Below are 119,164 nucleotides of genomic sequence, written 5' to 3' on the forward strand. Positions count from 1 at the left end.
CCCCAGGGTCTGGGGGATGCGGAAGAGCACCAGGGTGCCAGGCCTGTCTGCCATCCTCTCCCCCTTCCTAGCCCAAGAGGGGTGATTATTTTCCAGGGAGGCACAGAGCCCCAGCACCCCCCACCTGCTCATGTCTCTTGGGAGTTCCCAGGACCCCTCCCTCCATCCTCGTCTGAGGATGCAGAGTGACTGGAGGTGGGGAGAGCGCAGCCAGGACACCACTTATCCCCCTTTTCTGTCCTGGCGAGATTTGCTCCTCCACTCCTCCCAGCTGTCCTCGCTGTTGCTTAAGTTTTCCTGAAGAGCGAGTGGAACTCTCACTTTGGGGGTTGTCGGTACAAGAAAAACTTTAAAAACAGTACCCTCTGATCTTTTTACTGTGTTTTAAAGAAACACAGCAAACATCATTGTCGACAAAGCCTTTCTATTTTCTGACCAATTGTGCCGTGCTGGAGCTCCCCTCCCCGCCCCGGTTCCGAGTGTGCAGTTGTGCTGGGGTCTGAGCGGAGACGGGAGCAGGAGGCCTGGGTTCCAGCATGCCCGTCTGGGCCCAGTGTCCCCAGCTGTAATGGGAGGAGGGGGGACAAGATGAACTCCCCGGGGATTCACCCAGCCGGAGCTCTGTGCATTCTTTGGAGACTCTCTGGGGAGTATGAGGAGCCCGAAGGGTGGGGTCCTGAGCCCCCATCTCCCCAGCCGCTTGTCCTTTCTCTATTGTTATTTATTGAGTTTTCTTGTAAGATTTTATTTGAAGAAAAGGTCTTGGTGATTAAACAAATAAACAATGAGAAGCTACTACTCCTTGAGTTGTACTGGGAGAAGGACTGTGTCTGCTGCGAAAGCCCTCAACAGATGTTTGCTGGACGGATGACAGGTGCATTTGTTCTTCTCTTGCTGTTCCTCGATTCTCGGTCTGAACCCCCTCCAGTGAGTGCACACGCTTTCCTCTCACTGTGCGTTTGTGCGCATGTGCATGTTGTGGGAGGCGGGGGCAGAGACCCTGCCTTGCAAGGCCACTGGGGAATTGCCCGCACCCAGGTTCCAGTCACTGAGTTGAGAGGGATGGGGGTCACGTGGGTTTTTATCCAGCCTTGGCTCAGAGTGGTGGTCCCCTCCTGAGAGGCCACTTAGCCTCTCTAGAGGTGACCCGCTGGCCGTGGACATGGCACCGGATCCTGGCCTTCCCTGCTGACCATCTAGGGTCTCAGCCAGCTCTGGCAAGGCTCAGCGGTCCCAGCGCCCCCCCTTTATGGGGTCCTGGGCCTGAGCAGCCAGCAGATGTCCCGCGCCCGGGGGTGAGGCATCCAACAGCCACATTGTTCTCTAAGTCTTGCCATCACTCTCTGATGCTGCTGCCCATGCCTCAGTTTCCCCATCTGGATAGGAGAGAGGGGAAAGGGAACAAAGGGGGCGAATATGTGCCACGCGTCTATTTTATGCTGAGCACTGCTGGGGCTGACTTCCCTTTTTCCATCCACCAACATCAGTGTTGGGCTGGGTGCACAGCAGGGGCTTGCAAATGCTTATTTTTAACCCTAGAATGTCTGTGGGGCTGGTCCAGTCCTGTGGTTCTCAGTTCTGCAGAGTCCCAGGGTTCCGTGAAGGAGCTTTCAGGTGAGGTTTGAGGGGGAAGGCCCCCACCGTTGCCTTAAGCGGGTTTTATCTACTTCAGATTTGGAAGAACTGGCTGATTTTGCAGCTGAAAAAAAGGATGTGATTTTCTGCAAGTTTCCTATTTTATGATGTAGAGCCAGAGGCCTGGAGGAGAGAATCGGCTTATTCAAGGCCACAAAGAGAGTCAATAACCAATTAACTACACTTATTGAGGACTTACTGTGTGCCAGGAATATGATGTATGATCTCCTTCCCCAGAACAAACCACTAGTAGGAATAATTATTATCCCCATTTGACATATGAGGGAACTGGCACAATGAGGTGAAATGATCATGGAGTTAGGCAATGACCGAGCAGGGCTTTAACTTGGCTGCCCCAGTGAAGGCTGCCCTCTTTGCCCTGGGCTACTGCACCAGACTGTGTACTGCCAGGTTTCCTTGCTGAGTGGTGGGGAGGCAGGGCAGCCCCCACTCCTGCCTGACTTGGTCCATCCCTCCATCTGGACCTGGCATCTTTAACACAGCCCTGGGCATCTGGCTCAGAGCCAGCTTCGGCTTTGTGGAGGAAGGCAGGAATGGGGTCCCAGAGTATGTGTCTCCCAGGTCTGGAGCTCCGGGTTACAGGAATGCCCCACTGAAGGCTGGACAAAATGGAGGATTGAGTGAGGCCTTTGTGACGGAGACAGCTTGGAGGTGGAGGAAGGCCATTCTGACTCACACTTCCCCTTTCAGAACTTCTCTGTGACCTTGGAGACATCACTCAACCTTCAGGTACCTGATGTGCAAAATGGGCCTGACTGTCCCAGTCCTGCGCTTCCGAAGGCTAATGGAAGGCTCTGAGGGGATGGCCATGGAGATGCTTTTCTGACTGTGACGTGCCTGGGAGGGGCGTGTGGTTCCGTAAGGGGGTGGCTACTGAGTTCGGAATGTGGGACGCTGCCACCTTTAACCTTCTTTGGAACAAGGGGAGGTAAACGTAGAAAAAGATGGGGTGGAAACAGACAGGTTGCTCTCACTGTGTGTGTGCCGTGTGTGCAGGAATTCGTCAGCCCTCTCTGTGCCTCTCTGCTTACCTTCTGTACAGTGGGACTGTGGCAGGTGCTCAACGTGTAAATTGCTTCATAACTCAGGAGCAAGGAAGGAGCCAGGTGATTACGAGATGAGGAGGGTGCTCCCAGCCCTGCATGCTGTCACCACTGTGGGTGTCCCCCACAGGGACCTGAAATCAGCTGGGAAGAGTGGCTTCTCTTGGCGCCATTACCAGCCTGTGACCTTGGCAAGTCACTCAGCCTCTTTCCTCTAACATCAGTTAAACAGGGGTAGGACGTCTCCTCTTTCTACCTCCAAAGGTATTTATTTTGAGAAGCAAAGCCCATAACGGATGTGAAAATGCTTTGGGGGAGAAAACAGAAAGCATGATACAAATGTAAGCTTCTTGTTGTAACTTCATCATGCTGCTTGTTATGCTTTTGTTTTCTCTTCCAGCACTTGGCCTGGTGGTAACCTCAAAGCAGACACTCGGTAAAGCCTTAATGAACGGAGATGGGTGGCATGCGGACTGGAGCAGAGGGCAGCCGGAGACCTGTTGCTTCTGCCACGGACAAGCTGCGGGATCTCTGGGCTTTAGTTTCCCCATTTGTAAAGGAGGAAGCTGGACGGGGTCATCTCTAAGGATCCTCCCAGCTCTGCCGGCTCTGAAATGGGAATGGATGAAGTGCTTCTGTTCTTTCTTACTCATTAAGTCATTTCTCAAATGTTTAGTGCACATCCACTCTCAGCCAGGCACCAGGAGCCTGATTCCATTTTGTTTTCATAACAGTCCTGTGAGGCGCATAGGCAGCTAGCTAGCCACATGCCCCGTTTTACAGCTGAGATTATGGGCATTCAGAGAGGGGACACGACTTGCGCCAAGTCACACAGCTAGCAGATAGGGCTGGGAGTCAAACCCAGGCCTGAATCCAAAGGTCATGCCCATTGCTTTCTGCCCCATTGCCTCCGTCTCCCGATCCCCAGCCCCTCTCCAAGAGGTGTCTGGCTTCTGAAGGCCAGAGGACCCTTTTACACAGCTTGGGGAGGGGGCTGGGCTGGCTTCTCCCAGGGAGCCCCTCTACCAGATGTTACGTCACTAAAAAACCTCACCCGTTTCCCTCCAGCCCGCCAACACCCAGAGTTCTAGGTTTAAGGGGAGAGGGAACCTGAGGCCATTTTCACTATGGATGGGACCCCTTGCAGGGCAGCAGGTCGAGCCGGTTGAGCTCTCAGCAGGGGACCTAGATGTTTCCCAGCCCTGCCATCAGCAAGCAGGTTGCATGACCTTAGGATGTTTGCCCCTTTCTGCGGTCAGGCTGGCTCCGCTGACTGAAGGCGGTCTCCAGGGGGAGAGCAGGTGCTGTTGGCTCTGGGTGAGGATAACGAGCCCTCCTCACGCGCCTTGCCCCCTCAGAGTTACCATCTGCTTGGCAGATGCGCCTCCCAGGCCTCTGGGGCTGCCCCAGTCTCGCTGCCGGAGCCGGGAGCGCGCTCCTCGGCTCAGAAGCTACAGTCTCTCCCCAGGGCTCACGGCTGTTACTGGAAGGGAGGTCCCCGAGGGCAGAGGGCTGCAGGCCCGGGACGTCCCCGGCGGACGCAGCGGACGCCAAGAGCCAGGCATCCCGGGCGAGCCCGGCGTAATGAGGCGCTCCCCTCTCCTCCGGGAGGCGGGGCTGCCCTTTCCTCCCCCCTCCGCCTCCGCTCCGAGGCCCCGTGGGAGCCCGAGTCCACAGCCGCGGTGGGGAGCGGGGCCTTCCAGGGCGAACGAACGGAGTAGGGGAGGGAGAGTGTGGGGCCCAGGGGGCCGGGCCCCGAGAGTCTGAAGTGAGGCGCAAGGGTGGGGGGGAAGGGGCTCCCCGGCTTGTGGCTGGCGGGGGAGGCCATGTCTGCAGGTCGCCCTGGTACCCTCCGACCTTTTGTCCCAGCATCTGGCCCCCAGCGAGACCGGCATCCGTCTCTCCTTCTCGGCGGGTCCGCTGCCCCTCCGCTCCCGGAACCCCCACTCCCCCAGCTCCCCGCGGGGGCCAGAGCAGGCGGCGGGGCGGGCGCGGAGCCGCAGCGCACCGGCTCGGGGCCGGGTAAACACCCCGCGGGAGGGGGCGCGGGGGGCGGAGGCGCCCGGAGGCCGCGGGGCCGGGGCGGGGCTCGCGGGGGCCCCTCCGCGCGGGCGGGACGGCGGGGGCAGGGGGCGGGGGCAGGAAGCGAGCCCGGCCCGGGCCGGCCGGCGCGGCCCCGTGACGTCGCTCGGCTTCCAGGGATCTCTCCCCGAGGCCCCGGGTCCCCTCCTCCCCGCCCTCCTCCCGCCCTCCTCCCCGTGCCTCGCCTCCGCGCCGCGGCCGGCATTTCTCGCTCGCAGCTCGCTCGCGGGCTGGCTCCTCTGTCCCAGCCTCCTTCTCCTCCCTCTCTCGCTCTCATCCTTCCCTCTCCGACCCCCTTTCTCTCCCTCCCGTTCCTTTCCCTTCTCCTCTGGTCTCGCCCCTCTGCCTCTCCGATCCCGATCTAGTCGTTCCCTCCCCCCTTTCTTCTCTTCCTCTCTCCCTCTCTCTTCTGTCTCTTTCAGTCGATTCCCCCGTCTCCTTCTCTCTTTCGCTCTGTTTCTCTCCTCGTCTCCCTCTCGATTTCTCTCCCCCTCCTCCCTCCGGGTATCCTCTCCCCCCACCCCCGTGCCCTCCCTCCTCCGCTCCCCTCCCCCTCCGCCCCTCGCAGCCCGGCCGCTCGCAGCTCCCAGTCTGCCTCCCCGAGCCAGCGCCGCCGCCGCCCGCACTCGCCGCAGGACCGGCCCGCCCGGCTTCCCGGGGTGCGCCCTCCTCGGCCCCGCGCCCTCCGGGCTCGCTGGGACAGCCTCCTGCTCCCGGCTCGCGGCCCCGCCCGGCCCGGCCCCCGCCCAGCGCCCGTGCGCGCCGAGGATGTGAGTCCTGCTCGCCTCTGCCAGAGCAGCAGCCACTCGCGCGCCGAGCCGGAGCGCAGCGCAGCGCAGCCGCGGGCGCTCGCCGGGTCGCTCGGGCGGGCTGCGCGCTCCTGCCCTAGCGGCGCCCCCCGGCCCCTCGCCGGCGCCACCGCCGCAGCAGCCCGCGGGCCGTCTCCGGCCGGCCGCCCCCGGCCCCAGCGCCGCTGACCCTGTCCGCCGCGGGCGGGGACGCGGGCGGAGGAGGCGCCGCCGCGGAGCCCCCGGACGCGACCATGTCGGAGGTGCTGCCCTACGGCGACGAGAAGCTGAGCCCCTACGGCGACGGCGGCGACGTGGGCCAGATCTTCTCCTGCCGCCTGCAGGACACCAACAACTTCTTCGGCGCTGGACAGAACAAGCGGCCGCCCAAGCTGGGCCAGATCGGCCGGAGCAAGCGGGGTGAGTTTGCGGCCCCCTCCCCAGATACCCCTTTTCTCCGGCACTGAGGCTTGGCCGAGGTTTGTTGGGGTCTCCCGCACCCGGGAGCCGGTTTCGACCCAATAGAATCCCATCATGCAGAATTGGGGGGATCCCGCACTGCGGTCCGCATTGAGCTGGCGGCGGGAACCCCTCCCGCTCAGCCTGATCCGCGGTGGGGTCACCGAGGGGGCGTGGCGGCTTCTAGCTGCAGCAGGGGCTGAAAGGTTATCCAGGGGCCCCCCTCGCCAAAGTTTGCTTTTTGATGTCTGCTCTCTCCCTCTTTTGCGCAGTGTAGTCGCAGCTGCACCGGCTCTACAACCCCGAGGCCGGGGGGTGGGGGGGTCCCAGGGCTTCCCAAGGGATGGCATGGGGAACTGTGTGTCGGGTAGGGCCCCGTTCCTGCAGGGAAGGCGAGGGGCTTTCGGGTCGCACGGCTTTTCATTGTTACTCTGCAGGGGAGGGGGTTTGCCGAGCCTCGGCGCTCTGCCCAGGAGCAGACGCAGAGAGGCTCCGAGAGGAGCTCCGGAGGCGCGGGGACAATGAGGGAGACCGACAGCTGCCGGGAGAGACTGAGACGCAGAGACAGGGAGGGAGGCAGGGGGCGGGGAGGAGACCGAGATGGGCAGAGACCGAGACAAAGCTCGGGAGAGGGAGCCAGAGCGGGAGAGCCAGCGAGCGGGGGACGCAAGTCTGGGGAGGACAGAGAAGCAGCTGAAACAATGAAGGCGACCGACACCCCAGACACAGAGAGAGACCCAGAGACCTCGACAGGTGACCGTCGCGCCGAGAGACTGATGAAGGGACTGAGGGAGGCGAGGCTAGGTAGAGATGGTGACAGAGGTGGAGGGCACTGCGGGAGGCAGACGCGGAGAGGCTGGCGAGCCCCAGGCCGGCGGCGGAGGGGGGCTCTGACCTCTGCAGCGGCGCGGAGAGCTGGGAGGCCGATTCCGCTGGCGGGTGGCGCGGAGAGGGCGCGCAAGAGGGGGAGCCTGCCCGGGTGAGGCTAGAACCCTCGACGGGCCGCGCGCCGTGGGAACCAGCCCCTGGCGTCCTCCCCTCGGCTCCCCGCACCTCCGCGCTCAGCCTTGGCTACCCGCGCCGCACTCGGGGCATCCCCGAGGGTCCCAGACCCGGAGATCTTGGCTCCTCCTCCCCTCCCTCTTCTGCCCCGGAGCCTTCTAAATAAATGTGCCCCGGGAGGGTGGGTGGGGTGAGGAAGCGGCCAGTGCGCGCCCGGGCTGCAGCCAGGGCTGTGGGATTTGCGCCGTCTCTGCTTCTTTTTCTTAGAACCCAGCTGGGATGCAGCCAGAGGGGTGTGGGGTGGGAGGTGGGGGGGAGTGGTTCAGAGGAAGGCAGCTAAGGGACCCTTGGCGAGGCAGAAGAGGCTGTGTCAGCGCGCAGGGAGCCCTCCTCCCTCGTCCCGCCCCCCCCCCCCCCCCCCCCCCCCCCGCCTCTCCCGGGCGTAACCGGGAACGTCGGAGACCCCTGGCGAGGCCCAAGTGCGCTCACCTCTCCTTTTCTCTCCTTTTTTTTTTGCAGTTGTTATTGAAGATGATAGGATTGATGACGTGCTGAAAAATATGACAGACAAGGCACCTCCTGGTGTCTAACTCCCCCAAAGACAATGAGTTAAGGGAGAGAAGGAGAATAAGAGCGGCGATAACAGTTATTGGCAAAAAGAGCATGAAAAGAGAAAGCACTTTGAAATTTATTGCTAGCTTGCTACCCACGATGAAATCAACAACCTGTATCTCGTGTCAGGCCGGGAGACAGAGGAGGCGTGAGGAGGAGGAGGTGGGGGAGGAGCAGCAAAAGGCTCTGGGCTCCTCTACAAAAATAAAAATTTTGAAAAATTAAAAAAAAAATCACTATATACACACATATAAAGAAATAAAAAAGAAGTCTCAGTTGCAGCTATTTGTCAAAATACCCATTTCTTTTTATATACGGTGAATATTGCGCAATTATAGATCTGGATTTTAAACTACTTAAATAGTGAAGTGGCCACACCAGGTGTTTTGATGTGGTGGCCTTCTTCACTGATTTGGCTCTTCCCAATGTTTACATTATTTAATCTTGCAAAAATGATTCTGTGCACTTGGATGTGAAATGCTGTCCAGTTTTATTTTTTTATGTTGTTATCCTCGGATGTACAAAAAAATCCAGAAAATGATCTCTATAGATATTGTTTTATTTTGGTCATCCTTCGAAGTTATCAGGAATGTGTTGAAAACAAGAAGAGACCTTTTCTAAGGAATGATACCTGGAAAGAATCTTTGTTTTATTTTAAAATGAATTGTAAAGCTTGTGTTTCTTTGTCGCTGCAAGCTATTTGCCCAAGTTATTGCAAATGGACACATTTTATATGTCAGGAAAAAACCCCACAAAAAACAAAGAAAAAAAATGCTTGAGCTTTTTCTAACCTCTCCCTGCAGTCTGGTGTAAGCAGCCTGTTTTTTTTCCTCTAATATTGTGTCAGTTTATTCTCTTTAATGGACTGTAAAAAAAAATGTAATCACAAGAGTGCCAAATATCTTGAAATGCCAAAAGGCATTTTGGTTTCCTTTCTTTTCCCTGTGCTCTGAGTCCCCGTAAAGGAATGCTTGGAGTGTCTTTTCTGTTATTTATAGGGGTTCTCTTAAGGCACACCAGCTGCCCGTTTTGCATGGTATTTGCAAAAATGCCTCTCGCGTGAGGAAATCTTTTACCATTTTTTGTTTGCAACTTTGGACCTCAAGAGGTTTCTTCTCGTCCCTTCCCTGTCCCCTCTTTTCTTAACTCGATATTCTGTATGTTGCACCTTTAACCAGCACACAGGGCTATTTCTCCAATGTACAATAAAAGAACTCTTCCTGTGTCTCCCTCCTCTCTTCTCGGCTTTGCTTCAGGGGCTTGCTTTTTGTCTGCTGGTGGCGGATGGAAGGAGGGAACCGGGGCTTCCATGCGTGAGGCACAAAGGCAGTGTGGAGGCCACTGTGGGTTGGTCTCAGATGTCAGGAGAGACAAGCTGGATCCGGCAAGGCCATCCTTGAAGGGCAAGTCCATTTAATTTGGGTTTGCATTGGGTCCCTTCCTGCTCCCCTGAGGTCTCTGCCAGCCGGGGTTCCGGCTTCCTGGATGAGGGCCGGTGTGTTGGGAGGTAACCAGTCTTAAGAGCAATGTTTGGAAGCTGGCAGCTTGGATTCAAATCCCAGCTCCTTCTCTTCCTAGCTCTATGGACTTAAGCAAGTCATAAGTCCCTTCACTTATTTTTTTTTTATTTTTTAATTTTATTTGAGGAAGATTAGCCCTGAGCTAACATCCATGCCCATCTTCCTCTACTTCATATGTGGGATGCCTACCACAGCATATCCACACCCGGGATATGGTGCCATATCCACACCCGGGATCCGAACCGGCGAACCCCAGGCCACCGAAGCGGAACGTGCACACTTAACCACTGCGCCACCGGCTGGCCCCCTCCTTCACTTCTTTAAGCATCAGTTCCCGAGTCCGGGAAGTGGAGATGACAGAGCTCTTGCCTTGCAGGGTTGTTGGGAGGATTAACACAACACCCAGCATGTAGCAGCACTCAGCGTCATGCGCCCATATCATTCTTCACTGTAGCCACCTGTCCTCAGATGCAGGGCTGAGGAGGACCTCTGCTCTGTCCCCGGTGTCTTTGCCTCCCTGAGTTCACAGGTCCCGGCCTGAGGGATGAGCCTGGCTCCCCTGGGGCCCACAGCCCTAGACGGCTCAGGCTTCCCCACCCAGCAAGCTGTCTTCCTCCAATCACTGCTCCTTATGAAAAAAGTTCTCAGCTCCATGTTGGGCTCAGGCAGTTAATGGCGGTGGAGCAGGCCCCTGGGGGGAGAGGAGTTGGGAGGGGAATTTTGGCTGAAGAAAGGCCAGGAGAGGGTTTTCTCCAGGGCTGTTCCACATCCAGGAGCCCCAGAGCCGGGAGCTTTTAATGTGTTTGTTGTAAAACTGTCAGCCGGGGAGTCACAACACGGCTCACAGTGACAGGAGCCTGAGTGTGACTCAGACATCAGGTAAGACAGGCCCGGGGAGGGGGGGTTGGGGGGGAAGAAAAGGGGCTCTAGAGGGCCTGTGGGGGAGAGGAGTGATGTGTCATCCCCCTTCTCAGGCAGTGGAGGCCCAGAGCTTCAGGAGGACCCAGCAGAAAGCCCATGGTCCTATCTAGTCATTATTAGGAATGGTGGGCAGGCTGGAGCTGGAGGTGCCAGCAGGATAATAGGGGAGGCCAGCTCGGTTTTCCCAGGCGTGTGACCCTGATCCCGAACCTGGCTCTCCTCTCTGCTGACCACAGAGAATCCCAGAGTTTGGGAGCTGAGGGGCCTTTGGGCCCCACGGATCCAGCTCTCTGCCCTGTGCTTTTCCCTTGGGAAGGTTGAGGATTGGCTGGAAGAGAGCTAGGGGCTGGGCGCACCTTCTATGTGGCATCAATCTGCCAAGAGAGGTAAGAGCCACAGGAACAGATCCTTTCAGAAGGCCCCGTCTGTGTCTGCAGGAGTAATTACTACTTACCTGATCAAAGCACTGCGCCATTATACGGAGCTTTCCCTTCCATTCTCTCACGCAAACAGTCCCGCAGCCCTGGAAACCCACAGCCATTAACTCTCTTCAGTAGGTGAGGAAATTGACACCCCATAGTGGCTAAAGGGGCGACACAACATCCACATTAATTGAGCTTTTACTGTATGCCAGGCTCACCACAGTCCTATGAAGTAGGCATTATTATTATCCTAATTGTACGGAGAAACCAGGGCTCAGAGACATTAAGTAACTTGTATAAGGTCACTCAGCTAGTGGGTCACGGAAGCAGGACTTGAACCCAGAGCTCATACTCCAGGATGGGGATGCAGACTCATCTGACCCCAGACCCAGGCTCAGTGCCAGTGGCAGCCATTGTCTTTCAGCCTCAAAGATCCTTTTGTTGGTTCGTTGTTTTGAGGCTGGGCTCTCCTGCTTTTCTGCGCGACAGACACCTGCATGAAGGCTCAGCAGGGAGGCCGGTTTGGATATGGCCAGCTAAGCCCTGGAGAAGCGGGGAGCGGCGGAGTTCTCGGCCCAGGCTCCGGGTCCATTTTAATAAGTGATGTATTAAAATGTTCCCGCTGGAGGCCGCCCCAGGCAGCCAAGGCGGGATCCTCTGCCTGGGAAGTCAGAGTCTGCCTTTCCGTTTCCTGGGAACTCTATTCAGCAAAGGAAATGGAAATTTTTTACATGTACTATAACATTGGGGTAAACGTGTTGAGAAGGCACTTTGGGCACTGGGCAGAGATCAAATTATACCAAGTGTGGGATATGCTTGTAGTATCTGGTCAGGTAGCAATAAATAAGAAGAAGGCCAGTCAGAGTCCAAGGTGGGGGAGGGTGTCTCAAAGCCTCTGAGCATGGATCGATTGATCGAGCATCCAGAGCCACATTATTCAAACTTCACTAATTGAATGCTTGTGCTAAGGCCCCTCTCCCCGGCTTCTGCTTCTGCGGCCTGTCCAGGCTGACAGCCCAAAGGAATATCAAAAAGCACCTCTAAGGAGAAAATTGGCAAATTAAGTTTTAAAAGAAAGAGACTTGATAATTACCGCTGTCTGGAGGCCACAGATGAAGGAGCGAGCGCGGGGTGCCTCTGCAGACAGCAGGCAGTCGATCCGCAGGGCCTCAGGGCCCGGCAGAATGGGCAGAGATGTGGGCGGCTGGCGCGAAATTAGAGGGCATGGATTTGGGACTTGATGACGTGAATTTGAAACCTCTCTCCTATACTTTCTAGATGGGACTTGGGGCCGGTTTCTCAAGCTCTTTGGGCCTCTGTTGCCTCTTCTATGAAATGGGGATGATGACAATGCCTGCAGCACAAAGCTTAAATGGGAACTCCTTCCATCTCCCACGCACAGGGTCTGGTGCGTAATAAATGGCAGCCAACATATGAACATATACCAAGTGCCTACTATGTACCAGGCGATGGACTTTCAAGACCTAGCAAACAGTTCTTGTTGCATCGAGCTGCTTTGCAAATGGTTTTTGGCAGCCCAGAGCTGACACCCCATGGGTCCTCAGGGGTAGTGGAGGCGCCACCACAGGGCGAGGGGATGGAGGAATCAGCTTGTCTCTCACTATCTTCATCAGCTCCCAAATCCCTGAGTAAATACCATCCTAAGGAAATCCATGAGCTAGCAAGCTCCAAAGGCAGTGTCAAGAGAAGCCTCCCACCCCACTTCTAACCAGAGCTCCCGAAGTCTTCCTTCTCTGGCTGGAGACTAGCAGGCACAGACTTCTTGTCCTGGGACAGAAAGAGCTTGGCTTTCTGCTTGGGTCCCCTCCTTCCTCCTTTGACAGATCTTCCTTGAATTTTATTCATTTGACAAACACCTACTTAGCACCTACTATGGGCCAGGTCTCCGGCTTGGCTAATTGGGTATACAATCATGGGAAATGGGAGTTTTCCCTGGGCTTGAAAATGAGGATATTTCCCATGGAAATGAGGTTGGGATCTAGGGGCTTGGATACCCCCAAAGTCAGCAGCTCAGATCCTTAATGCTGGCAAAAAGAGGGAACCAAAGAGAACCGGGTCTTGGGGATTGCCTGAAATCTAAACACGTGACCCATTTTTTTTTTTCTGAAGAAGATTTGCCCTGAGCAAATCTGTGCCAATCTTCCTCTTCTTTTGCTTGAGGAAGATTGGCCCTGAGCTAACATCTGTGCCAGTCTTCCTCTATTTTGTATGTGGGACACTGCCACAGCATGGCTGACAAGTGGTGTAGATCTGCACATGGGATCCGAACCTGCAAACCCAGGCTGCCGAAGTAGAGTGTGCTGAACTTAACCACTACCCCACAGGGCCTGCCCTGTGACCCACTTTTTAAAAAATAAACTATACTTTAGAATAGTTTTAGATTTACAGAAAAGTTGTGATGATAATGCAGAGTTGCCATGAAGCCCTGACCCACTTTCCTGTATTGTTAACACCTGACGTTACTGTGGGACATTTTCACTACTAAGGAACCGACACTGGTACATTATTGACTAACCTCCACAGTTCATTTGGATTTCATTAGTTTTTACCTTATGTCCTTTTCCTGTTCCACGATACACTTTAATTTAGTCATTGTGTCTCCTTAAGCTCCCCTTGGGTGTGATAATTTCTCAGACTTTCCTTGTTTTTTTATTTTTTATTTTTTTAAAGATTTTATTTTTTTCCTTTTTCTCCCCAAAGCCCCCCGGTACATAGTTCAAAGCCCCCTGGTACATAGTTGTATATTCTTCGTTGTGGGTCCTTCTAGTTGTGGCATGTGGGACGCTGCCTCAGCGTGGTTTGATGAGCAGCGCCATGTCCGCGCCCAGGATTCGAACCAACAAAACACTGGGCTGCCTGCCGCGGAGCGCACGAACTTAACCACTCCGCCATGGGGCCAGCCCCAAGACTTTCCTTGTTTTTGATGGAGTCCTGGTCTGGCATTTTGTAGACTGTCTGTCATTTGGGGTCTGTCTGATGTTTTTCTCGTGGTTCAGCTGGGGTTATGGGTTTTGGGAGGAAGACCATGGAGGCAAAGTGATATCCTCATCACATCATATCAAGGGTAGCAGCTGTCAACATGACTGCTCACAGTTGATGTTGACCTTGATCACCGGGCTGACACAGCACTTCTCTGGTTTAACCACTGCAAAGTCACTCTTTCTTCCCCCCTTTCCATACTGGCCTCTTTGGAAGGAAATCATTATGTGGAGCCCACTTAAGGGGTGGAGTTATGTTCCCCCCCTCCTTGGGGGGGGGGAGTGTCTCCATAAATTGCTTGGGATTCTTTGCCCAGGCGTGTGAGTGACCCACTTTTCAGCTGTTCAACTTTGCCCCTGTGTTGGGCAAGCCCACTGTGGTTTAGATGTAATCATGAGTTCCAGGCAAACTGGGGAAAACAAAAATGCCCGCAGGGCCCAAGGTGCAGCCTGATGACCGATAGATGGAGCCTTACAAAAAAAGAGATTAAAAAACCCTTAATAAATAAAAGCAACTTCCTGTGGACGGGAACTGTCACTCTTGTTAGAAACTGTGCAGAATTTTCTCTTGGAAACCTTCAGGCAGCTGCTCTGGTTTATAAAATCTGCCTATTGGAAAGAAGGAGAAGGGAAAAAAAGGTTGTCGTTATTCCAGCAACAGAGATTCTCCCAAACCATATGCAAAAATAAATCCTCGGCGACCGGGCTGTATCCGGGGAAACCTGGCAGCTGGGCTGGAGTTTGTGGGGTGGCCCCAGGGGACAGAGAGCCTGTGTCCGCAGGCCCCAGCCGCTTCTCCAGCAGGATCAAGAGTCCCAGAAAGACAGCCCCACCTCGATGGCGCAGGGCCCCCATCCACCTCCCCTCCCCTCCAGTTCTAGGGTGAGGGTTCGGTTTATCTTGTTACAGCTCACATTGGAGGGTTCGTCCTTAACCCGGGGGGGCAGTGCACATCCACAGGCCTGGGGGAAGGTCCTTGACCCAGAAACAGCTGTTTTGAGGACAAAGGGTCAGTAAAGGGAAAGGGATGTCAGGGAGGACAGGCCAAAGGGGGAGGAGGACCTGGGAAATGCGCCATGGGAAATCCTGAGTGGCCTTGGGGGTGTGGCGGGTGGGGGGTAGGCAGTGATGACAGGAAGTTGTCAGGGAAAGGGTATCCTGTAAGGCAGAGAGCCGGGTGGCTAAGGGCTTAAACAGCTTGGTTTGGGAGGGTGTTTGGGCAGAGGAAACTAACTAACCAATTAATTAAATCTGTATTCATTCAACGACTCATCTACTGGGTGTAGGGGTGAGGTGGGGCGGGTATGGCCCTGGCACTGAGGAGACCGGGCTGGCTAAAGCAAGGCCTTTCTGGCCTCCAGGGATCTCACTGCCTGGTCAACGACCATTTGATGACAGTGAAGCTTCAAGAGGTCAGGAAGGAGGGGGTGGGCCCACAGGAAGTTTAGGAAACCCGTGGGGAACCCCAATAACATGCCACCAGCGTCCACGGTGGGTGTCTTAGAAAGGATTGGCGATTGCATTACAATCCCAGATGTGCCAGTAACACACTGTGTGACTGTCACCACGCAGAGGTATTTCGCCTCTCCAAGGCTCTATTCTCAATATGGAAAATAATATTTATGAGGTGCTCGCTATAGGCCCGTAACTGTTCTATACTCTTTGCCTTTCATTCATTTAATTTTCACAACCACCCTACGAGGTAGTTACTATTATTATCCCCATTTTACAGATAAGGGAAACTGAGGCACAGAGAAGTGACATCACCTGCCTAAAGTGGCACAGCTGCAAAGTCGTGGAGCTGGGATCAAAACCCAGGGAGGCTGACTCCAAGAGTCCCTGGTTTCAACTGCTCCAATATAAGGAGGGCGTCGGATGAGACGACTTTCTACCGCTTCTGGCAGCTCAGAGAGCTCAGGGTTCTGAGCCTAAAATGCTCATCCTCCTGTGGGGGAGGGGAGGCTGAGGATCCGGTTGGCGGTGAACCCTGGACCAGGCCGCCGGTTGCCATGGGGACGGCTGGGCGGGGTCGAGGCGGCGGGCCGCGGCGGGTTGCCCCGCCGGGCAGTTCCGGGGAGCTCCCGCCCATGGCAGGGAGCGGCCGAGCCGGCACCTGGGGCCGAATTTTCCTGGCAGACGGAGCGGCAGTAATTCTCCGCTCTCAGACCCGGGGAGCCCACAGGTCCCCTGCAGCCGTCTGAGCCTCCTGCCACCTGAACTCAATCCCCCACGAAGCCGCACTTATCTCCGGTTCATCTGTGTGAATTATTTACTGTGTCTGGCGGCCTCCCCGGCGGCCTCCGCCCTCTCCGCCCCCGCGGCCTTTTCACATCCTGGTTTGCAGCAGCCCCTTTTCCTGTCCAAGAAGTTCGCGGGTTAGGCCCAGGGGGAACTCGGGGCAGGGGCTTCCCGCCTCCTCCGCCTTCACCTGGGAATCCGTGTCCTGTAACCAGAGGGAGCTGCTGGGTTAGGAGTCTGGAGCGCTTAGATTCTCACAGCAATCCCACGGGGCAGGGATGCTGTATATTACCCCCATTTCCCATCTGAAGACACTGAGGCCAGAGGGTTTGAGTAATCTGTCTGCCATCAGGAAGGAGCCAGAGTGGAAATAGCGTGAGCCTGGCTCACATTAACTCTTAACCACTCCTAAACCTGATGCCATGTTGCTCCTTAGCTCGAGGGCCGTTTACTGGCACCCAAGAAGCTTGGGCGCCAGTCACACCTGTGACATGCCATATGCACAGAGCAATGAGTCAGCCCACTGTGCCTGACCCTGTGCTGGGTGCTGGGGACACATGGATGAGTCAGGTGCAGCCCCTGCCCTCAAGCTGCTTCTATTTGGAGCCTGGGGGGGTCAGGGACAGGGAGGGGGTGAAGACAGACACCTTCACAACTAGTTGTGGTACAAGATGGAGGGCTGGGCACAGAGCAGTGAGTTCTGGGGCCGGGGGACCATTCAGTGAGCAGGGGGCCCTTCAACGGGGCCTTGGAGATGGAGGTGGGCGTGAGAAGGGCAGTCTGGGCTCAGGGAGGACCATGTGCAGAGGAACAGACACTGCGAGGTTTGGGGTTTGCTTGAGAAAGGGCAGGTCCTCCGGGAAATGGTTGCAACAAGGCGTTTATGGTGATGCCAGGGTTGGAGGACGGGGGCTTTGGGTCAGATCCTGGGGGTTCTTGAAATAGGAGCTCAAGGGTCCGTTTAGAGCAATGCTTCTTAATGGGGGGCAATTTTGCCCTCCAGGGGACATTTGGCAATGTCTGGAGACATTTCTGGTTGTCACAATGTGGGGAGGGGTTAGCACTACTAGCATCTAGTGGGTAGAGGCCGGGGATGCTGTTAAGCATCTATGGTGCACAGGACGGTCCCCACCACACGGAATCATCAACCCCAAATGTGCTGAAGTTGAGAAATCCTTGTTTAGATGTGTGTAAGAGCCTTTATCACTAACCTAAGTGAGATTTTGGGCAGGTCACTTCTCATGCCTCAGTTCCCTCCTCTCTATAATGGGCTGATTATATGAGCTAACATTTGAGGAAATAGCTGGCGTCTTCTTCATGTTTACCATGTGCTGGTCACACCGTAAATGCTTTACACATATTATCTCAGCTCATCCTTATGACCCAATGAAGAGTAAACTGCTACTACTACCCACAAATGTTTTCGGGGCCGCTTCTTAAGTGCCAAGCCCTGTACTAAGCTCTTTACATATAGCATTCATTTATCTAATCCTCACAACCCCACGAGATAGGCACTATTATAATCTCTAGTGAACAGATAGGGAAACAGAGGCACCAGGAGATGGAAGCTTCCCGAGGGCGATGTCTGTCTTATTTTCTACTCTCTCTCCCTAGCATCCAGAACAGTGTCTAAAAAATATTTGTCTAGGAGGAAGTAAACAAACCCTCCATGGACTTCAGTTGGCCCATGAACCTCCTGAACCAGCAGTTGTGAAGAAGCTGGAGCACAGAAAGGCTGCAAGCAGGACCTTCAACCCCTTGTTTTCCGGTTGAGGCCTTGGGAAAGCCCCTGGGCGGTTTCTCTGGGCCCCTGGAGCCTGGCTCTGCTCCCACCACTGACAGACAGGAACCTCATGTGGGGCATTCCGGAGATGTCCAGAGGGCAGCAGGGCGGCAGGTCTCCCTGGAGTTCCAGCTGGGCTGGAGAGGACTGGCATCTTGGACTCTGACCAACGCCGGAACTCAGTCAGCACAAGGAAGTGTCTAGAGCTGGGACTGGACTTGTCCACTGCCCTGGTGAATGGGGAGAGATTTCATGTTTAACCCAACCCTAGTCCTGACGTCAGGGCCATGAGTACCTGAGGGCATGTGGGAGAGTCAGACACAGTGGTAGATAATCATCGAGCGCTGTGCAGCCTCGGTGCTACACGCGTTAGGCGCACATCTCAGCCAGGCCTCACAGCAGCCCGCGGAGGGAGCAGCGCTGTCCCTGCCCCATGGACAGGTGTGAAGCAGGTTTGAAGAAGTGCCTTCTTGTCCAAGGGCAATAGAGAGGCTTCAAGCTCAGCCTCTCTGATGCCTACATTAGCCTGAACCCTAAGCACACGTTCCACGAGTGACCTGAGTGACCTGCGGCTGCTCTCTTCACTTCTCTGACCCTCATGTGTGAAATAGGACCGCACATCCAGGCCTCAGAAGATTGCTGGAGCGATTTAAAGGTGATAATGATAGAATACCGGCGCCTTCCCTGAGCTTCCTGGGGATCCATCAAGTTTGGGCTTTGGGGTAGCCCTGGGGAGGGGTATAACAGAGCCAGTATTTGAGGAAGGGGGGCCAAGGGCAGGCAAGGTTTGTGGGGAGGCCTCTAAAGCCTGCGCTGTTCTGCTCTATGAAGCATGGCCACATCCAACCCTCTGTGTGGTCCCTTCCCATGATGCCGTGCTGCCTTTGGGCTGCAAAGTGGGCCATGCTGCTCCGTCATCCACAGCTGTGCCTGGTGAGGGCAACTTCCTGGGAGCGCGTTGTGCAGCACTCTCCCCACTCCCTAAACAGTGAATGGATCAGTGGCAGTAAAAAGAGCAGATGGGGTGTGGTCTACACTGCAAGCCTCCTCTCCTTCCACTCCTCTATAAGGCTGCTACACCCTGGCCACTCTGTTCTTTCCAGAATGTCATACTTTATATGCCTCTGCATTTTTGCATATGCCATCCTCTCAGCCTCCCACCCCTTTCCATTTAGCCAAATTCTACTCATCTTCCAGGTTTCAGCTGAGATGTCACCTCTTCCAGGAAGCCTTCCCTAAGACCCCGCCACCTGAATTAGGTCCCTCGCTTAGGCTCCTGCAGCCCTGAGGCTTCCTCTGCCCAACACTCATCCCACTGGGTGTCATTGCTGGTCTGCCCTCCTCCATCAGCCTGTGTTTTCCTCTCGGGAGCACTGGGGCTCTCTTAGTGGTCTCCATGTCCCCCGGGCTCCACACAAATGCCTGGCACGTAACAGCTCCTCAGGGAACGATGTCGAATTAATGTTATAATAATAACAATCTCTCGCATATGTAGAGCTCTTTTCCAGTTTCAAAAACCTTTTTACGGCAATTATGTCATCCGATCCTCACAGAGAACCGACCATTTGAGGTACAGGGTGAGCATGGGTGTTTTTGTTTTACAAGGAAGAAAACAAGGCTGGAAGAGATTAGGTGTGTTGCCCAGGTGGCCGGTGGGACAGGTGCACTGCCCACATTGTCTTGCCTGAGGCTAGCGTGGATATATTTGGTCCAGAGTGGGAGCCTCCTCAGTATTCTAATTCTAGGCTCTTCGTCTTGGGGGTGGTGGTGGAGAGCTGGGGGCTAGGAGTTGCTGCTTTCAGGTCCGAGTGAGGAGCTGGGGTTAGCTGTGTGGTGGTGGGGGGTGGGTGTGTGTGAGCCTATTCTGGAAGGAAAATGGTGGGAGGCAGTGGCTTTCTTCTGCGAAGGTTTTTTCACCACTGTGCTGGTGATGGTATAGAACACTGGAAATTCAGGAAAAAGAGATCCCAAATAGGGAAATGACTAAGTAAACTGTAGTCCATCCACTTGGAATATTTAGCAACCATTATAAATAATGTTTCTGTGGTTTGTGTGTTGACAAGGGAAAGTGCGTATACCATAATGCTCGAGGCAAAAAGGAGAGTGTGACTTGGACCTCTGCTAGGAGAACAGTGTTGTGGAATGGTTTGAATCCCAGCTCTGCCCCTTGGTGGCTGTGAACTTAGGCAAGCTAACCTCTCTGTGCCTCAGTTTCTTCATCCGTAAAATAGGCATGATAATAGTCCTACTTCATAGAGCCGTTGGGAGAATTAAATGAGTTAATACATATAAAACACAGAGCAATGCCTGGAATATATTAAGCGTTAAGACTAGCTATTATTATTAATTATCACCTCAGCTATTGCAAATATATATAAGGAAAAATAAAAAGATGGAAGAAAAGGTCAACGGTGTTTTCTTTGGGATGAGAGTTAACGGATGATTTTTACTTTCTTTTTTTCCACTTCCCTGAATTCTCTGAATATTTTACAATGGGGATATATACCGTTTTTTTTTTTAGGAAGATTAGCCCTGAGCTAACATCCGTGCCCATCTTCGTCTATTTTTTGTGGGATGCCTACCACGGCAGGGCTTCACAAGAGGTGCATAGGTCCGCACCCGGGATCCCAACTGGTGAACCCCGGGCCACTGAAGCAGGGCGCACAAACTTAACTGCTGCACCCCCGGGCTGGCCCCTGGATGTATACTTTCATTATCACAAGAGGATAAACCATTTCCCCCCAAACCACAATCGTGGGAACACAGACTCAGGAGCACTTTCCTTCTGGATTCAAGAGGGGTGACGGCAGGGAGTCTCCTCCGTAATTAACACCCGGACGCCCCGGAACAGACCCATGTCAAGATTTTTCTTTTGCCTGGGTCAGCGGCTCCCAGGTAATCATTCCCCAAACAGATCAGGCTGCCCCTTTCGTCTCTCATCTGCTTGTTTAATAGTTTTATATGATGCCTATTGAAACAAATAGCTGAGCAGTTTAAACATCCACAACCATAAACTGTCACCACCTGATGACAATGAGAATTCCCCAGGCAGGGCGCATCAGAGATGAAACTAAATCATTCTGACCACCCCTGTCATCATCACACTCTCCCTCTATCCAGTGAGACAAGGGCATTTACAGGGAAGGAAATGCCAACTGCTGTGTAAGCCGATACGGGCTGTCAGTCAGCTGGCCAGACCCGCAGCCTGCCAGAGGAAGCCAGCCAGCTAGCCAGCTGGCCAGTCGGTCAGTGAATGACTGTGCTGAGCACACAGTAGGTGTTCAGTAATTGCTCCTTGTCAAATTCAATTGGAATTTTTTAGATCTGGCCGATGTACATGACACTGTGCTAGGCCCTGTCTTGTGTCTGCATGAGGAGAGGGTGGGTGCTAAAGGGTGGTCTTCACCTTTAAGGAGTAAAGGCCCATCGATCCTTTCAGGCCCTTCTACTTAGAATTGCATGAGTTCTGGGCTTTTGGGATGGTGGTCCCTGACCTAAGGGTCTATGCTATACCTTGATTTAATTTTTCTCCTAATCTTTTTTAGGGTATGGGTTTAAGTGACCACAATAACCATCATTGCAACCTCTTACCACCTTTCACCTCCCCTATTTTTTCATCCATCCATCCATCTGTCCAATCATCCATTCATCCTACCATCCTTCTATCCATCCAACCATCCAACCATTCGACCATCCATCCATCTTTCCAGCCAGCCTGCCATGCATTGTGAAGCAATATAATGATGGATAAGTAATTAGACCCTGGGGTCAGAGTGCCTGGTTTTAAATCTCTTCGTGGTCTGGAAGGCAGAGAGAAGACCAGACACTGAGGTGACAGGGCAAGCACAGGGTTTTGTGGGTACAGAGAGGAGGGAGCTGACAGCCAACTGGAGCCTCAGGGGAGACTGCGCGTCTGGCACCATCATGGCGATCATCACCACTGGGATTCCTTTGACCAGTGGTGGGGCCTCAGTCAAATGGAGTCATTGGCAAAGCTGGCCTGGTCCCTGGCATGCCTCCTCACCCCAGCACCCTGACTTTCCCACCCCTGGCCCCTATTGCCCACTCTGTTGCCTTTCCTGGCCCTTTTCTCCACTTTCCCCAGGCTCCTGCATCCCTGCCCCCTACGTGTCAAATGTACCTGTCCCTAGAGCCCCTATTCTTGCTAGATGACAACTAATTAGGTTGATAATCTAGCTGGTGTAAATGGGCCAATAGGTATTAACATGTTCCCGTGACACCCCTCCATGGTAACATTTGTTGTCACCATCTAGTAAGTGCATGGAGTAAATGCATTTACTGTGCACCAGGAAATCACTTACGGTGAGCATTGTGCACTATTCAGCACCAATTGTGTGCAATTACCATGTATTTTGAGCACCAAACGTGCGCCTTGACTCTGTTATTGAACATCTCATGTATGCCCTTACTGTGAATTTCAACTGGGTCTAGATTTCAGGTTTCTTCAAAAGACAGCATGCTGGAGCAGGGCGAATGAGGTCCCAGTCAGACGGCCCTGGGTTCACGTCTCACTAAAACTCTTGCTAGCTCTTGGGCAAGTCATGCAACATCTCTGAGCCTCAGTTTCCTTATCTGTTAAATGGAGATAGTAATATCTACCTGGACGATGTGCAAAACGTTGTTGCAAACTGTCAAACCCTGTGTTCGTGTGAGAGTCATTCTAAGAGCTTGAAGTGCTCTGCAGATGCTCCCCCTGCAGAGGCAGGGGCCCAGGTGGCTGGAGATGCCGGGAGCATTCAGAGTGGCTGGGATCCCTGAGGCTGCTGCCCAGGGATGGGTGTGACATGGTGTCCAGGGGGTTGGCATATCACCACAGAGTGGCTTAAGACTGGTTGCTTTTTGATTGTCCTCCCCTGGGTCCAATTACACAGGGCCTTGCAGGAAGTCTTACAAGCTGAGGGTGAAGATTTCACCCACACCAGCATCCACTAGGGTCTCAGTCGCCATCACTGGATGCCCTGTCTTACTTCCTCCCTTGGAGATTCACGTCATCTACCCCGCATCTCTGTGTTCCTTGCCTGAAGGAGGGCTTTGGCCAACCCTCTTCCTTGAGTTTGTTTTTTGTGTGTGTGAGGAAGATTGTTGCTGAGCTAACACCTGTGGCAAAATTCCTCTATTTTTTATGTGGGATGCTGCCACAACATGGCTTGACAAGTGGTGCTAGGTCAGTGCCCAGGATCCGAACCTGTGAACCCCGGGCCGCCAAAGCTGAGCGTGTGAACTTAACCTCTAAGACACTGGGCCAGACCCCCCTCCCTTGAGTTTTGAATCAGCAAAAACAGATGGTCCTCCTATAGTGAGACCAGGGGAGCGGCCTTACCCCTGTGCACTAATCCATTCACACGTTCATTCAGTGCATGTTTATCAAGTCCTACTGTGCGCTGAGCCCACACGTGAAACAGGGTGTGGTGGATGACGGTGCTGAGCTGGGACGTGTCTGATGAGCAGTTTAAGGTGCTCCACTCTCCTTTCCAAGACTCAATGAGCTTAGGGTCAGCGACATGGGCTGGGGATGGTACTTGGTCATCAAAAGCATTAGATACACCCACTTCGATGCTTCTGGGTTCAAATACTGTGTCAAAATGTCACAACTCTCCCAGACCGTTGGAAACGAGAGAATCAGGAGAGTTGCTGCAACTGGGAGATACAGAGTTGAGATTATGATCTTGGAGGCAATAGGTCAAACGATGGGGGTGGGTGTTAGTGCCTGGGCTGGGGTTATGGAGAGAGAAGTGAGGGGAAGAAGAGAGGAGAGGGGACTGAGGAGGGAACGCTGGGAGCAGTCCAGTGGATGACTGGGAAGCCTGACAAGGTCGGCTCTAAGAAATGGGTGCAGGGTCCGTTGGGATGAGAGCTTGAAGAAAAGGCAGTGGTTAATAGTGTCAGAGGAGAGCCAGGACCTGGTGCTCATCTAGGCATTGATGACCTTGGGTACGGTCACCTCTGTGACTATGAAGCAGGAACCAGAACGAAGGGAGTTGGGAGTTAGAAGAGGTGGGGAGCCTTGGCCATTCTTTGGAGGAGGAGGACAGTGAGAGGGAGGGGCTGTTCTTGGGGTGGCGGACAGCTTTGGGTAGGATGCAGCCTGAGGCAGAGGGAAAAGGTCTCCTTGGTGCTGTGCGTACGCTAGGTGGGCACACAGTGTTTCTTGGCCGGTCATCCTTTTATGTCTACAGCGCCTTCTTATTCACCAAGTCCTGCCAGCTAACGGAAGCCAACCCACCCCTCAATAACTACTGAGCACCAGCTATGTGCCGGGTTCTGTTTTATGTGCTGGGGATACAGCAGTGAAAAGATGGACAGGATCCTCACCTTCAAGGATCTTCCCATCTGGCGTGGTGAGAAAGACAATGAGCATATTATAACTAAACTAACTTTCGGCGCTGACGGGGGCTCAGATGGAGGTAGTATCCATCGGGCTTTAATCGGAGAAGCAGCAACGTTAGGAATGGTACAAAATAATGCTTTATTATAGGGGTTAGACCTTATTCAAGGTTGGAACTCTTGGGGCAGTCTCTGTAGGCTGCTGCCTCTGCATCTGGGGTTAGGCCTGAGTCGGTATAGGTTGGCCAGGCTGGCAGTCAGGAAGGAAAGCTGGATGTGGGCGAGAGCAAGGACCAACTGGAAGCTGCGTCCGCCTCTCCGCAACTCCGCCTCTCCGCAACTCCAACCTCGATGCCTAGACAAGCGGGCGCCCTTCACCAGGGAGCTGCGCACACACTTGGCTCAGGACTCGGAGAAGTCAAAGGGGAAGACCTGGCGGAGCTGGAGGAGCCGCCTCCCCTCGCCAACAAAGTGGGCCAGCAGATCAGAGATGAGGGCCCACCCTGCCCCCACCTTCAGAGCGTAAGAAAGATACCCGGCTGCTGCTGCTTCGTTCTCCCCACCCACATCTCACCTGGATGCCTCTTGTTCCTCATGCCACACCAGCGCCATCCAGGGGAGGGAATTTTGGGAGAAGTCATTCCAATTTAGTTGCATGTGTTAGTTGCCCTGACATAGGGCAAAGCTAGCCCAGAGACAAAGTAGGATAGTGGGATAGAGGGTGACAGGGGTGGGGTGTTGCTTTAGCTCAGGTGAGTGGGGAAGCCCCTCTGAGGAAGTGGCATTGGCGACAAGACCTGGGGAAGAGAGCTTGGCATGTGCCAGGGACGGGGAGAAGGGCAGGGTGGCTGGGGCCTGGAGATGAGGGGAGAGGGCAAGATGAGTCTCAGAGGGCACCGGAGCCATAGCAGGTCGGGGCTCACAGGCCATGGTTGTATTTGGTTCTGGTCTCCACGGGAAGGGGTTTAAGCAGGACAGTGATGTGGCATGATTTAAGCTTTTGAAAGCTCACTCGTGATGCTGGTTGGATGAGAGACTATGGGGAGTGGGGTGGGAAAGACTGGAAGTGGGGAGAGGGGTGGGGGGGGGCTTAGGTTGGGGCTCGTTCCGTGGTCTAAAGAAGAGATGATGACAGCCAGAACGAGGGTGCTAGCTGTGGGATGAGAGAGAGGTGTTTGGATTCTGGGTCCACTTTGTGGTTAGAGATAGGATTGAGATGGGTTTGTGATGAAGGGTAGAGAGGTATTAAGGTCCTCAAGAATAACAGAATTATCATCCTGAGCTCCTTTGGTCCTTGGTTCTGGGAAAGACTGTCCTTTCTCTAGTGGTTTCCTTGCTAGCGGCCCCTGCCCTCAATAGCAGTGAGAACCCATGGTCTGTACCCTCATCTGTGTCCTCCCCCTCCACATACAAGACTGGCCCTCACCCCTACCTGCTGCATCCCCACCTTGGCAGTCCTGTGCCTTTGAGCTGCGGTCAGCTGTCAGCACCCGCCATGTCCATGTCCTATGCCTTTAAGAAGGGAGAGAAGGGCCAAGTGAAATCTCTCTCCTCAAAATCCTGCCCTAATGAGAGGCAGAGGGAGAAGATAATAAAAGCAAGAACAGCCTGGGGGGGGGAAAGAAAAGATTTTCATCCTCCCCACCCTGCAAGTTCCCCTCTGGCTCTGAGAAGCCTCAGAAGATTTCTCTCGAACCTATGAGTAATACTCAGTGAAAACGCTGTCCTCGAGCAGAGGGAGAAGATGGAATGATTCTGTGTTTGATTAGAATTTATTTCCAACCTGCAGCCTCCCTGGTGCCAGCCTCCCACGCGCCGCCCCTGCAGAGCTTGGCGGCCAGAGAGGCGAGGCAAGGCAAGAGGAAAGAGGGGAGAAGAGAGAGGAGGGGAGAGGGGAGGCAGAGGCATCTGCAGGCTCCGGAGAACATCCGAGTGTCCTCTTGACAGCGGGGACAGGGAAGAGAGCATGCCCTCCACTTGCTGCCCTCAGAGAGGGAGGCCAGCGGGGCTGCTGGTCTGGCGCAACTGTGAGGAAAGCTGATTGGATTTGCTGGGGTCGGGGGAGGGGTGGTTGATGGGAGCCGCCAGCCAGGTCTGGCTCCTAGCTCGTTGGGTCACTCACATACCCTCTCTGGGTCTCAGTTTCCTCATCTGGCTTCGACAAGCTTTTAAGGACCTCAGTGGCTATGATTTTAGGACAACTGCAACATGCCTATCTGGGAGCCAGTCTGGTTCTCACTGGGTTGTGTTGGGGGAGTCAAATTGGCGAGTGATGTGGGGCAGAAGGGAGGGGTCGGGGCAAGCCTGGAGTATCGAGACTTTGGGGCAAGGGCTCTCTGCCTTTTTGGGTCATCTCTAGGGAGCTGGGCTATGTCACACTGGGTGGCTCTCCTTCATCCCTTCACTCATTCATTCACGATTTGTTCTTCACAGGCTACGTGCCCGAAGCTGTGCTGGGTACAGTGGGCAAGACAGTCCCGACCTCAAAAGGCTCCCGTGTGGTGGGGGAGGGCAAGAACAGGGTGCTGGGGAAGCTGAAGAAAGATGCCTGACCCCGGCTTTGGAGGTCCGAGAAGGCTTCCTGGGGAAGCTGACATCTAAGCTGGGACCCAAAGGGCGAATGGGGGAAGCCAGGAGACGAGATGGGGAAGGGAAGCACCAGGAAGAGGGGAAGTCTATGCAGAGGTGTGGGATGAGAACAAGCAGGGATGTGGGGAGACTGAAACAGGCTAGTGTGATGGAAAGAAGTCCCAGGGTGGGAGGGGCGGTGGGGGAGGGATGGGTTCAGATTTGGTCCTGGGGTCGTGGGAGCCATGGAAGGCTCTGAGCAGCATCTCTCCAGGAAGGCGTCTGGCCAAGAGCATTTCAGGACTGTGGGTGTCTGTGTGAGACCCCAGTCTTTTAAGGCCCCTGGGGTCCCCTTTGCTCACCCCGGAAGTGAAGCACCTGGAGGGGGAACTAGACCTCTCTAGCATGGGTCTAAGGCTTCAGTGGGTAAAAGCTTTGGACAGACAGACTTTAGTTCCATCATGGAGTCTCAGAGCTGGATCTGGCCAGCCTACTGGGCGTGAACTCCCATCCCTGGAGTAGCTGGGTGGCCATCTGTCCAGCTCTGGAAGGAAGAGTGATCGGGATGGACAGACTTTCACCTTGGAGTGAAGAGGCATGAGCACTGGAATCAGCACAGACACATATGGTTTCCCAATATTGGCTCTGTCATGCACAAGCTGTGCATCCTTGGGTAAGTCAGGTAACCCCTCTGAGCCCCAGTTTCCTCATTTGTAAAACGACATTAATAGCATCTACTTCCCAGTGTGGTTTTGATAGCTAAACGAGATGATGATGATGGTAGTGGTGATGATGATGTTGATGGGGATGACGGTGCTCTTAACAGCTAATATTGATTGAGTCCTTAATCCTTTTAGAGGATGGTGAAGTGCACCGTTGAGGTCCCTGCTTCGGGACCAAGGCATCCACCCGCCAGTTTCCGGGAGTGTTGCCTCCTGAAAGTTCAGTGCTGAGTGCGCCTCAGAACTGCCCTCAGCTGAGTTAAGATCACACCGCTTCCCTGGGCGCAGACTCCTGGCCTCAGCGTGGGAGAGCTCGAAGGGTGGCCCCTGCCCCGGAGCTCCCGACAGTGGCAACTGCTGAGCTGGTCAACTTGTCCTTCTGCCCAGCCCTGCTTCCTGCACCCCTGCACAGATGCTTTCCCAAGTGCCCTTCTTGACAAACCTGCGTCCCAAGCTTCTGACTCCTGAGGCTGTTTCTCAGGAGTCCGCTGGAGGACAGCCCTTTGTCCCCATCAGGTCATGCAGTCCTCCCAACAGCCTGTGAAGGGAGATGCCATGATTAAACCATTATTACACGCAAGGAAACTGCGGAGTAAAGAGGTTAAGTCTTTGTGTGCAGCCGCACCGGGTGGTAAATGGCAGAGCTTGGGTTTGAACACAGGGTGCCTGACTCTACAACCCAGCTTGTAACCAGCCTCTGGAGCCTGGCCTGTCACAGGCAGCCAGCAAAGGGCAGGATGTAGTTAATACCCTTTCCTGCCCCGAGAGTTCAGCTGCGGATGACTCTGGACCCTTGCCATGTGCTTGGAGGGAGACCCCACGTCCCCTCCCCCCTCCCCATCTTGCTGGCGGCTGCGATAGTAGCAGCATCAGCAGTCTTCAGGAGCCTCCCCTGTGCGCCAGCATCGCGCTGTGGAACACAGCACCTCCCTCGGCCACCCACTCCCCAGCTGCCGATGGAACACCCTTGTTACGCCGCCAGGGTGGGAGCCTTCGCCTGTGCGCCGCCTCACATGTAGTTGGTGCCACTGGGGATGCTGCTGGGAGAACAGATCTGGAATCTGATCCTGGCTTACCCTGGAGGACCGAGGTTTGAGCCAGGCCTGGACCTGTGATGAGCAGTGTTCTGGTCGTGGGGAGACCTGGCTCTATTCCCAGGACCCCCATTGACCCAGAAGGGGTTCCTGTGCTTCTGGGCCTCGGTTCCCCGCCCAAAGATGGGCAGTGACGCTCAGGGGTCCTTCAGAGCTAGAGTGACATAGCTCACCTCCCATGGATGTCCCGGACGACTATTGCTTCTTCATCCCTCACGCCCTCTGAATGGCCAGAAAGCCATCTCCTGAGTCACGGGCTTTGCAGTTTGTCAACTCCTTCACAGACATGGTCACGTTGGAACCCCACAGCCCCATTGTGAGGCTGGGCGATCGCCTTCCTGTGTCAGATGGTAAAGAGAGGCTCAGAGAGGGGAAGCGGCTTGCCTCAGGCCATTCAATCTTTTGAAAACTCTTGAAATCCCCTCATTTTTAAGCTACAAATAAAAATATCAGAATTGAGAGCTTCGAAACCATCCCGTCGGATCCTTTGGTTGGACAGACGGGGCCTGACGGCTCTCTCTCTCCGCGGTTGCACCATGACCAGCGGCAGAGCTGGGGCCAGAGCCGAGTCTGGGGCTCATCCAATTCCTCTTGGTTGGGTATTTTTCAAATTTCACGCCATGAATTACTTCCCATTTAAGACTAAAATCTAAACCACTAATGGGAAGGTAAGTGCCGCACAAGCTTGTGGACATTTGGTCCTTGTTTCTGATTGCCTGTTGCGGGGAGGGATGCAGAGCTCCACGGCGACGATTGGGCCCGGTTCACCTTCTAACACGGCTGCGGGTGTGCATGGCGGAGATGGCTTCGTGCGTTTATTTTCCTATCACGGCAGCACAGGAGGCCCAGGGAAAGGTGAGGCTGAGCAGCAGAGACAAAGAAATGTGTGTGTTCTGGCAAATTTGGGGAATTAACTCTGAGGTTGTTCCAAGGAGAAAATGATGTTTTGAATCAGGAGTTATTATACATCTGAGCTCACTGCCTTTTAAAGAACACCTTGTTTACTTAACTGTTCTGTCTACAGATTTATTTATACCTGGCTCAGTTTCAAAAAGCATCTGAAGTGGCTAGTTATTTAATCAGATTGTGAGTTCCTTCAGGGGAGGAACTCCCTAACTTCGTTATCTCTCTTCTTCTGATAGGCTAACTCCTGCTTGCCCCAACCCCCTGCCCTCTCAGCTGGATTCTATGCTTCTCTCTCGTAATAGTCCATTTCTGTGTTTTTGTTTTCAACTGAACTGTGAGCTCAGTGAAGCAAGGGACTATGTATTGCACATCTCAGTATCTCGTGCAACCACCTATCCATCCACCCAACAGCCAAGCATCCATCCAACCATCCATGGTCCATCTATGATCCATCCATCTTTACAATCATCCATTCATGTGACCATCCATCTGTCTATCATCCATCCATCTGTCCATCCATCTCTATAATCATCCATTCATGTGACCATCCATCTATCTATCATCCATCCATCCATCCGTCCGTCCATCTCTATAATCATCCATTCATGCGACCATCCATCTATCTATCATCCATCCATCTGTCCATCCATCTCTATAGTCATCCATTCATGTGACCATCCATCTATCATCCATCCATCCATCCATCCATCTCTATAATCATCCATTCATGTGACCATCCATCTATCTATCATCCATCCATCCGTCCATCCATCTCTATAATCATCCATTCATGCAACCATCCATCTATTTATCTATCATCCATCCATCCGTCCATCCATCTCCATAGTCATCCATTCATGCAACCATCCATCTATCTATCGTCCATCGATCTCTATAATCATCCATTCATGCAACCATCCATCCATTCTTTCAAAACCCAAGAAAGTTGCACAAATGAAGTCAGACAAGATGAACTAGAAGTAATTATCCTTTGCCCAGTGCTCATTTTGTTCCAAGCACCTTGCTGAGTGTAGCATATACATTAGCTGATTGAGTAAGTGAAACTAAAATCTCCCAAAGAGTCCATGAGGTAGGATTATTACCACCATATTTCAGATGAGGAAAGTAAGGTGGAGAGAGTTTTAGTAACTTGCCCAAGGTCACATGGTTGGTAAACGGCAGAGTCTGTCTCCAGATCCCGTGATCTCCTGCTTCACCATGGTGGGAAATATTTCTAGGGGATGAAATCCTCCCCTCAATGACCTAACCTTTCTCACCCCCAATCCTCATCTCCTCAAGCTCTGACCATCTCCCCCACCCTACCCCCCATTCCTTCCTAAGAAGGACCATGGTTCCCGATCTTAACCCCTGGAGACAGAGGGAGACTGAGAAAGGCCTAGGCAAGGAAGAAGACTGCTCTGGCAGGCAGCCCAAAGCTCTCTTCTCCCACCCCTTCCTCTGGGGAAGGCGGGGCAGCCTCAGGCGTGCAGCTTTGCTGCGAGTGGGCAGTGATGGGTCAGGGTGAGGGGGGCCAATTGGTGTTAAAAGCATTAGGCCCCAGAAGCCCTGGGGGCTTTGGGGAAAGGAAGTTTGGCTGTTTCAAGTCCACAGGAAGCGAATGGAGTTCACAGAGAGCCTGTGGGTCTTCTCCACCTGAGGCCCTCCAGGCACCTCCTTCCCTGTCCAGAACGAAACCCATTTCCTTTCTGCCCCACCTCCTCCACCTGCTTTTTCCCCTGCCCTTCTCTCTTGCTCTGGAAGTGACACTGCCATCCATCCTTTTCCCTGTTGTTCCAATTCTCTTTCCCCATTCCTTCAGGTAAAAGCACCCCTTTTCTTGGGATAATTGGTCCTCACTCATTCTAGTTCTAATAGGACCAGCCCATCAGAATTCTGCTTCCTGGCTGTGGGAGTAGGAAACATCCCAGTTAGGCCAATCATAGTTCCCCCGGGGCTCAGGCCACAGCCGCAGGGGCAGAGATAGACAAGTGACCAAGCCTGACGAGTCCGAGCTCTTCCTTGGGATTTTCTAACTGGAGCTGATAGGGAAAATGTCTCATCCTGGATGGTTACAAAGCTGTAAAGATCTGAGTGCTGAGCTCTTTGTGGTTGGATAGAGAATGACTCTGAGATACAGAGAGGAAGAGGGAATCCTGAAGATCCCTGAGGCTCAGGTTCTGATTGCTCCTGAGGTCAGCTCTGCCTCTGACTTCCCCTCGGTTAGTTTTCAGGGCAGGGGTGAGTGGGTGGGCAATACGTTTGTCCTTTTCCCTCATGGTTTGATGTTGTTTCTGTCACCTGCAATCAAAGAATCCTGATGATCACATGGCTCAAACCAGCAACTCAAGTATCTTCCTTGGTTCAGCCCTCCCCTTTGCCTCCTCATCCAATCAAAACCAAATTTCTCAAACTCTGCCTTCTGATGAGTTCTCAACTCTGCTCACTTCTCCCGTCCCCACAGCCTGGTGGGTCATCTCTCTGGGTCTGGGCTCACTGTCTCCGATCTCTCACTTTATTCAGAATAGTCTTTGTAGCACACAAATCTGACCTGGTTATTCCATGGCTGCATACCTTTCAGTGGCTCCCCCATTACTCCCAAGATAAAATCCTAGCCTTTTGGGTTTTTGCTTTTTTTTTTTTTGGGTGAGGAAGATTTGCCCTGAGCTAACATCCATTGTCAATTTTCCTCTTTTTTTTTACTTGAGGAAGATTGTCCTTGGGCTAACATCTGTGCCAATCTTCCTCTATTATGCATGTGGGTCACCACGACAGCATGGCTGATGAATAGAGGAAGTCCACACCCAGGATCCTAACCCATGAACCCTGGGATGCTAAGGTGGAGTACATCAAACTTTAACTACTTGGCCACGGGGCCAGCTCCAATCCTAGCCTTTTAAAAAACCCTTTATTTTGAAATAATTTTCGATTTATAGAACAGTTGTTAAAAATACTATAGCTTCTCCTAATGTTAACATCTCACATAACTATGATATGTTTATTGAAACCAAGAAATTAACATTGGAGGCACGCTATTAACTTAATCACAGATTTCATTCAGATTTTGCCAGTTTTTTCTATATTGTTCTTTTTTCTGTTCCAGGCTCTGATCCAGGATCCCAAGTTGCACTTAGAAGTCCTAGCTTTTCAACAGGACACTGAAAACCTGCGATGTGGCCTCTGTTTACCTAACAGCCCATCTCTAGTCACTTACACCACCCCTTTCTGCTCTGACCACCCTGAATTACCTGCCGTTCCTTAAAGGGGCCAAGACTTTCCTTACCCCTGGGCCTTTGCACATGCTGTTCCATCTGTCCGAGGAGCCCCTACTCCCTTTCTTGGCCTAATGCTTATTCATCTTTTAAGACTCCATTCAGTTAGCTCTCCTAGGAAGGTTTCTCAACCAAACCCAGCCGACCCCTGGGCTTCTCCATCCACGCCCCCTTGTCCTGTGCTCGCTCCATCCTTCTCTTTTTATCCTGGATTCTGATGATCTGTTTCCTTGTCCTCCTCATTGGGTTGGAAAACCTTGGGGCCAGTGCCCTGATGTATTTATCTCTGTGAGAAGTCAATGAAAGCTTGCAAAATGGATGAAGTTAGGAAAAAGTCAATACCCACACAATTGGTGGCAATAGCTCAGAGGGAGAAATTGGCTGACCACAGGAGGCTTCTTGACTTGAGTCTTGCAGGACGGAGTGATAAACTAACATTTATTGAGCACAGGCTATGTGCCATGCATTATTCCAATCACTTTACACATACTAATTGAATTCCCCCCAAAACTCTATGAGATAGGTACTATTATTCTCCCCATCTTATAGATAAAAGAAAAGAGGTGAAAGACCCTAGCAAGGTGCACAATTAGAAGCAGAGCTGAGATAGACCCAGAAGTGCTCCCACTTTGCTAGACTTTGGTATGTGTATATGTATGGCCTGCGTAAGGGGCAAGGAGGTAAGTTTCCAGGCTGGGGCAACTGGTAAACCAAAACCATTTTCAAAGGTAAGCATGGATGACGCAGGTTCTCGAAGAGTCTCTGCTGGGAGGTTGTGTTGTTGGTTCCTCTTAGTGGGGACGGATGAGGGGACAGCTTTTTGGAGATGCGGACCTAGAGAAGGGGAGTGACTGCATCCTAGTGGTCAAGGCCACTGATGTTCTCTGAGCGTAAGTTGGCCAGAAGCTAATTAATCAGAGAGCTCTGAGAATTGGGAGCAACCCAAGAGGAGAATGTCCGAAGGAAGGAAGAACGCAGAGGCCCAGAGAAAGTAGAGCCCCCTGAGCCAGGGGGCACGGAGTCAGGAAGAGCCTGCCAGAGTGAGATCCTCTACGAACTTCCCGCAAGATGGACGCTGCGGCTCGGCGGGTCCCCTGTAAACCACCACCGCGTTTGTCATTTACAGCCTGAGCTTTCCTCCGGCTGCAGCTATACAGCTTTGGCCCCTAAATGGAAATGTAGCTCCTTGCATTAGAGATGACTACTATTTGTGCAGTGTCTTATGAGAAAGGCCTTTCATACTCTGTTGTTTTCAATTCATCCCTCCAATGCCCACACAAGGTAGGCAGGCATTATTTCCATGTGCTGTTTGCAGAGTAGGAAATGGCGACTTGGTGAGGAAAATGACTTGCCTGAGGTCACACAGCTAGAAAGGGACACAATAAATGGTGAATGAATGAATAAATAAGAACTTAAACCAGATCTATTTGAGTCTAGTTTCTATTCCTTTTCTGTAACCTCTGAGAAAGGGAATTTAGTGCCTAGATCTGGAGCACCTGGCACATAATGGGAGTGCAATAAATAGTTGTTGAATGAATGAAAGAATGAAAGTGGTATCAGAAAGAAGTAGGAGAGAAAGGCCCTAATAACACAAAAACCTGCCATTTATTGAACACTTAGTTCGTATCTGGAACGATGCACACAACGCATCATCCAAGCGATGCTTAACACAACTTAGCTGACAAGAGTATCACTCTCCCCATTTCACAGGGGAGACTGTGGGAGCGGGGACTCAAGTTGGTCATGGACCCCACAGCCAGTGAGCCGTATAGACAGGATGAGAGCCCAGGTCTGACATGGAGCATTTGCGCTTACCGTAAGCCATTTGATGGTCACCTACATGGACAGACACACACGGACACATACTCACACACAAACACGCCACAGACACATGGAGATATATACTCACACAGACACACACAAAGACACCCAGAGATACACACATGGACACACACTTGATATTCACACAGACTCATGAGTTACGATCTTTGGAGATTCCCTGATGCCTTGGCTCATGTCTCACATGAGTAAATCCCAGCGAATCTTCTTTTTAAGAGTTCCCTGGCTGGTTCTGATCTGCCCAAAGAATACAAAGAACCAAGCTTTCTGGAGAGGAAAACGCTCCCTTCCCCCACTCCTTCTAGCTTTTCTGAGAAGATGATGGAAAACCCAACTGGGAAGGGACCAGAGGAAGGCGAGAGTGATGAAACTGCGGGGAGCTGGGAGGCTGTTCCCACTGGTCTCAATTGCTTTGCATAGTTTTTAATTCTTCCTAAAAACGGCAGGTGGTGGATCCTCTAGCTGGCTGGGCTGTGGGGCACCCTGGTCCTCAGGGGCAATCACCTTCTTTTCCTATGGAACATTACTGCCTTCCAACCTCCACCCGCACCGTAGGAAGAGTCACAGCCCATTCTCTGTGGAAGCACAAAGAACCCTGGTTTAGGAGTCAGACTCAGTTTCAAATTAAGCTCAACCTCCTTCTGACTGTGTAAACTTGGGCAACTCACTTTGCCTCTTCGAGCCTCACTTTCCTCATCTGTAAAATGGGGGGAGTAGTACCTCCCTCATAGGTGACGGGGAGGATTAACCGAGGTGATTTCTATAAAATGCCCAGCACTGAGCCTGGCACAGAGCAGGCGCACAGTCAGTGGTGTTCCTTGCTCTTCTCCCACCCAGCACTCTTTCCTCACTGCTTCCGTGTGGCTGGTCCCCTGACAGTCACATTGGGGCCATGGACATACCACAGCTCCTGGCCTAGGCCCTGGCATATAGTACATAACCAATAAATGTGTGTTAAATGAATCTTTCCAGAATCCAGATCTGCTCTTGACTCTCCTGTATCCCCAAATTTGTCGATGAACCTTTGTTTCCTTCAGAAGAGCAGCCTAAGCTACTAGCTAGGTATTTGAAGCCTCCCGTGATCTGACCCCAGATTCACTGCCTCCCAGAACTGCCCTTGGCCCTCAGACCTGGCAATGGGGCCCCTGCCCTGGGCCTGTGCTTTAGAAGGTCCTGATCTGGCCTTCCTCTGGCCAGGCCCATCCCCATGGGGCAAGCAGTTTGCAAGGCCAAGGAGACCGTCCACCCAGAAATCACACTGCTTCTTCTGGACTAGCTCTGGGACCCAGGCCCCCAGTTCCCTCTTCCAATGGCCCTGAGTTTGCTTCTGGGGCCTGCAAGGGCCTCTTCCCTGGGTTGTCATCCTCCTGCAGTTGGACCGCATTTCTGGTGTGTGTGTTCCTAAGCCCAAGGAATGGCCAAGGGGTGGCCTCTTGTCAGACCTGTGAATGGTGGTTGGCCATGTGCACATGTGACCCCACCTATGCAGGGGAGGCTCCTGCAGAGTGGGATGGAATCTGTGTTGGGGAGAGAAGGGGTGGAGGGATGCTCCTGACACAGGCCCCCTGGGACCCCGCACCCCTCCTACCTCCCTTGCCCAGGTGTGGAGGCAGGAGGTGGTGCCTGTGGGTTTGGAGACCTTTGTGTTGGAGACGCCTGTTCTCTGGGCCTGGAGCTGGCCTATCTGTGGGCACCACTCTGGGCAGGGATGGGCTATTCTGTTCAGGGAGAGGGAGTGTTCCGACCTGGGGGACAAAGTGGCCATAAGTGACATCAGGAGGTCCCGAGGAAGCTCCCTGGCCCTAAGGTGGGACTACAATGCGGCCTGTTGCTCTGGTCCAATTTTTGGTTCTTTCCAGGAGCTGGTGAGGTGCGGCCACTGAAGAAAGGGGACAGGGAGAGCAGGGATAGTAGGGAGCCCCAGACCCCATGCAGGGCCAGGGCCTGCTGCGTGGTGGCGGGGGTGGGGCACCAGGAGCAGCCCTGAGGAGGGGCCTGGCCAGGTCCTCAGTGTTTCCAGCTGGGCTCTACTCACTAGGTTAGTGAGAGCCTGGCATCAAGGAGACCCAGACTCAGTCCCCACGTAGGCTCCACACAGTTGGCCCAGAGAAGGGGGTGGCTTGCCTAAGGAAAAGAGTGGCAGAGCTGGCTCTTAAACCCAGGATCCCCCTGTCCCTTGTTTGGTCACTTTATCGAGGTATAATTTACATACAAGAAAATGTGCCAATTTCAAGTGTACAATCTGATGAATTTGACAAACGTGTACAGTTGTGTTGCCATGACCACAGTCACGATATAGAACATTTTCATCAGCCTCATGCCCCTTTGCCACCGTCCCCTCCCCAACCTCCCAGCCCAGGCAACCACTGATCTGTTTCCTGTCCCTGTAGAATTTCACATGGATGGAATCACGTGGTGTGTGTCTTGTGAGTCTGCCTTCTTTCATTCAGCACAGTTATTCTGAGACTCATCCATGTTGTTGCTTGTGTCCATACTTCCTTTTCATTGCTGAGTAGTATTCTATTGTAAAGAGGTATCACATTTTGTCCATTCACCAGTTGATGGGCATTTGAGTTGTTTCCAGATTTTGGCTATTACCAAGAAGGCTGCTGTGAACAATCGCATACAGGTGTTTGCACGGACGGGCGTATGTCTTCCTTTCTCTTGAGTGAGACTTCTGGGTCATATGGTAATGAGACTGCTGGTTCATATGGTAATGAGACTGCTGGTTCATATGGTAAGTGGGTGCCAAGTGTTCTGCAAAGCGGCACTCTTATTTGGCATTTTCATCGGCAGCATATGAGAGGTCCAGTTCCTCCAGATCCTTGCCAACACTTAAACCCAAGACTCCTGTCCCCGAAGCCCAGATGGTGGTGAGGCCGTGAATTGAAGAGGGCAGGTGGGGGGTGGAGGCAGGCCTTGGAGGGGCTGCTTATTTCTGTGAGGATCTTCGGCTGTCAGAAGAACAAGAAACTCCAGGGATGTTGAGCTCTGCACGGTCATTTTACAGATGGGAAAACAGAGGCCCAGAAGGGGAAGGGGCCTCTACTAGTCCTACACAGACCTGGCGCTGGTAGAGCTGGGAGGAGGCAGTGAAGTGGAGTGAGGTTCAGAGCAGAGATTTAGAAGTTGGGTTAGCTCCAGATTCTAGCCTTGGCTTAGCCGATTACTGACCTTTCCGAGCCTCCACTCTTTCTTCTGTAGAATGGGGGCACAAACAACCTTGCAGGGAAGGTTGGAAGGATTAAGTGCCTGGAGCTTGAGAAATTCAAGAAACATTTATTGAGCACCTACTATGTACCAGGCACTGTTCTTCGTGCAGGGGATACAGCAGCGAATGAGATAAACACAGTCCCTGTGTTCATGGAGCCTACAGACAGTGGAGACAGATTACAAGTAAGGAAACGAACAAATAAAATCAATAGTTATAAATGGTGGCAAATACTGTTCGAAGGAGCTAAGTTGTCATCTGTGTCAAATGGGGTGATCAGAGAGTCCCTCCAAAGAGATGATATTTAAGGTGGACCTGAATGCCTGGGAGGGGCTGATGGGGTGGGGAGCTGGAGGGGATGGTGTTCCAGGCTGTGGGAACATCATACGCAAAGGTGCAGAGTTTAGGAAAGCTCACGGTATTTTGGGCACAGAAAGGGTGGTGAGACCCTGGTTGAGGTCCAGGAGAGAGTAGCGTGGAGACACCAGAGAGAGATGTGCTGGGGCCTGGTTGTGCCGGGCCTTCCAGGAGTTTGGATTTTATTCGAAGAGCAGATTTATTTTAGACGCAGTAAGTGTTAGCCGTTATTATTCTTCCTCTTATTTTCCATCACTCAGGGGTCTTAATTCCCAGTTGGAACCTCATTCCAAAACCCCGATGTGGGCAGGTGCAAGGCTGGGGTCTGCAGCCAGCTGAGCCGGGCCCCAACTCCGACCTCTCCGGCAGGCCTGGCAAGCCAAGTGGCACCAGCTGGTGGGGTGGGGGGTAGGGGGAGACCATCTGCTGTTCCCTATTGTCCATCAGCCCATTGTCTGATCCATGCCCTCCGCTCTGAGGACAACGGGTGACAATGAGGGAATGCGATCTCCGGGCTCCTGTTTCCTGGCCTGTCCCCTCGCCCCCACGATGACACCAGGAGAATGCCCCCTGGGACGGAGGCGGGGCCTCTGCCAAGCGGGAGGCAGCACCACATGCATCCCTCATCATCTCCCTGGCAACCGCAGCTGCCAAATTGTTGGTTGGAGGGTTTTTTTTAGCGTCCCGAGTGGGGGTTTGCTTCTTGCATCCCCCTAAAGAGTGGGATGCTCTGGGGAAATGATCTGCCTATGGCCTCCTCAGGGCCTAGCTCCTGGCCTGGGGTCTACGGCCTCCTCAGGTCATCTGGGAGTCCAGCACAGGGACACGCCAAGTCAGACCAAGCACATGCTTAAGATGCCGGTAAGATGGAGGCAGCAAAATAAACTCAAATGCTATCTGAGACAAAGCATCAATGTTGTCATCATCCAAAATATCAGAACGTTGTTAAACTTCTTTGTGCTCAGTTTACGCGTTCGGATTATTTTTATTTGGACTTACGTGGTGGGGGACTCTCTTGCTTAGAGTCTGCAAGTGTGGACCCGCCCCTCAGGGAGCATGAAGGGAAGAGAGCAGACCCCTGGACAGCTGCCCTCTCGTGCCGCCATCAGAGAGACTCAAGTCTTGCAGGGCAGCTTTGAGCTGACTTGTTAGCAGCAGGTGACATCTGCTCTCTGGTGTTCCAGAAGCCAAGAGGGCCAGGTAGTGATCGTAACAGCCAATGTTTACTGAACATTTACCACGTGCTAGTATTTGCTTATATATAGCAACATGTCTAATCCTCACAGCAAATCCAGGAGGCGAGTACTGTTATCATCACCCCCATTTTGTAGATGGGAATGCTGAGGTGCAGAGAGGTTAAATATATCATCCAAAGTCACACAGCAATTGGGTAACAGAACCAGGATTTGAAGCTGGCGGCCGAGCTCTTGTGTTCCTTATGCTCTCTCTTTTTCTCTGTCTCTCCGCACCCTGATTTCCGGTGGGCTTGTGCACAGCTCCTCTTTCAGGAGATGAGCCCCAGCCCCAGCCCCACTCCAGGTCAGACCTCTGGGGAGATAAAGATAAAGAGTCCAGGTAGCTCTCCAGGTTACCCCGCTGACCTGGCATAGCTGGAGGTTAGGAGCTAGACCGCTGGGTTTGCGGCCCCACTCTGATATTTACTGGCTACGTGGCCTTGGGTAAGCCACTTCTCCTCTCTGAGCCTCACTCTGCCCTTCTGTAATTTGGGATGACGACTGTGTTTTTCTCACTGGGTTGGTTTGAGCATTAATTGAGTTAAGGTACGTAAGCACCTAGAACAACGCATGCTCCATAAATGCTAAGGGTGATTGTTATTATTGCTTTCGCCTCCTTTTAGGGTGATCATAGGGCTTGAATAATGGGTGAAGGCACTTGGTATGTGGAAGACAATTGCACAAATGTCAGGGTTTGGTGTGACTCACATAAATACGGAGTGTTCAGTCTGGAGAGCGGGAGAGGGTGGGGGCTGAGATGAACCATCACCCCCGGGTGCTAAGTGCCAAGCCAGCTCAGTGGGATGGTAGTGGGGCACCAGCAGCTAAGAGGCAGGCAAGGCTGCCAGTCTGCACTGCTCCCTGAGCCAAAGGAAAAAGCCTCGGGCTGGGACCCCTGGCATGTTCCTTTCCCTCTCTGGACCTCGGGCTGCCCATCTGTAGGATGGGTGGTTGGGACTAGCTGACTCCTGAGCCCCTCTGTTCCAGCTCTGATTTTCTGTGACTCTGATAGAATAAGAGGATGCGTAAAAATGAAAGTGGAAAATAGACACATGGTGTGGTAGACAGATTGCACAAGGATGCCCAGTTCTTCCCTTTCTCTGTAATCTCGCCATTTACAAAATGACTTTGCAGCTTCTCCCTTCGAGAGGTGGAGCCTGTTTCCCCAGCCCCCGAGCTGGCTGTCCTGGTGCTTCGCGACGGCTCATGGAAGTGGAGGGGTGGCGACTTGGTGATAGCTCCAAGTTTAGGCCTCAAGAGGACTTGCAGCTTCCTCTCTCTCTCTCCTCCCTCTCTCTCTCTCCCCTTCTCTCTCCTCCTCCCTCCTTCCTTCTGTCTCTCCTTCTCTCTCACATTTTCTACTTCTCTCTGACCCTTGTGACTGCCACTTTGGCAATTCTGGGTGAGCCTGCTGGAGGACGAGAGACATATGGCCCAGCCACTGCCATCCTCCCAGCTCACAGCCAGCACATTGTCAGACAGGTGAGCTCGGGACCACCCTAGACCAGCCAGCCCCCAGCCTCCCGCGAGCTGTCAGCAGACACATGAGCAAGACGAGCTGAGATCAGCCGAGCCTGGTCCAGAGCAGCAGGACCACCCAGCTGACCTGCAGGCTAGGGAGACAAAATAAATGTTTACCGTGTGTGCCACTGAGGTTTTGTGGTTGTTACACAGCATTACTGAGTCAGTGGATAACTGATACATGTGGTCAGTGGCAAAAGGTGTGGCTTTGATCCTCTGTATGACCTCTGCTGGGAATTGTCTGTTGCTCTCCTCGGGGGGACCAGGGAGGGCCATTAAAGTAATGGTTGAGAACTTAAGGTCTGGATGCGGACTCCTGCCTTGCGTTGGATTCCAGCTTTTCCACTTTCTAGCTGTGCGGCTTTGGGCAAGTTATTTATCAGAGAGGCCTCTCTTTTCTCTAAAATCTAAATAATCATAGACCCCACCTTTGGGGTTTTATGTGGATTAAGTGAGTTAATTCACATAAAGCACTTAGAAAACGTTGCAGTTTTTGTGGCTTTAAGGTCTGAGTCAGATAAATGTGAGACTGAATCCTGGTCCTGCCATTTACTGGGGGGGTGGACTTGAGTTCTTTCTCAGGTGCCACATCCTGATCTGTAACCTTGAGATGCTACCTCCTAGATGGGGTTGTGTATATAAAGGGCTCGACCCAGTACCTGACCCAGAGGATGCTCAGGAAGTCTCAGTTTTGGAGAGCCACCTGCCACTTCCAGGGACACGGAATGTCAGAACCGATGTCCCTTGGACACCAGTTCTAGTTCAACTTCCTCAGATTAAAGATGGGGAAAGTGAGGCCCAGAGTGGGACTTGTTCAAGGTCACACAGGGTCACTGGGTGGACATTCTGACCTCTAACCTGATGCCCCTTCCGTGGAGCTAGGATGGTGGTGCCCCTAAGAGGTATGAGTGTTCAAAAGAGCAGAGCTAGACTCTGCAGCCTGTCCTGCCCGGGCCAGATGGGAGGACCAGGCTCTCCCTGGGTGGCGGAGCCTCTTACTTATCTTTGCCCTGAGCCCATCCAGGGCTGGGGCAGGAGATGCCCCAGGGAGGTGGGGCCAGGACTCTGACCCTGGAGCACACTACATATTGAGGTCAGAAGTTTAGGTGGTGAGTAACCCATGTGACACAGGCCTCACTGTGAACAGAGGGCAGCAAGGCCAAGGTTATCCATAGAGTATCCATGGGGTATTCCCCCGGTTGCCATGGGGAAACTGAGGCTCAGGATGGGCAGGACCCTGCCCAGGATGCCCATTTGGGCAGAGGCAGATTCAGCCTGGAACCCAGGCCTCCTGACCCCGACCTGGGGCTTTCGGCTCAGCTCTGCACTACTGCCCCCACCCCCTGTCCCTGCCCCTGCCCTGTGGGTGTGAGTGACAGGGAAGACAGGAGAGGGCAGGACGTAGCCTGCCCCACTCCAGGCCCCAGCCTGGCTCGGGAGCCTCCCTGGGGTTGCCCTCTAGCCCCACCTCTGTCCCCAGTGATTACAGGGCTGCCAGGCCTGGCTGTGGCCCAGCCACTCCCTCCCGGGCCCTCTCTGGGGAATAGGGCCCTGACTGCATTGTCTGTAGGGGCCAGCATCAATGCTGAGTCAGCAGTCCCCCAGCACCGACCTGCCTCTGTGGATGACCCTTCAGGTCTCAGCTTGTCTCCAGAGAGGAGGCATGGGGTTCCCTGCTTCTTTCTAGCTCCTTCCTTGGGCCGGCCCTGCAGGCTGAGGGTGCCATGTGTGTGTGTGTGTGTGTGTGCGCGTGCATTCACATGCACGCCGTGTTCGTTCTGTAGGCTTACTGTGTACACAGCAGGTAGGTATATGGGTGTGTTCCCATAAGTTCTTACCAGACCCTTGAGTATGAGCTGTGTGCACAAGTTGTGCACAGTGTGTGTGCATGCACTGGAGAATAAGGGAGCCCATGGGGCAGGTGCACCATATGCTCGCACCCTGAGCACTTCCTGTATACGCTGTGTGCACTGCGTGTGAACTCTGAGCGTGTGCATGCGTGTTGTGTGCGTACACGTCATAATCACACCATTTACCATGCACGTTGTGAAGGCACATGGTGGCTGGTCCTCTGAGAACCAGGCCTGGCTCTGGGGGGTGGGCTGGGAAGCTTCAAGGTCCAGCGTTGTGCGCATGTCCGGCCTGACCCTGCCAGCTTGGCCCGGGGCCTGCTTCTGCGGTACCTGCTCCCACAGCTCAGACAGCCCAGGGACTCGCCTGTAGGGAGCTGGAGCTGGGTGGATCACCTCCAGCGGGGTCCTGCACTGGATGCTGGTGACACTCAGAGACCTCGGCACCTGCGTCTCCTCCTGGCAGAGACGGGGAGGCAGGTTCTGGGGGACTCTTTTGGTCAATCTGCCCTTGATCTCTGGCCCCAAAGGTCTTTGTCTCCAGGATGCCTGCTGTCTCTGAGGGTCCTACATATAACAAGTCGTTGAACCTTTGTGCAGGGGGGCTGCGGGCTCCTGGAAGCTCCTTGGTTGTATTTGACCTCACAGCTGGCCTTGCTCCAGCCAGGGAGTGAGGAGCTAGGCTGTCCAGAACCCAGTCTGTTGGCATCCAGGTCCTGGGCCCCCGGCCACTGCCCCACCCTGCCAGGGCACCTCCAGAGACTCCTGTAGCCACCCGATGGCTGGAGGGAGGGAAGGACAACACTGGAAACTCACATTCACCCGCTCCCACTCCGTGCCCTCATGTAATCTAGGCATGAGACACAGCACCATCTCCTCACCCCCATTCCAGGGCTGCCATGGCAACGCAGAAGTTAGCTCACCATCTGCTGCCTGTGGGGACCTCAGTCAGGCCTTTGCCATGCTAGGAATCAGTGTGGGGAGGCACCTGACCTGCTCCAGGGCAGCCATTGGCCACGGCTGGTACCTCTTAGCCCTGGAGTGGTCAGAGACAGTGCAGCCTGGAGTCCCTCTGGCTGCTGGAGAAGAGTGGACATCGAGAGAGCCCATGGTTCTCCGTGGGGCTAACCTCTCCTACTAACATCCTCTCTCAGGGCAGGGTCAGAGACATTCACACTAGAGTGTAAATGACTAACCCCTTCTGAGAGGGCAGTGGGTTGAGGGGGTGTAGAAACTTGGACTTTAATAGAAATCAGAAGCTTAAATTAACAGATTATCAACAGGGAAGATTTTAGGCATGAGAGGGAAGTGTAGGGATATCAAACAATTTAAAACTTAGTTGCTACAGCGGTCCTAGGTACGCATTGAGGCTACTGCAAATCTCAGTTGTCCTTGGGTGTCCATGGGAGCTGGGAAGGGACACATGCCTCATCTGGCCTGCACCTCTGAGGCCTTTGCCACTGTTGGGAGCTGCATTTTTCCTACTAGGCTCAGAGATCCCCCCATCCCCACTTCTGGCTCCTCTCCATTTGTTTTCTTTGGAGAAAAGTTCTTTCTTGGATGCTCTGTGCTTAGTGTGAAAAGAGCAGTGGAGAGGAGGAGGGAGTCAGGACTTCAGTAGAGGAGTGACATGGGGTAGGGAGTGGTGGGGGGGGCGTGGGAGAAGAGGAGAGGGGCAGAAAGAGAAGGGAGGTTGGAAGGAAACTGAGACCAGTCGCAGGGTCTGTTTGAATCTTGGACCTGCCACTAGAGGGCGCATGAGAGAGGGTGAGTGACGTCTCCCTGTGACTCAGTTTCCCTATCTGTGAAACGGGTTCAATAACTTCCCGGGGCGTCTGTGAGGATTGGGAAGACGTATGTGGAGGCCTGGCACGGTGAGAGCACACAGCGACTGCTTAGGAAATGGCAGTTGCCACCCCTCTTCCCCTCTGCCATGGATTCTGTGTCAGGGAGGGAAGTTTCTAGACCCTGCCCCAGGCCCTCGCTCTTAGAAGGAGGATGCTGTGGCATCTGAGCCCGTGTCCTGCTGACCTGGGTCCCACAGTCTGCCTGAGCGAGGAACCACCTCCCGCAGGCCCTGGGCAGGTCCCATAGGCCTTCTCCTCGCCAGGCAACAGGTCCACAGGCTGGGAGTAACCCACATAAATCGAGGTCAGTGTACTGCGCGGAGCCGGGATGCCGGAGTCCTCCACCTCAGGGGCTCCTGGCCCAATCCCAGGCCCGGGAACTGGGACAAACCCGGAGATAAACAGGGGAGCCGTTCTCAGAGGCCGAGCCCACTTCCTTGCCACGCCCAACCGTCGGGGCCCCAACAGCACCCAGCTTGGCTTGGTAGGGAAGTGAAGGGTATAGAGGGGGGTGGGGGAGCAGGGCAGAATACCCAACCCTCTCCACCAACGAGCTCCTTTCTGTGAAATTCTAGCATCTGCAAATTTATTTCTGCCAGCAATTTACCTTTTCTGCAAGCAAGAGAAATCTGTTCTTGTTTATGACTCACTGCTTTTTCGGAAAGATGAGAAAAAGAAGCATCTGCAGTTGGGAATGAGACAAGGAGGTGAAGTTGGGTGGCAGGGCCAGGAAAGACGAGCCCTGGCCTTCAGTCTGATGTGGTCTCACTACTGCTTAACCAGAGGCGATTGTTTGCTGCCTGGAGGCACATGGCTTTATTAATAGCCACACAGCATCCTTTTTGATAAAGCAAACATTTTCTGAGTAAATAAACTTTGAAGCTTAAAATCGAAAGCTCTACCTGGCTTGATGTAATAAACTGGAAAATATGCTGTCTGTAGAAACCTGTTAGAAAATGTTGAGCCAAGTTAGAATAGTCTGGGTGGGGGTTTAGCATTAGAGCCACAGCTGGGGGCTGGAGAAGGGGGCCCGGACCCTGTCCCTGGGGAGTAGGGCCGGGCACCTTCTCATTTTCTGTGTGGGACACTACCACTAGAAGATGCCCCGAGGGTCCTTCCAGGAGCTTCCCTCCTCCCCCGTGGATGCCTCGGTCAGTCACCTCAGGCGACACCACCTGGTGGTGTAGGGTCTGCCAGTTGTCCCCAGTATTCAGGTGTCTCCAGCTCAAGACTACATTTCCCAGCCGCCTTTGCACCTAATCTGACCATGTGACTGGGATCTAGACAGTGGGATGTGAGTGAAAGTGACATAGGCGATTTCTGGGTTGTGCCCTTAAAAGGACAGGATGTGCTTTCCCCTCCCCTTCCCCTCCTTCTGCTGCTGGAGCTGACCTCTTGGACCCCAGGATGGAAGCCACATGTGGAGGCTGGCAGAGCAGCCCTGGAAATGCACCCCTGGACCGTCATATGCGGGAAAAGTAAACCTTCATCTTGTTTAAGCCAATGTATTTGGGGGTCTATGTGTAACAACAGCTTATTTCGTAACTTACTTCTTCTGGTGGCAAACGCAGCCTGAAACTAGCCCAAATCCTGCCGTGAGTTCCTGGCGCATCGCGGTTCAGCCACAACCAGTGTGGCATTGTGGTACAGAGCCCGTCAGACCCGCCGTCAAATCCCCGTTCCCTCACCTAGAAGCTGTGTGCCTTTGGGCAGAGCCCTTAATCTCACTGCATGGGCTGATTTCAGTCAGAAATGCCTTCCACCTGGTGACCCTGTGTCCACATGCATGTGTCACTGAAATAAAAGTTTCATGGAACAAAACTCAGCCTTACCGTCCGCAGTGCACTCTGAGAGTCACTGTCTCAGGGGTTCTCAAACTGTGCTCCTTGGATCAGCAGCATCAGCATCACCTGAGAACTTGTTAGAACTACAGTGTCTTGGGCTCCATCCTAAACCTGCTGAATCAGAGACTGGGGTGGCGCCCAGCAATCTATGTTTTAACAAGCCTTCTGGGTGATTCTGATGCAGCTGAAGTTTAACAACCACTGTTTCACTCCATTTAAAAAAATGCTGGTTATCACCTACTAAATTGATCTCATAACCCGCTAATAGGAGTCAGACTTATGTAGACTGAACAGATGTCTGTTGGTTTTCCTGCCAGCATTCATTCCTTCTTCAACTTCCCAAGTTTTCATCAGAAGAACTGCCCCTAGCCCATGGCTCCAGGGACAGGTCAAGACCCAGGCCTGGTCCGCTGAAGCAGGGGCTGGTGCAGGAGGAGCATATGATCCTTGTTATTCAAAGAGACGCAATCCTGAGACTTTGCTGGAGCTGTTGGGAAAGAGGCACTCTTTCCCAGGGGTTGCTGAGCTGCAGGAAGAGAGCACAGGGCTGCCCCTGCTGCTGGAAGAGCCCCAGAGAGGCTGTCCGAGGCTGGAGGCGTCTCCGAGGGGAGCTGAGCGATGGATGGGACAGCGTGCAGATGCTTTCAGCATCCTGCATCACCTTACGCTTGATCTCAGGCGCAGCTGCCGGGGTCCACCTCAAGTGTCTCTGGAGCTCAGGAGCCTGCTTGGCCAGAGCACAGGTGCGGCTCTAACGTTCAGGGAAGTTAATACCCTTGGGGCCACCCCTACCCAGTGCAGCGAGGAGCTGGTGGGTGAAGGTCCCCAGCTCCCATTCTTCAGAAGGATAATGCTGGGAGGTCACGTGCTTCCCAGAGCTTCCAGAGGAAGCCAGCCCCTGTTGCTTATCACAGTGAATTTGAAAACACATCCTGTCTCACCCTTTCCTTCTTTTCTTCAGCCTCCTCTCTCTCTCATTCCTGCTGCCTGCCACCCTCTCCCAAATAAGCTACCTGCATCCAGATCCTCGTCTGAGGCTCTGTTCTCACAGAAACCCAAGCTGAGACAGACAGATTCCTGTTGACATTTGAGCATTTGGGTCCAGCCGTACTTGACAGAAACTCTGCTTCTGGGCTTCTCAGTTAAGTGAGCCAAAAAATTCCCCGCTTTTTCTATGTGTGTTAGTTCTCTGTTGCTGTGTAACAAATCACCTCCAAACGTAGCGGCTCTAAACAGCAGCATCTGCTATGTCAGCGTTTCTGTGGGTGAGATTCCAGGGGTGGTCCTCTGGCTCAGGGTCCCTCATGAGACTGCAATGAAGGTATCACCTAGGCTGTGTCATCACAGGGCTTGACAGACAAAGGATTTGCTTCCAAGCTCACTTCCATTGGCAGATTTCAGTTGCTGGTGGATCGTGAAGAGGTCCTCAGTTCTGTGCTTTCTGTCGGCCAAAGGCCACCCTCAGTTCCTCGCTATGTGGGCCTCTCAGAGGGCAGCTCACAACATGGCAGCCGACTTCCATCAGAGCCACTGAGAGAGAGAGACAAAGAGAGTGAGTGAGCAAAACGGAAGCCAGAGCTTGTTGTCGCCTAATTTTTTCAGTGACATCCCAACACTGTGTGGTATTCTATTTGTTAGAAGCAAGTCACTAGGTCCAGTGCACACTCAAGGGGAGGGGATGACACAAGGACATGAACACCAGGAGGTGGGCATCATCAGGAGCCGTCTTAGAACCTGCCTACCACCCACTCCAAGGAGCGTAAGCCCGCAGTTCCAAGGCACAGAGCTGGAAAGGCCTTGAGTGTCAGAATGGAAGCCTGGACACCAAAATCTGCCTCTGATCCATTCCAGGGTAGGGAGAACTGACAGGCGTCCAGGGGACACTTGGGGCATCTTGGTGGGGAGTCTGTAAAGTCCTGGTGGGAAGGAAGTGGAAAAAGGACATGGACTATAGGGGTCCCCCTTATGACTCAGGGAAAACCTGCAGAAGGTCATTGCTCTTCTCTTCGTTAAGGGCTAGTCTTTCTGTTTGATTTTCACCAGGCTATTACGATAGTAGCTAACCTTTATTTAACGTTTATTCTGTGTCCAACCCTGGGCTAAGAACTTCACTTGAATGATCTCAATTAATCCTGACCTGGGAGATCAGACCTGAAAGTATCCCATTTTCCAAGATGAGGAAAGATGGAGCTGCAGAGAGGCTAAGTAACTCGCCTGAGGACACATGGCCATTGAAGTGGGGTCACTGGAAATTCATCAGAGTCTAAGTCTTTACCTGCCTGGTGATCACAGCCATGTCAGCTCGATGAAGCATCCACGAGGCTTGAACACAGTCATTCACTCAGAGCCTTAATCCCCTCCCCTTTGTCTTAAGCTTCTACCCTAACCTTTTCCTGGTACTGAGTTTTCATTACCGCCACCATTTATAGATCTCCTTTGGGTCATGGAGGCATTGGACAAGGTATTGGAAGCCATGGACCTGCTTCCCCTTCAAAAAGGCACTCATGCGCTCCAACGCGTGTATGCCAAAGGGGCAACTGACTTCCTGAAGGGCCCCAGGGCCCCAGGATGGACTCTGATTGGCTCAACTTGGGTCACGTGCCCACCCTGGAACCTGTCACTGCAGCCTAGGTGGTTGGTGCTCTGGTTGGCCAGATCCTGAGGGACCGTGGCATCTCATCTTCCCATTTTACAGATGAAAAATCAGAGCCTAGAGGGGAAGAGTGACCTGCTCAAGGTCACACCACACGGGTGGGTGCAGGTCAGACTCACGCAGTGAGGCAGGTCTGTCCCTCAGCCTGCAGCTTCCTCCCAAGCTGGGGTGTGACTGAGTCCTTGATGTATTCCCAGCCACCTGTTCCGGTCCTGGCACACAGTAGGCATTTAACGAGCATTAGAGAAATCGATCTGAAAAGCCCCTGAAGGGCACAGAGAGTGAATGGATGGAAGTGGAGGAGAAGTCACCTGGGGCACGAATGACACCTCGGAGTTGGCCCTGGAACACCGTCCTGTGGGATGCTAATGGGTATCCCAGGGAAAAAGAAAGGGCTGCATGTGGAAATAACTTTGTGAAACGCAAAGGGAATTGGGTTCTTTACATTAGAACTTCTCAGAACTCTTCTCAACAGGCTCGGGACAGCAAATCCCCCATGCAGGATCCCATTGTTGCATCCCATCCTCTCATTAACAGATGGAGAAACTGGAGCCCAGAGAGGAAGACTGACTTGCTCAAGGTTGCACAGCAGTGAGTGGCAGAGTGAGGACAGGAACTTTCAGTTCAGGGTTCTTCCTGCCGTAGCTGGTGCCTGGGGCCACTCAGATCAGTGTGGACTGAGCAGAACGCCTGCTGGCATCTTTGTACTGAGTCTCTGTCTGGAGGAGCCCTGCCTGGAGATGAGGCTGGAAAGGACGAGAGTTCCAAGGCCTTGAAGGACCAGACAGGCTGCGAGAAGAGCCCTATGACTGCATTGGCTCTGAGCACGTGGCGGCTGGCTGTGGTTGGGGAAGGCAAAAGATGCAGATCAGAAGCAGGTGGAGAGAATGGCTCCCCTGGCTTCTAGTGGGGACGATGGGGCAGGGGTGGATGTGAGGGGAGATCTGTCAGAATGGGGGTCTGCTGAGGTCTGGGGTGTCTAGCCAACTCTCCCATCTCTCTGAGTTTCTACATCCAAACTGTCGTTGGCCTCTTGATGTCTGAATATCTCTAACAATCCACTTCTCTCTGTTCTACCAACGCCATCCTAGTCTGAGCTACCATCCTCTCTCACCTGGCTGCTGGCAACAGTCTTTTAAAGGTCTCCTCTCTTCCATTCTTGCCTTCACCTCGCCCCCCCGACCCCGCCCCAATCCTATTCTTTTCATAGCAATCTGGGTGTTTTTTAAGAACTCAAATCAAGTGTCGTCACTAAAATTTCCAATGGCTCTCCATTATTTTCAAGATAAAATCCAAACTGTGGCCCCTCAGCATCTCTCCTGCCTCTTCCTGGGGAATTCTCCACACTGCACTCCAGACACATGGGCTTCTCATTGAAGGAGCCACATTCCCTTACCTCTGAGCCTTTGCACATGCTGTTCCACCTGCTGGAACTTCCCACTGCCCTCTTCCCTTCGCTAAATCTTGATCCTCCCTCAGATTTCAGCTCAATGTCCCTTCCTTTCCTTTAAGGTATCTTTCCCAGTGCCTTCCTTAAGACTGGACTGGCTGTACCTGCTAAGGCCTCCACAGTGCCTGCTCCCTGGGAGGTGAGGAAACTCAGGATCAGAGAGAGAAAGAACTCATCTGAGGTCACATGACTGGTAGAGCCAGATTAAATTCAGTTCAGTGAAGATGTATTGAGCCCTCACTATGGGCCAGCAAATCAGATCAGGTCCCCTGCTCTAGAGGAGCTCTCAGACCAGCAGGGGAGACGGACCTGTAACCATGGGTGAGGACAGGGTCTGTGGGAGCTGAGAGGAGAGGCTCTGGACCTAACTTCAGGGAGGCAGGGAGAGCTGCCGGATGGGGTGACGTCCGAGCTGAGATGTGGTGGAGAGATGCCAAGTACATGTGCAATAATTCCTTTACTCACTGAATGAATGAACGAATACACACATTTGCATCTCTGGGGATGCAGATGTCGGGGGTACATACATGTGTGTGCGTGGATGTTTGAATGAATTGATATCCACTTACGCGCATGTGTCAATATGCATGCAAAAACAGGCTGTGTATCTAGACATGCATATAAACGGGTGCATTAGCAAGAGTCTGTGCGTGTGAGTACAAATACGGATTTACATTGTGTGTACATGCACACAGAGGCAGTATCATGTAGTGGAACCAGGCCACCTGTTCAGATCTGACTCTGGCACTTGTCTGTCCTGGGCAAGTTAACCTCTTGGTCATCAATAAAATAGGGAGAATAATAGTACCTCCCTGTCTAGGTTGGGTTCTTTAGAAGCAGAGCATGAGACAGGCATTCTCACTCAAGTGATTTATTTCGAGAGGGACCTGTAAGGGTGTGGGGGAAACAGGCTAGAGGTGGAGGAGAAGCTAGGCTGAGATGTGGGTTCAGCTGAAGTCTGGTCTCAGCCTGATCCCACGGGGAGTTCTGGAGCATGAATGACACCTTGGAGTTGGCCCACCTTGGGCAAAGGAGGCCAGCCCTTGCCAGCCAGTCACTGGCTGTGTCCCCCGACCCTCCCCCTGGAGGAGGAAGTAATCTCCCAGGCGTTTCCTAGTGATGCATCTTGGGTTGGCTGAAGGCAGGACTCCAGAGAGGGAGCAGATACGGGCAGGTGGCAGCCCGTGTCACAGCAGCCAGGGGACGGGTGCTCCAACAGCCTTAACTGTGCCTTGCTTCTCAAAACGAGGTCCTGGGGACCCACAGCCTCGCCTCACCTGGGAGCTTGTTAGGAATGCAGAGTCCCAGGCCCTGCTGACTCAGAACCTGCCTTTTAACACCATGCCCAGTGCTGAGCAGGTTAAAGTTTGGGAAGCACTACAGGAAACGACCTCACCCGGTTGTTGTGAGGGTTAAACGAGGTGAAGGTATAGACAGCCCTTCAACAGCATCTGTGCACGGTAGGTGCTATTACTATTGTTCACGTGGAGGTGTGCTCTGCGTTTGCTCATCCAGACACAACATGTGTGAATAAACGAGCATGGGGAGGATGGGCTGCGTAATCTGCAGGAACCAGCGCAAAATGAAGCGGGGGCCCCTTGTTCAAAAATCAGACAGCAGACAGATCCTTGAACCTAGCGGGGGGTGGGGGGGGGCCCTTCCAACCTTGGGGCCCTGTGTGATGGCGCAGGCACATGGACGTGGGTGCCTGTCTTTGAGGCCCCGATGATGGGGGGGTGGGGAGCGGGGTTCATTTCTATGGTGATTTGGCCCATCTTGGTTTTACAGAGGGAAGCCCGGGTGAGGCATGCTGGAGCTGGCAATTGGACCCCTGTCTCCCATTTCCGGGGGGGGTTCTTCCCTCTCCCCTCGCACAGCCGGGGTGTGTGTGTGTGTGTGTGTCTCAGAGCCCGCCTCGGTGCCACTGACTTTGGGGAATCTGGGGAATTGTGGAGGACTCGCAGCCGAGAAATGTTCTCCCACGTTTGCACATTGCAAAGAGACATTGGAGTATGTCTTCCGTGAATGTGGGTATCCATTCCCAGGGAGCTCTCGCTGCTCCGGAGAAGGGGTGTGAAATTTAATTTGCACTAATTATCCCGAAGTGAGAGGAGCGGGAAATGAGCTGGCTCTGCACATTCGGCCTCTTCCAGCAGCTCCAGTTCCCCAGGTTGCAGTTTATTTAAGAGCACGGGGTGGGGGTGGGGTGGGAGGGGTGCTGTGACCATGGCAACCGCAGCTGCTGGGATTTTGGGGGTGGCTGGGCGGGGAGGCTGGATAGGGGGAGGGGAGGGGAGGGGAGGGCGAGGGCGAGGGCTGGAGTAGACCCGGGGCGTGTGTGTCCCTGTGTTTGGGGACCCGGGGGCCGGGGCACGGGCAGAGCCCCGCTGCCTCTGAGGGGGGAAGGAGCGGAGAGGGAGGAGAGGGAAGGAGCCCCCTCCTGACCCAGGTTTGGCTCGGGGAGGCCTGTGGCGGGAGAAGGTCAGCAGCTCTATCCCAGGAGACAGATGGACTGTCCCGTCGGAGGGAGAGAAGGTTTTCCTTGTTACAGTGATTCCCTGGGGCAACCGTGTCCCACTGAGGCCCCCAGGGCCTAGGCTGAGCTGCAGGGCAGAAACCCAGCGAGGCAGCTGGCAGAGGGAGCACTCCCGGAGAAGGAGGGACTCTGGAGCCAAGGACAAAGGCCCTGCCGCTCTCCTCTTGCTCCTTTCCAACCCGTTCCTCAGCTCCAACTTTCTCCCCTCCCTTCTCTCCTCCTCCGCTCCGCCATCTCTTCTCTCCCTTCCCCCTTCCTCTCTCCCCACGGATGCTCTTTCCTGCCACCACTAGAGGGCGCCGAGGCGCCACGGTCGCCTGTGACTTACCTGCCCAGGACGGGCTGCGGGCGCCTTGAAGGGCTGGGTGGGGCAGGGCAGGACGCCCCACAGCAGCTGCGTCCTCAGGAGAGCTGGGCTGATTCTAGCCTGTTTGGAGCCTGGGGCCGGTCTGGGCTGCTCCCAAGGGCCCGGGATGTCACAATGACCTCCTCCCATCAACCTAAAGGGGAGGGGGATTTTGGAGGGAGAGAGGGGGCTCCTTTGGGTCCCGGAAGGAAGGAGCCTGCGTTTCCATCCCATCCCTCTCACCTCCTCCGGCAAGTGGCATCCTCCAGCAAGTGGCATCACTCTTCACGCTGCAGTTTCCTTTTCTGTAAAATGGGGGCAACCACCCCCTTCAGTTGTGAGGGCTGGATAGAATACCGTACAGGAACTGATGCATAGCAGGCACTCAGGTAGAAGTTTCCTTTGCCTTAGTAGGTCAGTTGGTCAGGCAGTCAGGCAACAAATGTTTATTGGGCACCTACTATGTGCTAGGGGCTCTGCTGGGCACTGGGGACAACCAGGAACAAGGCAGACGCAGGGCTTGTCATCATGAAGCTTTCACTCTAGCAAGGGTAAAATTATTGTACATATTGAAAAGTCATTTTTACATTATTGTAAATTCTTAAGTCATTATAGATGTATGTAATATGTTCCAAAAGGAAAGTTCTGGATGCCATGGGAATGCAGATCGGGGAAGCTGATGGTCAAGCTGAGCTATGGAGGATGAATAGGTCAGGCACGAGGGAGGCAAGCAGGAAGGGCCTTTCAGGCAGAAGGAACAGCAGATGCAGAGGCCTGGGGGGGGGGAGCAGCAGGATGTATTGCAGGCACTAAAGGGGGTCCACTGTGGCAGGGGTTGATGGGAAGGAACGGGTGTGGGACGAGCTGGAGAGTGGCCACGTGCCAGGCTGCCTGGAGGATACGGGCGCAGGTTCAGTCCTGGGGCATCAGGAGGGCAGAGTAGAGGCCTGGCAGCCTTTTTGTGACAGAGAAGAGATGGGCATTTTCAAAGTGATGACAACGTTTCTGAACAGGAAAGGAGCTTTTCTTCCCCCAACGGTCTTAGAGCATCTAAAATTAAAACAGGTGTCGAGAGAAAATCCTGGTGATGACAGCATGACACTGGGGCTCACATGTGGACAGAAGGGGGACCCAAGGGGACTGGGAGCCTCAGCCGGCCTCTCAGCACCCAGGGGGAGGACCTAGAGTCAGGACCCTGGTCTCCAGGCTGCGGCCTGAGGAGTCTTTTCACTGTTGGTTGCCTCAGTATACCCATCTGTGAAACGGGGAGAGCTGGTCCCGGGGCCCCTGTGAAAAGCTGCTCTGAAGGACTTGCCAGGGAGGAGGTTTGCTGGTCCACAGTCCAGGTCTGTGCGCTTCGTATTAAGCTGCTCTCTTTGCATCGATCTTCAGGAGACAAAGATTTTATTGAGCCCCTGCTATGATGTAAGTGCTGTGTTGGGTATGGGAGGGGGTGAGGTGGGCTTCAGAAGTGGGAATTGTGGTTCCAGCATCAGGGGGCTCTCAGCCTAGACGGAGAGACGAGACTCGTGCATGAGATAATGTCGTAGAATGTGATAGAAAAAACCTGTCTGTGCGTGTTCCCTGCTTTCCTCCCTCCCCCCTTATCTCTCACTGTCCACATCTACGTTTTCAAGTGCTCGCTCTGCTCTGGGCACCGTGTAAGGGACTCTACAAGCATTCATCTCCCTTAATCCTTGCCACCTCCCTGAGAGGCGGGTATTATTGTCCCACTTTACAGATGAAGAAACTGAGGCTCAGAAGAGTTGAGTGACTTTCCCAAGATCACATAGATGCTAACTGTCAGATCCGGAGTTAGACCCCAAATTTGTCTGAGTCCAGACCTGTCCTCCTAGTTGCTAATGATGTACGTGGACCTAGTACCACCTTTCCCGGTTGTCATCGAGGTGATTATTGGGGGGCAGCTTGTGTGTCATGGAGAGAGGGAGAGGGAGAAAGATTCTAAGATTCTTTTAAAATACAAAGATGGGAGAAGTAGGCATCCATCACCGTCAGTCACCTACTCTTTAGTGCGAATTAGTAGCTTCTTTCCTGGCACTGAGATTGGGGGTAAGAGGAGAGGGTAATAAGGGAGCATGTATGACTTAGACAGGGTGTCTAGGCTGGGGGTGTTGCTGTGGGTAGGGGAGGGCACTGGCACTAACTCACCTGTTGGGGAGGGAGCAGGCAGGGGAGGTGTCATGGCTAATGCTTTGGTTAGAGAGCTGGTTCTGCTGGTAGCTTGCTATTGACCCTGAGCAAGTCCCTTTCTCTTGGAGGGCGTTGCCTCCCATCTGTACAGTAAGAAGAGGGGATGAAATGAGACTAAGCTCTCCTCCAGATTAGAAAGTCAGTGCTGACTCTGTCTCCCGGGGTTTGATGTGGGGCGGCCATAACTGGCATCAGAGGCCCAGACGTTCTGTTTCACAGCTGGGGGGCCCCAAACAGAGGCGAGCAGTGATAGGCTGAGCCGTCTAGTGCCTGGCTTGCTGGGGCCCTGGGGGCTGAGCCACCGCCCGCAGCTGCAGTGCCCAAGCTTGTTGAGCCATCGCTCTGACTTAGAGCTTCATCAGCTCATGATTAATTTGCGCTTCTCATTGTGACCCACCTGGAAGCAAAAACTGAGAATTCGGGGGGCCGGCCTGGTGTCACAGAGGTTAAGTTCGCACATTCTGCTTCGGCGGCCCAGGGTTCGCCGGTTCAGATCCTGGGTGCGGACATGGCACCTCTTGGCATGCCATGCTGTGGTAGGCATCCCACATATAAAGTAGAGGAAGATGGGCACGGATGTTAGCTCAGGACCAGTCTTCCTCAGCAAAAAGAGGAGGATTGGCGGCGGATGTTAGCTCAGGGTTAATCTGCCTCAAAAAACTCAAAACCAGAAAACAAAAAACCCTGACAATCCGGTATCCTGGAGTAAGCTAGGCTCAAACGTGGTCTCTGTTGCCTATTGAGGAAGGGGCTCCTTTTTCTCCAACTCCTTCCTGCCTCCTCCTCTGTGCTGCAAAGCTCTGCAGGTCGAGGAGCTCTAGGCTTGAAGACAGCCAGATCTGTGATCCACGCTTGGCTCTTTTTAGCTCTGTGGTCTCGGATAAGCTGCTAAACCTCTCTGAGCCTCATCCGGAAGACGAGGTAAACCTACCCATCTCCCAGGGCCCTTGACAGGACTACAGGAGGACGTTTGTGGAGGTGCCTGGTATACAGTAGGTATTCAATAAATGCCAGTGGATTCTGGGTCAGCGCCAGCCCTGACAGACAGTGACGGTTTCTCCAGCAATGAGTCTGTTTCCTTTAGACCATTGCGTAGCTTCTGGAGGATTTTCCCTTGGGACAGAGGCATTGGGCAGGGCCAGGCAAGATCCTCAGCCTTGCAGCAATGCCGTGTCCCCACTTGTTTCCTCTCTTTGGGGCCAGACCCCAGCCCTTGGCTGAATGCACAGGCCTTCGATTCTCTAAGAGGCAATCTAAGGCACCTGGTCAGCTTCCTGCCCACTGCTCCCTCCCCCGCCCTCCAGCCTCCTTTCTCCTCCCAGCTCTGCAATGGGACGGTTGGGGTCCCAAGAACAGAGGTTTTATTTTTAAGTCCAAAAAGTTTTAATTTTCATCAAAGTTATCTATACACGCGGTTTAAAAAGTTAATGAGTTCTCTAAGATTTATTATGAAAACCAGCTGTCCCCGACCTCTGGCCATTTCCCATCCTCCGGAGAGGCAGCCACTTTGGTTCCTTGTAGCTGATTATTTTGGTATTTATATTCATGTTTCTAAGTAACGTGTTTGTATTGCTACTTTTTGAATTTTCATTTTCTGGTTAGTTATTTGGCTTTTTTTGGTAACAATTTTATTGAGATACAATTCATATACCATACAATTCACCCATTTAAATTGTACAATTCAGTGGTGGTTAGTATATTTCCACAGTTGTGCGACTATCATTACAATCAATTTTACAGCATCTTCATCACCTCAAAAGGAAACCCTGTATGCCTTAGCTACCACCAATTGCCCCTTTGCCTCCAGCCCTGAACAACCACTAATGTCCTTTCTGCCCTGGATATTTGCCTATTCTGGACATTTTATATGAGTGGATCATATAGGATGTGGTCTTTTGTGACTGACCTCCTTCACTTAGCATCATGTTTTCAAGGTTCATCCATATTGTGGCGTGTATCAGTACCTCAGTCCTTTTTACAGCCAAATAATATTCCATTGGCTAGACACACCACATTTTGTTTATCATTCATCCATTGATGGACATTTGGGTTGTTTCCACACTTTGGCTATTATGAATGATGCTGCTGTGAACATTCATGTAAAAGTTTTTGTGTGGACATGTTTTCATTTCTTTTGGGTTTGTTATAACCTAGAAGTGGAATGGCTGGGTTGTAGAGGAACTTGACATTTAAACTTTTGAGGAACTCTGAGACCATTTTCCACAGTGACCGCACCATTTTACGTTCCTACTAGCAATGTATGAGGTTTCTAAGGTGGGGGATCAGAATTGTGTCTCCCACCTCAAAATGTGTCTCTTTGTCTTGGTTATTTTTAAGGGCAAAAGATTCTGAAGGAAACTTTGACCTTCCCCCTAACTGCTTCAAAGGGTTTAAGATAGAAGGCCTCTCTCCAGGACAGGCCATCCCCATAGATAACTCTGGGTATTGGTAGACTGAGAGGGTCCCTGCTAAGCCCATTTTTATCAAACTTCTCTCGCTTGAGTCACATTGTCTATAGATGGCCCAGCAAACACTTGTTTATCAAACATTTACTTTTCCATCTCCATGTAAATTGCCTTTATCCCCTTTGAAGTCTTAAACCACCCCCTCCCCCAACATCCTCCTTTATCTTTAGCTGAAGATGGTATTTAAAGTGGTGGCTTTGGCCATTTTGGTGAGTTACTCAGTTTTCCTGGGTTTCTTCCATGTCTACATGTTATTAAACTTTGTTTGATTTTCTCCTGTTATTCTTTCTCATGTCAATTTAATTCTTAGACTAACCAGAAGGACCTAGAGGGTGGAGGAATTGTCTTCCCCCCTTATACCAATTTTTCCACGTCCTTGTCAACACTTGCTATTATTTGACTCTGATTGTAGCCATCCTACTTGGAGTGAAATGGTATAACATTGTGGTTTCGATTTGCATTTCCGTGATGGCTAATGATGTTCATTATATTTTCATTTGTTTTTGGATATTTGTTTATCTTGTTTGGAAAAATGTCTATTCAGATCCTTTGCCTATCTTTAGTTTGGATTATATTCATGTGCCACGTATGACATTTGGGTCAACGATGGATGGCACATACAACAGTGGTCCCATAAGATTAGTACTATATAGCCTAGGTGTGTAGTAGGCTATACTGTCTAGGTCTGTGATATTTACCATCTTAACAACATTATATTTTATGATCCATGAACATAGGACATCTTGTGATTTATTTATATCTTTTCTAATTTTTTTCAACAATTTTGTAGTTCTCAGAGTATAAGTTTTACACTACTTTTGTTAAATTTATTCCTAGGTATTTTATTCTTTTTGATGCTAACGTAAATAGAACTGTTTTCTTAATTTCATATTTGGATCATTCACAGTGCACAGAAATACAACTGATTTTTGTATATTGATTTTGTATCCTGCAACCTTGCTGAACTTGTTTGTTAATTCTAGTAGTTTTTAGTGGATTCCTTTTGATTTTCTATATCCATGATCATGTCATCTGTGAGTAGAGATATTTTACTTCTTTCTTTCTTTTTCTTGCCTACTTGCCCTGCCTAGAACCTCCAGTGCGATGTTGAATAGAAAGTGGTGAGAGTGGATATCCTTGTCTTGTTCTTTTTCTTAGGGGAAAAGCAATCAGTATTTCACCATAAAGTGTGATGCTAGTTGTGGGCTTTTCTTAACTGCCCTTCCTCAGGTTGAAGAACTTCCCGTATATTCCTAGTTTGTTGAGTGTTTTCATAATGAACGGGTGTTGGGTTTTGTCAGATGCTTTTTCTGTGTTTATTGAGATGACAGTGTGATTTTTCTATTGACATGGTGTATTACATTAATTGATTTTCAGATGTTAAACCAACCTTGCATTCCTGGAATGAATCCCACTTGGTCATGATGTAGAATTCTTTTTATATATTGTTGGATTTGGTTTGCAAGCATTCCATTGAGGATTTTGCATCTATATTCTTAAAAAATATTGGTCTATAATTTTCTTTTCTTGTGATGTCTCTGTCTGGTTTTGGTATTAGTAATACTGGGAATGTCTTTATTATGATCTCCTTCCTTTTTGAAAGATAGTCTTTTTGGATGTAGGATTCTTGCTTGGCAGTATTTTTCTTTAAGCACTTTGACAACATTATCCCACTGCCTTCTGGTCTGCATTGTGTCTGACGAGAAGTCAACTGTTAATCTCATTGAGTTCACTTCTAAGTGATGATTCATTTTCCTCTTGCTGTTTTGGAGATTTTCTCCTTATCATTCTCTTTCAGCACTTTTGCTACTTTGCATTTATCCTATTGGAGTCTTTTTGAGCTTCTTAAGTCTATAGATTAAATTCATCAAATTTGGGAAGTTTTCAGTCATCATTTCTTTGAATTTTTTGTGCTGATTTCTTTGTCTCCTCTCCTTCTGATGCTCCTGCGTTGCAAGTGCTGGTGTGCTTGGTGGTGATCCTCACTTCCCTGAAGCTCTTCATTGTCTTTCATTGTTTTTTCTGTCTGTTCTTTGGTTTGCATAATCTGTCTTGGACTTTGCTAATTATTTCTTCTGCCAGTTCAAATTTGCTGTTGAGCCCATCTAGTGAGCTTTTAATTTCATTTATTGTACTTTTCAGCTCCAGAATTTCCATTAAAAAAAACTTCTCTCTCTTTATTTATGTTCTCTACTTGATGAGACATCATCATATCTTCCTTTACTTCTTTAAGCATGGTTTCCTTTAGTTCTTTGATAATATTTATGACAGCTACTTTGAATTCTTGTTAAATCTGACATCTAGCCACTCTCACAGGCAGTTTCTGTTGCTTGCTTTTTTTTCCTTGTGTGTGGGTCAAACTTTTTGGTTTCCTATAATTTTCTTGTTGGAAATTAGACTTTTAAAATACCGTGTTGTAGCGATTCTGGCTTTCAAGGGTTTAGTTTTTGAGGTCATTGTTTGAGATTTGTTCTGACCCAGGAGAGCTCTTCTTATCTGTCTCCTTCCCTGGTTCTCCCTGATAAACTAGTCAGTTTATGGTTTAGATTATGTCCTAAACGAATCTACCAGTGTCCTCTTAATTGGTTTGCACCACAACCTCTCCTGTTTTTGAGAGCACCTTTAGGCTTTAACCTCCCCAAACTGTGTTGCAAATGAATTACTCCTTTTGAGACAACTTCCAGAACTCTCTTTTATGGCCTGTGTCTCCCCTTGGGCAAGATCTGAGCCAGGGCTCTGGAGCTGGGGAAGGGGAAAATGGTACTCTCCTCTCTGAGTGGCATATCTGCTTTAGGAGCTGGGCACTTGGTGGAGTGGAGGATGGCTGTAACCTCTGGTCTTCTCAGCTTGTCTCCCCTGGCATGGAAACTCTGCTTTATGAATGAGGTAGGATGAGGGTGACCGGGGCCCCAGTATTTCTCAGCATGCCACTTCCAAGGTTAGAGCCTCCATCCCACTGGTAGGGGCTGAGAAGAGGAAGGGAGCCTCATCTCTCAGCTGCACTCACCTAGAACTTAGCCCGTGCAACAGTAAGCTGGGGCAGGGTGAGAAATACTGATATCCTGCCCTTCCTGGGAAGATATTGCAGGCCTCCAACTGGGAGCTAGGGTGAGAGAGAGCCCTGTGCTATTGGCTGCACTCATCTGCAGTGGAGTTTCCATAATGAGATGGGAGTGGAGAGGGAGAAAGTGGATCATAGTTCAAATGCCACAGTCTCTTGCTGTTCCTATGGAGTTTTATTAGGTTTTCTTGAATAAATGTTTCTCCATTTGCTCTATGCCCTTAGGACCATTTACAGAGACTCCAAATGGTGCTAGAGACTTTAAACAATTTTCAGCAGTTTCACTGGGGAACAAGTCTGCAGAACTCCTCACATTGCCAAGCCAGAAGTAGAGCTCTAGCTATTTGATTTTAGACTAAGGAAGATGAGGATTCAGCTTTCTCTTCCATCCTTACCTTTCTCTTCCCATTCTCCCATCCTCCCAATAATGCGATGGGTTTTTTTTTTCCCTTTTCTGTGCAAGTTTTTGTTTTTCCCGGAGTTACTAATTGCTTTTTAAAAAAGTATCTCTGTTTGCTTTTACTTATAACTGAGTAAACGCTAAACTCTTGGCTGATAGTGTGAATCTCCTCTGAAGATGTTTAGATGCATCAGGTTTTCTATCAATTTCATCTTCCTGAGGAATCTTCAGAGCTTTCTGACCAGCTTCAGGTTGGACTAGGTGCTTTCTATACCTGGTGCATGGATGTCCTCTTGGGATCCTTCACTATCAACCCGGAGGATTCTTCTCTTGTGTTGGATTTTCAGTTTCTTATATCCCATGTCTTCCTCCTTCTTTGTTTATTCCCTTTGTTTTGGTGGAGCACATCCTTCAGCACTTCAAGAGAAAAGATACATGGGATGTTAATCTTTGGAGAATTTGCACATCTGAAAATGTCTTTATTCTATCCCCATCCTTGACTGGCTGTTAGGCTAGGTGTAGAATTCCAGGTTGGAAATTATTTTCCTCCAGAAAATGTGAAGACTTTGCTCTATTGCCCTCTGGCTTCCAGTATTGCTTTGAGGAAAAGGACACTGTTCTCATTCCTTATCTTTTCAATCTGGAAGCTTAGAGAATCTTGTTAGTTCCCAGGATAGTGACACTTCACGACAATGTGCTTTGGCAAGGGTCTATTTTCATTTGTTGTGCTGGACCCTCTGTCAGTCCTTGAAATCTAGAAAGCTGTTCTTCAGGTCTGTCAAATTTTCTTGAATTATTTTATTGATGATTCACCATCCACCTTTATTCTGTTCTTTCTGGAACTCTTATTATCTGAAGATGGAACTCTTAGACAAGTCTTCTAACTTTCTCTCCTATTTTCTTTACCTGTCACTCTAAAAAAGCTAAACTCTATCTTCCAATTTTTTCCTTTTTAAATTTCTGCCGTTATATTTTTAATTTTTAAAAGCTCTACTGTTTTGTGCTCTGTGTCTCTTTTTTATGAGAATCCTGTTTTAATCTCACCTGTGCCTGTGTTATGTGATCTCTCTGATGATATTAAGACAGATTTTTTTTTCCCTTGCTATTCTCTGTTATCTTCAAGTTGATGTTTTCTGTTTGTTTTATTTTTATCTTTCCGGTTGCAGGCATTCTTCAGACGTCTGGTGAGCCTCAGTTATCTCTTCATATTTAAAAATAGAAAAGTAGGAGCTGATTGGGAGGTCTGAGACATGGGTAGGTCTTGTGGGCTGTGGGCTTCTTCTTGGGGTGATCTGGCAGGGCTGCTTGGTTGGGAAACCTTCAATGTTGGTATCTCCGGGGTTTCTCGAAGTCTTTTCTCCTTGGTCCACCATGTTCCCCGGAGCAAGCTCCTCCAGTTGTCCGCATGCAGGGTGTCAGTCTGGCTGGCAGGGTCCCGAGAGCAGAGCGGCGGAAGATGATTGGGGTCTTGACGTGAGCTCAGATTCACCGAGTCCGCCCGTCATCAGCAGGGTGCCACCCGGTACACTGCTCCTGGTGTCCCCGAGTCCGCCCGTCATCAGCAGGGTGCCACCCGGTACACTGCTCCTGGTGTCCTCGGTCTAGGGGTGTCTGGTCTGGGGTGATAACAGCTTCTTAAACAGCCTTTCAAAGAATCCTCTTTATTGGAACTGTCCTTTACTCCACCTTCCAGGGGTACCTGATGTGGCCAATCTTTGAGTCTTTTGGGGATTTTCTTTTTACCAATTCGTTTTCCTCAATTGTCCATTTATTTTCCGGCTCCTGAAATTTTGCAATTTTCTCTCCCATTCTCCCCATCCTTCTGCGCTCATACCTTCAAACATTTGAAGAAATCCATTTACTATTACTTTAGCATCCAGGAGGTGGGGGGAACCAAAGTGGTCGTGTGTGTTCAATCTGCCATCTTTACCTGGACGTCCTCTCTTCTCACTGCCTCCGCCATCTCCGTAGAGGAAGGCTCCGTGCTTCCAGTTGCTGAGGTCAAAACTCTGGAGCCATCCCTGACTCCTCTCTTTCTCCTGTACCCCAGCTCCAATCTCATGGCAAAACTTGGGAGCTCTACTTTCAAAATATATCCAGCATTCACCACCTCCACTGCTACCATTCAAAGCTATGCCACATCGTCCCTCACCTGGACACTGCGGGAACCCCTCGCTCCCTCCCTCTTTCTCTCTTTGCATCTCTCCGTACAGCAGCCTCTGTCGCATCCCCTCACTCCTCTACCCACAGCTCTCCTGTGGCTTCCATCGCACTCTGAATAAGAGCCTGAATCCCAACAGAGGTCAACAAGGCCCTGAGTGCTCAAGCCCCATGTCCCTTCCCAGCCATCTCACATCTCACAGCCGGCTCCCTCCCGGATCTTCCCTTTCCTGGGGGCTCACTCTCACCTCCTTTGGGTCACCTGTGACCCTTCCCTGACCTTTTTATTTAAAAGTGCATCCCTCTTCCTCCTTGGACCCTCTCCATCTTTTTTATCCCACTTTATCTGTCTCTATAGCAACTCTTGAGATTGGACGTATTTATATTTCCTTGTTTAGTTATTTATAGCTTGCCTCCCCTCTCCAAAATGGATGGTCTCAAGGGCAGGGATTTTGGCTTATTTTGTTCACTGCTAGAGCCCCAGCAGCTAGAACGGTGCCTGGCATATAGTAGGCGCTCAATAAATGTGTTGCATGCATGCATGAATGAATGAATGGCTGCTTGCTTGGCCCTAGCCTTGGCTCTGGGACTGACCTTGATCCAGGCAGAGGATTTAAGGAGCTCTGAGTCTATACCCCTCCCCTTCACTCATTCATTCATTAATCCGTTTATCCATCCATGCATTGTCACAGTTGTTGTGAGTACTAATATTCCAAAGCTAGAAAGTGGCAGAGGGGGATTTGGCCCCAGGCTGTCTGACTCCTAGCCCTGGCTCCAAAGTCGCTGCTAAGACAGGCCCTCCACAAGGTTGAAAGAATAAGACTAAGACCTGATTCCTTGTCCTGGGGGTAGAAGTTAGAACAGAGCCCGTCCCCAGGCTGCCCATGCTCATGCGCTTCTCCCTGCTGGATGGGCAGTCCCTTGAGAGAGTGTGCAAGGTGAAGCTCCAACGATGCCACCTCAGGGAAGCCCCCCAGGACTGCCAAGGGCAGAGACAGCTCTTCCTTGCCTGCTCTGTCAGAACTGTGTGCATCCTTCTATCAGGGTGAGCATCCGATTTCTTATAATTGGCTGCCACTCTTGTCCATCCTCAACTGCGAGATTTTCCAGGACAAGACCTGAGTCTTGTTCAGCTCAGTGTCCTAAGGGGTACTGAAGGAGCAATGGAATGAATGATGCAGACTAGGAGCCTGAACTGGAATTCAAGCTCTGCCACTCACTAGCTGTGTGACCTGGGGAAGTTCCTGAACTCTCTGGGCCTCAGTTCCCTTGCCTACAGAATGGGGAGGAAAGGAGTCCCCATTCCATGAGAATCCAGTGAATTAATGAATGAAATTTCCTTGTGCAGTACCTGGCACAGAGTAGTGAACAGAGTAGGCTGTTCTTATGAGCCAGGCCTCCAGGCCCAGCCCACTGGCTCATCACCCCCCAGCAGCAGGTGCCTCTCCTGCCTTCCCCCGGTGCCCAGTGCAGCTGGCTGAGCTCCTGGTCCATCAGCTTGGCCCTCTGCCGTTTAGGGATTGGCCTGTCTGCACTTGGCGTTGGCCTCCAAAGAACCTGGCCCGACACATTGTGTCCTTAGTTGCCGGCTGAACTGGAGACAGTCACTTCTGGGGACAATTGAGGTCTCCCCTGGTGGGGCGACAGGGCAGCGGGCTTCGGATGAGGGGCAGTGCCTGAGATGCCCCGTGGACCGGAGCTGCTGCAGGAGCAGAGGCGGGCAGGGGCGATGGGGCAGAGGTATCAGGGAGAGGAGGGAGGGTGATCCTGGTGGGGGAGGGGGCGCCGGGAAGGATTTGGGGAAGTAAGTCTGTATTTTTGTTGTGCTTCTTAAAAGTTAAAAAGAGGGACCGGCCCCGTGGCTGAGTGGTTAAGTTTGCGTGCTCCGCTGTGGTGGCCCTGGGTTTCTCTGGTTTGGATCCTGGGCACCGACATGGCACCGCTCATCAAGCCATGCTGAGGTGGTGTCCCACGTGCCACAACTGGAAGGACTCACAACTAAAATATACAACTGTGTACTGGGGGGATTTGGGGAGAAGAAGAAAAAGGAAAAAAAAGTTAAAAAGAGTTTTTCTCTAATCAAGGCATGCAGATTTCAAATACCGTCTTCGTTGGCAGGTCATCAACTCCTTAACCTTTTGGGGAGGAGCCCCTCCCGTTCCTTCCCTGAAGCCATGAGACGTGGGGCTGAGGGCGTGGAGTGGGCACTCTGTGGGCCAAGAGACATTCCCAGTAGTCCCTCCTTTGTTGTAATTCATTGTTAGGTGCCCGACTTCTCTCCAAGAGGATATCGAGGGTAGGGCTATTCAACTTTCTGCCCCTTTTGTGTCCAGTGCAGTGCTTCCCGCAATATAATTATTGTAGTCATCTTTTTTTTCCAGTTTTATTGAGAAGTAATTGACATACATCACTGTGTAAGTTTAAGACACACAGCACGATGGTTTGATGGACTTATAGTTATCTTTTAACGAGCACTTACACTAATCTTGAAGTAGGTTCTACTGTTTCCCTCATCTTGGGATGAGGAAATAGATTCAGAGAGGTTAAGGGGCCCAGCCGTGGTCACACAGCTGGAGGTGGCACGGCCAAGATCTGACTCCTCTGAGCCCGTCTTGTGAACGGTGGCATGCTCCCTCCGCCTTATTGAGCGAGAGTTTGTTGAGTGACTGACAGGGTTGACGTGAGATGGTAGGTGGCTGTGTCAACAGTAAAGAGATTGAACAGCTCCCCTCTGCCAGCTGCAGCTGTTTGTCTGGGACAGGAAGGGAGAGGGGGCGTGGGGCCCACCCTTGGGGGTTAGGATCAGGCTTGGAGAACTACCAGAGATTCGGATGTTCCGGTGGGGACCAGAGCTGCCCAGGGTCATTTGCTGCCTCCTCTTTGCATGGAGAATCTGGTCTCCAGGGCAAAGGGCTCCCCAGCTCTGTTCGAGCCTGTCCCAGGGTGGGGAAGCCCCCTTTCAGGGATGAATAGCTCGGGTTATTAGGGAGGCCCCTCTCCCTCCTCTCCTCCTTGTTTGGTCCTTGTTTCCCCCCCAGGATCCTGTAGAAGAAGTGGAGTCAGCCTGATGCCTCTTTACATGTTTGTTGAATGAATAATAGAAAGGTGCCAATGTGGCCCTCAGGGAGTTGAGTATGAGCTGATGTTCCTGCCCCCTCGCCTCGTTTCCCTGTTGTTAACATCTTACACGACTTGGTCTATTCGTCAAAACTACGACGCCCACGTTGGTAGGTAACTATTAAGTCCAGACTTTATTTGGGTTTTACCAGTTTTTCCGCTAACATGCTTTTCCTGTTCCAGGATCCCAGCCAGGATCCTACGTGGCGTGTAGTCGTCGCGCCACCTTTGTGGCCTCTGGTCTGTGACAGTTTCGGAGCCTTTTCCTTGGTTTTCACGACCTCGAGAGTGTTGAGGAGTAATGGCCGGTTACTTTGTAGAATGTCCCTTAATTTGGGTTTGTCTGGTGTTCTTCTCATCATGAGTCTGGGCTTACGGGGTTTTGGAAAGCTGACAGCAGGGACGAAGTGCCCTTCTTGTCTCATCGTGTCTGGGTACACGACACCCACATGACGTCACGGGTGATGTGAGCCTCGACTGCTTGGGTAAGGTGGTGTTCGCCAGGTCTCTCCCCTGTGAGGGTGGAGAGCTCAGTCCCTACCAAACGCTGTTTAATCCTCATTTAATCCTCCAACCCCCGGAGGAGGATCCTCTTACCATGTCCATCTTGAGATGAGGAAACTGAGGCACAGAACGTTAAAGTAGCTGTGCAAGGTTATGTAGAAGGCAATTCTCGAACCCAGCAACCTGGTTCTAGAGCCCATGTTTTAAGCACTCTTCAAGATATCTGCTCCAGTCTGAGCACTCTCATTGGCCACCTGGATTCCTGCAATGGCCTCGCCTTGTTTCCCCTCTGTCTCATCTACTACCCCAAACCCCTTGGTCACTCTGCTCTAGCCACCCTGGCCTCCTTGCTGCTCTGTGAACATGCTGGGCACATTCCCACCCCGGGGCCTTTGCACGTGTTTCTCCTTTGTTTGGAACACTCCATGTCACCCAGGTGGTTTGCCTGATGTGCCTCCCCTCCTTGTCTCATCATCTTATTTAAAATTCAAACCCACCGCCCAGCACTCTCTGGCCCCCCACTTTATTTTTTCCACAGCACTTCTCAGCATCTGACATTCTCTTTATTTTATGTATTCATTGATTGGTTATCTGTCTCCCTCGACTAGAATGTAAGCCCCACGAGGATGGAGATTTGGGTCTGCCTTGTTCACGGCTGTGTCTCCAGTGCCTGGGACAGTACCTGGCACAGAGTCTGGGCTTCGTAAACATCTGTGCGTGAATGCCCTGCGCTTGCTTGACTCCAGGATGTCTCCATCAACACATCCCTGATGAGAAGGTCCACAGCCCGAACCCCGGGCACACGGTCAGAGGCCTCCCGCAGGCTGACATGGATTCATTTACGAATTGGGTCATTTGGCAGATTGTGGAGCTACTTAACCATCCAGGCCCTCGGCCTGGCATGTAAGCTCCCGGAGGAAGGAAGGGGGTTCTCTTTTGTTTGCTCTTTGAACAAACTCATTTAATACATTGCCTTGCACACAAAATGCTCCATAGATGCTTGTTGAAAAAAAACCACCAAAAAGAACCAGCAGTGACACGGTCTCCTCAAAAGTAATCTACAAACTACCTCCTTTCCTTATGGCGCTTGTCAGTTCCCACAGACCCTTTCTCTCACACACACACTCATACACTCACACACACACTCATACAAACACACACACACACCCCCCAGTCGTGGTGGGGAAACAGCATCTATTTACATATAAATACCTTAGCAGCCTGATGGATCTGAAAGGAAGGAACAGAAAGAAATCAGGGGATGCTCTCCAGGGGAGGTAGTGGAAATATTATGCAATTTAATGTATTTATACGGATAGTTTGCTCTGATCAGAAGCTCTGGGGAAACTGGAGTGAGTCTAGTGGGAGAAGCAGGGATTGAAAAACAGAGATCTCACCCCTCCCCCTCCATGGAGGTCGTGTGGAAAACTGGGGCTCTAGCCACCTTTAAAAACGGTCTTTGTGCCCACTACGTGCCAGGAGCTTTATGCCCAAAGATCTCATTTCGTCCTCCAGCGGTCCTTCCCTCTACTGCAGGGGGGGACATGGAGGCACACGGCGGTCCAGTGACTTGCCTGGGGCTGCAGAGCTAGTCAGCGGGAGCGCTGGGAGGGACCCCAGCCTGTCTGGCTTCTCCTGCTTGCCCGTTCCGCTGTCTTCCTACCCCAGCCTCCCCCCGAGCTGCCCTTTCTGGGTTTGGGGCCCCTCTCTTCCTCAGTAGCTAATAAAGCCCCGAGACAGTGGGATAGACTAAAAGCCTCTCAGACACTCAGACACCGGCGTGTCCTTGCTTCCCCAGAATCCCTTCCGGATCCTTGATTCCTGGGCCATGTGCCTCAGGATGGCCGCCTAGGAGGTCTTGTGTCGCCGTGTGAGCTGTGACCCCCGGCCAGCACGGCTATACCGCAGAGGCGGGGACCGAGGGAGGAGGGTGGGGGGGAAACCCGGGAGAGGCCCGTTCTTGATTTGCGCGTCAGCCTTGGCTCTGGAAATGAAATGCCTTTTAATTTCGTTGCCTGCTGTCCTTTGTTCCCTCTGTGATGCTCTCTGGTGCCAGGAGGCCCTTGGCCACAGGACGCGTGTTTAACAAATCCAGTAAAGCCTTTATTTGGCCGGCTGCTTGTTCCCTGGAGCTCGCTGGCCTGGGAGACACTGCCTCCCTCAGGTTTCTCACCCGTGTGCAGGGCAGGGCCAGGGCCAGGAGAAGCGGGGAGCCAGGGAGCTTGCATTGCTCATGAGGGTGACAGATGGTGCCTGGGGCAGTGTCCTGAGACCTGAGCGCTGGTCCCAGCTCTGCCACCAACTCTCGGTTGGATCTCGAGCAATCGCTGGACACACTGGGTCTTGGTTTTTCTTCTGTGAAGTGGCAGGCTTAGATTGGGTCAATGGGTTTTATATATTTTTAAGCAGTGAAACCCAATTCCCCCAAGTGGAGGGTGCTCTGGAAGTCTCAGCTTGGATGGCTCTGGCCCTTGGTCACTACTCCTCTGACCTTTTGTGTTTTTAAGATGGCAGGCTTGTTTCTGCCTCAGGACCTTTGCACTAGCTTTTCCTTTTGCATGAATACCCTCCCCGAGAATGATCTGTGCATAGCTGGCCCTTCTCTTGTCATTCAGGCATCAGCTCAGATGTTACTTCCTCAGAGGGGCTTCTCTGAGCCTGTCTAATGAGGTCCTGCACCCCTGAGTCATTCTGTACCCTATCCCCTTTCTTCTGGGTCCTTAGCACTTATCACTTCTTGATGTTTTCTTGTGTCTTTAGTTGTTAACACGTTTGTCCGTTTATCTGGTCTGTTTTCCCCGCTAGCTTACAGATTTTGTGAGGACAGCTTTCTCTCCTCCACTGCTCTACTCAACAAATATCTGAGGAATGGTTGAGTGAATAATTGAATGACTATCTAAAACAGGTGAAGGTGAGGCTGCTCTGGGTTGGAGCAGGTGTGGAGGGCTGTGTACCCCACTGGCTGGACCACCCCCTCACGATCTCCCTCCTCCCTCGGTCTTTGAGGCCCCTCCCCGCCCCCCTCTGGGGTGCTGCAAAGCCCAGCTTGAAAACCACCTGCGCTTGCTTACTCTAAGGCTCTCGCAGCTCTGACAGTCCACGGCCACGTCTGAAATCAGTGGTTCGTCCAAGAAGTGCTTCAGGGTTTCAGAGAAGGGCAAGGCGAGGAAGGGTTTTAGTCGTCTCCGAGGAGGTGCCCTTAAACTGGTTTGGAGGTTCAGACAGTGCCAAGGGGCTTTGAGGTGGAAGAAGAGAACAGGAGCAGAGGCCCGGGCCCTCCCCGGGTATCTGTGAGGCAGCCAGGCTGGCAGGGTTCGGGGGAGACTAGATGGGAACCGATGGACGTGGCCAGCTGTCAGGGGGCCTTGAATGCTGAGGTGAGATGGTTGTGCCTGATTTGTGACATGTGGGGAGTTGGCCTGAAGCTCTGAGCAGGACAGTAGACTCATCAGGGCCTGGCGTGCGGAAAAGAAAATAGAGAGGACAGAAATGGAGGCAGGGAGACCAGAGAGGAGGCTGAGAGATGATGAGGCCTGGACCAAGGAGATGGAGCGAGGGACGGGATCCAGGAGGGAAAGGGGCCTAAGGATGGAGCCGATTTGGCAGTGAGCTAGTGTGTTGGGAAAGGAAGAAGCAAGAGGCTAAGAGAGTCTGAAGTTTCCTATCGGCTTATGAGGATGATGCTCTGGTCCAGGAAATGTTCTGGATGACTGTGTTGTCAGGGGTGCTGGGGGAGGGCTGGGCTTGCAGGCATGGGGGTTCCCCCCTTCCCCTGCCCCAGGTCTGGAGGGTAAGGCTTCACAACTCAGTTGCTCCCCAGCTCAGGCTGCCTGGGCAGAGAGGAACGTTTGGGACAGCCCTCCGGCTTGGCACCCTCCCCACAGGCCCCAGGATTAATGTGCTAATGGTCACCCAGGGGCCCTGGCAGAGAATGAGGATGACTCAGTGTCCACTCATCCTGCTGCAGAGAACCAGGCACAGGTGGAATGCCCTGGGAGCACCAGACCGGGGAGCCGCCTTTGACTGTGAGGGCTGGCATGTGACGGGCACGTCTGTGATGGTCCGCATCTCCTAAGGGATGACGACAAGGTCATCTTCTCAATCTCACAGGTCTTCCCCTAACGCTCTTCTCCAGCACGAGCCCTGAGGGCTCCACAGTCCTCCCAGTTAGACAGAAAACCAGCCCTGGAAGAGTCAACTCCGGAGGGAGATAAGAATGTAAGGGCGTGCTCTCCCTCGGGGCATATTCCAGAGTTGGGGTGCTGCCTGGAGAGGGAGCCTGACTGCCAGAGATGGAGGGTATTTTTTGACATCTAGAGTGTGTTCTGAACCTTGGGGAAAATATTCTGGAATTCGAGGACAGATTTTGGAATACCATGCTGTTCCAGAACTCTGGGCTCTGTTTCAGAATTCTCAGCGGTGTTTGAGAAGCCTGGGTGTATTCTGGAATTCTGGGACATATTTCGGAACTTTGGGGGCCTGCTGGAGTCCTGGGCTGGCTCCCCATCGTTCACCTCCTTGGGCTTGTCTTATCTGCTATGATCTGCGGGTACACATGGTTACAGGGAGGCAGTTGCTATGGCAACAGTAACCATGGGGTGTATCAACTCCCAGAATTTACTCTGAGCCTGTGACATTTTAGCTGGTGGAGAACCGCGGTGAGCTCCCGAGAGCCTGAGGAGCAGGGATTCCTGCCAACTCTGTCTTTGTGCTTCCCTCCCCCACCTCAGATAACCTCCCTCTGGGCCCTGGATCTGGCTGGCTGACACTCCCTCGGGCAAATGAATATTCAAAAGCAGCCGGAAAGTGTGTTCAAATCTTATAAACTCCTGCCTGCCTTGCTCCTTTTAAATGCATTGGCATCTTCTGTTTTGCCCCATTTACCTGCCAGAAAAGTGAAGGGTAATTCCAGGAGCTGAGAATAAGTGCTTTTGCCAAGTTGCTTTGACCTCCTAAGTGGGGTAGGAGAGGGGTGCGGCTGGGGTCCTTGTAGATTGGGCCCCTTGAATGAGTCTCACAGAATCCTGAAATACTGGAGTGCATCTGCTGAAACCATGGTCCAGGGAGGGGAAGCGAGGCAGGTAAGCGGCAGAGGCAGGCCAGAACCCAGGCTGGGCTCCCCTCCCCAGTGGCTGTGTTCTTACCCCAGCCCTCTGTGCCTGCTCCTCCCCTTCACCCCGGCTACAGAAGTAGGCTTGCTTGCTGAGCCCCCACTTCTGTCTACAAAATCACAGACTGTCATGTCTGGAGGATCCTTGAGAATCACCGGGGCTCTATGAATGGGGAAACTGAGGCTCAGAGACATCCCTCAGATGGTTGGTTAGTGCCAGAGCAGGGACTTGAATTTCTGGCTCCCAGTTCTGAGCTCAGAGCCCTTGCTGTCACACTCATCTCTCCCACCCTGTATGATTCATTCATTTATTCACCATCCATCCATCACCCATCGATCCATCCATCCATCACCCATCCATCACCCATCCATCCATCATCCATCCATCATTCATCCATCCAACATCCATCCATCCATCCATCATCCATCCATCATCCATCCATCATCCATCCATCCATCCATCATCCATCCATCACCCATCCATCACCCATCCATCCATCATCCATCCATCATCCATCCATCATGCATCCATCCATCCATCCATCATCCATCCATCATCCATCCATCATTCATCCCTCCATCATCCATCCATCCATCCATCATCCATCCATCATGCATCCATGCATCCATCCATCCATCATCCCTCCCTCCATCTGTTCAGAAACATATTAAGCAGCTGCTGAACGCCCTGTCCCACCTTGGGCTGAACATGAGAGGAAGTTCGTGGTTGGGTCCCTGGTGATGATCCAGGCTACCTGGTCAGCCCACCTCATCTATCTGCCTTTCTGCCAAACAGACATTCTCCCACCTGGACCATCGTGTGCCCATTCCCGCCTCTGCCCCCAAGGCCAACACACCAAACTCAGTCTGGTTTCTGCCTCTTTGCTCATGACGTCCCCCTGCCTGGAATACCCTCATACCTGATAATTTATCCAAACTCTGTTCATCTTTTAGGGCCCATGGAAAAGCTTTCCGTCCTCCACAAAGCGTTTCCTCACCACCCAGGCCATCCGAGCCCTCCTTTCTCCTGTGACCTTTTGACTAGGAACAGCACAAATGAGTCCCTATTTCCTGCTTTTTGGTGTTGTCCCAGTTCACTCCTGGAAAACAGGCTGCTATTTTATTCCTAGTACTGCTGTTGATTTATTACATTTGGGCAATTCTGTGATGTAAAGAAAATGCCACGAGATGTGGAGTCAGACAAGGGGCCAAGTGTTAGCTTTACAGATGAAATGCTGTGTGATCTTGAGCAAGTCACTGAACCTCTCTGAACCACAGGGGCGTGCGGTACAGCTTCACAAGATGATACGTTTGAAAACTCTGAGCTCTGAATAAACAGGCGAAGTCTTCCTCATCTCAGGATCTATTTCCCTCTGTGACAGTGAGGCTTGTGGTCTTGAATCACTGCTGAGAGTTTAAGGCACGGATACCCTCATCCTCTCCTGTTCCTCACCCCCAGGGGGCAGCCCGGACTTCAAGGCAATGTGCCAAGAGGGGTCTTGCTAAGCAGCCTTTGCTTTTTAGTCTCTTCTCTCCAGTAAGATCCAAGGTGATTGTGGGATAGTGGGATTTTTTTTTCTGCTGAGAAGACTCATTTCCTCAATTGGTGGAGGGTGGGCTGGGGCCTGGGCAGGCCTTTGAGTATTTCCCAAGGGGCCGTGGCTTCCTGGGGGACAGCCTGCTGTCTGGGAAAGCGGGAAAGCTTTGGCGGCTTGTCTTCCTGTCTGTGGGCTCCAGACTTTAATCTTCATCGTGTTTCTCTTTCCTGAGCTGCGGCTTTCACGCTCCTTGGGGGCCTGTGGGCGGAGGCTTAGGCCTTAAGCACCTTTGTTGTTTTCTCCTGCTGATTGATCTGTGTTTTCCAGAGCAGAGATTTCTTTAATCACAGTAGTTCCAGGAGAAAAACTCAGCCGGGTCTGTCCTCACCTCAAAATAAATCAAAACACAGGGAAGTTACGTGGGTCAGCCTCAACCAAGCATCCACGCGTGCCCACTGCATACACAGGCCCGGGTGTGCGCACGGGGGGCACGTCTTCACACAGGGATGGGCGCTCACAAGGCCTCGCGTGCATGTTGGCGCCCCGGCAGGCACACAGCGCGTGTCCGTTGTGCTCAGCTGCATCTCCCTCCCCCACTCATTGCGGGTGTCCACTCAGGTCTACGCGGGGGTAGATTTATACGCGTGCCAGCACGGAGAGGGGCGCTCAGTGGTGGGTGTGCATCCACCGTGTGCACAGGCTTGTACACCCACCTGCACCTATCTGTGTAAAGATGTAGACCGACGTGTGTCCATGTGCCACCAAGACAGCAATAGCAGCTGAGAGTTACACACCCGATGTGCCGGTGCCGTGAACTTGGGGGTGTGAACTCTCGGAGCCCTCACGACGACACCATGACGTCCATACAGGTGATGCATTGTTATCCCCATTTTCACAGATGTGGAAACTGAGGCTCAGCGAGGTCATTAACTTGCCCAAGTTCCCAGAGCCAGGACGGGGCGGGGCTGGGGTTTGACCCCGGGCAGTCGCCTCCACGGTGCACACTCGTGACCCCGGCACTAACTTGGTAGTAAAGGTCTGTCCTTGCAGACCCTGCAGGGAACACGCCAGTCCCCGGGCCGGACCTTCGGGCAGTTTTGCCCACGGACGTGAAGACGGCCCGTGGCGAGTGTGCACACACCCGTGCCGAGCCGCCCCCTCGGGCAATGCCAGGAGCAGTTCAGCCTTTTCAGGGGCCAGTGCCCTGCGGCTCCTGGGCCCACCTCCCTACAACTGACCATCTTCCACGGCGATTTCTTTTCTCAGGCCACGTGTCCCAGGGCCCAGCTGAGCCCCACCAGGCAGGGGGCAGAGAAGCAGGCCACTCCCCCCAGTGCTGGGTCTTTCCCAGCAGTCAGGCAGCTCTTACAGCCCCGCCCTGCCATGTTCCCATCCCTACCCTCATCTCCTCCTGTGAGATCACTTTTAAGGACAAATGCCTTCCCCAGGAGGCTATCTGGATCTGTCTGAAGGTGTTAGGGGCCCCTTCCCTGAACACCTACAGTGTGGCTTGGGATTTCCCTGAGTCCTACTTCTGGCTCTGCTGCTTCGCAGCTGTGTGACCCTGGGCAAATGTCTTAACCTCTCTGAGCCTCAGTTTTCTCATCTGTAAAATGAGGACAATATTAACACCTACCCCAAGAGTTAGTGGGAAGGATAGATGAATTAATACATGGAAAGGGCTTGCAGCAGCACCTAGCACTTACTGTCATCATCATCATTGTTGGTCTAGTCCTTACTGGCCTGCTAGTGTCTGGTTACTTGGCCAGCCTCCCCCGCAGGTGGAGCGCTCTGCAAGGGCAGGGACCGTGGCTCGTTTCTCCTTCTGTCCCAGGGCCTGGTTTGTCCCTGGTGCGTTGTTGATGCTGCTCCGCGTTGATTGAATGTCTGAATGAAGGAGCCCAGTCGTTTCCCCAGTGGGACCAGTTCTCTCTGTGAGTGGGATAAACCCCATCTTTCCGTCGAGGGGGTGGGGTGAGGCTGCTGGCTCTATGCCAGGGATGCAAAGTAGGGCAGGCCTCCCCAGGGGGGTTGCCGTGGCAACAGGGAAGTTCTGCTCTGGAGGCAGACACACGCACGGCATGACAGGGTTGGTTGGGAGGCATGGCAGGGCCGCCCGCCTAGAGTAGGGAGACGGGCTGTTGAAGCGGCTTTCGAGCCTCAGTGACTTATCTGTAAAATGGGGGCTAAGCTCTCAGCTCACGATTAGGGTCATATTTCAGGGGGTCAGAGATGGGGACAGCTGTTGAGAGCTGCAAAGGGCTGTGCCAGTCTTGGCTGCTTTGTGATGATCTTGCCCACCAGCAGAGAGGCATGACGGGAGAAAGGACATTGCTTTCTTCACCGCTGTACCCCCAGCTCCTAATTCAGTGCCTGACACTTAGTGGCTGATAATAAATATTTGCTAAATGAAGAATTAGTCAAATAAGAAGATGAGGACATTTCACAGTCCTGCCCCAACACGACACCTAGAGTCCTACCAGGTCCTGATTCCCAGCTGTGGTCTATATTAGAGACCCCTCGACTCGACCTCTGACCTGCTCCAGACCCCACGGAGCCCTGAGTACCACTTCCCACCCTAGTTGTAAACTCTGTGAGGGCAGTCTGGGGACTGGGGGCCATCTGGCCTTGGGAAAATTGTCCTAGACTGGGCTTCTCGGACTTGGCTGATGACAGAAGCTTGGGGTGGGGGTGTGGGAGGCTGTCACGGTGGATATAAGGAATGCAGGTTCCCAGGCCCCTCCCCAGCTCTACTTAACCAGACTTTCTGGGATGCGGGCCAGCATTTGGGGTTGTAAGAAGCTCCCAGGGGATTCTGGTGAGTGGCCAGGTTTGGGACCTTCTGCTCAGGACACAGCCTCCTGTAGTTGGAGGGGCCTTAAGGGGTCTTCCTGGCCAGCCCAGGAGCTTCTTGTCACTTGGGGAGACTGAGGCCCAGAGAGGGGCGTTCCTTGGCTTGGTCCTCCTTGGCCCTGTGGCTTGGGCCATCAGGCTGGCCTCTCTACTTCGTCTTGTCCGTCAGCACTCATGGTGTCCCCCTAGCCCGGCTTCTCCTGCGGGCTGACTGTTACTGCTCTCGCCTATGCGTCCTGGTTGGCCCAGGGCAGCAGGGAAGAAACGAGCTGCTATACCCGACAGCTCTGAGTTTGCAGCCCGGCTCTTCTTTTTGGCTTCTTGGCCAAGTGCCTTGACCCTCTTGGGCATCAGCCTCTTCCTCTGCAAAATGGCACAACCCGACACATGTCAGGGAGAAGTGGGTTGGTGAGGCAGTTGAGTGTGGACTTCGCAGCCAGGGAGTACTGGTTTGAATCCTGGCTCCACCAGGTTGACGGCTGTGTGGCCCTAGGGAAACGACTTCGCCTCTCTGAGCTTTAGCATCCTCATCTGTAAAATGGGGGAGATGAATCCCAGCTTCATGGAGGTCATGGTGAGGGTTAAGTGTGAGGGTGCCCGTGAAGTGCATAGTAGGGGGCTCAGCTGAAATGGATGCCCTTTTAAAGAAAGGCAGGAAGGCGGTGACTCAGGTGTCAGCGTGGTCCCGCAGCGCTAGAGAGCAGCTAGAGAGGCGGCCAGGAGCCTCTGTATCCGAAGGGCAACCCAGCGCAGGGGCCGTGGAGGGGAGAGGTGTTTGTCTGAACAGCCAGAGCCACGGAGAGGCCCCTGGTGTCTGTCCATTAGCCGGTTCCTGCTGAGTCGGAGCGAGTTGGAGGCTGGGAAGTGATGAGCCGTCGCAGCTGTGCAGCACTTTCTCTGCTGAAAAGCAGTTTCCAACTCGTTATCTTAATGCGTCCTCACAATAACCCTGCTAATTGTTAGCCCAGGGATCAGGCTTCCTGTTTCAGATGGGGAGACAAGAGGCCAGAGAGGTCAACCGGCTGGGCCAAGGTCACACAGCACAGCAGTGGCCAGAGACAGGGAAGGCGGAGGTGACTGCGTTTCTAAAGGACAGTGACCAGCTGGAGGGGGTCCCTCCTGACTCGGGTCTAGCTTAACTGCTGCTTGCTGCAGTGCTCCGAAGCCAGATGTCAGTTCAAACCTGCCTCTGCCACTTGCTAAACGTGTGCCTTGAGGAATCACTTAACCCCTGTAAGCCCGGGCTCTTCATCTGTCAAATGGGAAGAATAATAGTACCTACCCCATAGGGTTGTTGTGGGGAGGAGCCCCGTCAATATGTGTGAAGCGTGTGCTCAGCACATGGTGCGTTCACTCTCTTAGGCTCGGCTCTCTGCTCCCAGATGCTATGTGCCCCTAAAGTCACATCACCTGTCTGGGCCTCATCCTTTTCGTCTGCCAGAGGGGCGCTTACTTTGTCCCAGGCACTGTGCTAGGCCCCCGCAAGTTAGGATCTCGTTCGATATCAGCCGCAACCAATGAGGCCAGTCCTTTTAGTCCCATTCTTCGGATGAGGGAACCAAGATGCAGAGAAGTGCATGAATGTGTCTGTAGTGACTTGGCTAGTGACCGAGATAATCCAACTCAAACTCAGACCTGAGATTCCAGAGCCCAGGGCCCCGAAACGTGCCTGTCCCTGGGTCTCCCTCCAGGGCATCCTTCAGGGCTGATAGACTTGACTTTGGAGTCTGGGGGCTGGAGCTGCCTGGATGCTGGAGCGGCGGGATCCAGCCTGATGTTGGTACCCGCCCCGGCCCCCCCCCCCCCCCCCCCGGCCTCAGTCTGTGCCCTGCCCTGGCAGGGGGCTCCAGTCCTGCCTGGGCCTTCCCACTTCCCTGGGATCAGGGGGAGGCTGGCAGGCCCCAGGCCATGGTGAGAAGGCCATTAGCTGGCACTGGAGCGTGAGTGCTAGTAATGACCCTGTTTTCATACGGAGGTGGCGCGCGGTCTCTCCCCACGCTCGAATCTGCTCCCGGAGCTCCCATTCTGGAAGGCATCAGCCGCAGGTTATGTAACTGGGAGTGGGTTATGTAAGGATGTAGCAGGCCCTGGTGGGATTGGGGAATAGAGCAGCCCCCCCAGCCCTGCTCCCAGCCCCCAGCAGAAGCCTCTGGAGCAGGGCCAGCTTCCTGCTCCCACACTGCTCAGCTGTCCACCCAGGGACGGAGAGCTGCAGCCGGGACTGGGCAGGAGTGGGAAGCGCGAGGCAGTGGTATGGAACGAGACAGCGCTGGTCAGGGCATCAGGACTCCTAGCTTGGGTCCCAGCTCTCTCAGGAACTGGACAAATCCCTTCCCCTCTCCAGGCCTCAGTTTCCCTTTCTGGAAAACTGAGGAGGGTGGCTTGGGTAATCTCTAGGGGCCCTCCCACAGCCAGGGGGCCGATATTTCTCTCATCTTGGAGAGCAAGGTCCAGATTTCTGGGTGCCAACTCCCATGCTGTTGCCAGCGTGCTTGAGCGGGGCACATCCCCTCTCTGGGCCCTGATCCACTTGTTTGTCTAACAGGGAGATGAGCTCCCTGCCAGCTTTGTGAGTGCCAGCTGTGTCTGGACTTTTGGGTTCTGGAGGTGGGCAAGAGAGTGGAGGCCTGGTGTCTTATCCCCTACTCTCTCCTTGGCTTGCAGAGTCCTGGCAGAGACCAGCGACACCACATAATGCTAACAGTGACAGTGATGACAACTACCACTGACTGGCCAGGCCCTGTGCTAAGCCTCTTTTCACACATCACCCCATCTAATTCTCACAAGTGGCCTATGCAGTATGTACTCTTATTATCCCTAATCTATAGATAGGGGCTGAGGCTCAGAGAGGGCAAGTGACCTGCCCAATCTCACAGAGCCAGTCAGTGGCCAGGTCAGGATTCGATTCCAGGCCTGTCAGACTCCCGAGCCCAGGGCACTGTGAGTTGGCACAGAAATGGCCTGGTTCTCTCCAGAGACCGGAGAACTGACTATGGCCAGATGGTGTAAACAGGCCTGTTCTGTGGTCTAGGCGCTCAGGAATGTCCGTCCCCCTCACTGGCCACCCCCGGGCCTCTCTGGACTCCCCCCACCCCCTGTTCTCTTTGTGCCACCCACGTTGGCCATGGTGGCATCTGTGAAGTGGGCAGCACAGCCTGCAGGCTGTGTGGGCAGTTGGCACAGAGGGTGCGTGAGCACTTGTATTTTTAAACCCCCCACTCCAGCCGATCTCGGAAGTTGGTTCAGAAAGGGCCGAGGGGTTTTCTTGGGGCACTGCCGACCCTGAGTGGGAGGGCGGGGGGCATTGTTGGCATCAGGAGGTGCCTCCTAATAGGTGAGGCTCTTGCCAGCCAATGAGATGCTCAGCACCGGCCGGGGGCTGTGCCCCTTGGACCCTGGGAGCCCCAGGCAGCCTGAGCAAAGATCACGGGAGCAGTGGGCAGGTCAGAGGCTTGCAAGGAGTAAACCAAGGAGAGCAGGAGAGCAGGAGAGGAGGGCGGAGGCGGAACGGAGGCAGAAGGAGCCACAGGATGCAGCTGCGAGGGCCCTTAGGAAGCTTCGAGTCCGACCCACTCACTCTGAGACGGGGAAGCTGAGGACCCAAGAAGGAAAACAGCCAGGTTACACGCTGTGAGTGAGAGCAGAGCCCGGCCTGGAACCCAGAGCCCTCGATCCCTGAGCGAGAGCAACCGGGGACTAACTTTTCGTCTTGGCCCCCAGGGAAGTCCTGCTTGTGGGGGCTCAAAGGAGAGACTCATGGATTCGTTCGTTCTTCGAATCTGTGTTGAGCACCTACTGTGTACCACGACGGTGGCTGGGCACGGGGACATAGACATAACTCAAGCACAGCCCCCGCCTGGGGGAGCCCCATTCTGTTTTTTATCTCTAGGAGTCGCTGAGACCTTTCCCACTTTTCTGTCATTTGTTCTGGGAGGGCCTCAGGGCAGGGGCGCACCTTCTATCCCACAGAACTGGACACAGAAGGGGCTTTCAGAGAATGTTTGTAGAATGAAACTAAACCGAACCCAACGAGAATCAACCTCACTGTGTAACACTCTCTGATTTAAAGTGTGGACCTGGGAAACCTTAGTCCTGATCTGACCCTCTTCCCATGGGACCACCCAACCCCTCTGTGTGTATGCTGTCCTTGCAGAGCCCCTTATAATCTCTCCCTGTTGACTCTTCACTTTCTATTCTGTGACTGCATCCCTACTATGTGCCAGACACAGTGTTGGGCAGACACTACTGTGCCCGTACAGCGACTGATGACACTACACACACACACACACACACTAGGAGGCATTAAAGGTTTATTCCTCATATAACGAAGCTTCCTAGGGAGAGTAGGGAAGCTCCCAAGTAGGTCCAAAAGGGGCTTGAGGGAGCAGGAAAAGGAGACTGGCTTGGAGTTTTTATGGGTGGATGGACCTCAAGAGCATTATGGGGTTTTTACGGACCTCATGGTTTGGGGTGAGGGTTCCCGGTGCAGGGCTGGCATCTTCGTGGTTTGAACTTTCTGCTGGTACTGAAGGAGGGAGCACCTGGTTTTCTTATCAGCTTCCCAGATGTGAGGCAAAAGGGCAAGGCAGAGTGGTGGGCTTGAATGCTGCCAGCAGTCAAGCATCAAAAATGGAACCAGACTCTCTTACTTAGCCACATCTACCCCCGTCCACCACCATCTCTAAATCTTGGCAGACACTAATCTGTGCTCCAGATCTATAATTTGCTCATTTTAAGAATGTTGTATAAGTGAAATCATAGGCTATGTGACCTTTTGAGATTGGCTTTTCCCCCTTGCTCAGCATAATGCCCTTGATTTCCATCCGAGTTGTTTCATGTATCAGGAGTTGGTTCCTTTTTTTTTCTGAGTGGCATGCCGTGGTGTGAACGTACCACAGTGTTTGTTTAACCGTTCGCCTTTGAAAGACGTTTTGGTTGTTTCCAGTTTTTGGCTATTACAAATAAAGCTGCAATGCTACTTTGTCTAATATTAACTAATATTAGATATTATTATCTAATCTAATATTAGCTAATATTAACTAATATTAGATATTATTATCTATCTAATATTAGCTAATATTAACGTAGCCACTCCTGCTGTCTTCTGATCACTGTTTGCACGCTATATTCTTTCTCATTCTTTTCTTTCAACCTGTCCATATCATTACATTTGAAGAAAATTTCTTGTCAGATAGTATATAGTTGGATTATGTTTTTTTAATCCACTATGCCAGTCTCTGTCTTTTAATTGATATATTTAGACCATTTACATTTAATATAACTGATATATTACAATTTAAGTCTGCCAATTTATTTTTTGCTTTCTGTTTGCTCCCCCTGTTTTTCATTTCTGTTTTCTTTTCCTTGCTTTACTGTTGATTACCTAAACATTGTTCAGAATTCTACTTTGATTGATCTATAGTATGTCTGAGTGTAGATCTTTGTATAGATCTTTTAGTGTTTCTAGATATTACATTATACATACATAACTTATCACAGTCTGTTGGTACTGACGTTTTACTAGTTTGAGTAAAATCTTACCTGCTTTAAAGTCCCTTTCCCTCCTCACTTTAAATATAATTGTCTTAAATATTTTCGCTGTGTAATTTGTATATATATCTCTCTCCATATTTCTGCTCTTCCTTCCTTCCTGATGTTCCAAGATTCCTTAATTTCCTTACTGTTCCAAGAACTTCCATTAGCCATTATTTTAGGGTAGGTCTGCTGATGACAAATTCCCCCATTTTTCCTTCATCTGAGAATGTCTTGACTTTCCCTTGATTCCTGAAGGATAATTTCAGCAGATACAGAATTTAAGGTTTACAGTTTTTTTTCTTTCAATACTTGAAAAATGTCATGCCACTTTCTTCTGGGCTCCATAGTTTCTGATAAACCATTGTCATCTGAACAGTTTCTCCACAGGTAAAGTATCTTTTCTCTCTCCCTGCTTTTAATATTTTTTTCATTGTCTTTAGTTTAAGTTTGATCTGATGTGTCTTAGTGTAGCTTTTTGTAGATTTATCCTACTTGCAGTTCACTCAGCTTCTTGAGTCTATAGGTTTATGTCTTTGGCCAAATTTGGGAAATTTGCAGTCATTGTTTCTTTCTCAGCTCTACCTACTTCCTCATTTCCTAGGATTCTGATGACAGGAACGTCAGATCTTTTGTTATGGTCCCATAGGTCCCTGAGGTTCATTTTCTTTTCAGTCTATCTTCTCTATTGTTCAGATTGGGCAATTTCTGTGGTTCTATCTTCAAATTCTCTGCTTTATTCCCTCTCTACTCTCTATTTTGCTGTTGAGCTCATTCATTGTATTAAAAATTTTTTTGTTTAGTGTATTTATCAGTTCTAAAATTTTCCATTTACTTCTTTACATCTTCTATTTCTTTCCTGAGACTTTCTGATTTTTAAATTTTTTTTAATGTGTTTGCAGTTGTTTGTCAAAGGATTTTTGTGATGACTGTTTTAAAATTTGTCAGACAATTCTAACATCTGTATCTGCTCAGTGCTGGCATCTGCCTATTGTCTTTTCTCATCCAGGATGAGATTTTCCTAGTTTTGGTATGATGAATAATTTTCACTTGTATCCTGGACATTTTTGGCATTATGTTGTGAGATTCTGGGTCTTATTTAAATCTTCTGACACCGTGCCAGTGAGGGAAGGGGAGTGCTGCCTCATTACTGCCAGGCGGGTGAGTGTCCAGGTTCCCCACTTGACCTTTGACACCGCAGGGGAGAAGGGCGACTTGTTACTATTGGGCAGAGGTGGGATTTCAGGTTCCCCACTAGGGCTCCACTGATATCAGCTTGGCCGGGAGTGGAAGGGGTGCCTTTTTATTGCTCCCCACATATCTCCCACTAATGCTGGAGCTGGAGAAGGCTTCCTGACTGCTGGATGGTAGTGAAAGTTTTGGCTTCTGCTCAGTCTCCTCTATTACCATGCAGGAGGGAGGGCAGGGCTGCCTCATTACCACTGGGTGGGGGTGAAAGTCCAGGATTACCATGTGGTCTCTACTGACACCATGATGGGGTGGCAGAAGGGGAGTTACCAACTGGCAGGCATGAAAGTCCTGGCTCTTCACTGGGCCTTCTCTGGTACCACTCTGGCAGGGGGAGGGGTAGGGGTGGGGTGGAGGGGTGCCTCCTTATAGCCTGGTGAGGATGAAATTCTAGGCTCTCTACTCAGCCTTTGCCGATGGGTTGGGGATGGGGCCATGTATTTTCCTGTGGTCTTCGGGAGTTGAATGGTTATTGTCTGGATGTTTTCTGTGTGCCAGGTTCTTTCTTTTTCCTGGCTCTTTAGCTAGGCAGAGCAAGCTTTTCTTGGGGCTTTTTAATCTGCTCCCAATGGCACTTTCAGGTTGCTGGCTTCTCCAGCTCCCAGTCTGAGATATATAAGACAAAAAAAAGACTCAAGGAACTCAACGTTGTGTCATCCCTTAGGTCCCTAGCCAGTCTGCCCTTCCCACCTTCAGGGTCTATGTATGCTTGTTTTAGACATAATGTCCAAGGTTGTTAGCAGGACTTACCAGGAGGAATAGGGAAAATACGCTTACTCCATTTTAGTTCAGAACCAGAAGTCAACTTGGTTCTCTGAAGTGTTTTAAACAAAAAAAAAGTAGATCTGTTTTATCTACTTGGCTAGAAAGAGAAACAAGCTTTGGTTCAAAAATAAAGAGATAAGTCAGTTGAATATAATTTGGCTCTGTCGGATGAAACAGAAAGTAAATGTCTGATTGTTTGCAGGGTTTTGATCAGAGAAGCATAGTATGGTTGGCACACCCTTGGCATTAGGGTTATCACCAGGAGAGAAAGCAGCCCAGCACACCTACCGCTGCACATGTGATAATGATGTAGTAATAGGAGGTGGTGAGTGGACAAGCTAATTTAGACCTAGAAGAGGACAGCCCAGGGTTACCACCCAGGGGGAGTACAGATAACCCCAAGGAAGGTAGCTTCACCGGGACTGGGTTGGGTGAGGCCTAAGTGGGATGGGGGAGGGAGGCAAGGGGTTGGGCATTTTGTGAAAATGTGTAAATCTAAACATGTGTGTGAGAATGTGGGTTGATGCAGGCCTTTTGTGTCTTCTGCTGGCCCTGGTCAGGTTCCCGAAGCCAATAAGTGGTTAGTTTATCACTCTGTGCCTAACAGAGTACCTGGAACATAGTAGGTGCTCAATAGATCTTTGTTGACAGAATGAATGGATGAATGATTGAGTGAATGAGTGTTTAACTGTATCGCCTCATTTAATTCACTAGATCTTGTTGCTGCCTGGAGGTTCCCCATTGACGGAGAAGAGTTGGAGGCTCACTCTCCCGAGGCCCTGGGTGAGTGGTCTGTGGAGAGCCCTCAAGGCAGTGGCGCATAGGTTTTCATGCTTGAAGAGGTAGACCAGCTGAGAGGGAGGAGATCAGGGAGTCAACAGTTCATACACCATTGGCCCATCCATTCACCTACCCATCCAGGATCGGGGCCAGGTGTTTCAGGTTTTCATGCCCAGAAGGTTGGGCCTATGGGAAGGGAGAGGTGAGGAGAAGATTAATATTTCATCCATTCATCCATCCACCCTCCCACCCATCCATCCATCCACCCCCAGTCCATCCACCCATCTACCCATTCATCCGTGTATCCATCCTCCCATCCATCCATTCATCCATCCAGGTTGGGTCCAGACTGTTCCCGTTGTTGAATGCTGGCCTCAGGATTTTAGACAGAAAGCTATCTTTTGTGACAGCTGTCTGGGAAAAGAGGTTAATTTACATGAACAGCCCAAGTGCATGCTGGAAGCTAATTAGGGCTTAAGCAGGGATAGTCTTCAGATCCTGGAGTAAGTGGAGCGTAGGCATTTCAGGAAGAGACCTCTCCACTCTCTCATGCCAGTTTCAGAGAAAGATGGGGGCCAGATGGGACACAGCTACTCTCATGAGCAAAACACCTGGACTCTGTACTTATTAACCAGTTTATACTAACTCTAGAGTAGAGGGCAGCAGATGGATTGGCTGTTCTGAAAAGTTTTTGAAAGGGAGAGTACGCAGTTAGGCTTTCCGGCATCACTGTTGGATTCAAGAATGGGTAACAAATGCTTCTTGAATGAATAAATAACCTGGGAGGGGGTGACTTTCAAATGCTCCTGCCTTTGAGCAGAGACCACAAGTATCTCCTCAGGGTCAAAGTCAAGACTGGGCCTGTGGGAGGGGCCAGGCCTCTTGGAGGAACCAACGCCTTTCATTCCCCCTCGCATGGGCTGTGCTTGATTCCTCTCTGTGCTCAGTGTCTGACGCATTGTAGATGCCAGTGATGTTTACAGAATGGGCGAGTGTACAAACATATCCATCAGTCAACAAATCTTTGCTGAGCGCCTACCATGTGCCAGGCGCTGTCCTGGGAGCTGAGGGGACAACCGCAGACGAGACCAACGGGTGATAAGTGTCTTGGAGCCACGGCCCAGTGGTTGTTCCTGGCAAAAAAGGGTGAAGGGAGGGCAGCACCTTCCGAGAAGCCAAAATTGGTGGAAACCCGTAAGTGTTGTTTGTTGAGTGCTGCTCCATGCCGAGATATAGGTTGCCTCTCTGAGGTCCCCACCCTGGGGCTGGGCTCTTTTATTTGCTCTGCTTTACAGACGAGGAAGTGAGGCTCCAGCAGCTGCCATGACTCACCCAAGGCCACGTGGGGGGAGGGTGGGGAAGTCAGGATTGGAATTCAAATCTGGCTCCAAAGCCCCAGTTCTCACCCACTTGGCTCGATTGCCAGGGAGGGTGGAAGGAGGTAGCAAGGGGGGTCTGCAGGAGCAGGCCCGGGAGAAATTTGGAGAGTTATCTCAGATGCTGTCTTGGTCCTAACACCCTCTTGTCGTTGAGTGTGAAGCTGTCCTGGGTGACTTCAGGTTCCCTGTTGCCTGCCCACTGAGAAGGCGGATCTGCCATGCAAGTCATGTCTGCCCACCCCCGATATGGATTCTATACATTTACGCAAATGCCTGAATACAAATTACATAGTGTTGTAATTTCTAAACACCACCCTGCCACTCAGAACTGCAGGGGGAGGCGCTGAGTGCTTGGGAAAGCCGTCCACAGCCCTTGGCCCGGCGGGGCGCACTGTGGCTCTGGTAGGGTGGCGTAACTCAGTGTTGTTGCTGCCCCCACCGCCGCCGCGGTGGCAGGAGGGAGAACCTGGTTCTGCTGCGGCTTCGACGTTGACAGCGTCCGGGCTATTTGTCTAAGTCTGCGTTGATTCCTCCCCACATCTGGAGCTTAATCCAGAAACTAGGATGATTATCCTAATAAAACAATAATTGTAGCCAACTCTCATTGAGCAATTTCTATAGCCCGGAGGCTTAATTCTCACAACCGCCCTTGGAAGCAGGTACTTTGTCATCTCCATTTTAGGAAGGTAGAAACAGGCTCAGAGAGGTTAAGCAATTCACTCAAGGTCACCCTGCTAGTAATTGGTGGAGGTGATTACAAACCTATCTCTGATGGATTTAAATGTCTGGCTCTTAGCTATGACGTTGCCCTGTCCCCATTTACTTCCTCCCTCTGGGACCCATCAAGGACAGCTTCCTGGGGGGAGCAGCCTGCAGCAGTGAACTCACGGAGGATCCATGAGAACAAACCCAAGGGTCCACTAAGTGTGTGTGCAAAGGCTTTGAGCGTGTGTCCATTTGTGTGTTCACCCGTGTCCTTGAGTTTTGCACATGCGCATGTGCTTGAAGTTGCGTGTGTTCTGCATGTGCTTGCATCCTCACATGTGTTTGGCTGGGTGCTTTTGTGTTCTTGTTCGTAAGTCTCAGCATGCGTGTGTGTTCGTGCTAATGTACATTAAGCATGTGTCTAATTTTTATTGAGTGCCACTGTTTTCCAGGCTTGACTAGAAGTGTTTTACAGGTATCAACTCATTTCGTCCTCACAGCAACCCTCCGAGGCAGCTTCTATTAATAGCCCCAAATCACGGATGAGGCAGTTGAGGCGCAGGGAGGGTACCAATTGCCCAAGCATCCCTTCTTGTGATTACAGAACCTGTTTTCTTCCTTTACGCCCGCCCTCCCTCATTTCTGGTCCATGTGGCCTAGGTATCGGGACCCACCTCCCTCACACTTGGGTTGGCCATGGCACCCAGGTGTGGCAAGTGAGAGTCACTGCGATTCAAGCAGCTGAACCAGGCAGCTCATGGGAAGCATCTGCGGGTAGTTCAGTGTTACGGAAATTATGGTCTGCAGATGGCAGCATCAGGTTCCTGGGCCCCAGCCCAGACCCCCGAAATCAGGCATCTGTGCTTTCATAAGCCCTCCAGCCGACCCTTGTGCACTCAGGAATCTGGACCTTGAAGTTAGACTGCCTGGGTGGGGGCTGGAATTCCAGCTCTGCCACTTGTCAGCTACGGGCAAGTAATAGAAGCTTTCTGTGCCTCAGTCTCCTCATCTGTGAAATGGACATAATGGTAGTCCTGACATGTTTGAGGACTGAATAGCTTCATACACAGAAAGTGCCCAGAGCAGTCCCTGGCATGTGGCTAGTTGCCCGAGGGTTCACTGTTACCTTTATTGCTCAGGGACAGGCATAGGACCCAGTCCCTCCCAGTGAACACCAGCCCTGAGACTGGCTGGCACCTTTAGGAAAAAAGTGTCTCTCTGCTGAGATAGGATGTAAGCTGGCGCTGCTGGGGACCGCACTGTGTGCCCCCTCAGGGAGAGGGCTTGCCCGAGAATAAGGCAGCACAGAAGGAAGCAAAGGGGCGAGGGGGCTCCGAGGGCATTTTTGGAACACCTGGTCCATGCCTAAGCCACAGGGCTTTCAATTTCATGAGCAAGTATGTTTCGTTTTGGCCTTAGCCACTTTGAGTTGGGTTCCTGTCATGTACCCATGAAGGACTCCAGCCAAGTGCCCCGTCTGACCCAAACATTTTTCGGAGAAGTGACTGAAGCAAGTCCAAGGCCAGACAGCAAGGTGGGGCGATGCTCGAATTCCTGACCCTTGTTCTGGCACCTCTTCTTGGCTGTCTTGTCCCCATGAGGGGACTCCAGGCCTCACCTCCCAGCCTCAATTGTCGGTTCTCCCTGGCGGGCCACTGAAGGCCCAGCCTGCATGTTGCAGGTACCACTGCATTTCTTTGCCAGCATCACTGTTTGCCTGAGATGGGTGGCAGAGCCTCCTCCCAGAGACCAAGCTCCATGTTCGTCAGCCTCATCGCCAGCCTGGGCGCATTAGCCGTGTGGGGACTTTCTGAGGCTCCTGGGCCTTTTGAATGTCAAGATCTTCCCTCTGCAGGCCCCCTCTGTAGCTGCCGCTGGGCCCCCTCACTGGCAGTGCCAGGGCTCCAAGCCCCGAGCCTGGAGATGGGCTGAGGTCAGAGGGACCTTGTGGGCAGTGGCGTGTCCATCTCCTTCCTTCCTTATTCAAGGTACGGTAGGAGCGGGGCAGGCCAGAGGCCGATTTTTGCCTTCCCTTCTCTGGCTGGCGTGCCTCTGGCTTCCTGCTTCTTTCCCCAGCCTGACCAGCCTCTCTCTGCCTTCTGCCATCACGCCAGTGGTTTTCCCTTGGTCTTGCCCAGTTTCCTCCTCTCCCATCCTCCCTTGTCCGCTCCCAGCCTTCCCATGTCTCCCCATTTCGAGTTCTCACCTTCTCCTCATCTCCCAAACTCTGCAGTCTCTCTGTCTTCCAGTCTCCCTCAGCTTCTTCAAATCTCCCAGCCTCCTTTAAACACCCCTGTCTGACCTCTCCCTTTTCTAGGCCTCCCCAGCTCGGCCCCACTCACCCCAAAGTCCCCATGACTCCAGGCTTTTCCCTTTTCCCAGGGCTCTCCTGATTTCTCCCTGCTCTCTGAATCTCCCTCCGTCCTCTCCTTGCCTCAGGCAGAGCCCCACACCTGTCTCCCCTCCCCCTTCCCTTTCCTCCAGGTGGCCCGCTGCCAGCCGGGTACCAGTCGGGTTGCCATGGGAACCGCTGAGCTGCTTAGGAAGCTGCCATAGATCTAATCACAGGCTGTGAGGTTTCAAGGAACAGCTCACTTTCTGGACGAAAGGCTGGTGCTGACAGCCAATTAGGCTGATGCTGGGGGGTGGGTGGTGGGGGAGAGTAGGAGCCACGAAGATGTCAGCCAAGGCAGGCCTCGGGGGTCCCCGGGGGCAGGAGGCCAGGTTCACCCAGCTCACACTGTCTGCTGCCTCACTGGCACTCTCAGACCTTCTGGGATTTTCCTGAAGGGATCATTGATGCTCCATTTGGTCTCTCCTTCTCCTCCCCTCTCACATTCATTCATTCACTCACCAAACTGCCCACCACCTTTTGGTCAGGTGATCCAGAGGCCTTCCCAGTACAGTGGGAGAGACAGACCCTAACAGAGGAACCGTCCCCCAGTGGACTGGGCTCTGCTGGAGGGCATCCGGGGGCTGTGGGAGACCCAAGGAGGGTGGGAGGTCTATGCTGATGGGGGACAGTGAGGGGACTCGGGGATGCGCTTCACAGGGGAACCTTGAGCTGAGTCTCGAGGAGGGACTGGAGTGTGTCAGCTAATCAAAAGGTGAGACCCCTTCTGGACCCACAAGTTCTGTCTCTGAAGGTGGCCATGCAATCTGTTTTGAGAACGCTTGAGTGAGGCCATAAGGAGCCGCTACAGACTGAGACGTTTCCGGGGTGGCTGTGGGGTGTCCCTTCAGAGCAGAGCCTTCTTGGAGCTGTGCCAAGGATGGGCGGGCAGAGGGGGTGATCCCACTCCTGGAAAGATAGCCCAAAGTTCACAGTATCCAAGTCCCCTGGGGTCGGTGGTCTGCGTTTCGGGAGGGCAAAAGGGTGGGGGGTCATTTGGGGAGACGTTCCCACCTGCTAATGCTCCCCACCCCGCTTCAGCTGTGTAGCCAACAGGATTGCATCAGAGCTTTATGGCCAGAGGGCCTGCCAGCTTGGTCTAGTCTTCCATGGCTCCCCCTGGTTTCTTTCATTCAAGCCAGAGACTGTGTTTGCACATAATTTGCATACATTTGCATGTGGTGAAGGCTGGGCCCGGCAGAACATGGGAAAACACATTTTTCTCGCCAGAGCGCTGGCAGCATCCATTAGAGAGCTCAGCTGTGCAGAGACCAGGACTATAAAATTCTTCCCCCGTTAACCCTGGCCCTCCTGAGGCACCCTGGCTCCATCCTTCCCCCTCCTGTGGGGCTTGGGCCCCAAGTCGGCAGGCAGGAAGGCTGTGCCACTCAGGGAGCCTGGATTCTCCTGGTCCTGGCTTCACTTTTCCTCTCGATGTCTCCACCTGCCTTTGTACAAGTCTAGGGTTTACAAGAGATGGAAAGTGGAGGATGTGTATCTGAAGAAGTGCCACATTGTTCATTCACGCACTTGTTTACTCTTTTGGTTCTATTTGTTGTTTGCTTATGATGTACCCATGCCCTCTGTTCTGGAATGAACAAAACCAGCCATGATCCCTGCCTTCGGGGAGTTTCAGGGAGACTGGCATTGATCAAACGACCACAGAAATCAATGTACAAGTGCAACTGTGGCAAGTGCTACATAGAGACACGCTGTGCTTTATGGGAGCCCAGAATTAGTCTGGAAAGTCACAGAAGACTTCCTGGAGGAAGCGTCCTTCAGCTGAGATGTTAAATATAAGATGTTATCTAGATAAAGAGGGGCTAGAAGAGCCTTCCAGGGAGAAGAAAAAGCATGTGCAAAGGCCCTGGGGTGGGAAGGAGCAGAGGGAGTGTGAGAAGGGAGAGGAAGGTGCTGTGTCTGAGTGAGAGGGATGTGAAGTGAGAATAGACAGGAAGGTGGGGCCATCCCCTCAGGGCCTTTCTGACCCACTAGGGGAGGTTGTCTTTAGGTCAATGATGACTTTATTCTAAGAGCAGTGGGAACCATTAAGCTAGGAAGTGACATAATCAGGTCTGTGTTTTGCAAAGATGGCCTGCAGTGTGGGGTGAAGAATGGGGGCAGTGGAAGCAGGAACGCCAGTTGGCAGGCTGTGGCACTGTCCAGGTGACGGAAGGCCAGGCTTGGGTTAGGTCATGAAGGTGGCGATGGAGAGAGGGGAGGAAGCTGTGAGGTGATCAGGCGACAGGCGATAGAGCGGGTATAGTGTTGATAATGATCTCTAGATTTCTGAACAGCCTTTGAGCCACTGGGGGAAGCCCAGGTTTGAGGATGAAGAGCAGGACCTGCATTATGGTCACGTGGAGTTTGCATTGCCTCTGAGGCATCCTAGTGGCAGTTGGAAGGATCTGGAGCTCAGGGGAGAGTAGTTACGGGTGTTGTGTCTTCCCACCCCCCCAGCCCTCAGCCCCAGGAAGAGGGACTCATCAGGAGCCGGTCTGCATCTAGCACCTTCCAGAAGCAACTAACCTTATCTGTCTTTAGGTTAGTGTTTTAGCCGTTTTTCTAATCCAAAGGTGGGCAGAACATTGGGGAATATGATAAGCATCTTCCCTCCTTATGTGTATTAAACTCGCATCCTTCCTACGTGGGGATGGCATTCTCTGAACTCTGAGTCGGCACCACAGAGGAATTCCAGGCTAGTTCCTGGAGTGGTGCACAGTCTGGAGGACGTGCTTTGGATGCAAAACCTTTAGAATTCCTGGGATCTTTTGATGGTGTAGGGGATCAGAATTTGCCACCCCAAAATGTGTCTCTTTGGCTTGATTATTTTTTATTTATGTATTTATTTATTTATTTTAAAGATTTTATTTTTTTCCTTTTTCTCCCCAAAGCCCCCCGGTACATAGTTGTATATTCTTTGTTGTGGGTCCTTCTAGTTGTGGCATGTGGGACGCTGCCTCAGCGTGGTTTGATGAGCAGTGCCATGTCCCCGCCCAGGATTCGAACCAACAAAACAGTGGGCCGCCTGCAGCGGAGCTCGCGAACTTAACCACTCGGCCACGGGGCCAGCCCCAGGCTTGATTATTTTTAAGGACAAAAGACTCCGAAGGAAATTTTGACCTTCCTCTGAAATGCCTAAAAGAATTGAAGCTCAAAGAGCCTGTCCCAGGAAGGGGCTATCGCCATAATAATTCTAGGTGTGGTAGACGGGAAGGCAGCTAGCAGGCCCATTTTTCTCCAAATATCTCTTGCAGGTCTCATTGTCTATAAATGGCCCAGCAAACATTTGTTTATCAAACATTTGCTTTTCCATCTCCGTGTGAATTGCCTTCCTCCCCTTTGAAGTCCTAACTCCACCCCTCCCAACGTTGCCCTTTGTCTTTAGCTGAAGATGGTATTTAAGCAGTGGCTTCTGCCATTTTGTCGAGTTGCTCAGTCTTCCTGGGTTTCTCCCATGTGTACATGTTATTAAACTTGGTTTGATTTTCTCCTGTTATTCCGTCTCACGTCAATTTAATTCTCAGACCTACCAGAAGGACCTAGAGGGGCGAGGAATGGTTCTTCCTCCCCTATAATGGTTTGTGGGGATGAAGAGACTGAATATTTGAAATTGGGACAATCTCAGAAAATTGAGGCTGTATGGTTTCCATGCTATGTAGGAATGGGAGACACCAGAAGGGGAGGGCGGAGACAGGACGGGAAAGGAAAAGAGGCTCTGTGATTTAGGAACACCTGCTGGGTGCCAGGCCTTAGGCTAGTTTTTTGTTTTTTTTTCTTTTTAATAGCATCATCCTATTTACTTCTCACAAAAGTGAGGGGAGGTATTAATCAGCCCATTTTACAGATGAGAAAACTGAGGCTCAGAGAGGTTAGATAACTTGCCCCAAGTCGCAAAGGTAGTATGGGTTGGAGGTGGAGTTCTAACCCAGGCTCTTTCTACCACAGCAGCCACATCTGGAAGTGGAGTGTTCATCTGGAGCCCAGGACGGATTTGGTTTTCTTAAGGACCAGGGGCCTGGAGGGCAAGGAGTCACCCTCCGCTCACAGGACTCAGCCGTGGGCTGGTTTGGGTTTCCGGCGTTTCGCTCTCAGTCCAGTCCTCTGTACCTGGCTCTCACCCCCACTTAGCAGCCCACCTCCCCCTCCCCCTGCAGGAACTTTCCACCCTGGTGCCTTGCTCTGCCGGCTCTCCCCCGGGAATGCCGCACTTTTCACCTCCACGGGGTTTCTCCTGCGGCGATTGCTCTCAGCGTGCCCTGTTCTGCAGGCCCTGCCTGCCCTCCACAGCCCGGCTCGGGCACGCTCCTCCTCGTCCTTCATGACCCAGCTCAGGGTCTCCTCTGAACCCTCCCTGCTCCCCCAGGCGGAGTCGAGCCCTCCTTCTTCTGGGTCAGCAGGGTTGCTTAAGAGCCGCAAGGCCGTGTTCAAATCCTGACTCTGCCGCTTAGGAGCTCTGTGACTCAGGGCAAGTTACTCCCTCGCCGTGGGTCCCAGTGCGCTCCTCTGTAAAGTGGGGATCATATGGTGCTCACTTCACAGGCTCGTGGTGAGATTCACATAATGAGACGATGGGAGTAAAGCTCTCAACCCAAGCCTGGCAGGTGGCAAGCCCTCAGTGAGCCATGGCCACTCTATGGCATGGCGCCCACTCTTTTCGAGGGTTTATTTACTTGTCTGTCTTCCTCACCAGGCTGGGAGCTTCTTGAGGACACTGGCTTTCTTTTATTTCAGCATTCCCAGTACTCTCACAGGCCTGATATGTACTAGGTATTTAGTGGATGTTTGTTGGATGGATGGACATGCTAGCGTTTTTATTCTATATATTTGACTTCTCTTTTCCGCATCTAGCTTTTCAAGGTAACAACTGGGTTTCACGGTCAATTGTGTCCTTTACAGAGCCTGGTCAGCACGTAGTAGGTGCTCAAACAAGGTTTGTGGCTTATTTCCTTAGGCAGCCCCTTCCCAGACAAGCGGAGTCCAGCCTCTGATCCACTCATGCATCGCAGTCCTCCTGGGTGTAATGGATACATATTTCTTATTGCCCATGTGTCTCGCCTTCCCTGCTGAACACTGTATTAAACGGCTGTTCAGCAGCTCAAGTGCACAAATATTCCTTTCAAAATTATTACACTCACCTTTTGTTGGCAGAACACGCCATATGAAACCTCCCAACTGCTTATTGAGTGTGGGTGTGTGTTTTCTGCTTCCGTCTCAACAGCAGTACTGAGACCAAAAGGCCTTGTCGGGGTTCTAAGTACTGCTTTGCCAAGTACTGGCTGGACCCAAGGGGCCAGTGGGGAAGCTGATTCTGGGCTGACCTGAGCTGACCTAGGCGGGGCTGTCATCGCCATCACATCATCATTGTCTTCATCACTGCCACCACCACTGCCACCATTACCATCTTTACTGCCATTACCACCATCTCTACCCCCATCACCACCCCCATCACCACCACCATCACCACCACTACTACCACCATCACCATCACCACCAACACCACCACCACCACCACCATCACAACCATGGCCACCACCATGGCCACCAACACCACCACCATCGTCACTACCATCACCACCATCACCATCACCACCATGGCCACCATCACCACCACCACCACCAACAACAACACCACCACCACCACCACCATCACCACCATGGCCACCAACACCACCACCATCACTACCATCACCACCACCACCATCACCATCACCACCATGGCCACCACCATGGCCACCACCATGGCCACCACCATCACCACCACCACCACCACCACCACCATCACAACCATGGCCACCACCATGGCCACCAACACCACCACCATCGTCACTACCATCACCACCATCACCATCACCACCATGGCCACCATCACCACCACCACCACCAACAACAACACCACCACCACCACCACCATCACCACCATGGCCACCAACACCACCACCATCACTACCATCACCACCACCACCATGGCCACCACCATGGCCACCACCATCACCACCACCACCACCACCACCACCATCACCATCACCACCATGGCCACCACCATCACCACCACCATCACCACCATCACCACCACCATCACCACCACCACCACCACCACCATCACCACCATGGCCACCAACACCACCACCATCACTACCATCACCACCACCACCACCACCATCACCACCATCACACCAACATCGCCACCATCTCATCAATATCACCACCACGATCACCACTGCTATCTACAGAGCCACCATTACCATCACTATTATCACTATCACCATCACACTATCATCACCACCACAATTAATAGTACTATTAATTATTCACATTTACTGAGAGCTAAGCACCTTGTATGCATAATTTATTTAATCCTCAAGATGGCCCTACAGGTAGGCACATTTTTAATTCTTGTCTTACAGATGAGAAAACTGAAGCTCAGAGTGGTTAAGAGACTTGCCCAACATCACACAGCCAGCAGGTTGTGAAGTCAGGTTTTTTTTTTAAACTCAAGTCAACAGACTTTTAATGAGTGTCCATTGGCACCAGGATATGGTCCCTTCCATTACCAGGGACTCAAAAATGAGCGTGCTTCCTGACTAGGGGGATCTTTACAGCTCTCTGAGGGAGACTGGGCACATATGATTAATACAAAACAGCTTAAAGGTGTGTTTAAGAGAGCGCAGGTGAACTTCCCTGAGGGCCATGAGAGAGAAAGATTATTTGTGGTTAGGACCTGTACCTAGGGGCACCCCTAACTACACATGTTTTGGTAAAAGCCATCCTAGGCTTTTTGGTCACTTAAGACTCTTCTTGCCTTTACAACGGCCCCCAGAATGTGGCCGACTCAAGAGAAGACTGGCCGCCTCTCTGATTCCACGTGCCGAAGCCCTGGGCCAGTTTCTCTTGCTTCTCTGGGTCTCCCAGGACCACCATCTTGGTTTCCACCTGGAAGGGAGTTTAGCAGTCCTCTCATAGAGGGAGAAAGCTGAAACTCAGAGAAGGGAGGGACTTATTGAAGGCTCAGAGTAAATTTCTTTTTTTCTCAACTTGCCTGACAGCTCAGACACTCTGTGAGGACTCCGTGGACTCTCAGTTTACCAAGAATGAAAGGGGGAGCGCCCACGTTAGGACTGTCTGTCCTCCTCTGCTGGTTTATGCAGTGAATGGCGGAGGAGGGGCCCCTCCCTCAGTCCCCTTCAAGGGGACCTCAGGACATGCTGGGTGGGCCTGGGGGGAGGGGGCTGAGAGCTCTTTGTCCACCAGTCCTTCCGGGCTTCATCTTCCCCATGGCTGGCCAGGGAATCCTTCCCATAGAGAAGGAAGGTTCCAGAGTACATGGTGTCATCTCCAGATCCCTCATTGGAAAAATGGCTAAGCAGCATTTCAGTCTGGGCTCCCTTCCTGGAGTTGCAGCCTGGTCCCTTTTCCCAGGAGGCTGGAGCAGGCAAGAGGGAGAGTTAAAGGAAGTTAAAGATATGTTTGTAAAGATGTTTAAAAATATAAAGATATTTGGTCTGAGTGATGAATGTAATCCTGTCCTTTGGCATCCTCTCAGGAGACTACAGGAAAGCCTTCTGCTTGCCTTTTGATGATTTCTGGGTATGAGACTGATGTTTCTCTGACTGTGACTCATGCTGAGGTGGACTTCAAGGAGGAGGCCAGATGGACTGGTTCTACGAGAGTCACACTTGATTCCTTCGTTTGCTCATACAATAAATATTTTTTGACCTCCTGCAAAGTTCAGGCTTTGTGCTGGGCATGGAGCTCCGTGGTGAGGATGAAGCAGAAGAGGCCCTCACCCCATGGGGAGGGCAGACGTGACTCTAACAGTTACACAAAATTACAAATAACTTTTACAAACCTCTACCCAAAAGCAGCAGGGGCAGCTAAGAGAACAGGGAACAGCCGACTAGAGCGTTTTTGGGAGTTGGTGCTTCCTTGAGGAAATGATGGCCAATGGTTATTTTACAGCTTGGGAAACTGAGGCACAGGAAGATTGAGTAAATTGTCCCATGACATATGGCTGGTAAGTAGTGAAGTAGAGATTTAAACCCAGGCCCTCTGGCTTTGGAATCCAGCCTCTAAACCATTTTACTCCTAAAGTTTCTGGGGATGAGTGGGTTTGACAAGGCAAAGATGGGGTGGCCGTGGGGATAGTGGTAAGTTCCAGGCAGGTGGGGGGAGATGGGCGGGGCCCGATTGTGTGGGCCTAGTAGGAGTGTCAGGGTTTGGGTCAGGATCCCGGCAGGATGAGCTCCGCAGGGCAGGCACCGTGTCTGTTTCCTTTACTCGTGAATACCCGGCTCTGAGCATACTGCCTGGCACATAGTAGGAGGTGATGAATGACTGAACAGAGGGAGAGAACTCCCCTCTCTCCAGCCCTTGCCCTGCTCGGCCTGCTCAGTTTTCACTGTCCTTCAAAACCCCCTGGGATCTTGGTAAAAATATAAATGCTGGGGGTCCAGCCCTGGAAAGTCCAGTTTCGTAATTCTTGGCTGGGCCTGGGGATCTGTATTTTCCATAAGCTTCCCAGGTGACTCTGACTTCCCCTGGCTGTCCCCTGGGCACCCCTGGGAGGGGAGAGTTCGGCTTGTAATGGGCGGCGTGGAGGTGGGGTGCTACCCTGCAGACACTTGAGGGGCCACACCTCAAACTTATGTCTTCCCATCGCAGTATTTATCCACAGCACTGCAGAGAGAGACGCTCTTGGAAGAGGGTCTTCCAACGGACCAGCAGCCCCCTCGTCCTTTGGGAGAGCAGATATCAGCTCCTGGGCTGAGCCTGACCACCTGAACCCCCAGAACCTGGGTGGGATCATTGTCAACCTTGAGTTTTATGTATTCCTGTAAACTCCTCAGAAGTCTGGAGGGAACCAGGAGAGAGAGACATCAATCAATCAACCAACCAGCCAATCAGCCAATCAGCCCGTCCAGAGAAGAGAGGAAGAAGAGGGAAGGGTGGAGGTAAGGGAAGAGGGTGAAATAGAGGAGACGGTGAGAGACTGAGGGAGATGAGGCGTGAGAGCAGAAAGAGGGAGAGAACAGAGAGACAGGGAGAGACAGAGCGGGGAGAGAGCGCGGGCCCAGCGGGGATGGGGTGGCTCTGCGGGACGGGCCTGAGCAGCGGCAGTTCTGGGCAGCTCACAGCAAGGCACTGGGTCCCCAGGCATTCCTGGAGGGGCTCGGAGGGGTCACCAGGGAATGCGAGCACAGCTTGCAGGTGTTGAGGGAGATGGTGGGAAGCCCCACCCCTTCTCTCCCAAGGTTCAGGGTTTCAGCTGCTGGGAAAGGGCCCATGCCCAAGGGCTCTCCTGGATACCAGGCCACTCCTCCGTGGTAGCCATCACTAAATGATGTTAGAGCAGGTGCAGTAGGCGGGGCCGGAGGTGGCCGGGAAAGGCAACTGTGCCCGCCCCGGTGGAGTCCGGGGCTCCACTTTATTCAGACCTCAAGACCTGAGGTGTGGTGGTCCCAGCGACCCTCTGCATCAGGACGGGCCACTGAGCTGTTTGCAGGTGGACTGGCAGTCATGTAGGCCAGACGGGGGCCCACTTGCAGGAAAAGGGTGAGGCTGATGTGTCAATTTCTCCAGCTAGAAAATGAGGGCGTGGGCCCAGAAGGTCATACCTACAGATATTAATATTGAGCTCCTGTTACGTGTCACACTTCTTCTGCAGGCCTTCCAGGACCCCATCCTGACCTGCCCATACTCACAGCTCCAACCTCAGCCCCGGCCGCTTTCCCTATTACTCCCCATCTTCAACCTCACCAGCCTCATAGACACCAAGGCTGTTGCCTCCTCAGGGCCTTTGCACGTGCTGCTCCCTCTGCAGAATATCTCTCTGTGGTTTTTGTATGACTGGCTCCTTCTTGCCATTCATCTCTTTAGAGAAACCTTCCATGATCACCCTGTCTCAGGTAGCTTCCCAGTCACTTGCCATTGTGTTAGTTGGTTTTATTTTTCATCACTTCACTCTCCCCAGCTCCCAGCATGTTCAGTCTATTAAAGAAGTGACCTTGTCCTTCTTAGTCTCTGGGGTATCCCACCTCCAGCCCCATATCCAGCTCAGTGCTGGCATGTATAGACACTGCGGGTCTGTCTGCTGAATAAAATGAGTGAATGAGTGAAGGAAGGAATGCAGCTAGAGTAGCTGCTGCTTAATTGGTGTTATTTCATGTGGGTATCGTGAATACCTACTTTCGTTAGATATTGAAGTGGGTGTTATTGTCAACATCCTACATATGAGGAAACCGAGGTCACATAATACAGCTGGGACCAGACCCAGGACCCTGCCCCCAAAGCCCTCAGTCTTTCCATTGCCCGAGGCTGCCCCACCCTTTGCTGAGCCAAGAAAAGACATCAGCAATGAGGAGGTGGGGGTTATTATTTGCATTTAGACATGGGGAGGTGGTGGCTCAGGGTTAAGTCACCGGTTCCTGGCTAGTGGCATTCAGCACTGCCACCCACAGGCCTGTGGTGGTGATGATCTCCCCGCATGTTCCTTGTTCCCACCTCCTGCAACTCTGGGATTCTGGGAGGCCCAGGGCCGGGCTGGGAGTAAGTGGCTGCCACATGGTCCACCCATCGCCTCCAGTAGTGGCTCCTGGAGGAGCCAGGGGCCGATGCCCAGTCTGAATGAGGTGCTGGGGCACAGGAGAAAGTACTGCCCTTCAAAACCATTTGAGCTCACTTCCCAGCCAGACCCTGCAGGATATTCTGACTGGGGAGGTGCCCAGGGCAGCCCGAGGCTGCCTGCCCACAAGACAGAGCCCCCTTGCCCTTGTGGGCGGCAGGGAAGTGCCACGTGTGCCCTGAGGCTGCAGGAGTGGCCTGCACCTCTGAGAACCACTGAGCTGAGGTTTATCACCGTCCAGGGACAAGATCTTGGCCTTTAGAGCCCCTGAGGTCTAGATTTAAGTGCCAGCTCTGCAACTCACGGCTCTGTGATGTTAGGTAAGTCACGTAGCTCTGAGCCTCAGTTTCCCTATCTGTACGAGGGAGAGTGCTTCTCAAAGTGCCTGGCCCACAGAAAGTCACGTAAGAGGCATCACCCCCTCTCCATCCGGGCCGCTCCTGCAGTTCCTTCTCCGTGCCTTGGACACACTCTTCTCTGACTGGATGTCTTGCCCGCTGGAAAAACTTCTCATCCTTCTGCCTGGCAGACCCCTCCGCAGGGAAGCCTTCCCAGACACCCCCAGAGGGCTGGTCCATCCTGGCTTCTCTGACCCCCACAGTGCTCCGGAGTGAGGGGGTTGTAAGGGTCAGTGGGCGGGCCTTGAGGACCCAGGCTGTGGTTTGTTCCTCCACGTCCCCTGCGCCCAGCACAGGACTCAGCACAGAGGAGGAGCAAAACGAATATCACTTGAACAAATAGATGGAAGAGGAATTAAAAATAGGAATGAGTTAATGAGCAAAGAAAGGGATGGAGGAGAGAAAGGAGGAGGAAAGGAGGGAAGAGGGACAAAAAGGAGGGAAAAGGGGAAAGAAGGAAGGGAGGGAAGAAAACAGAAGGAAAGAAGAACGAAGAGAGAAAGAGGGCAGAGAGGGAGGATGGGTTCCAGGCTCAGGTCCCTTAGGGGTCCCCACCCTCCCCCCGCCCCGCAGTGCTGACACCTCGGAGCCAGTCCCTCTGCCCTGCCTGCTCCTCTCTGCCTGTCACTCCACAGAGGTCTTCCGTTGCCTCCAGCTCGCACAAAATAGTCGTTGTTCTTTTGCCTGCTTTGCTCTGTCTCTTTCTGCCTCTTAGGTGCCCCAAATGGCGGAATTATCAGAGGTAAAACATGTCTGTCACCAGGTGGGGGGGGGGTGCTGCTACTGGCTGATTCATCGGAAGATGCTCCTCCCCCTGGGTCTTGGGGTGCAGAGGCTGACTCAGGCCTCACTCTGTCTTCCCAAGAGGATCCAGAGCAAGTGGCAAAGGCTATGAAAAAGGACAGGCCCTGGGGCTGGAGAATTTCTTTGAGAACACCTGAGGTCAGAGAATCCTTGGCCAAGGGGCAGACCCCAGCCCTGAGTGTGGGAGGGGGTGGGGAAGTGGTCCAGGGCTGGGAGGGGGGTTGCAAACTCAGCCGGGCATCCTGGAGCATCCCTATGGGCAATGCCTTGAGCACGACTTGGGGCAGCTGGTATCTTGGGATGGGCTTGTGCTGGGAGCAGGGGACACTCTCCTAATGTGTCTGGAGATGGGGCTGAGAGTGTTAAGATGGCAGGCTGAGAGGCAGAGGCCAAGATTCAGAAAGGCTGCTGAGGCCTCAGCCAGCCTGGGTCTGAGATGATGGCCACACGGTCTCCAGCTGATTAGCTGCTGTTTACCGTGTGCCTACTATGTGCCAGGTCCTATGCTAGGTGCTTTAGGGGCCTGTCTCATTCCATCCTCATACTAGGCATCATCCCCATCCCCCTGTGAGGAAACCATGGCATGGATAGTTGAAGGAAACCATCAAGTCCTCGCCTAGAGAATGTCAGAGCCAAGATTTGAACTAAGGCCTGTCAAGCGCTGTTGCCTCCCTGCCGAGGCCCACTTCAAAAACACAATCGGTTGGGGCTGGCCAGGTGGCATAGTGGTTAAGTTTCTGTGCTTCGCTTTGGCGGCTTGGGGTTCACGGGTTCAGATTCCAGGCACAGACCTACACACTGCTCATCAAGCCATGCTGTGGCAGCATCCTAAGTATAACACATAGAGGAAGATTGGCACAGATGTTAGCTGAGGGACAATCTTCCTCACTAAAAAACCAAACCAAACCAAACCACAAAAAACACCCCAATTTATTAATCTTTCTAGAATATAATAACACATGGTAGCTGTAGAGATTTGGAAAGTCGAGTTCAAAAAAGAAAATAGAACTTACCCTAAACCAAGTATTTTTTTTCTATGCCCTTTAAAAAAACCGTACAGCGCACACCACTTGGCATCTTGTCTTTCCTACTTTACGTCAGAGCATAAGCATTTTCCTATGTGAGTGAAACTCTCAGTCAGATGACAGGTAATGGCTGTCACAGTATTCTGGTTGCAGATGGGGACCCTAATTTCTTTAGCCATTCCCCTACATTTGGACTTTGGATGGACTCCAGGTTTTCCCTGTTATAAGCAACGCTGTGATGCATTTCTTTGTGTTCACGCTTTTTCTATACTTCAATGATTTCCTGAGCATAGATTTCTGGAAGGAGAATTATTGGATCGAAGGAGGGGCTGCTTTTGGGGGCAGGGAGACGGGCAAAGGACTGAGAGTTCCTGGCGGTCTGTCCCAGAGAGGGTGGTTTCTTTCTAAGAGAGACCATCTCACGAGGGAGGCTGGCTTCCTTTGGTCTAACATTTCTGATTTCTGACCATGGAAAATAGACTTAAAACAGAGCTTTCGACACTACCCTTTTGACTGTTTCTTTACCCTCCCCAGGAGCTGGTGGGTGGGTGTTGAGGGACCTTCATGTCATCACCAAGGTCCTGGAGGCATCCACTGATTCAGAGATCTTGAGGATCATCTCATGCAACCCTCCCCACATTGACACAGCTGTGCATTTGGCAGTTGTGGCAGTAACTTGTCAGAGTCACTCTGCTTGATAGTAACTTTGCTACTGCCAGACGCAGGCCCCCTGACTCCCAGTCCATTGCTCTTTCCACAACATTAGCTGCTTCTCATTTTTTGATTCCAGGTCATATAATTCTATACCCTGAGCGTAATGAATAACAATCGCTGGTACCATGGTTGCCATGGCAACACTGGCCCCAAATTTCCTCCCAGAGGTTCTGGGAGTGCGGGCTTGGGATGTAAGAAGCCTAAGGCTGGGGTGGGGGCTGACCTGGATGGGGCTGGAGACCACTGGTGTCTCAGGCCAATGGGGTGACATCACCCTGGATGCCCTCAAGGAAGCCCCAGGGCTGGGCCCAGAGCAGGGGCTGTCACCAATGCTGCTCTAATTTGGTGCTGATGCTTCCCGTGAAAGGAGAAGCAGGATGCATGCTTCAGACTTTTTTTAAGAACAGAAAATGCGAGGCACAGCTGAGTCCTGGAGCAGACTGAGCCACCTAAGCAGGGAGGAGCTGCTGGAGAGAAACCACATCAGGCCCTTCTGAAGTTCTAGGGAGGGAACGAGGCAGTAGAGGCTTGTGGCCCTGCTGGGTGACAGGTGCTGGTTTGTTCTGGGGAAACAACACAGAAAAGTGCCTGGGAGAGGGCTAGGCCCAGAATGGAGTTCCAGGAGCGGAGGGGGTCCCCAAGACACAGTTGTGGGGCTTGCAGGCAGGACCAGCCCCAAATCCTACTCAGCAGGTGTCCTCAGAGCACTGTCCAGACAAGGGCCTCACATGGGCTACAGCTGCAGAAGAGGGAGGTGAGCTCGTGGAGGAGAATGGCGGAGAGTAGGGACCTGGGAGGAAGTTGGGGCGGGGAGTTCAGGGTACAGGAGCTGAGGGGCTGAGAGAGGAGGGCTTCGGCTTCTGCCTTCCTTGGTTATTTTCTCTTCCTCTCTCTTCTCCTCCATCCTTAGCCACCTTGCTCTTCCACACTCCAAGGCTCTCCCGGCTCCATCTCCTTCTTGCCCTTTCCTTTCTATCTGCCTTCTTGCCCTCTTGTTTCTCCTCCGTCCCTCTCTTTCTCTCTCTTTTGTCTCCTCTCTTCTCCTCCCCTCCTTCCTCCAGCCACTCTCCTCTTCTCTCCTTCCTCCTGTCCTCCCAGGCGACTAGAAATGCCGCCATTCTCAGCCTCGTGTGCAGCAAAATCAATCTTAATTTTATGAACAAACAAATAAATAAACTCAACCATACTGGCTCTTCCTGTCTCCCAGCCATCATGTGGGTCTGACCCGTTTGCTCAGGGAATCTATGCATCAGTCCAAGCAAATGCAATTGAAGAGGAAAATCTATTGCTAAGTTTTTCCAAAGGTAAATATACATACATCTAGGACAGCATTTCCCAAACTGTGGCTTATGAACTCCAGGTCCTCAAGATGCGAGATGAAGCTCAGTGATGTGGTTAAAGCACAGACTCTGGAGTCCACCTGCCTGGGTTCAAAACCCTGCTCTGTGGCACACTAGCCATGTGACCTTGGGTAAGTACTTAATCCTTCTGTGTCTCAGTTTCTCTTTCTGCAAAATGGTAATAATAGTAGTACCTGCTTCATAGATTGTTGTGAAAATTAAATGCCTTAACATTGAAAGATCTTAGAACAGCACCTGGCACTTAGTAAGTGCTATGTAGCCGTTAGCTATTCCTGCAGATGTTCCATGAAAGGAAGTTTGAGAACCACCGAGAACTTCTCACCCACCATCTTGGAAATAACCAACACACAATAGAGCATTGGAGGACCCAGAAGTCCCACAGCAAAAAGACCTGTTTTACTTTGTTTACCGTCATAATTCTCAAACTTATTTTTACTATAGTACTCCACTTCCTTCTTCATAGGCACAAAATACCTGTCTCTTAGGACATGCCCAGATTTGAGGGTCACAGTTTGAGAAATGCTGGTTTGGGATTATTCAATGTTTTGAGACCCTAGTGAATGATAGGGGGAGAAAGCACTCTCTGAATCATGAAAAAGATCTGGAGTGAAACCCCAGCATTATCCTACCAGCCACAAGGCCCAGGAAATGTCACAGCCAGGCCCAGAGAAGGGACGCGACTTACCCAAGGCCATACAGTTAGTTAGGGGGAGACTCAAGACTAATACACAGGCCTCCCAGCCCAGGACCCTTCCACTTCCTTCTTCTCTTTCCCTTCATTGCCAAGTAAACGCAGGAGGTCTTTTTTTTTTTTTTTTTTTAAAGATTTTATTTTTTTCCTTTTTCTCCCCAAACCCCCCCAGTACATAGTTGTATATTCTTTGTTGTGGGTCCTTCTAGTTGTGGCATGTGGGACGCTGCCTCAGCATGGTTTGATGAGCAGTGCCATGTCCGTGCCCAGGATTTGAACCAATGAAACACTGGGCTGCCTGCAGCGGAGGCGCAGGAACTTAACTACTTGGCCATGGGGCCAGCCCCAGGAGGTCTTTTTTGAGAGAAGGTGTCTGTCATCTTCGAGACTGATGTGAATCCCCCCTGCCGATTGACTTTTCATGCCCTGCAAGTCTTGGGCCACCGTGGCCCCAAAGAACATATGCTTTCCTCCCAACCAGGGAGATGGAGGGGGTGAGATTTTCCACTATTCCCTCCCCACCAAAGAACGTAAAAGAGCTAAGCTCCCAGCACAGGTGGCCGACCATGTGCTTGACCATGTGCTCTTGAGAGCCAACGCGGTGCCCCTGTCCCTGGTGCTGAAACGTGCCTGGCACCTGGGCAGTATTCTCAACCCCAAGCCTAGCTGCAATGGCTGTTGCAGAGTCTCCTGGGGAGGACCCATCAACACTGATTCCCCAGGCCTTGCATCTCACCCGTTGAATCAGAATCTTCTGGGGTCAGTGCCCAGCTTCTGTGCATTTCAAAATCTTCTGAGGGGTGTTGGGACCCCACTACCTTGGGGAGCATTTGTGTGTCCCAATCCTAGTTCATCAGTTCATCTCTCCCACGGATCATTGTTTTCAGTGATATTATTTTCTGACTTCTCTGAAAAAGATTGTAATTTTGATACTCTCACCAAAAAAGTAAATCATTTTATATGTTTCACATTAATGGAGCAGATTTTATGGGTGGTTGGCAGTTCTATTATTTTTATAGCAGTAGCAATTTTTTTCCACTCTGGGAGCTTGAGGGTGCATATTCCCTCCTGATTCCATATTCGTGGTGCTCTGCAGGCCTGGCAATTTAGGGCGCTGGAGTGGTTTTAATAATGTTCATGTGCTCTCCATCCCCATGCTGCACTGTTCCAGGCAAAGATGAGATGCCTCTATTGTGGAATTTCTCTTCCAGATACTTTTCTTTCCCTCTGAGACCCTGAGGAAAATCCTCAGTGGAGAAACAGTCGCATTGAACATTCTACCGAGAAAGATGCCAGCAGGATGGAGCCAGAGAGCTTCACTAGCCTCTGACGACCCCCTTGGGCTCTAATGCTGTGGGGGAGGGTGGATTCAACCCTTGCAGACTGCATCACCCCCTTATTTGATTTCCCAGGTGCCAGAGCGGCTGACTTGGAGGCTGCAAGGAGGTGTTGAGTAGTGATCACAATCACAGGCTTTGGAGTCAGACCTGGGTTCAAAGCCTGGTTCTGCCTTTTGCTGGCCGTATGGCCCTGGACAAGTTGCTTCCACTTCCTGGGCCTCAGTTGCCTAATGTGTAACATATGGACAGCACTATGCCTGCCTCAGCAGGGTTGATGTAGAGATCATGTGAGAAAATGGACATCAAAGTGTCATCCTGTAAGCCAACGTAAGTGACTGTAATCATACAAATGAATCTCCACCCAGTGGTGGCAGCAAACCTAAGGAGGGCATTTGCCTTTTAATTTGATATTCTTGGTGTCCTGCAAACTTTTACTTCTCTCCCCCTCCCTTGGGAATCAAGTTCTAAGAATGAAGTTGAAGGTAGATGTGTGGGGTCATGGAAGGGCAAGGTTGTATGTCCAGAGCAGAGTGTTGGTCACTGACTCTTTTAAGGTATTTTTTTGAGGTGCCTCTAAAGGGCAGTCCAATCCAGAGGAAGAAAGGAGAATGTCCCAGGGGTTGGACATCTCAGTCCCTGGTGTGGAAGCCTTGGGCCAGTGTGGACCTGGAGGTGCTCAGGTCTTGGAGTTGGAGTGAGGGAGCAGAACCAATGCTTACAAACTGGGGACCCCCTTACCCCTTTGTGCAGATGGGAAAACGGAGCCCAAAAGGGTCAAGTGACTTGCTCAAGGCCACAGGGTTTTTTGGCAGCAGAACCAATGGAAAGAACCGGGTGTCCTTTTCATTGCACCACACAGCCTCCTGGGCATGGCGCAGTGAGTCCAGTCACTGCTTCTGTCTAGACTGAAAAAGAAAAGAGTCAAGAGGGTGTGGATTAGTTTCTGGGAAGATGGACTGGATTGGTTCTGTGTGGCCCCACCCGGAAGCAGTGAAACTTAAGCATTAGGAACATAGATTTTGGCATCAGATAGGCTGAAATATGAGTTCTGACTTTTCTATTCACCACCACTATGAGCGTAGCCCCCCAGAGCCTCAGTTTCTTCATCTGTGCAGTGGGTCTAATGGGAAACGCTACGTCAGTGATGTTGAGAGTCAATAAGACTGCCAGTGGTGATATAGATGATGACACACTTTGCTCCTTTTACAAATGAGACTTTAGTTCTGTGTCTAGGCACATGCTAAGATGTTGAATGAGAAAGTGAAGGGGGTTCGCTATGGCCAGGAATAGCCAATAATGTATGCAAAATTGTATGTGCAGACTTCCAGTGACAGAAGGAGTTGCCTGCGTGATAGTGAGCTCGTCATCACCGGAGACAAGCAAGCCCCTCGGTGGGGGGCGGATGCTGAGGAGAGGATTCAGGCATCTGCTGGAGAAACGGACCAGTGCCTCTGATGTTCCATGATGCTCGCTCTCCCCCTTCTCAGTTCCCTGGCTCCTGCTCACCGGGGGCCTCTGTTTTCCAAAGCAGCAAGCAGCCTTCTTGGTAATTACTTTTGGACTTATTAAGCATAATTATCCACTAATCGCATACAACCAGTAATTACTGTGGCTGTTACCAGGGGCCTACCCATGCAGTCCTGCCTGCAGCCCTAGGGTCCAACACCGAGCTGGGGCCTGAGGTGGAGCTGGGGCTCCCTGCCACGGGGTTAGGGGGGCTCGGTAGAGATGGGGCTGTGGGTGCTCCTTCAGCCTGGGCACCAGGCTGGGGAAGGAGCTGCTCACACACGCTGGTCCCAGGGCCACTCCAAGCTCACCAGTCAGTCCTTCCAAACGCTCCCCACCCTGTGATGCAGGCCGAGGGCACCTGCCTTTGCCCATGCCGGCCCCTCCTCCTGCGACTCTTCTTTTATTCCCCTTCCTTCTCTCCAACCAACTGCTCTCCCTTCTTCCCTTCCTTCAAATATTTTTGAGTCTCTTTTATGTTCCTGGCACTATTCTAGGCACTAGAGATTCCGCAGTGGGGCAGGGGGAGGACAAAATCCATATAACATTTGAGCAGAGGAGTGGCTTAATCTGACTTGTATTTTTATATCTCTACTCTGTCCACAGAGAAACTGGCGGGGGGGGGGGTTGCCCAATGAGGAGGAGCTGTTGCAACAATCCAGGTGAGAAACGAGGGGAGCTGGGGCTAACATGCAGCCGTGGAGCGGGGAGGAATGGAAGGATTCCAGAAACATCTTTAAGGTAGAGAGGACAGGCTTCCCTGATGAGCTAGATACGAGGTGTGTGAGAGAGACAGGCATCAAATGAGACGCCAAGGTTTCTGCCTCAACACTGGAAGGAGGGAGCTGCCTCTTGTTGAACCCGGGAAGACTGTGGGTGAAGCAGCTTTCAGAGGGGAGGCAGGTGTTCGGTTCCGGGCATGTTAAGGTCTTAGACATCCAAGGGAGGTGTTAGCCTGTGGTTCAGAGGAGACAGGCCTGGCTGGGGCGGCATGTGGGAGCCCTCCTTGCATGGATGACATTTAAAGCATCCATACTGGATGTGCTCATCTAGTGAGTGAGGCCGGGTAAGAAGAGGCCCATGGTCCGTGGGGCCCTGAGGTCCACCAGGGTTAAGGGACTGGGCAGGTGAGAAGGAGCCAGCAAAGAAGACTGAGAAGGAGCAGTCAGAGAGACGGGGGGAGAATCCACCGGAAGAAAGAGTGTCAAGTAGGAAGGAGGGAGCTCTCACCTCTCCATCCTTGGGGCACCAGATTCTGCCTCTTCGGCTCCCCTCCTTCTGTCCTCACTTCCCTCCGTCGGTTTATTCCCCCTCTCTCTTTTTTCTTTCCTTATCGCTTTCAGAGTCTTTCTCTACGTCTCTCTCTCCCCTGGGCTCCTTCTTTGGGCCTCTCCCTCCACTCCTACCTGCTCGTTCCCAGGCAGCGGCCGCGGGTCGGGGACCCTGGGGCGCGGGAATCTCCCGACAGCCACCGGCACATGCACATGCCAATCTCCCAGCGTCTCAGAACTAGCACGCGGCCCCGTGCAGCGCCTCCTGCCCGTGTAATACGCTCTAATATTTATTTACATGCCTTTCAGACTATTACTTATTAAGGTATCGCTGCCAACTGTGCGCGGGCTAATTGCTCTTAATGTGCCCCCTCCCGGTTCCCACGGTGACGCCTTCGTGAAGGCAGAGCCAGAGCCGCTCCGAGCGGGGAAACCGAGGACTGAGCGCGCGGAGAGTGCCGGGAGTGCGGGTGACCGCGCGGGGTGGGGGCGCGGGGCCGCGGAAACTGTGCAGGGAGGTGCAGACGGTGCTGGGAGCGCGCAGTTGGAGAGGTGGGGACGCGGGGAGAGCAGGATAGGGGTCGCAGAGCGGGGGCGAAAGAGGCGTGCCTTGGAGCACAATTCGGAATCTCGCAGCGGGGTGGGCTTACTGGAGCGCGAGGGGCGGGGTAGGGGACCCGGGTGGGGGTCTTAGAACGGGGTGGGGGGGGGACCTAGGGACGGCGGGGCGGGGCAGGGGGACGCAGGAGGGGGTCTTGGAACGCGTGGGCATCCCCCCCCCCCCCCCCCCCCCCCCCCCCGCCACCCGAGCGCGAGGCTGGGCTGGAGTGAGGTTCGGACGGGCAGCGCTTGGGCCTCACGCAGCGCGTTTGGCTGTGGGCGGACAGACCGACGACCGCGGGGCCCTGGGAGGGGGCCGTCGCCTCCCCCCACCCCACCCGCGTAGGCGGCGGCCTCGCTTCGGCTGGTTCTCCCGACGTCAGCAGCAGCCGCCGGAGCCGGAGGGAGCAGTTTAATTGGCAGGATTTTGGGTTAAGAACAGATGTGGCTTCGCTGGGTTTGGAGGCAGGGCGCGCGGGGGCGGGGAGGGTGCTGGTCGGAGTGGGAAGGGAACGGAAAACAGACAGAGAGACCCCGGCTGGGCGCCCCTGCAAAGAGGAGACAAAGGCAGGGATGGGCGTAGGGCTGGGAGAGGGAAGCGGAAGAAGAGGGACAGAAAATACAGCCTCTTCGTTGCGAGAGGGTGCTAACTTGGGGACATTTATTCATTTAATTTTATTACTGGTACTGTGGGTACAGTGTCAGTGATACCCCAGGCCTTGGTGGTGTCACCCTCAAAATTCCTCTGGGAATTGTGGCTTCATAACACCCAGGGGGCTGTGCGCTGCCCCTGCCCCCCCCCCCCCCCCCCCCCCCCCCGCTCTCAATAAAGACTGGTTAAAGCGGGCTGGGCAGGGGCCTCTTGGGTCTGTCTGCTGAGCCGCACTGGGCCCAGCGCCTCTCTTGCTGTGAACAGCGCTGCGGTGGGGGTGCTGATTTTCCAGATGCACGCATCGGGCCTCTGAAATGTGAAGTGACTCGCCCAGCTAGTAACAGGCAGACGCTGGATGGAGAGGCCGGCCTAGAAGCCCATGCATTTTCCACTGCCCAGGGCCAAACCTCTGATTGATGGTGGTTGTAATTTCATCAGGCCTCTGGCCCTGAGGGACATTGTTGTGGTGTCCGCGGAGCTTTCTGGAACTGAATCCGGTCGATCTGCCTGGTTGGTGTTTGCTGGAGCACTGGGGCTATTGGCGCTGCATGTCCCGGGTTCCCAGAGCTCATTTCTCCATCCCTGGACCAGATGTGGCCGTGCTGGGCTCTGCCACCTGGATGCTGGGAGCCTAATGGCCCAGGGGAAAGTTCCTTGCCTCCAGGAGAACTGGGGGCTGAGTCGGGTGGGGGCAGTCCCACCACCCTTTCATCCTGGAATGTTCTGGAGTCTGGAATCAGGATGTTAAACTCACCAGCCTCAGAATTGGAGGGAACCTTGGGAGTTATCCAGTCCTCAGTCCTCCTCCCTCGTTAAATGGGGGAACTGAGACACAGAGAGGGGAAGGAACTTGCCTGGGGGCACACAGTGTGTGCGCCTGAAATGACCTGCGCCTTCACTGAGTGAGGACTGGGAGGTGTGGAGGCCCCTCCCCCCATCTTCTTATTTCAGCATAAAGGGGTCTGGGTTTTACTGGAAATGGGGAGGGCAGCCAGATTTGTTTACTGTGTGCCCCCCCACCTTCTTTCCAGCTCCTGCTCCCTCACCTGACGCTCTGCTGTGCTAGGACCTGACTGCCCCAGTCTAAGTATCTCCCTTCTGGGTCTCGCCCGCTGAAATCTCCTGTCCCTAGCCCTCACCTACACATGTGTTTCCACTGGGGCCTTTCTGAAGACATCACCTTAGAGTAGCTGTAACGTAGCATCTTTAGACCCAGTGAGGGCCAGTTTGGGGGACCTGAGTGGCCTTGGTCCAGGCCCTATTCTTCTCTGGGCCTCAGCATCTCCATCTGTAAAATGGTGGGTGGTGTGGACATTTGGAGGTTTCTAAGCATCCTTTCTAGTTCTGACATCTTGGGACTACCCATGGTGCAAGCTGCTGGGATCCGAGTCCCCCAGGCCAGGGCCCACCTGCTGCTTCCCTTCCTTGGGGCAGGAGTAGGTGTGGGTCATGGGGTACAAACGCTGGAGAGAAGGTGAAGCCCTCTGGGTGCAGTGAGCAGTGTGTGACGAGCAGGGCAAAGCAGGAGCGTTGGCACCCATTCTCCTCCTTGTCTGGAGCCTCCTGGTTCCCGGTTCCTTCCTGGGGAGGGACAGGAAGAGTTGGACTCCATTTGCCTTCTGGGGACGGTGTGGGGAGGAGGGGGCTCTGTGGGAAGGGGGCTGTGAGCCTGGAAGAGCAGCTCTTCCTCTAATGTGGAGGAAGCGAAGAGCTCAGCAACAAGCGCTGCCCTCCCTACTTGGCCCAGTTGGCCTAGCCCTGTGGTACCCGGCACCCGGTGGGTGTGGAGTGAATTCGCAGGTGGAGTGAACGAATGGATCAATGTCTTGAAGTAGAGACCTGGCCCTAGAGTTGGGCAGACTTGGGTTTGGATCCTGCCCCTACCAGTTTCTAGCTGGGTGACCTCGAGCAGATTACTTAATGTCTCTGAACTTCAGTTTCCTCATCTGTAACACGAAAATGATACTTCACAGAGTTGTGAGGGGCAAATGAGACGTCTGACCTTTAGGACTCCCCAGATTATAACTTCTGGTTATTCTCACTAAAGATAGAATGATTGGATCACCCCCTAACCTTTCACTTCAGCACACATTTACTGAGCATCTAGAATGTTCTAGGCACGTAGAGCTGACTGAGGCCCGGTCTCTGTTCTCAGGTTGCTGAGAGTCTGATGGGGGAGACACGTGGCCACACAGCCTTGAAATGCTACTGAGAAGTACTCGTGACAGCCATTACCTGGAGTATGGAGGGCTGTGGGAGAGATCCAGTCTGCTCTGGAGTGCAGGTCAGAGAAGGCTTCCTGGAGGAGGTGAGCTCCACAATGAGCTTTGAAGGAGATTGCCCTTGGCTAACATCCATCATGGGCAGAGAAAACATGGCAAAGACGTGAACGGCTTGCTTGGGGAACACTCGGAATCCAGACTTGGCTCCTATGTCACTTGTTGGGAGGTGCTCTAGGATAAATAGCATCCTCCCCAACCTATCACTCCCTCCCCCCTAATACTGCTACATTTTTCTGCCTTATCACCTTTGGTCCTGGTAGATATTTGCTTGATTTTGTGTCTCTTGTCTGTCTCTCCCCACTAGACCATCAGCCCCATGAACACGGTGTTAAGGGTTGAATTGTGTCTCCCTCCAAATTCGTATGTTGAATTCCTAACCCCTCATACCTCCGAATGCGACTGTATTTGGAGACAGGATCTTTACAGAGGTAATCAAGTGAAAACGAGGTCATTATGGTGAGCCGCGATCTATGACTGGTGTCCTTATCGAAAGGGGAAATTTGGAGACACACACACACAGGGAGACGCCATGTGAAGGCGGGAGTGATGCTGCCACGAGCCAAGGAAGCTCCAGAGGCTGGAATAGATCCAGAAGGAAGCAACCTTGCTGACACTGTGACCTTGGACTTCCAGCCTCCAGAACCACGTGACAAAACACTTCTGTTGTTTGAGCTCCTGGTCTGTGGTGCTCTGTCGTCGCAGCCCTGACACGTGAATCCGGGCGGACTCTGTTCTGTTCCTTGCTGGCTCCCCAGCCCAGAACACGGCCCGGCATGTAGTGGGTCACAGGATTCCCAGCTCCCGAATGAATTAACCCTGGTTGTGACATGCAGTGATGAGGGCCAGATCTTGAGTGACAGTGGTGAGGGAGCAGAGGACCTGCGAGGCAGAACAAGGGGGTGGTGCACACAAGGGGGTCTGGCATCTTCAACCCCTGACAAGTTTCATCTCCCCTTTCTGTTCTTTCCCAAAGCGGTGATCTTTTGCATGATCAAATCCCACCTTTCTCTTGGCCAATGTGCAAAGCTCATGGGACTTGGGACCATCTCGGATCCCCCCTTGGGGGAGTGGGGAAAGGGGCTGTCCGCAAACTGATCACTTGGACAGAGTCCTAAAGCAGGTGCTACTGGAGTGGAGGCGCGGGGGAGTTGCCTCAGAGAGTGCCTAGTCTGATGGAGGAGACAGCCCTGGTCTGACGGAGGAGACTGAAGTCTGTGCCCTTAGAGAGCCTCCAGTCTGATGGTGGGGTACACGGCCCCTGCCCTGGGGGAGACCTCCGCATAGGATTGGGAGCTCCCAGTCTGATGGGGGAGCCAGAACGCACCTACATACGGTCATCAAATATCCCATGAGAAGCTGCTGCTGAGAGGGGGCCTGGGGAGGCTTCCTGAAAGAACTGGGTTTACACGGAGTTTGGAGAAGGAGGGTGCTAGTGTGGTGGAGACGGGAGGAGCGGGCTGAGCAGGGAAGGACGAAGTAGCCACCTTCTCCTTTCCAGTCCCAGGTGAGCTAGCCCGGTGTCCGGACCCACGGCGAACACGTGACCAGCACAGCCTTTCAGTGGGCTTCCTAGCCATCACGAATCACCCATTTTTAGCAGAGAAAAAAGGCTGTTGACAGGGGACAGGAATAGCTTCTAAAGCGTCCCTTCATCCCTGTCACTCCTCTTTTCCCCAAACGTCTCAGCGGGCCCTGGGCCTGAAGGCAGTGCATGCCCACAGCGCCCTCTGCTGGACAGTGTCGGAGCGGCGCTGCGGGCTCTGCGGCCGGGGAGTTTGTGCCAACGGCCCCTGGTTTCCCGCCCTGGGGAAGCCCGAGATTCTGAAGCCAGGAATGAAGGATAGACAGGAACTAGGTCAGTGCCTGGGAGGGTCCATATCTGCAACCTAGAGGATCTTGGAGCTTGAGAGTCGTGTAGGGGGTGGTTAGTTCTGTTTCGGGTGGCTGAGGGAGCCGTCACAGACAACTTCCCATCCAGATCTTATCACGGGCTCAGGAGCTGGCGTGGCCACTATTCTGAGTATCTGGGGCCCTTCCTCCCCCCCAGCCTAGGAGAGGACCCCCTCCCAGCAGATTACCTATGTCTCATTATATCACAGAGGACGTGAGTCCCTTTCTTCCCCCGACTCTGGATCTGGGGGTGGCTGGATGCTTCCAGGAGAAATTCCTGACGGGAGATTGTAGGTGATGCTCAGATGGGAGATGAGGATGCTCACATTGTAGGTGATGCTCAGATGCGGATGAGTCAACTGCTGCTGGATGGCAGGACAAGAGAGCTTGGCAGATCTAGGCTGGGACTCCATATTTTTTCCCCATTTCAGAACAGGATAGACCAGGATAAGATTACTTTAGCCCAGGGGAGCTCAGGCTTCCCAGGGGGCCAGCAGTGCCTTGGCGGGGACTGCAGACATAGAACAGAGGACCCGGGAGAGCCAGAGACTCAAATCAGTGGCTCGCTTCATTCTGTCCTACAGAGTTCCTGGAGAGAATGCAGGGGCCTCGAGTTCCTGCTTCCTAAGCATGTTTTCCATAGTGTGAGGGGCTAGGAGACCCTTATTGCCCCCCCCCAGCAGGACACACACACACACACACACACAAACTGGCTTTGACAGGATGCACAATGGGAGAAGAGAACAAAGACGCAATTTCTTGCAAAGTTCCGTGAGGTAGTGCCCAGGTCATATAAGTCAGCGAGGTGCTAAGGGGACCTCAGGCCCCCCAGCAGCCTAGAGCTGTGGTGGGGGCCGAGAAAGGGCTTGTCTATCTTGGTGAAAGCCCACTGCCCAGGGGAAAATCACCCACGTGGGCCACACCTGCGAACGGTGCTTCCCTTTCTCGTCTCGGCCTGCCGGCTCCTTGACCTGTTCCTGCTGGAGGCCGTTAGCCCATCGTGGTGATGTTTGGGGGCCTGTCGGGAATTCCTATTTTAGTCAGCTGTCCTCCCTGAAGGCTGCAAAGGGATGATTTTGAGGGAACAAGGTAAACTGCCAAAGGTTTTCCAAATGAGCCTTTAGATTTTGGGGTCAGTCTGCGTGGATTCCAAGACAAAATGGTGGCTGGGGACGATTTTCAAATAAATATATTTTGTGATCACTAATTGCTGCTGAGGAAAATCTACAATGTGGGAAGCTGCTCTGCCGAGGCATTGCAGCAGGTGCTGGCCGCGCCTTGCCCGATCCCCTCAGCTCGTTTCGGTTGGGTGCACTCTGGCCAGACACCGGCTAGCGCCTGTGCTGCTGTGCTGGCAGCCTGCTCTAGCTGCAGAAGCCAGCTCGGCTGGGGCCTGTGGCAGGCCAGAAGTGGAGTGAATGCCCCTGGGAGTGACCTTCAACTGTGACTGAGTGGAGCCGGTGCACATCCCCCCCCCCCGCCCCTTGGCTTCACTGTGAGCTTTGAGACGTGCATCTCTCCTGGTTCCCAGAGCCCCGCAGTGGGATGAAGGTCCACGCCCATAGTAGTGACCTGCTTAGTACCATCCCTTTATTGGTGTCCTTCGTGTGGCTATTTCACCTCCTCACTTGCCTAAGGGTGTTTCCTGGGATCACACAAATACTCTATTGGCACTGAATCCTTATCTGAGGCTCTGCTCCTGGGGGAATTACTGTGACCAAGTGTCTCAAGTTTCCCAGGACTGTCCCAGTTTTAAAAATGAAAGTCCCACATCCTGAGGGCCCAGGCAAACTGGGACCGTTGATCGCCCTTGGGGGAACCTAAACCAAGACAGCTGTACCCACACTAGGGGAGGCGAACAGATCCCTGAACCACTAGTTTGAAAGCCAAGTATCAGCTTTGAGAACAAAAGAGCAGACACAAGGATTGTGTGTTGTACCGTCAGGTTCAGCAGTTTTTATGAGCTAAAAGCTTAGGAGAGAACAGAAGCTACTGTTACAGAGAAGCCATTCCCTTGAGCACAGACACACTCAGACAGCTGGGGGTGTGACTTGCTAATTATGGGTGGACATGAGATGGCTGATGTCCAGGACTTTTACCAGCTACTGGGCAAAAAGCCGACGTATGTTCCAAGAACAAGAAGTGGCACAGGCTTCATGGGGACATTATGGGTGAGCAGGCAAGGGCAGGGGACAGCACATTGTAGGCACTTGAGGCTCTGAGGGGGACAAGCACCGGCCATGCTACTTGAGCCAAAGCCACCTGGGCAAAGAGTGAAACTACATTGTGTGTGTCACCGCATTCGACCACATGGAGACGGGGCGCTTTGCCTTGGGAAGCGGCTGTAAGCTCAAGACAGCTGGCTCCGGGCCAAGGAGAGTTGCAGCATGAACAGGAGAAATCCCACTTTGTCAGGTGGCCGAGGAGGGGCTGCTGTCGGGAGGCTGAAGTCCACAGGCTGGGGGCCGGGTGAGCACGGGGGCCGGGGAGCGCCATTGGAGGGGGCTGGGGCCTGGCCAGGAGATGCTGCCAAGCTCCTGACCTCAGGACAGATCTCTGCGGATCAGATTATCCAGCTGCAAAATGCTGCTCACGCCCCTGCCCTGGTTATTTTGACGTGGGCTCTGTGGAGTGTGCAACAGCTGAGGAATGTGCCCATTTTTTTTGGTTCTTGTTGATTTCCCTACTCCCTGCTAGATAAAAAATCTAGGGTAAAAAAAAAAATCTTCCAAACACCATGGCAGTGAACACACAACCCATTTCTGGGTAGCAATGCTCTTTTCCTTCCTTTCCCAGGATGCTAAGGATGCATTTGTGTTTGGGGACCACTTGGAGGTGTTCCAATAGGCAAGTAGTGAGGACAGCATTGGAGCCCCCAATGGCAGGTGCTGGAGGGTCACAGGTTCCAGCCGGGCAGGTTACGGGTGGCCAGTCACCAGGGGTAGCCTGCAGACAGATTGGGGGAGACCCCTTCCCTCACTTCCTCTCATCGGGAGTCCCTACCAAGGAAGAGAGAAGGGGAACAGTAGCGGAGAGAGGAAGAAACAGCCTTCAGATAAAGGTCGGGACCAACAGGGGCAAGTCAGGATTTAGAGGAAACTTCCAGAAACCTTTTCTGATAGCTGTTCCAGCGAACCAGCTGGAAGGGAGGAAGAGGAACCCTTGCTTTCTCAAACACCTGAGGAGCGGGTGAAAACCCACCAGCAGCTCATCTCGGAACCAGCTACTGCCTTCAGCAGTCACAACAGTGGAGGACAGTGGGTGGCATTCGTTGTGTCCACAGGCAGGGACAGGCTGGGAAAAGACAGTGCTGGCTGGAAACTGAAGCTGCTTATTTACGAGTCCAGGGTAAGTTTGCCTAAGGGGGGGCCCAGTTTTGCCGGGATCTGCCGTTAGTCTCCTTGGCTAGGGGGCTCAGAGAGAAGACTCTGCCTGTGTGTGGCAGGAGGTTGGACCTTGGGGTGCTTTGTTGCAGGGACCCCCCTGCTCCCTTGGACCATGGGGCCCACAGCAGGAGCTCCTGCCAGAGTCCCCTACTGCCTCTCCTTTGGCCACACAAGAGCAGGGCCACTGTGGCCAGCTTTACTGACACCGTCACGAAAGTCAGGAAGCTCCAGGGTCGGCCCATTAGTGCCCATGGTGTCTAGCCCACACCCACAGATGGCGGGACCACAAGCTGGGGATGTGGCCAGTCAAACACACCCACTGGGAACACCAGGAAGTGGGGAAACGGTACATGGAGCAGACATTCTTCAAATGCTCCTCCCCAAGCTCCAAAAACGACAGGAACACCACCTATATTCACTTGGCTTCCCCACTGTGCCTGGCATACAGTAGGAACTCAGTAAAGGCTTTTTGAATGTTAGTGTCCGAAGAACCCTAAGGGAGCTCTGGACCAGCCTTTTCCCAAAGGAATAACCTGGGGAGAGTGACCTTCTGAATCACTGACAATACATATTTGCACATTCATGAACTGACCTAAAGAACTCTGTCTTGTGATTCCCTGATGTTTTTGCCCATGAGTTGTTAATTCACATATCGACCAAGGAATAGTGTTGGAAGTGCTAATCTAGTGTAACCTGATCATTCTACAAAAGATGAACTGGGGCCCAGAGAAAGCCAGCAATTTGCCAAAAGTCACACAGCACCCTGGTGGTGGAGTTTGGACCAACACTTAAATTCCCCAGGTCTCGGCTCAGTGTTCTTCCCACTGAAGGCCAGGCTCTGTTGGACATGCCACTAGGCATCTGTACTCTCCTGACTCTTCAGCTGGGCAGGGCGTAAATGTCCCTTTGCATGACTTAGAAAGCAAGGGCTAGTTTAACAAGGAATTCGGATTAATCCAAATTAACCCCAATCACAGGGGCAACGTTTCACCTGAGAACCTTTGGAACCGCTTCAGCTGCAATGCCTGTGCCAATTACCTGAGGCTCTTATCTTTTACTTAAAGCTAGTCCCTTTGCTCCTCTGCCTGGCAGATTTCTAAGAACGCACGTCATCTCAATACTACTGAAGCTCTTTCAACAATGCCCTTGGCCAGATGTTCCCAAGCCCTTGGATTATTTGAAATCAATGAGGATTTGTCCTCTGCACCTTTGGGTGCTGGGCAGGGGAGCCAGAGAACGTGTGGTCAGCAATTCACACGTGCATCAAAATTGCCCAGAGCTCCAG

The 119,164-nt window shown here is 52.4% G+C and overlaps 1 protein-coding gene and 1 long non-coding RNA gene across 3 annotated transcripts; both read left to right on the forward strand.

Annotated features, from left to right (window-relative positions):
- Nucleotides 1-5,679: 5,679 nt before the first annotated feature.
- Nucleotides 5,680-8,869, forward strand: CAMK2N1 (calcium/calmodulin dependent protein kinase II inhibitor 1). The gene is made up of 2 exons (XM_014855165.3): nt 5,680-5,989; nt 7,550-8,869. Exons 1-2 carry the CDS (start codon nt 5,824-5,826, stop codon nt 7,618-7,620), a joined length of 237 nt encoding a protein of 78 aa, XP_014710651.1. The 5' UTR covers nt 5,680-5,823; the 3' UTR covers nt 7,621-8,869.
- Nucleotides 8,870-17,775: 8,906 nt separating this feature from the next.
- Nucleotides 17,776-115,693, forward strand: LOC106840029 (uncharacterized). 2 transcript variants are annotated; one of them, XR_011503786.1, is made up of 4 exons: nt 17,776-18,180; nt 104,261-104,371; nt 107,613-107,838; nt 112,477-115,693. It is a non-coding gene; the product is annotated as an uncharacterized lncRNA (long non-coding RNA). The 2 variants fall into 2 exon arrangements; XR_011503785.1 differs by lacking the exon at nt 17,776-18,180 and adding an exon at nt 101,191-101,299.
- The last annotated feature ends 3,471 nt before the right edge of the window (nt 115,694-119,164 follow it).

Source organism: Equus asinus, chromosome 5 (genome assembly GCF_041296235.1).
Source record: "Equus asinus isolate D_3611 breed Donkey chromosome 5, EquAss-T2T_v2, whole genome shotgun sequence".
Taxonomy (NCBI): Eukaryota; Metazoa; Chordata; class Mammalia; order Perissodactyla; family Equidae; genus Equus; species Equus asinus.

Bases quoted from the DNA above. Each gene is read 5' to 3' on its own strand.
- CAMK2N1 (XM_014855165.3), top strand. From the start codon at position 5,824: ATGTCGGAGGTGCTGCCCTACGGCGACGAGAAGCTGAGCCCCTACGGC. The intron at 5,990-7,549 runs GTGAGTTTGCGG...TTTTTTTTGCAG, and splicing joins GATCGGCCGGAGCAAGCGGG to TTGTTATTGAAGATGATAGG.